The 137,834-nt window shown below is 47.6% G+C and overlaps 3 protein-coding genes and 1 long non-coding RNA gene across 9 annotated transcripts; 3 read left to right on the top strand and 1 right to left on the bottom strand.

Moving 5' to 3' along the window:
- The first annotated feature begins 25,198 nt into the window (after positions 1–25,198).
- Positions 25,199–48,679, top strand: LOC115382399 (neurogenic locus notch homolog protein 1-like). Its single transcript, XM_030084111.1, has 34 exons — positions 25,199–25,290; positions 26,404–26,485; positions 32,392–32,654; positions 33,509–33,847; positions 34,779–34,901; positions 34,996–35,229; positions 35,354–35,509; positions 35,601–35,786; positions 36,313–36,426; positions 36,989–37,102; positions 37,186–37,419; positions 37,520–37,630; positions 39,287–39,479; positions 39,572–39,717; positions 39,839–39,952; positions 40,525–40,644; positions 40,731–40,883; positions 40,977–41,205; positions 41,544–41,745; positions 41,837–41,990; positions 42,098–42,282; positions 42,369–42,501; positions 42,592–42,849; positions 42,938–43,050; positions 43,142–43,713; positions 43,802–44,242; positions 44,319–44,464; positions 44,563–44,776; positions 44,863–44,947; positions 45,032–45,194; positions 45,282–45,580; positions 45,659–45,806; positions 45,927–46,024; positions 46,394–48,679. The coding sequence occupies exons 1-34, from the start codon at positions 25,233–25,235 to the stop codon at positions 47,672–47,674; spliced, it is 7,461 nt and encodes a 2,486-aa protein (XP_029939971.1). The 5' UTR covers positions 25,199–25,232; the 3' UTR covers positions 47,675–48,679.
- Positions 48,680–51,400: 2,721 nt separating this feature from the next.
- On the top strand, positions 51,401–67,608 carry LOC115382401 (calmodulin-regulated spectrin-associated protein 1-like). The gene is made up of 19 exons (XM_030084112.1): positions 51,401–51,660; positions 52,075–52,283; positions 58,696–58,958; positions 60,122–60,283; positions 60,382–60,462; positions 61,336–61,395; positions 61,612–61,753; positions 61,843–61,982; positions 62,058–62,154; positions 62,262–62,388; positions 63,121–63,206; positions 63,526–63,592; positions 63,696–65,796; positions 65,896–66,032; positions 66,111–66,319; positions 66,644–66,731; positions 66,860–66,981; positions 67,121–67,239; positions 67,314–67,608. The coding sequence occupies exons 2-19, from the start codon at positions 52,076–52,078 to the stop codon at positions 67,602–67,604; spliced, it is 4,500 nt and encodes a 1,499-aa protein (XP_029939972.1). The 5' UTR covers positions 51,401–51,660; position 52,075; the 3' UTR covers positions 67,605–67,608.
- Positions 67,609–83,346: 15,738 nt separating this feature from the next.
- On the top strand, positions 83,347–83,916 carry LOC115382954 (uncharacterized). Its single transcript, XR_003930605.1, has 3 exons — positions 83,347–83,455; positions 83,532–83,601; positions 83,677–83,916. It is a non-coding gene; the product is annotated as an uncharacterized LOC115382954 (long non-coding RNA).
- Positions 83,917–97,369: 13,453 nt separating this feature from the next.
- LOC115382953 (potassium channel subfamily T member 1-like) lies at positions 97,370–135,269 on the bottom strand. 6 transcript variants are annotated; one of them, XM_030084944.1, is made up of 31 exons: positions 135,098–135,269; positions 131,831–132,001; positions 121,313–121,392; positions 120,976–121,117; positions 119,771–119,818; positions 119,425–119,473; positions 119,198–119,257; positions 118,761–118,835; positions 117,258–117,341; positions 116,777–116,871; positions 115,428–115,608; positions 115,180–115,344; positions 113,457–113,593; positions 109,430–109,493; positions 109,221–109,329; positions 106,571–106,679; positions 105,062–105,211; positions 104,756–104,985; positions 104,463–104,679; positions 103,321–103,426; positions 103,048–103,220; positions 101,303–101,374; positions 101,063–101,197; positions 100,884–100,995; positions 100,684–100,785; positions 100,461–100,544; positions 100,250–100,378; positions 99,876–100,173; positions 99,739–99,801; positions 99,558–99,642; positions 97,370–97,504 (listed from the first exon to the last, which is right to left on the bottom strand). In XM_030084944.1, exons 1-31 carry the CDS (start codon positions 135,265–135,267, stop codon positions 97,387–97,389), a joined length of 3,813 nt encoding a protein of 1,270 aa, XP_029940804.1. In that variant the 5' UTR covers positions 135,268–135,269; the 3' UTR covers positions 97,370–97,386. The 6 variants fall into 6 exon arrangements, with proteins under 6 accessions (XP_029940804.1, XP_029940805.1, XP_029940801.1 ...); XM_030084945.1 differs by having other exon boundaries at positions 99,739–99,798; XM_030084941.1 differs by having other exon boundaries at positions 99,558–99,801.
- Positions 135,270–137,834: the final 2,565 nt, after the last annotated feature.

Here is a 137,834-nt window from a genome sequence, read left to right as displayed (position 1 = left end):
GTACATCTGCCCCGGTGCTGGCGCGGAGCGTAACCGTGGCTGCTGCCTGCAGCAGAAGGTGGTCGAGGCGGATCCGTCGGAGCTGGATGGGGAGCGCCCGAGGCGGCGGCCCTCGAGGTCCTGGAGGGTAGGCAGAGGCAGGAGCGGGGTGGCCAGCGCCTCCTGCAGGAGGCCCCGGGGGTGGAGCTGAATACTGGCCTTGGGGAGGCTGTGCTCCACCCGCAGGGCCAGAGGAGCATCTTTTGGACCCTGTGGTGCAGCCTGAGGATCTGGAGCTTTAGGAGGTTCATTCGAGGACTGCTGGGTGTTTGGAGCTGCTTGCAAAGGTGTTGGTGGCCCCTGTGGACCAGGTGAAGCAACAGAGGTCTGGACAGGGGCAGTTCCTTCTGCTCTTGCCCCTGTTGAGCATCTTTGGTGACCTGTAGGTAAATCCATTACTAGACTGCGGAGACTCGTGGAGAGAGGAAAGCGGGCCAGAGGGTTGGCTTTGAGCTTGTGATTGGTGCATAGAAAAGTCAAGCAGTTCATAATTTGATGGCTGATTATGATTCGAAGCAGTAGGAGTCACAGGTGACGCTTGTGAATTGGAGAGCAGCGTGACTGTCACTTTTGACTGACCCCTGGAAAGAGGAGGGTGGGCCTGCTGCGAGAGCGGCTGAGCTGCGAGTTCAGGTGCTGAAGCTGCAACGCTTTCTCGAGTCAGATTGAGCGGACCCTGGGTCGAAGCTGATGGAGCGAAGCCCACAGGTCCAGGACAAAAGTGGACTTTGATTAGAGGAAACTTGGGAGGCACTGGAACCCTGTGCCAGTGGTCTCACGGGTGGTGTCGTTTCCCGAAGGCTGCTTTGATTGGCTGCTTGAGGAGGAGTACTGGGGGAAATCACGCTGTAATTCGACACAGGCGGCGCAATCAAAACAGGCTGCTGGAGGGAGCTCGACACGAGGAGAGAGGCGTAGCCCAGGTTGCCTTGAGAGTCGGACGGCTCGGGCTCACTCACCTCTGGTGGATTCTCCAGGTTTTCTGAGTGCTGCTGAGCAGCGGGCTGCGAAGGGTGCAGGTCCAGCGGGCCGTCCTCGGGAGGCTGGATCACGTCGGCACTGGGCTCTCGCAAAGGGGCGAGAACAGTCGGGCTGCAGGGGCCAGGAGGATGTTAGCGCCCAAGCTTGAGGGGTCGTTCTGAGCCCACAGAGTCGTGGCGGGGCTCTCACAGGGCCGACTAGCCCCAAACGCACGGGAAGAGGGTCGAGAGTGCGAGTGTACCACCGGGTGCGGCAGGTGGGGCGTTCCACCAGCAGCCCCACTGGGCAAAGGGTGCCCAGAGCCGTAAATGTTCTCTATGTTATCTGGTGGCTGCTCCATGTTACCAGGTGCACAATCTGCAACCCCTTCAGCTACCATTTTAGCCTTATCCACCTCAGCTGGACGCACTCCAACTCCATGTGAGCGCACGGGCTCAAACGAGCTATTGGCACTGGCCTGAAAAATGCCAGTTGGTTTGGGAGGGCTGGGCGTGGGAGGCCACATCTGCTCAGCCGGGCTCGGCTGCACGCCCACATCTCCGGCCGGAGAAGTGTCAATCTGTTCAAAGTAGCCTCCAGCGGCAGCAGACAGGGTGGCTTCATCGGCGAGGCGGGGCTTTCCTGCTGAATGAAAGTACCCATGACCCCCTGGTGCCGACGAGGGCCAGTTCCACTTCCATGGCTAATATTGCTATAGTTCGATGACACGCTGGCAGATCTGATCGGTCTTGGAATTGAATCTGGAGTCTCCAGGTTGGGCCCAGTTTCGAACTGGTCCACTGCATGAGGCGCAGCGGCGGCCGAGCTGCAGGGGGCTTCACTGGGTAACACTTCCTGGTTTGGGACACACTCCAAATTCTCCACATGATCAAACTGGGAATCCAGAGGTTTTTGGGCAGTTACCTGCAACTGATGACTGCCATCATTCATGTAAGGTAAGTTCGCGTGATCTTGAAGAGGAGAGCGCCGCCATGATAATCCAAAGAAACATCGGCGTGGCCACTGGGGGCTTGTGGGTTGCTGTGATGCTGAAAAGGCCCGGAATACCATTAACGGCCTTATTTCTCTCTCCTGCCAGTGTTTCCTCGTTCTCCACGTCGTTATCTTTGAAGAACATCGAGAGTGTACCAGATTCCTGAGCGTATGGAACTGGAGCGGGGGTAGAACTGGGCCCTGGACCAGTGCTGGATGCATGCTGTGATCCAGACGGATCTGGTTGGGGCTGAGAGTGACCATGCCCAGTGCTCATTTGGTGTGGTAGCCCGAGTCTTGTGGAACTTGGCTAAGCCACGAGTCTTGGGGTGCAGAGGTCTGACTGAAGTAACTCTGCGTTTGCAAATGAAATTATGCTGTGGGGGTGCATTTGGGTCTGGCCATTGTGAGCCGGGGGCATTTACAGGGTTCTGAGGAGGGAACGGACCCTGATTCTGCAGGTGCCCTGGATGAATTGGTGGGGTGGGGGTGCCGTGATGTGGGGATGGGCTGTGCGAGGGGTACATCTGAGTCTGTGGAGGGGCAGCGTACGGCTGTGGTTGAGGGTCACTCGTTGGCTGGAAATAGTTCTGAACAGATGGCGGTCGACTTCCGTGATCTGGGGCCCACTGAGAAGGAGAGGAGGTGGGAGGCATTGGCTGGAAGGGCGCAGCGAGAGGAGGGGGCTGTCCATGATACTCCTGGTTAAAAGGTATCTGATTATGCACAGAGGGTGGGGCTGCAGGCGGTGGTTCTGAGGACATGGATGGTGCCGGCTCACCCGAATTGAAATAGCCCTGCTCAGTATTTGGGGTGGCAAACGCAGGACCTGGTGCTGGGAAACCACCCAGAGGTGCTGCATTGTGGGGATTAAACAAGGTCACCCCTGGTAGAGCGGATGGTGGGGGGCCAAGAGGGACACCTGGGATGCCCGCCGACGCCTGTGGTTCTGGTGGCAGCCCCGGGCCAGGTTGGGAGTACATGGGATTAGATGGGGCTTGCGACGGTGGAGCGCTGCTGTTTGGTATTGTTGGGAGACCACCTGAAGGCATCTGGGGAGGAGCTCGACCAAAAGCAAAAGGGTCTGTCATGGGCTGAGTAACAGGCGGCATTGCAGCAGCAGCTGCTGATGCGTGCTTGTGGGGCCTGGTCCTGCGGAACATATTGGGTCCAGAGGGAGGAGGAGGTCCAGAAGCTCCTGGAGGTCCAGTCCGAGGAGGGGGCTGCATGTCTGCAGATCAACAGGCCTGAGACCTGGTCACACTTGTGGATATCACTGAAGATCCTAAAGTCTGGCGGAGCTGGATATAAAGAGGAAAAGAGGGAGTGGTTAAAGAACGGTACACATCTCTGATGGATTTCACCACACCTCTATTTGTACTGTAGTCTGAGCTCCGAGATTAAATCCATGGTACAACGTGGCAACTTTACCATCACCCGTGAAGAACAGTGTCAGAAAAACACATAACACTTCCTAAAACAAACACGACTGTAGCAATCTGAAACCTCTATTCATGTCTGAACTATGTAAAACCTAAGGCTGTGTTAGCTTCTATCCCATTACAGCTGTTATATCGCATTGACCATGTGCTTTTCTGCAGATCATGCTAAATCTCATCTGTCACCAGATGAATCAATCGCAAAAGAACTACTTACAAGCTGCAGGTTTAGTATGCAGAGTGAATCAAAACATGATTACATGACTATGGAGATTAACTTTCAGTTTGAGATAAGATAAAATGGAATTAGATTTCAAGAAACAGCATAGAAATGTTTACAGTGTTTACATGGACATAACAAGCGTGTCAGTGAACTTATATTGGAAAGTTCCTCTTCAGAGTAGTTTTATTATAGGATGAGTTAGTTTTGTTCGTGACAACAGTTTCCGTTAAAGAAGTGCTGAAATGAAAGATAAAATGTGTTGCATTCAGGAACTACCACAATTACAACCATCTATATTATTAACCCTGAGGGACATAATGTCATCAATGGGACGCACATATATGCCAGACAGATCAATAACAAAGCTGGAGCAGTGTGGGTCAGATGACCTGCTCCACCAACGTGATCCCGGATCTCTCAACCGGTCGCGGTTATAAATTTCATCCACAGCGGCAGAAACAGAAGCCGTGCAGGCTAACGTTAGCGCTGCCAACTTAACAAAGTCACAAAGTTAGCTCGTCTCGCATCGACACGCCAACTTCCAGTCGATCGCTGAAAAACTCTGACGCTCCACCGAGCGTGTGGCTCTCCCAGATCTGGCTCGACCAGAAGGTTATAATTTAAGCCGACTGTGAGGTGAAAGGTCCGGGGAGCTGGGAGCCGACAGCTAACGGCTACACGTCCTGGAAACGCCACAGCGAGCAAAACACTGACTAGCCAAAGTCACCTGGTTTCTCTCCCCCGACGCCGGTAATGTGATATAAAGTCAGGATAAGGCTTCGGACTAAGCCCCGACAGGAGATCCCGCGGCTGGGTTACAGCTGGCCGCTCATCGAGCATAATTTAACAGGTTCACTGCCTGGTCAGTTAGCATTAGCATCGCTCAGCTAGCACTGCCAGCTAACTAGCCCGAGCTAACTCCAGGGTTAACAGTTCAAAGGCGGCGCCAGACAGCGGATTTAAGCACTCGGAGTGCGGCACGGTCAGCTCTGTTGTGTACTCAGTCTTACCCGGAGTCGGAAATGTGTAAAGATATGAGTAAATTCTTACAAATGTCTTGGACAGCGAGCCTGACACACCGCCACCATCTTCAATGAACACATCCTACTAGGCTACGTGTACAAGCAGCGTCAAAGGCAAACAACGGTGACGTCGAGGGGGGGGCTTAGCTCAGGCTAATCTGCTCCTTTCCCCCCCTAAACTTCATGTACACAAATAAAAATACACTCCAGAAAGACAAGAAGAAGCACATGAGACATTTTTTATAATGGTCTTACATGAAATCTCCCCATCAATAAACAGTAATATAATGGATATAAAAACAATTTAACATAAATATAACCACATCTCCTGCCTGGAAACAAAAAGGGGTGTCTTCCAAGATTAAACAAATAATAAACCTAAAATTCACCTCACAAATAAATCATTTGAATAACTGAAGTAAGTTTCATGACAGTGCCTGTGACACTGCATGTTTTAATCAATGTTCTCTTGTCTGCACTGTCTATTATTCCCTTATTCTGTGAAATGATACCACCTTCACCTTCTGGTACATTTCCAGTCCCTCCACAAAAAAAAAAAAAAAAAAAAAACAAGAAATGGCGTGTCAATATGTCAGAGTCAATATATTTTAATAATATCCGACTGACTCTGTTGAGTGTAGACCAGCTCTAACTGCAGTGCTAAAAGTCAGTGTAAAGGTCTGCAGACATGCAGTGAAGAAATGATGAAGAAATGAAGCTCTGAACATGATGATGTTGTTCCAGCTGATCCTCCTCTCAGAGACCATCAGGTCCACGCTGGGGCTGATCCGTAGCATGACTCTCATGTCCTCCTTAACGTCCTGATCAGCAGCAGGATACCTTCAGCAACACACTCATAACAACACACTGCAGTCCAGCATTGCAGGAAATCCTTCCTTCCTGTTGCAATGCGACTCTATAGCTCCTCCCTGTAAATAATGCTTGACATTATTTTATCCTTTCTGTACTAAGATTAAGTTAATCCTTGTTCATATTGATTTTTTAAATCACTCCTTTACATTTGATCCTGTTTGGGTTTTTTTTCGATTTCAACTTTCTTTTAGTTAAGTGTATTATATTCTGTGTGGAGCAATGCTTAAATTAAATTCCCTCTGGGATTAATAAAGTGTTTCTATTCTGTGCTGTGATCATGTAAGAATGGAAAATAATGTTACATCTATTGTCTCGTTTGCATTATTGGTACAGTTTTTAATGTATTTAATGCTTATTAATTATTGCTTGTATTCACCACAAATGTTAATTCCACTGAGCTGATGGTCCACTGAGGGAACTACTTCTTGTCAACCATGTAAACAAAGTCATCATGGCTACCACTTCCACATACAGTATACCACAAATATGTTTGTCTATTACAATAATAATATAATAATAATAATATAAATAATAATAATAATAATATAAAATTGACCCCTTGAATTTCAACAGTCCACAAATGAATTAAAAGGCAGGTTAACACTCATCCACTGGGAGGCGCTGTGGGATAATTAACTGCTGAGCCATTGTACCTCAGTTGGACCTCAGTTGGTCTGGTGATGGTGAACTTTGTAACCACAGAGAAGGAACAGTACACCATGTTTAAATGCGTCTGTTTCCTCATGCAGTCCTTGTTTCTATCAAGAAATCACCACTTTGGTGTAATTTCAGATGATGCTCTATTAATTTTGAAGATTTGTGACATTATTTCACAGGTATGGGGAGTTTCAATCAAAATGTAATGATATTATTAAAATGAAAGATAATTTATGGCCCACATTTACTCTGCATCCTGAATATAGAGGCATTTAAGGTGATGAAGACGAGCGATCTGTAAATGAAACATAAATTCGAATGTGTAATGATTCCGGGAAAAAATGTAAGTTAGTAAGTAAGCGTGTTTTCAAACTGGTGCATGGATTTGTCACCAGAGGACTTGAAGTTTGTCAAAATGAAACCTGCAAAATGTTTTTCACTGAGCACTTTTCCACTGCTTGAGAAGTTCAGAAAGCATTGGTACATTGATAGTCACATTGACCCATTCACACACATTCACACACCAGCGGAGGCCGCTGCCATGCAAGGAGCTCAGACCGTCAGATTCAAGCAGTTTGGGGTTCAGAGTCTTGCTCAAGGACGCTTCAACATGTGGTCGGGGAGATAGGGAATCGAACCTGCATCCTTCCAATCAAGAGACGACCACTGCCAAGGAGTCACAGCCGCTGTGATATTAGTGCCGTAACAACTGAAGCTGAAAGTTTTTATTTGTTTTGACACAAAAATACATGTTAAGAAAATGTAAATAATTTCAATAAAGTTTAAACCAAACAGTGACTACAGATTAAATACCTACAATCTCAACTTAAAGACAATTTTAGAGTGAAATGTAAAAAACAAACAAACAAACAAGAAAACGTTTACATTATGTTGCATTATGGGAGCTCATAATGACCTGAAACAGGCACATCCTGCAAGTGAAACACTTATAAAGTTCAGATTTTTGGATTTTGTTTGAATTTACTTTGTTTATTTGCACATACTGACACAAAATAAACTATTTAAAACTTGCCATTTGTATTTTTTCATGTTTTTCAAAGCCTCAGTATGACACATTTCTCTCACTGTTGTTGAAGTCGTGCAACAGCCTGCAGCTGCACAGGAGGCTTCAAATCCTCAGTTTAGACGAAAATGAGAGTCCTGCCTGAAAAGCAGTGCAGTCAAGTCACAGAAATGAGAGAAACCCCCCACCCCTACACACACACACAACCACACACACACACACACACACACACACACACACACACACAGCTCAGTGTTCAAACACTTTGCAGCTACGCCTTGTTCACACACCTCCTCTTCCTCCACTTTCGCTCAGACTTGTCAACCGAAACCCGCCCTGCTCCCAGCAGACTGTGTGTGGAGACGCGGGCCACGGGGCAGGTTGGAACAGACCACGCCGTTTCCACCTGAAACCCCCCGGCTTCAGCTCTCACGTTGCCTAATCCTCCACCGCTGTGAGACACGAGCTGCTGAGACGGCAACAGGCTGGCAAACGGAGTTCAGTTATCTCGGGAAAACGGGAGGAGTGCGTTATAAATCCCACCGGCTGCAGTGAGGGTTTCATAGCGTGTGAGAAATTTGTGATCAATAAAAAATTCAAGTCTTTGTTCAAATTAAGAAGTCGTCGTTATTATCACAACATCTGTTTGTGTGTTTTTGTTGGTAACTTCAGTAGAAACTTCTACTGCAGACATCCGTCCATCCGTCCATCCATCCATCCATCCACCTCCTACAGCATTTCATCCATTCAGGGTCACAGGAGCTGAATTTGTGCAAATAAATTCACACACACACGCATACCAGGGGAACATGCAAACTCTGTCATTTTCCACAGTTATTGTTTGGTTCAGCTAAAATATAGATAGTTTTGTCACGCACACCCTGCACCACGACAAAGACAAAGTCTACAGTTTAAACTGGGAAAAGCACTGGACTTGTTCTAAATTCTTCTTAAAATGGGAAAAATGAATAAGATCTTCTGATAAAGGCCACATACCCAGAAACACTGCTTAATTAGAATGATGTTAGTCTTTAACTCAGTCTTAAATTCATTTCCAACTCTGATTAAATGACAAACAAGGCTTTACAACACAATTATTGACAACACCAAACTACATACAGTATTACACTTCCTCCATCTTTTTTGCAGGCGTACACTAAATAGATAACAAAATTATATATATATATATATAATATATGTGTGTGTGTGTGTGTATGTATATATATATAATTATATAATATATAGATATATATATATATATATATATATACATATTATATAAATTTATTTACCTTCATATATTTATAATACTATTTTTAATTATACCATATTACTCATATTTTATTTTAATTTTTACTTAGTAAATTGTAGAACAAACTTACAGTATTTTGAATATGTCCATTATTTCATATATAATTTAATAAAAAAAATCTGGTCATTTTTTTACATATGAAGGTAAGAATGATCCAACTTTATTTTGTGATACAATCCATTGAATGACCACCTAAAATGCTACATATGAAGTCTAACTGAACAACTCTGAATGTGATGTTGTCCTTGTTTGTCAAGTTTTATTGTGCACAGCTTCTTATAAATGCAGACAACGCCTCCATCTGCATCAACGATGCACGTGGCAAAGTATGCAAATATCTTTGAACACATCTCAATCGATTCCAAATTCTAAATATGATCGTACGATTGATGGAATAGTTCATAATCATGAAATCAGCAGTGGAGATTACACCTTAACCAGCCTCTCTGCAGACAGAACACTGGATGAGGCTGATCTGGTCGTCACGTCTTGCGGGCAGACAGCGGTTGTCACACCGCCGCTGTTTGTCCCGGAGACTCGGCCTGCCCTGTCATTAAGGTGGTGTTTGCAGGAAACGGCGGTGGAGTGGGGAATGTTTGGTTAACCACCGTCTAAACTCCTGATAAGCCCCCCGAACGCCAACCTGAGGCCTGCGGTTTGCTAATGGCACCGGGTCTCCAGATAATCAGAGTGGAGTGAGTTCATCCCTGCTGAGGCACGTATGCTGCTGCTCAGCTGTCAGGTTCGGCAGGTGTGTGATGATTAAGATAGACGCTAAGTACACAGATAAGTTTTGAGTAGGCGCAGAACAGAATAACAAATATTTAGGTTGAGGCTCCTCGTCATCCTGGTTCCTTGTTCCCCCTCTTCCTTCCTCTTCCTCCTTCTGACTGAACACTCACATTAACAAGACAGCTTAAAACCTAACCTCAACCCTAAAACTGAATAACAAACACACACATCTCACACACCGGCGCTTGCGGTTAATGAAGTGACAGTGCAGATTACATGGGCAGGTGTGGCTTGGTTTCCTACAGCAGGATGAGCAGATTAAGATGATAGTCGAGCATCCTATCCGAAAATCTCACACATCCCTTCACAATAAACCGAGTTCCAGCTCCGACCGCAGGAGGGCACATCAAGCTGCTCCACACCTCACACCTCGCACATCCTGAAGTTTCTAAAGACTCTATTATATTGATGTTTCTTGAAACTGGAGTCACTTGAGTTTTGGGAGACTTTTCACATCAGTTCGTTTGAATTCATTTGGCCTTAATGGAAAAAGAATTACTCTGATCTTTTTTCAACGAAAGGAAGAATGCAAAACAAAAGGACTTTCTCAGGTCGGCTCTACATTGTAGAAAGCATCTTTTTTTTTATTTTAATTTCTGTGCGAGTTTGGTTTTCTGCTAAAAATGCAGCTCACCCTTTGAAAGCGGGTCCCAGACATTAATTCATGGATTACGTCTGAATGCATCTCACTACAGAGATGAACTGTGGCACTGTTGTTATAGTTACTGTACTTATTATAAAGAATCATATCTGCTTTTACTTGTATTTCAGCATCTTAGCAAGCGCTAACCTCCGCTGGTAAAACATGAAGATAATGCGGAAGTGCAGAAAAGCTGTAATACCAGGGAAATTCCAGCAGGGGGCGATGATGTTGGTTTCAAAAAGGGCAAAGTGCCGATTTTCAGAGTGCAAATAAACATATAAAGCGCCTGGTTTCAGAACATGTTCTGCTCTCTGTCACTAGTTTCAACAACCGTGTAGTCTTGACCAGACTCTGATTTTCATGTAAATCATCTGTTGATTTTATTTTATGAGTTAATTTTTTTTTTTGCATAATCGCCCTATCACAGCGCCTCCTCTGTCCACGTGTACGGTCACGCGACAGGATCAACCAATCACATTTACATCCGGCTTCATTCAACATGGAGACATCCCGCTCAAATCAATACACGGGATTTCAGAACGCCAGAGAGGATGCCACAATCTGTAAGTTTTGTCTATTTTTATGAACAGATGTTCAGCAAAAATGAGCCGAGAATCCCTGAAGATTTATCCCAATTCAGATAATAACTTTATGATTTATATGGTTTACCCAAAGGGGTGTGAACTGAGTGGTTTCAGATTTCAATCACATTTTAGAAGTTTAAATGTCACACAGACTCTTTTTCCCACTTTCCAAGCAGTTTCACCATCGCCACTTAACTTCCGAAACATTTCTGGTTGCACAGGTAGAACATTCAGACTCCACACAGCCTCCGCTGGAGTCAGCTGAGAATATATTTACTGTGTGACACTAGAGAAAACCAGGAGCGGGACTCTGAGGTGAACGAGGGAAATGAAGAGACCCAACACTCATAGGGTGTACACTCATGTAGAAAACACAGAGAAAATATTTTTTATAAATATTTTTTCCTCCCTTAGTTGATTCTTTCTCAGTTCATTCATCATATTGTCCAAAGGTTTATTCACAATGTTCATAAACTCTATGTGCCTACTTGTCGATTATATATAAGTAATAACTGACAAATGACAGCACATCTCATTCTGAGATGGAGCAGATATAAAAATTGCTTCCCAATCCCTGTAAAATCCCAAATCCTTATTAGAAGTAAACTCCACTCATGTCTTCTGATGAAGAGTTGAGTATAATATTGTTCTTTTATATCACTCAATTTAGAAAACTGCCAACATTATAGTTTCATAATCTTTGGATTTCAACATCGATCAGAAGTCACCAGCTGTGTTTTGTCCTCTGATCTACTTTCATGAAGGATTTTCACAGTAAACCGACGGAGCGGCAGCAGACTCCAAACTGAGCGTCAGAACGCACCAGTGAGGGGCGTTGTTGTTCAGGTGTTCAAGCGAAGGTGCGTTCAGCTGACTTTTCAAGAGCTCCATACAGAAAGAGCGGAATGAAAACGCTCATGCTGAGAGGTGTGACTGTATCTCTCCTGCTGCTCTTCAATCTCTTCAGTTTAGTCAGAACAAGTCAACACTTCAGGTTATTAAGCTCATTTTATTGTGCGTTCAGCGCGTGTTAAGTGAACCGCAACAACAGCTTGAAGGGCATTTTACTCGATTACCCCAACGGCTCTGTATCACATCCAACCATCAATTAGGACTGGGATGCAATTACTGCGCCACAAATGAGGGATAATTTTGTTTTTGTGTTGATTAGAGTGAGAGTTATGGGAAGAGTCGGCGGAGGTGGAAAGTAATGTTTTCACAAGTGGAGGATGGATTGTTTACAAGCAGCAGAGGGGAGAGGCTGGAGGCGGGAGGGGAGGGCCGGGGAGGGCCGGGCGGCGGGGGAGAGGAGACGTCACATCTGTTCCTGCCACTCCCCTGGGGGCCCGGGAGCATGGGAACCACGCTGCAACAGGCTCTGCAAAGTGCGTTTCATGTCTCGATTCTAAAGGTAGATGAAGCTGGAGAAGCGTCGAGGTGCTGCGGCGCCGTGCGGCGGATCCGCGGAGAACAGATGAAATCAAGCGGGCCTGAGAAGTCCTTGAGCACGGCGGGGGAAATAAAGCATCTGTCACCAGCCTGCCATGCATGTGGCGCGCTCTCCCTGCGCAAACCGGTCTAATAAAAGTATCCCCTGAATCTGGGGCTTCCTGTCTGCGGCTTGCGGTCTGCGCCACGCTCGGTTTGTCAAGTCGGGTTTTGAGTTTCTTTTACTGTCGTGTCCCGGTCGGCCCCCCAGAATGTTGACCACCACTCTTTAATAAGCCATTTCACAGGGGTCAATTCTCCTTTCTCCACGGCGTCAGCTGGGTCGCCCCGCTCACCCTCTTCACCCTCTCCTCACCCCGGCTCCCCCGTTGGCATGTGTTGGGCCCGGCGCTGTTTACCGGGCCCGAGCGTTTAGAGGGGTTAGCGTTTCACCGCGGCAGCTGTTGGCACCATGTGCCTCCCCCTCGGGCGGCTGGCCGACGGCACGCAGGCCACAGCTTCACACACCCTGCGGCATCCCCCCGAGGACCCCCCCGCCGCCGCCCCCTGCCACTTTGGCCTTGGCTGAAACCAGTAGCCTCGATCGGGTGTCGGATGGCGGATTAATGTGAAGACAGGATCCCGGCTTTAATTGGTGGCTCCTGGTCGGTGCGCCGGCCGCAGACGGTGCAGCTGGAAGTGTCTGAAAATGAATTCACAGAGGAGGATCTGCGCTCTATATATACACAACGGCGAGACCTGCGGAGAGAACGTGTTCAATCCTGTGCAGCAGCTAATGTCACATCTGTCAGTGGCCGGATTAAGAGCTCCTGTCAGGACATTTTTCCACGTCGCCTCTCTCACTGACTGAACCGACAACTGCAGCTCCCAGGTTTTCATGCCTCAAACGTGTTTATTAGACGAGATTTGGGTCAGACGAGGTGATCTTTGACGTTCTCTTCGGGCAGCGTCACCTGACTGCCAAGGAGCAAAAGAGTCGGAGTGTTTTACTGTGACCACTCGAACATTTACGCCCCGTTTAGACGGCAACGTTTTCAAGTGAAAACAGAGAAACCTTTGTTTCATTTTACATGAAAATGTTGTTTGGAACCACTGAAAATTCAGCTTTTTGAACACGCTGCGAAACCGTCTCCGTGTAAACAGTTGGAAAAAACAATCCAATGTCATCGTCTCTCCGGTTCTCACCATCGTTAATCTTATGTTTGTTAAACATATTGTTCTCTGCGTGCACATGTGTGATTTAAGGACCATAATTTAATTTAATCACAAATGCTTTGTATTTTTCTTCAACATTTAGCACCTTGAAAACATCCCAAGCCAGACGTGAGCAGCCTGTTCATGTCCACAGTCCTCGAAATTCAAATTTTCTTACAATGTCATGCTTGCATGTGATAGTTTGAGCGTTACTGAACTAAAAACTTTGTCTCTGTGTGAATTTGCAGTTTCAGCCCACAAAACACACCGACCGCAGCGCAGTTCCAGATTCCACGTCTTTCAGCGCGGCGTGTTTTCTCTGGTTTTCTCGAGGTAATCAGACGTCGTCCCTCAACCCAAGCGCATGCTTGTTTGCTGAGGCTGATTGGAGACTCTACATTGCGGGCAGGTGTGAATGTGTGTTTGGGTTATTGTGTGTTTCCCTGGGATGTTGCTGTGTACAGTCAGCTCCTCAAATTGGACAAAGTTCCAGGATTAATTAATGGTTTTGAACTTTTCTAAACTCGTAAAACGAGTTAATGTGAACGATCAAGCCATTATTCTAATCTGGTTTAAAAAGATGAGAAGGAGGAACTCGTCTTTGCCATGTGGAGAGACGGTCAACTCAAAGTCTGTCGAAGATTAAGGGATAAAAATGAATGAATGAGGTACGAAATGAAAAGAAAGAGCAGGTCAGAGGTCAGGAAGAGCCTATATAAAGAGAAACACATGTGATCTCTATCTCTGTGACATTTACTTGTGCCATTTGTGTTCAGCTCCAGCTAATGAGTCATCAACCAGTCAGCAGTTCTGGCTGAAGGGCCGTCCCTTTCAAGGTGACGTGCACGACGCGCACAGACACCCACACAATTATCTTAAGTAGCTGAGGACATACTCCGAGGTCCGATCGCGTCTGTGACGTCTTTCAGCCGGCCCGTGTTTTCGTTGGGGCAGTGACTGCCGGTCCCGCCCTGCTCCGCGGTCGGCCGAGTCTTGGGAGAGGGTCGCGGAGAAGCAAGGTCAGGGTGACAGTTGTCGGAGCCCCATCCATACCATTTGGATGGAAAGTGATACGGCGGACAGCTGAGCCTGCTTCTGTCACTCTCAGGGTTAATTTGGAGCGTCTTAACATTCACTCGGTGGATCTGTAATGAACGTGGAACTGGAGGGTGAATGGAAATCTCAGGATCTGCGTCTCCTCGTCTCTCCCCCGTTTCATCCTCGCACATGCTGAACTGCACTGCAGGACAAATTCTTCAATTTGTCTTGTAACCACAGAGCCATAACGGCTGGGGCGCAGCGTCCTGCATGCATCCCGTCCCGTCCGTCACCTCAGAGAGCGATCAGAGCCCCACCTGTGTAATAATATAAGCTAATAGGAACATGTTACCTGGAAAATTCAAGAAAGATTTGAAAAAAAGAAAGTTGTTATAATCTAAAAGGGACTGACATTTTAAAAAAAAAAAACCCAGATTCAGAACAAAAATAATGGAACGCACTGTGACGGTTAAGGGAACCAATCTGTGGAACGCACTTCAGAAAGAAGTAAAAGAGATGCAAACAATCGCAGCATTTAAAAGAAATGTAAAAACTACATTACTGAGGAGTTATGCAGTGTTGGACACATGAGATACGAGTATGTGTTCAGCACGGCACAATCTCTTCTGACAGGACGGAATTGGTCTTGGAATTTTGAAGACAGATAATGAATGAAATTGTACGGAATATAAGTGGCTGGATAAAGAAGAGAGGAAATAAATGAAAATATGAAAACAGGTGTGTGTAACTAGTGTAAAATCAGGTGAAAAAGATGACGGTGTTTGTCAATATTGCGAAAATGTGATGTGATGAAAGAACAGACATTACAAGTTATTCTTCTTTCTGCTCCTTTTTCATTCATTCTCGTATTGTATTTTTCTTTTATGTGTATTTTTTGTGTTATCTTTAATGAAAATAAAAAAAAAAAAACATGCAGTGATTAAGTCTCATTCTAAAATCAGAAAATACTTAATCAATATGAACAGAAAACAATATAAAAATTCATTTGTTTACATTGATCCTCTTTGTGTTTCTTAATCTGAACCGAGACAGGCCTGGACAGGCTTACTTACATTTATTAGATTTTACTGAATCACACACTCAGCTGGAAAGTGTGTGTTCCTTTGATAGAAGTGAGTTTCGTCCAACCATTTTCCCGATCCCCATCCTGTGCTGGTTTCCAGTGTGAAATGTTCTTCTAAATGGAAACAACATGAATAAAACAGGAGAGTTTAACAAACTTTAAAACAAGCTGAACTTAGCTTCTCAAACTGAGCTCGTCTTGCTAAATCATGTTTGTCATTAAACCATATAAACCACCACTTGACTTGGCAACTCATTTCAGAACCACTAGTTGGCGCTGTTGCTGACTTTTGTAATGAAACCATATGTGCACTGAGAATAATATACGATAAACATTAACAATGAGAGAAGTGATATTCATATGGACAGACCACAAAGTGGCTGTGAACTCTAAACACTACCAGGACCGGGAGAATCTGGACTGGGAGTCCTGACACTCTGGATGAAAACATCGTTGTTATTATTGTTATAACTATTTACCACGGTCGTGTTGCACATGGCCAGCAGCAGTGTTTTCAAAAAGTTGCGGGTTTTTTTCCCCCTTTGTTTCTATGGAGAGAGAGTCAGAGCATTTTCAAAAGTTCCACCTTGGGAGCAGTTTTCAAAAAGTATCTTTTGATTGGCTCCGAGCACCGGTGTCTTGTCAAAGTGTTCGTTTTTTCAGTTGAAGCGTGTGTAAACGGTGCCTAAGGTGGGAAATGATGTGTTGCTTCTCGGAACAATGAATTTTTTGTATGTCTAAATGCTAACTGCGTAGCTTCAGTGCTAATGAAAAGGTAGGTAGAGTTCGACCGCTGGGCTGGCTGCTGCTTCTGCTTTCAAAATATTTAACAATCCTGTTAAATCTTCCACTCTTATTGAAATAGTTCAACCATCAGTGGACAAACGGTTTCCCGTTCTCCGGGGTCACCATCGAGCTTTCACCCCGCATGCTTCATGTTTAACACCGCGGGACCGAATCATGTTAAACATTAGGACCAGGACTCTTGGCTGGTTTACAACCCAATTGTTTCCCGCCCTGTTGGGCCTGGTTGTTGCTCCGTTTCAACATACCAATTAGTTCACTTGATAAATGACACCGTATGAACACGCTCTGTGTACCTCCAAACTTGGCCTGGACTCAGGAAAGAAAGCACACTGGGATCCATTAGCGTCCATTAGTACCAACTTCAGTGATGTCTGTGAAAGAGGGAAGTCATTCTTCACTGTCACTGACCTCTAACATGAGGGGCGAAGACCGGCGTTAAATTAGTTATGACAGACTCTGCTCAGAGGTCTTCCAGTCCAGCTGCGCCTTAACTGAATTATCCGTACAGTAAAGTCTTTCCTGCTTCACTTTCTAACTTCTGTGCTTTCAAAAACCTCCGCAGCTGACAGCAGGAAGCTTGCGTAATCTTCCAACTGAACCCTATTTGTCTTGTGAAGTCATAGAGAAAAGGGCAGATTAATGCCAGCGCAGGTTTTGATGGGAAAAGAGGGGGATGAAAACTCTCCTTGTCTTCCTCTGTTTGTTCGCTTCTTGTTTACATTCCACAGGGCCAACGCCGCAAAGCCGAGCCCACGGCGTCAAATCTAATCAGTCAGTTTACAACTCGCACAAATAGCTCTTCTTCTATTCTCACACGCTGACACAGATACTTCAGAGCACGGAATCCAGGTCCGTTTCCTTCGCTGTGTCTTGTTTTTTCATCCCTTCCTTGGCTCAGTCCCTGTCTGGGCCGCGGACCAGCATTTCCCCTCGTTGTGCTTGTGAAGTTCGCGTTCGCGCTCCTCATTCTCATTTTCTCTTTTGTTTTGTCTGGTGTAGAACTCAAGCTCCTTCTTTCTCTGCGTATCTCGGAGCTGAAAAGCACGGGCTGTCTGCACAGGAGGGCCGGCGATGGGAGTCGGGATAACGGCGATCTTTGTTGAGCGCCGCGGCTTTTGGCTGGCAGGACGTGCTCGCTGACACGCCGGTCAAAGAGACACCCGTGGCACGGTGGGAAGGTGGATCTGAGGGACGGAAAAGAGTCCAGACACTCCGCCTGTGAGTCCCAGAGAACAGCACAAATATCCGACTGTGCCGCCGCGACCCATCCCGGCGGCCATCACGGTTCGGATCAGTGGGTCTCTAAGGACCGACTGCCTGGCCTGCCGCACCGCTCCAGCCCTCAGCCGGGCCGGTGTCCTGCCTTTAAACGTCTGCCGAGTGGGGCAGCAAATCTCATTCATGATCCTTTTCTGGCGTTTTGCTGAAGCAGGCATGTCCGTATCGGGTTCTGCCCCGGTGTTGGTCTTTGTGTTTAAGTTTGGGGATTTAGGATGAGAACGCCTTTTAATGGAAATGTGTTGAAGGTGGATTTTTTCAGATTCTAGACCCCGTTTCCAACAACATTCCAGATGAAAATGCATCGTTTTTGCGTCTCTGTGTCAGAAAAGCTTTGCGTTTACACTGCAATGTTTTGAAAGCGATGTAGTTGGCATGCCAGACCAGGAGTTGGCGCCGTTGGTTATGTTTGGAACGAAAAACCCCCAAACCACATGAACAATAACACTGGAGAGTATGTGGACTTTTTTAGGGATTAATCAACTATTTCTAGTCTATATATTCTATTCTGTACACTGTTCTATTCACTTCTGTACATTAAGTGGTAGCAGTGAATAACTGAAAATGTTACTGCAATAATTTAAGTGGGACTTCTTCTTTAAAAGAATGCACAAAACTTTTTAATTCCATCATTTGATCTGCCCCCCAAACTTTCCAAATGTTTGACGTTTTTCACAACAGCCTATCTTGAGGATAACTTCAGTTTTCCAAAAGTTGATATACTGATAAACTCGATTGATTCTTAACTTAAAACAAAAAAAAATCCTGTTATTTTTTGCGTATTGTGAGTGAAAGTGATTTATGGCTGACGTCGGCCATATGTCAGCCCTCTGTGACGATCTGTGAGCTGCAGGATGTATGCTGCCTTGTGATTAGGCCTGACATGGGAAAGAGTCGAAAACCCGGAGATAATGAAGTCGACAAGATAAACGGTCTTTCAGTCTGTTCACATGCTGGTTGAACATGCTTGGTTACTTTGATTTGAGAACTTGACTTTACGTGTGGACAATACACCAACTGGAGGGGTAAAACTTTTCTTTTTAAAGTCGCGGTGGAGAAAGTTAAGATAACATGCATGACAATGCATCATGTCAATGAGGTCCTGTGTGTGTGTGTGTGTGTGTGTGTGTGTGTGTGTCTCCAGTTGTCGCCGCTGTCACAAGGCTGTGAATTAGCGCCCGTTTCCTGCATTGTTCTCACTCTCTGGGGTTATAGGTGGGGGGAGGACCCCGAAGACAAAAAGCAGAGTTGTAGGTAGACCTTGTCTGCAGGGACCACATGGAGCCGGGACCTTCCTGTCCTTCATGGCATTGTCTTTCAGAAAACAAACACACACACACACACATGCAAATACATGCATGATGCCACTTTATAATTCAGCTGGGATTAAAGGCTCATCCTTCACCCTGCAACCACAGGAAAAGAAGTCAGAAGCCTCAGATGAGGAGATCCTTGAGGGGGTTTACAGTGTTTCTTGTCTGAGACCAGCAGGGACCGTCTGATGGTCTCATGGCCCCTGCATGACAAGCGTCAAGTGCCGATCGGCCACCGGAGACCAGACGCATGGCACATGTGGCAAAGAGCTCGATCTGCAGCGCTCGTCTCATTACTGAGTGCCTGGGCATGTCTGACGTTAGCCTGACTCCGAGAGGCCCGTCCAGCGCCAAGGCCGTCAGAGGGAGGCGATAATTGAGACACCTGAGGACCTTTTCCGTCTGATCTATCAGCGAAACGCTCCGGAGAGAGAAAGCAAACACAAGCAGCGGCTCGGGGCCAGCATTGTTCCGCTCAATAAAGATGATGTGCTTTTCCAATCACTTACCTTCAAATGACCAACAAAAGGGACTGTTTATACTACAAACAGCAGCCAACTCGGCTCAAGCCCTTTGGTAAACACTGAATCCCACCGGCCAAGACAAAGGCGTGAACGATCACTTTCCAAAGATCACACACAAATCCTGTGTTTACTCCAGAGGGTTCATTTAGATTCCATATCGATTTTTGCTGTAATACTTCTGCAAGAAACCAAATATGAAGAATTATAGATCCGTTTTACCTACACGTGACTTCAAACACTATTTAAAAAAATCATTGTTTACTGTGAACCAAAAAGTGAAAGTTTGATGTGTAAATAAAGGTTTAGTGCTTTAGATGATCAATATTATTGGAATTACACATTGAGCGTCTGATCTGTGTGCTTCTCGAGTTTCATGATCTTGCTCAAGATAATTATTGCTTCAAAAAGAAAGAAAATAAACACATCAAAATGGAGTGATTGAACTGTGCAGTGATTTTCTGTATTCTTAGTAATCGAATTTGAATGTAATGAGACTAAACTGCATTGGTTTGTAACATCCTGTTCAAATGCCATTACAGAAAACTGGATGACAGCAAAAGTTTGCACAAACCTTTTCCACAGTCGGACGTTTACAGAGAAGCTGAGTGTGTCGGACTCATCTTCAGGAAGGAAAAAAGGGTTTTTCTGTCGTCGCTTTGCTAACCCTGTCACCATAAAGACAGATATCTGCGGTGGGTCGGGTCTGGGTTTGCGGCCTGACAGTCGGGCTGATGTCATGTTGTGTCAGGAAGAGCGATGTTTTTATCACAGACTCTGGCTTCGCTCCAGTCCCGCTCCCACCGAGGGAAGGAAGGGGAGTCTGAGAAACTCCAACGCACGGCGGCCGGCCTGTGGTGTTTGTGTGCAATCTAAAAGAAATGACTGTGTTTTTACACTCTGCTGCGACCTCTCTGAGTTTCCATCCATCCATCTTCCAGGCCGCTTTCTCCAGGTTCGCGGGACACTTGGAGCAGATCCAAGCTCACTCTGGTGGAGGGCAGCTCACCGGTCAATCAGGGAAAACAGACACACACACACACTCAGGACAAAGTTTTCAGGTAAAAACGGAAAACTTTCGTACAGTTGACAGTCAGTCCAGGATCTCTACTCTCCATTTTTTTTCTTCTCTGCAGCATGTATCTGTAGTTTCATTCAAAAACATCCAACAGCATCCACTAGTGGCCCAACATGAAAACTACACCATTCTGGTGTAAACGGGCGACATTTTCACAACTCTGCTGTTTAAATGGGAAACTTCTCTGAAATGAAAAGGTAAAAGGAAGAACGATGCGTTTTTACTATAAATGTCCCATAAATGGGTCCTCCTTTTTTTTTAGGACTGTTGTTTGTAAAAAAAAAAATCCACCGTTGCAGACGGAACATGCAGACTGCACAGAAAGGCATCAGCTCTCTCTGAATGTCGAGCGCTGACCGCTGTACCACCACGAATTCCTGTTTCTAAGTTAAGCTTTGATACAATTTGTTTTCCTAGCTTTGGGCTTTCCCCTCCTCAACCTTGTGAATCTATTCGGCGGCATTTTCTCATGGCCTCAGATATTACCCCCCAAATAAATAAGCGTCTCTCGTCAGAGAGAGAGACTCTCACAAGCAGAGGCAGAAGCTCGGATTTCTTGGCAGAAAGAAAAAAAAAAAGAAAAGACAACCCTGCCAGCATTTTTTGAAAATCAGGACTCTCCTGATCTGAAGTCGAGCCACGCCTCGACGACTCACGGCGACGCGAAGGAGGGCAAGTGAAAACAGCGTGCGGCGAATGAGCCGAGCGTGAGCCCGACGGAGGGGAGATTTCTCACGGTGGGTCAGGTGTTTCCTGCCGCCACCCTGCAAGCCCGTGCACATCTTCTCCTCAGTGCACCCAACACATTTCCCTCATCGCTACACATTCGGGTTTCTGTTACGCAACGCCGGCGTGGCTGAGTGTGCACGCCGCCGCTCTCGGCTCCTGATGTTTCCCACACTGCGTGCGTCTCGGAGACCGAGCCCCTCTTGGCGTGCGTCCATCTGGCAGTCACACCGAGAGAAGGACCAGCATGTGCGTGGGCTTCACAATAAAATAATCTTTGCCCTGAGGTGCAGAAACTCTGCCGCAACTCTCGAACAGTTTCACTTGTCCTGAGGGAAGAGAAAGAAAAAAAGAAGGATTCTGGTTGAAGACATTAGTAAGTTCTTATTAATGTGTGTGTCAGCTGAAATACTATAGAAACATGATTCAGTACATACACTACACTTGTCAACAGGAACCAAAAGCATTCATGTGCTTTGAAGAGCCTGCAAAAAAAAAAGGACCTTTATGCAGCAAGTTATGATGTGAAACTGGATCTGCGCAAGAAGTGAGCTATTCTGCATTTTATTTGCAGTTTTTGTTGTTTAGACTTCTGAGAGTCACATCCCGATGGAAATGTGAAGACTGCAATTTTGAAAACGAGTGAAGAATGTGATCTGATGACCCAAATCTGTGCTTTGGTGTTTACTATACACACAATAACATCCGAACCCCATCGAACTCGAGGGAATCTGGTAGTATCAAGTTGTTTATTTGCCCTCAACAGAGGGAAATTTAACATTTATTTCACTTCAGAGTCTTTGGGGCTGTGATGTTTGAAAAAACCAATAAACAGCCTTCACGGACTGATTTAAAGTGGCACCAGAATAAAACAAAAGCTACGAATGTAACTACAGTTCTATGAATCCCAGACGACCACCAGAGGGCGGTGCTGAAAGCACTGAAATGTTCCCGAAGCACACGCGCAGTTCGTATGTATACCAACAGCATCACTTGTGACCCCTGTGTGACCCAGGAACAACCATAAGTTCTGGTGTCCAACCCCAGGTTCGATTCCTACGGAATCTTTTTCTTGCGTGATCATGAGGATTCTGAGTGTGAGAGCGCTCTGGCGGTCATCAGGGATTCATAGAACTGTAGTTACATTTGTAACTTTCTTTCTATTTCATCCCTCCTGACCAACAGAGGGCGGTGCTGAAAGCACTGGAATGACGTATGCCAACGTAGTCACGAGGAACCCCGAGCCTCTGCAGAGCCAAGGACCATACCCAATGGATGGGGAGGCGGCGTTCATGCTGTACCACCTCGAGAAAAGGTGCCGGTGTCGTCCAGGAAGCAGCTGCACGAATGTCGTCAGGGTCCTCCCCTCAGGGTGGCCCAAGGTGTGGGCAGCGCTCTGGTGGAGTGGCAGCACACCCCCGATGGTAGAGGGTGGTCCAACAGCTGCTAAAAATGAAGTGAAAGGTATCCACGATCCAGTGGGAGAAGCATTGCTTGGAGAGAGCAGAGCCACCATCAGGGCCCCCTTAACAGCCCAAGCTGGTCGGAAGAACGAACGCCGTGGCAGCGTGAATATAGCCTCCCAGGGTTCTTACTAGGTACAAGAGTTCCACCCGGTCCTCGAGGGACGCTCGATAGGAAGCTACAACATGTGAGCCTCATAGGCTGAATAAACTGTAGACCTGACAGCAAATGGGAAAAAGGGCAAGGTTCGGTCTAGATTGGCAACCCAATATCTGGGTACCACTCCAGGCATGATGGGCTGATAAACAAAAGCAATGTACATCACTCAAGTATTTGGCCAAGGTAACGGCCACCGGGACGTGGTCTTGCGTGACACCCCTTGTAGCACAGGCTCACGGAGGAGGCTGACCACACGCCATCCAGCACGAAGCGCAGGTCCCATGCTGGGGTCTGTAGCTGATATTGCTGGCACATACACCCTCAGGGTAGATGGAGGGCGACTTCCCCAAGTATCCAGGACTGCAGGGACCGGGCAATGCACCAGGTCCACCTTGTGGATGCCTTGTGGAGGCTGGTGGTCTCCTCAGGGGAAACCAAGAGGACAGTGGCTCGCTCCCTCTGAAGCAACCCCAAATTGTGCGTGACGCCCCCCTGTGGGGCACCACTCAGAACTGAGGACTGGAACAAATAAAAATAATAGAGAAAAAAAAACACTTTCTATACTTTTTATTTTAATTAGAATTAAATATTACAATTCAAACTGTACATTTTGTTCATTTCAAAATCATAAGTCACTGCTGAGGAGGGCCATATTTTAATTTGTATCTATTCTAACTTGTTGACCTGCATTTTTGTAACTAACAACATTACTTGTACGGAGTATTAGTGAAGAGAATTTGTGTTTTATGTCTGTATCTATTTAGGAAAAAAAAACTGCCACTGTTAATGACTTTTTAATTATCTGTAAAATATCCTTTGAAAAAGATATTTCACAGAGGCGAGTTGTATCAAATGAATGTTCCCAGGGTCAAAGTAAGTGTAAGGCTGTAAAGCAGCTTCTTCCCTTTCTTTTCTTCTCACAAATGGCACTTTAAATAGCATTTCCATTATAATAAGTAGTTGTAAAATGCAGAGCCTTGGGCTTTTTGACAGATCTTGTGAATTAACGCGCGTCACACTGTGGTGCTGCAGGTTCAGGGCGTCTGCCCCTCATACGGTGCACCAACTCTGAGATTTACCTTCTGGAGTAGAGTTTCAGAAAGTTTATCGAGAGCCTGCGTTACCTTTAAAGTGCCCTATTAAAGTTCATCACTGCTAATTTTGCCTGTGATATAATTAGATGATTGAGCTGAAGGTTGAAGCTGATTGTGATCACTCCGTGCTCTCAGCTATTTATTGCTGTAAAAAGAAATTATACTTCACTCATTAATGACCTGAGTGGATATTGAGAGGTTTTTTTAAAAAGGGGTTTTTAGCAGCATTAAACCAGGTATCACTTTTTTTCTCAACAGTTGTGCCTCAACATTTCATTAAATCTCTTTATGGGGTAAGCAAATGGTCACTTACACTTAGTTCTCAATTCTTCACTTTAACTGTTCGCTAACTTTTAAAGATTTAAGACGAAATTGATTTTCTGAGAAAGACAAAATGTTTTCTTCCAGGATACTTGTACGATACAGTGGTTGAGGAGACAACAGGACACACTGAAGTTTTCAGACTTTTTCAGACTAATACAAACAATACATTATTCCACTGTTCTTTGTAATTGGTCAGTGAGGACGAAACAACAGAAATCCAGAAAATTGTATATAAATAACAAAGAAACTGGTTTTGCAATTCAAATAGTTTTATAAATCATCATAAAGTGTCATTTCACTGTTTTTGTTTATTTGTACTACCATTACAATCTCAGAATGTATCTTTAAATCAACTTTATGTTCAGAATGTGGTCATTTTCCAGAGTCATTGCTTAGTTTTATGAAAATATCAACAATTTCAAAGCTTACTCTTTGTGAATAAACTTTAAATTAAACTTTAAAGTTTAAATTTCAAGGTCAATATGTTGCTAATAACCAGTCCGAAGATGTGTCAAAATTAAACAGTTTCACTGTATAATCAGTTCTATTCTATTTCATTCATACAAAGGCTCCCTGAATTCTTTTTTTTAGTTTTGTGTTTACATTAATATGGTGTCTGTCTTAAATAGGATTATTTTTGGAGAAGTCTGATTGTCTAGTTGAGTAAAATTGGTCTGATTTCTTCTTGAAGATGTGTGGATTAACTGACATCAAACTGAAATATTGAAGTTTCCACTTGTGATTTTTAAATCACTTGATTCCTTTCTGGGTTGGTGGAGGAGATGAGTGTTTATTCTCCCAGGAGGAGGAGGAAGAGGAGGAGGAGGAGGGACAGCAGGAGGAGGAGGAGGAGGAGGAGGGGGAGGGGGCAGCCTGCAGTGGGAGGAACTTGCAGACTTTGCTATGGTGATTCATTGAGAACTCAGAAGGCACCAAGTGAACATCTATGAATTGAATCCTGCTGAAGACTTCGCTCCCTTCTCCGCTTTCTGCTGGATTTACTCCCCTTTTTTCCTCCCTCCTCAGAGAAAGCAGGACGCCACTTGAGGATTTTTTTTATTTGGGACATCTGGAGAACCACCGTGCGGATCTATGCGAACCCGCCGTGGAGTCAGCCGCGTCTGTGAAGCTGAAGAGGAGGAATGTATCGTTTCTTTGTGAAACTAATATTTCTGATTCCGGCAATCGTCATCTCACAAGGTAAACCTTCTAAAGTGATTTATTTCTCATTCCGGGGAGAAGCGCTGTGCAGAGTGCATGAGGAAAAACTTCAAGACTGTGGAGAATTCAATGAAAATACACCACACTGATTTATTTTTATTGCTTTATTTTTAAACATGTCCGCGTTGGAAGGTGGGAGCGTGTTTGATTTGATTTGTGAAGAAGTTGTTTTGGAGTTTTTTTCTTATTATCGTGGGAATAAAGTCGCTACAAGTGGAGCCGGAAAGAGACGCTCACTGCGCTGATGGGTTCCAAGATTATCAGAAAAATAAGGGAAGAAAACCCAGAAATCACGCTTTGTGCACGAATAAGAGCATTTTATTAGGTTCAGCTGTATTTTTTCGACAACTTTCTATACTTGTTTGTAAGTTTCATTGACTTATTTTTTTTTATATATTTCACCTGTTTTTCATTCAGGAATTTTTTTTTTTATTGTGACTTTATTTAAACTAAAGGCTCTTTTTGTAGTGCGCGGTTTGTTCTGGGAGATGCTGGTTTTAAGTAACACTGGAGATAATGGAAGCGGTGCGTGTGTTGGGGCAGAGGGACGCAAAGGGGGGGGTGAGGAGGAGGAGGGGGGGGACCTTTGTCTGCCTGTGTGGAGGAGTGTAGTGGGGGGGGGGGGGGGGGGGGGGCTGTTATTCCCGTCTGCCGGTAAACAATGCCCGAGGAGAGTGTTTTATGGCTCGTGCTGGAGTCTGATTTCTTTTGTTCCGCATCTGAGCCCCGCAGCTGCCGCAAGCCGCTGCTGGCTGCGCTCTTCACGCACCGCGCACCACGCGCTCCGGCCGCGCCGGTGTCCGGAACCCCCCCTTTCACCTCCCCACGTGATAGTGTCTATCCCCCAAGGACACTTGTGTAACTAATCAATTAAAAAAAATTATAAAAACAGGACGCGCAAAACGCGTGTGTATTAAAATTTAAGGTTTTATAATATATTTTAAAAAAATCCAATTACTGATTAATTCCCCCCATTTAAACCATCTTAATCCAGATTAATCCCAGCAGCTACTTCATCTGATTTCCCTTTTTTCAAGGTGCACCACGCACCGCTTTAATGTGTTTGTGTGTGTGTTCTTCTGCGCTGGACAGGCCTGAAATGCTCCCTGCCCACTGAGTCCTGCCTGAATGGAGGAAGATGTGAAGCAACCTCGAGTGGAAACGGAGAATGCAAGTGAGTCCAGGCCTGCATGCTGATGCTGCAGATGCTGCACGTCGTTTACTGCTTTCTCTCTGTGTGGCCTGTTGGCATTTGTGTAGTTTTCATAGAATGCTCAGTGTGAGGGTAATTTTGGTACTTGAAAGTACTTTTTTTTTCTTTTTTTTTTCTGGGGTGGGGGGTTTGGAAGAAAAGGGGCCACATATTCCCCCTTTCATTCCAGTCTTTGAGTGGGCCCTGTGCCCAGCAACCGGAGGCCCTGCAGTTTTTTTTCTTGTGGGCCGGTGCTCCTGTAGCCCTCCAGAAACCACACAGCTCAGTGTTCACACACACACACCCCAAAAAAGACTTTTATGAAGTGAAGAAGTAAGAATCCAGCAGGTTGGAGAGGTGAGAGAGAGAGATGTCTGGACAATAACCCTTCCCTCCAGTCCACTCCCACCCCCCCCATCATCCTCCTCCTCCTCATCATCATCATCCTCATCTGCAGCAGCAGCAGCAGCAGCAGCGGTCCTGCTAATGAATGCAGGCCCCGTCGCTGGCAGAGAGAGGACGCGTCCAGCCCTAAATCTTGTTTTTCTGCTCTTTCATGGGCGACAGCTGGGGCTCGCCAGCCGCCCGTCACCCATTGTCTTGCAGTCAGAATAATGCTGTGTGAACTAATCTGAGTAGGGCTTCCCATCATGCCGCAGCCACCCCAAACACCATCGGCGCACACCAAACCCCCCCCCCACCCCCCCCGCCCGCCCGCCCCCCGAAAGGCCCGTCTCCTCCACTCTGAATGGACGCACCCTCTCCCACCACCCCGGGTCCCTCCTCCACCCGGCGGCCTGTGATCTCCATTTTAGAGCCAGATGGCTGCGAGATGTAATTGGATTGGATGTCGAAGAGAGTGAGATTAATTGGAATAAAGTACAGAAATTCGAAGGCAAACAAGGGGAGCGGACAGAGCGGCAGATTGTGGGCTGTTTGTTTGGAGTGTGGATTGATGTTAATAGATTACGGGGTGAGACACTCGATATGGGAACATATTCTGACTTTCACGCAAACCGGCTGATTTGATCTGATCAATTTCTTCTAAAAAAAAAAAAAAGACAAAATCGAATCAGTTTTGGAATAACGGGAATAACCAGATGTGATTTGGAAGTGTAAGAAAGTGGTTTTGTGATTTCCAGTTGTGTTCCCCCCCCCCCCCCCCCCCCCCCCAAGGCCCAGAGGGGGCCTGGTTTACCCCCGGGGCATGGGGTCATGGCAGGCGCTTATCTACTCTGTGGGGACAGGGGGGAGGGGGGGGGGGGGTCTGGGGGCTATTGAAGAGCCTCTGCTTCTAGCCCACGGCCACCAATTCACTAATCTGCACACTCCACACACACACATGCAGCCGGCCGCACGTGTGCGCATACTGGCACACAGAAAGTCCCTGCAGCCCTCCGCCCCCACAAAGCTGCTATTGTGGCCTCCATCTCTGCTCCTTCCAATTAAAGAAAAAAAAAAAAGAAAGAAAGAAACGATCAGGATGAGAGCATCACTTCACCTCGCTCACCCGCACTCTCTCGCTCTCTCTCCTCTCATTAATCACTCATCCCTGCCGAAGCCAAGCAGCCGTGCGTCCGTCGCGGGGTGCGTGGCGGGATTCGGGGTCGGGGTGAAGCGGTCCGCTGCTCCCAGTTCCAGTTTCTGGGTCGTTCCGTGTTCGGGAGGGAAGGCGGCAGGTCACTGAAAGCCGTTTGTGCTGATCTCACGGTGAGGCGTTCAAACGGCGGGTCAAAGGTTTGAACGCCGGTTAAACCCGCCGAAAGCTGCCGGCGAGCCGCGGTTCAGGCAGCGGCGCGTAAACATACGGTGACACAGATTTGAGTGGTTAGGATTGATTTAAATCCTCGTTCAGCACAGTTCCCACGAGCGCGAGAGTGAAATCACATGTTGGCATAGAGAACAAGGTTAGGCGGCGGTGATCACATGTCTTCTGGACGTGTTTGTTTGGCTTGTGTTGAGACCAACTGGTGTCCTTGCAGGGAGGATGTTTCCCTCCACTTCCTGGCTGTAAAAATAGCTAGTCTCACTTTAAAATCTTGAAAGACTCTGGGTATCCCTGGCTGGGTTCCACCTGGCTCGGCTCGTGTTTTCCAGTGCTCCTCTCCACCCTTTGATCCCGCTATAAAGCAGGTAGATTACGTCAGTGAAGGTTTGAGACATGTCGAGCTGGAGTGGTTTCCTCTGACAGCTCTGTGCAGCACGGAGACAGATCCCATCGGCTCAAAGTCGTTTTACGTTGATTTGATGAAATCAGACAGTTTCTGTCATTGTTTTCTTGAAAATTTAGCATTTCAGTGGTGCCAACATTACAATATTGCATTTTTATTAACACTTCCTGGACTACTAGCTTGTGTTTGCCACAGCTGGTTGGTTTTGAGTTGAGTGGGTAGACACGGTGATGTGAGACTTCATGGAAACCACAACAAGCCGCCGAGATGGGGAAGCGCTCGGCTGCGATTGGCTGAGGCGGGAGGTTATCTGAAGGTCCGTTCCTTCCTGTTTCCCATGGCACTTGCAGTTGTCTTGTTGCGCAGGCAGCGTCGCGCGAGTCAAATTTAGTTCCCCGTTTGCGGGACGGCCAGCGAGGGCTGCAGAGGGGTCGGGAGGTCGCCGCTCTCCTCGCCCGACTGACCGACCGACTTTGCTGAAATAGACGCCGTTTCGCTCTGAGGTGACTGTTAATTATAAACTCCCGAAAACATCTCGAATGTCTCCCCACGTGTTTGGAATACTGCAGGATGTGCGCCAGAAATAGAGAATTGACTGAAAGCGTGGAGCGGCGGCTGCGTCCGGACCTTTCCGACCTTGCACGGAGCTGTCTGGTATTGCGTATTGCTGATAAAATGTCTCGCCCATAAAGGCCGTCTCGAGCGAGCCCAGCGCCACTAAAAAGATGTTACACTCTCCCTCAAGGAATGCCGCTCTTCATTTGTCCTCCTATAGGATTACCGGCCAGGTCCCTGTGAAGCCGCTGCTCCGTGCGGGCTTAAGCCAATCAGGGGCGGACGGGTGCATGACGGGGTTAAGTGTGCCTGCTGGTGTCGGGCTTTTTATTGGGGTTTACGGTCGCCACTCCCCTGGATGGGCCCATTCCCGAGATGCCAAGACCCCCTCACTGTAAAAAAAAAAAAAAAAAAAGAAAATGAGCAAAGTGGATGATGTGTTCAGGTTCCTTTTGCCGTTGGTTTAAGCCTCTCAGGTGTAAAGAAAGGCTTGGTCACACATACTTTCCCGAGGCCTCGGAGTGTCTGGAGAGGCTCACGGAAGACTAATCAAACGTTTGCTGTCACAGCGGACAGATAAGGGCCTATTTTCCTCAAGTGGGTGCTGAAAGTTCACATCTACTGCAACAAGCTGTCAAGTTTCGAAACGACACCTCTTCTATTCTGGTACTGGCCTCCGCCGCGCCGGAAAGACGGAGGAATCAACCAGTATGGAGAGTTTTCCGAGACGCCGTCACGGATCGAAGGTTATCCCCAGAGCCGCTTCTCCCGCTGGGGCGATTATATCACCTTGATTTCTATCGCCATTTAATGAATCGGCCACCAGTAAATCAAAGTCTGTGACGAGAACACTGTTTGTTAACTCCTGCTTCGTGCCTGAAATCGATCTATCGCTGTCATTATTCAGGCAGGTGTTTAGTTCTCGTCCACTAAATGACTTCCATAAATCTTCCAGCTTCACTGAGAAAGTGAGACGTAAAAATAGCTTCATCGCTGAGAAAATGATCCACGGAGAAACTGTTTCATACAGTTATCAAAACCATGACGTCTTGGTTCGGACTCACGTCTCATTAAACTCTTATGATAACAGATTCTAGCAAAGTGCACAGAAATCATCAGGAACGTCCCTCATCTCCTCTGTTTCAGCCTCATTGTTCTGTTGCTGGTCTCAGTGACAGATGCGGACCCCCGGGGTCAGATCCCGGCTAATGATCCCACATCCGAGGGAACCTCAGCAAAACGACGGAGCGAGAAACAGATAGCGAAAGTGAGAAAACGGGGGTTGTGAAAGCCGGACGGAGAGAGTGAAGTAACAGAAGTCATTTTGAAATGTTCCGTCTTTCGTCGTTTCACAACTCGGACTTCCACAGCGGTGGCATCTCCGGCTCACGGCTGGAGGATAAAGTCACCCCCAGAGTGACAGATGGTAGATCAGGCCCGGCAGAGAGGGGAGAGAAGGCAAAGAGGCCATCCCACAGTCACAAAAGTGTTGGGGGTCAGAGGTCGGGGAAGCATCTGCTCCGGCCTGAGGGGACATTGCATCGCCGGGAGAGACCTGTTGCCGTGGTGCGTGCTGCCTGTGGGTGGATCTTTATCTCCGACTGTTCTGACTTCAGGACAAAGAGGATCCATTACAGTTAGTGAGCACAGGGTGACACACTTACACACACACACACACACACACACACACACACACACCGTTAACAACGCGCCTAATCCATTATCCCTGGTGAGCTCTTCGTTCCAAATCCCCCCCCCCCCCCCCTCAGAATTATTCAGCATTTTCACGGAAACCCGGAGTAAAGAAGACTTCAAAGCCCAACTGAAATGCTTTCACAGTCTCCCACCAATTACGACTGTCTGCCGTGGCCGTGGGGGCGCACGGCGCTGTTAAAGCCCCCCGAACGCTCTCACCTCACTGAGTCAACACTGGAGGTTTCAGCAGGCTCCTGCGACATAAGGGAACGCTGTAAAAAGCAAACGGCTGGGAGCCATAAAAAGCCCCCCCCCTCGGGAGGAAAAACAAGAGAAAAAGACGAGTCGTGAAACCCGAGCGCGAGCAGAAACAGAGGTACCGGGAGAAAAGCGAAAGAAGAATCAGTGCTGTGAGAAAGAGGAAATTCAAAGAGAAAAAAAAGGGAAACAGGTAAGTAAGAGAGGAATTAAGAGAGAGCGGTGCAGTATGAGGTGGGGGGTGCCGAGGAGACAGAAGTTGCAACAGCTGACTTCACATGGGTTCTTTATGTCCCCAGAGGAGAGGTTGGCTTGTCAGCACCCCCATCTGAGAAAGGGGACAGGGGGAGGAAGAGGAGGAGGAGGAGGAGGAGGAGGAGGAGGAGGAGCCCTGTCCAACAGCTGCCTTCATTAACATGCGCACCTGCTCCCTGTGGAGATACTCGGAGGCCAACAGATGCCCTCCCTCGCTCAGGAACACTCAAACAACACTCGCGTGCACAACTACACACTGCCACACAAGCCCCGATTCAAACATAAACACTTTTTTCCCCCCTGCTTTAAATGCTCTTTCACGTGACAGATGGGACTTTACACTTATGGCCATTTAATGTGCATGCTAAATTATTAGCTGTTTGTAAACAGGAATCCAAAAATTAAAAAAAAAAAAAGGGTGAAGTTTTTGCACAATCTTTGGTTCTTGGTGAAATCTGAGGGGCAATCCTCGTCTAACTTCCACGTTAAGTGTTTGGTGATTGGTTCGGTGGGAGGTGTGTGACTGTTGCGGCCGCAGTCCTCGGTCTGGGCGGCGGGGAAGCGGGGCTTAGGGCCTGAAAGCGGCGCTCGGTGTGGGACATCCACAGGCGGCGCGGTCCCCTTGATCTCTCCGGTCATCCAGGATGAATGTGGACAGCGCGGGGGCCAAAGGTAGATGGGAACCGGCTCTTTCGGCCAGACTGTTTCGTGGCATCTGTTGTCCCGGCGGAATGTGTTTTCAAGGTTCTGAGGGAGTCTAATCCAGAGAGACACACTAGAACAACATGCCGTCCCCGTCCTGCTGCAGTGGGACTTTGCTCGGCGGGAAACTTTCAGGTCCCCTTCCACTCCTCCCCCCTCTGCCCCCTCTCCCATTATCCAGCCTTTGTTTCCATGATCGTTCCCATGTTTTTCTAAACCCGGCCGCTCGCCGTCCTTGCTGTCTGTTCCCAGGTGTCCCAGCGACTACGTGGGCAACCGATGCCAGTACCCGAGCCCGTGCAGCCCCTCGCCCTGCCGCAACGGCGGCGAGTGTCGGGCCATCTCCCACGGAAACACCTTCGATTTCCGCTGCGTGTGCCGCCTGGGTTTCACCGACCGGCTGTGCCTGACCCCCACCAACCACGCCTGCATGAGCTCCCCCTGCCGAAACGGGGGCACGTGTGATCTGATTACCCTCTCCTCCTACCGATGCCACTGCCCGCCCGGGTGGTCAGGTACGCCGCCGAGACTCAAACAAAGTAGTGAATCAACAGTATATACCTGTACATGCAACAGATTCACATTTTTATTCTGTAAAAATGATTACAAGAATAAAAAAACTGTTGCGTTTCAGAATAACTGAACTTATTTTCTATTTATTCTAAGATTTAACACCACAGACTGAAACAGTCGTTCTCAATTGTTGTGCATGATTTTGAAGTTTGAAATTCAAGCGATAATTAAACATTTATGCCTTATTGGTGATTGTTAAAATCTGCCAGAAAGAAATCTTAGTCCAGGGTTGACAAAGGTATGGTCCGCGGGCCCAAACTGACCCACAAGAGACTCCGATCCAGTCTGGAAAACCGCCAAACAAATGGTTAAAACTTACAAGAAAGCGTTGGATTTTCTAAAGAGAAGCAAATCCAAGCGGAGATATCGGTGATGCTGCCATGAAAGATCGCTAATTAGCCTTAACCTCAGAACCGTGCTGTCAGTTTGTAAAGCAATGCAAACAAAGCAAAAAGGCTGCAATTAGGCATATTTTTTTAGACATTTCACTGAATTTTCATAATTAAAATTTACTTTATGTTGAGATAACAGTCATATTTCACTCCTAATTGTTCAGATTTTCCAAAAATATATATAATTTGAAGGTTATTATGTTGCTATGTAATGGGCGTGTCCCACTCAAGACAAAATTCAGCTGTATGTAAAATTAGTTTGACCCCCCCGTGCTAATAAATAGTTTATGTAGTATCCTGAAAGTTTCCATACAGACTGTAACCAAAACGTTTCCATCACTCAAGTGTTAATTTCCAGGCGAACCACAGGAATTCATTCACGTTTCACTGTCTTGTCTCGAAAGGCAAGTCCTGCCAGATCGCCAACCCGTGCGCCTCAAACCCGTGCGCCAACGGCGGCCAGTGCTCAGCCTTCGACTCCACCTACATCTGCACCTGCCCGCCCGCCTTCCACGGCCAGACCTGCAAGCAGGACGTGAACGAGTGCGCCCAGATGCCCTCGCCGTGCCTGAACGGCGGCGTGTGCGTGAACGAGGTGGGCTCGTTCCACTGCCGCTGCCCCCAGGAGTACACCGGGCCGCGCTGCGAGACGCTCTACATGCCGTGCAGCCCGTCGCCGTGCCAGAACGGAGGCACCTGCGTCCAGAAGGGGGAGACCACCTACGACTGCAGCTGCCTTCTGGGTAAATAAAAAATCTAGATGGAATTCACACTTGAATTAGGAGAATAATGGCAATTAACTTTCTTTATGTTGACATATGTAGTTGCATATGCTTAGTGGAAAACACACACACACACACACACACACACTTTTGTTTTCTATTACATCAGTTGACCCAAAAAGCGGTCTGGTGTGTTGTTGTTGTAGTGGAATCTGATTGGGCGGATCTGATTGCCCCCCCCCCCCCCCCCGGTCTGCCAGCCTGTACTGGCAGGATGCAGTCAAACAGACGTTTCCTTCTGATAATCAGCGGCGAGCCCACACAACGCCCGACACACACACACACACACACACACACAATGTGCACAAACATATGGATATACTGTACACGCCCTGCGCATGAGGTCACACACTCACAAAAATACCCTGTTTTCCAGATGAATGCAGTTTATCTGCCGCCTCTTTTGAGCTGGTTTACAGCTGAGAGTCAGGTTTTCCCACTCAGAACTCTCAAAGAAAGTTTTGTAAAACATTCATATTTAAATTTTCAGCTGTTTTTTTTTTTTTTTTTTATCGGTCCTGTTGTTTGCTCATGTCCAGCAGATTGTTCCAGTGTGGAGATAATGGAGGGAGAGTGTGTTAAAGTTTAATTCATGCTGCGAGTCTCCCGCCGGCGGCTGCGCTGGAATGCGTTTAGATAGCGGAGCTGCTCGATCACCTGCAGAGCGCCGGGCCGGTTGTTAATCAAACCACCGAGGCCGTAAAACACCCACTCCGGCCTTTGATGTGTGACACGGACGCAAGCTGCACCGTCTTCTCCAGGCCGTTAAAGCAATCCGCCACGAGGACGGGCAGAGCTTATCTTTCATTTTAGACGATAAGGAATAGGTCTGATGATTAACTTTTAATGCGACGGACGCTCGCGCTCCGCTCTGACGCCCGTCTCCTCTCAGGATTCACAGGCCAGCAGTGCGAGCACAACATCGACGACTGTCCAGGTCACAACTGCCAGAACGGCGGCGTGTGTGTGGACGGGGTGAACACCTACAACTGCCAGTGCCCGCCTCACTACACAGGTGACCTTTCACTTATCGATCTCTCACCTGCGAGAATAAACGCCGGGTTATCTGAAGCGTGCCGACATCTCGCCCTCTTCGGACCCCCCCTCAGGCCAGTACTGCACGGAGAACGTGGACGAGTGCGAGCTGATGCCCAACGCCTGCCAGAACGGCGGCACCTGCCACGACACGCACGGCAGCTACCACTGCGTCTGCGTCAACGGCTGGACGGGCGACGACTGCAGCGAGAACATCGACGACTGCGCCAGCGCCGCCTGCTACCACGGCGCCACCTGCCACGACCGCGTGGCCTCCTTCTTCTGCGAGTGCCCTCACGGCCGCACGGGTACGCCGCCGCCGCCGCCGACGAGCCGCCGCCGCCGACGAGCCGCCGGCGCCGCCGAGCCGCCGCCGCGCGGCGGGCCGAGGTTCCGGCGGTGGACGCTCAGTGTGCGTTTGTGCTGCCGCAGGTCTGCTGTGCCACCTGGACGACGCCTGCATCAGCAACCCCTGCCAGAAGGGCTCCAACTGCGACACCAACCCCGTCAACGGGAAGGCCATCTGCACGTGTCCGCCAGGTTACGCCGGCTCGGCCTGCAACTTGGACATAGACGAGTGCTCCCTCGGTACGTCGGCCGATTCCTCCCTCTGGTTCTAGAGTCAGCGTTTAACTGTTAACCGGTTAAGATGAGGCTAATGTTATCATCAATGATTCAGGCGCCAACCCCTGTGAGCACGGCGGCCGCTGCCTCAACACCAAAGGCTCCTTCCAGTGTAAGTGTCTCCAGGGATATGAGGGGCCTCGCTGCGAGATGGACGTCAACGAGTGCATGTCCAATCCCTGCCACAACGACGCCACCTGTCTGGACCAGATCGGAGGCTTCCACTGCATCTGCATGCCAGGTCAGGAGGACACGGAAAACTTTTAAATCCACAGGGTGGTGCAGTGGTTAGCATTCACACCTCACAGCGAGAAGGTCTGGGTTTGAATCCCGCCTGGATCTTTCTGTCTGGAGTTTGCATGTTCTTCCCCATGTACTCCAGTTTATTTCTTCACACAGAAACAAGCATGTGAGGTTAATTAGTGACCCCCAAATCACCCCTAAGTGTGATTTAAAGTGTGTGTTTGTCCTATGATGGACTGGGGGTGTATCCTGTGCTCCAGCACCCCGCCCCCCTAAATAAAAACAGCATAAAAAAAAAATGTGAAAATAATCATTTGCACAACAATTTGCAAAAATATTGAATGAAATGTTATTATATGCTGAATGCAATGAAAAGGAAAAAAAAAATTGAAATCTTAAGATGTTTATACTTCCAAACACAAAAAAAGGAAAAACGAGCAGATCGTACGTGACTTTACACTGAAACATTTCATTACAAACTGCTGGAGTAATTTGACCGCTGGCTGTTTTGTCTGTGGCTGCAGGCTATGAGGGTGTGTTCTGTCATATCAACACGGACGAGTGTGCCAGCCAGCCGTGTCTCAACAACGGCAAGTGCGTGGACAAGATCAACTCCTTCCACTGCGAGTGCCCGAAAGGTGAGAAAAGATCCCAATAATGGAGGAACTGGAGTGAGAGAAATCAGTTCTGGGATTGTTTGGGTCACATTTAACCCCTTTTTTGGTGAGACAATGGAGGCAGCAAGGAGGCTATAAAGGAGTGGATCATTAACCTGTCTGTCAATGAGTGCTTCTCTCATGGTTCACAGGCTGGATGTAAATGATTTACGTCTTCTAATAGTCCCGCTGAAGGCCGAGCGGGCACAGAGCGGGCCAGGCCCGTGGAGCATTTGCATATTTGGCGGGCATGAGAATTTGTGTTAGAGCTTAGCGCCAAATTTTGGGGGGGCTGGGATTGGTTTATGGCTGGTGAGCCGGAGGCCATTGGGTTGCGGTTTGAAAGAAAGATTTCGCTGCACAGTAGGGGCCGGGAGAGGAGGGGTGGGGGGAGTTGAGTGGTTTGAAAGGACCTTCAGCATGCAAGTTAGTTTTTATGTTCTCTGCTTTCATATGTTCACAAAATGCATGGATGTGAAACATTTGAAATGATGCATTTCTCATATAAATGTTTAATTGTGTGGTTTTGACCATTTTCCTGCAGGTTTCTCTGGGAGTCTGTGCCAGGTGGATATAGACGAATGTGCCAGTACTCCCTGCAAGAACGGAGCTAAATGCACCGACGGACCCAACAAGTACACGTGTGAATGTGCCGAAGGTAAACCGAGCGACGGCCTCCAGCTGCCTGCGCTGCTCTCCGGCTCGCTGCAGCCGCTGATTCTGTTTTATCCCCTCTTCCAGGCTACACCGGGCAGCACTGCGAGACCGACATCAACGAGTGCTACTCGGACCCCTGCCACTACGGCACCTGCAAGGACGGCCTGGCCTCCTTCACCTGCTACTGCCGGCCCGGCTACACCGGCCGCCTGTGCGAGACCAACATCAACGAGTGCCTGAGCCAGCCCTGCAAAAACGGCGGCACCTGCCAGGACAGGGAGAACACCTACATCTGCGCCTGCCCGAAAGGCACTGCCGGTCAGTGATCCACCCATCCTGACTGCTGCAGCTCGGATGCAACTCCAGTCTTCACCCGGGAATACGAATAATACGCCTTCGCTTTGGTTTCCATCTCCAGGTTTCAATTGCGAGGTGAACCTGGACGACTGCAAGAGCAAGCCCTGCGACTACGGACGCTGCATCGACAAGATCAATGGCTACGAGTGCGCATGTGAACCCGGCTACACAGGTGAGCGCCGGGCGGAGTGTACAGGTGCTGGAGGCGGGGTCCCCCGGGCTTTGGGGAGGGACAGGTAGGACAGGTGGCTGGCGGGTCCGCTCCTGCCAGACAATGGTGTCAGATTGCTTGTGTGTGTGTGTGTGTGTGTGTGTGTGTGTGTGTGTGGGGGTGGCGGTGGTATAGAAAGGAAACGGCCCCCAACCTGATACATGCGCACACACACACACACACACTCATGCGCACACAAAGCACTAACTTTGTTTTGTGTTTGAAAAGAGTGTGACGCTGAGCCGGGAAAGACTCCGTAAAGCGATACTTTGTAAAGGCTGTAATCACATATCTCATGTTTATCAGAGTGTAACTCCGGGACAAATCCCACTGATGACTCCGATTAAAGGTGTTTTGATTTTAGTGGCTTTGCTGGCGATTGACCCCCCCGACGGCTGCAAAGCACTTAAATACACAACTGTAGTGACAGAGTCTTATCTCAACAAGTGGACAGCTCCGGCCTTCCTCCATTCCAGGCCCAACTGAGCCGGTTCTGACCGGTAACGGCCGTGTGATTATGCTAAAAGGAGGGCAGAGGAGGGAGGGACGTGTGTGTGTGTGTGTGTCTGCGTGCGTGTGTGTGTGTGTAGGCTGCTGTGCACCCTCCTCCTCCTCCTCCTCATCTTCCCCTCCATCTTTTTGTGCTGACGGGGTGAGTGCGGAGGGCACGGCGGGACCGAGACGCCGGGGGACAGAGGACCATTGTGGCTGCAGATCAGGCAGTTGGGCCCTCCCCTCCTGATTGATGAAGAGCGGAGGAGGAGGGGGCCGGGGAGCCAGATCAGAGGGGGGTTTAATTGTTACCCGGCCGTGTGTGAAATGGGTCTGGCCTTCTGTCCCTGTAAACAGCCCTGGGTGAGGCTGGTTCTCCCTCTGATGGGGGGGGTGGTGTGTGTGTGTGTGTGTGTGTGTGTGTGTGTGTGTGTGTGTGTGTGTGTATGTGAATAGGGAGAGTGGCTGCTGCTGCCCTCCCCCCTCTCCCTCTGTGCAACACCTCCCTCTCTCATATCCAGCTGAAACTCTCCTGCCTATTCAACAGGACGCCCCCCCCCCCATTCAATCAATGCTGGAGGAGTAAAAGGGCCACCGGGGGCCTCCGGGGGCCACCGGGGGCCACCGGGGCCACCGGGGGCCACCGGGGGCCACCGGGGGCCACCGGGCCAGGCACACACTGAAGCCGCCACAGCTTGTGCTGCTTGAATGTTCACAGAGTTGTTATCTGGCTTTTTTTGGAACTGAGCAGCTTATAAAGACTTAAAAATACCAGAGCAGAGAGCAGGGGGGGGCCAGCTGTTTGGAGCTGAGATTCTTATCAAAGTTATTCTCCCTTCGGACCCCGTTTGTTTTAGCTCTAGTTGTTGTTTGGAGTCGTTTTAGATATTGATTTTATCTTCCTTCTGTGGGGAATTGTGAATAGTTTAACAATAATGTGAGGCCGCCTGTTATGAGAACTGATTCAAGCTAAATTGCTGGTGCAAAAACACATTTATTCAGTTTAGAAACAGGGTGTGATTTCAGCAGCGCGGCATTGTTTTTGTGTGTGCAGGCTGAAGAGACTCCAATTAGCCTCCGTCGTGGAAAACTTTCGCCTCACAGTCCTAAACTCTTGTCTTGCAGGAGCGATGTGCAACATCAACATCGACGACTGCGCCATCAATCCCTGCCACAACGGAGGCACGTGCGTCGACGGCATCAACAGCTTCACCTGTCTGTGCCCGGACGGCTACAACGACGCCACCTGCCTGTCGCAGGTGGACGAGTGCAGCAGCAACCCCTGCATCCACGGCCGGTGCCAGGACCTCATCAACGGGTGAGGAGACCAGACACTGAAGTCTGGCTCTGTTTAACATGACGGTGCAGCATAAGTGCAACGCTGACTTCTTGTTTCCTGCCTCCCAAAAGGTACAAGTGCACCTGCGACTCTGGCTGGAGCGGCCAGAACTGCGACATCAACAACAACGAGTGTGAATCCAACCCCTGCATGAACGGCGGCACCTGCAAGGACATGACCAGCGGCTACCACTGCACCTGCCGGGCCGGCTTCACCGGTGGGTCTCGGCCCTGCTTGTGTTTTTTTTTTTTTCACCCCTGCTCTCAGAGATTGGGTGTGTGTGTCGTCCCGGTTGCTATCTAACCGAAGCGTGTTTCCCTAATCTGCTGCTGCTGCAGGGCCGAACTGCCAGACTAACATCAACGAGTGCGCCTCCAACCCCTGCCTCAACCAGGGCACCTGCATCGACGACGTGGCCGGATACAAGTGCAACTGCTTGTTGCCTTACACTGGTATGACTTATAACCCGCCACTTGCGATGACTGAAATACTACCTGTATGGTTTCTCTTCTCCGCTGCTGTCTCAGCTGTTTGCTCAGGTTTTGAAAAGATAATCTCCCAGTTTCCTGCGCTGAAGCTTTATCCTGCCACATCCTGTGTTGTTTTAGAAAACACCGCCCAGCAGCCAAGAGCAGAGATGCCTGTTTTTGGAATCTCTGCTCTGGAAAAGATCTGTGTGTCTCTGCTTTGAAGGAGAAAAACAGTGGCGGTGTGTGTTTTGGAAAAGCAGGCCTCGGTGGCTAGTGTAAGCCGGAGAACGAGACGCTGCTCCGAGCGCCATTCCCACTTCCGCCGGGTCCTGCTTCCTGGCTGTGATCACACAACAGCAGGAAACAGGAAGGCCCTCCCTCTTTGGCTACGTTGTCATGGAAATGGACGAGGAAGTGGAATAGAAACTGGGATTTGTAAACTAATGTCACTTTAACAATAGACTTAATTGAAGCTGTTTGCAATCACACTGAAATACGGAAGAACAAATTCCCTTTTAAGGTCCAACTGAATTCTTTCTTCTTTCTGCTTCTAGGTGACAACTGTGAGACCCTGCTGGCCCCCTGCAGCCCCAGGCCCTGCAAGAACGGTGGGATTTGTAAGGAGTCTGAGGACTACCAGAGCTTCTCCTGCATCTGTCCCGAAGGATGGCAAGGTGCGCATCTGTTAATCTACTTCTCTGCCAAATCGTTTCTACCCACTTCAACATATCTGATGCATTTTTCTTTAATTTTCTTCAAGGCCAAACGTGTGAGATCGACATCAATGAGTGTGTGAAGAGCCCGTGCCGCAACGGTGCCGTCTGCCTCAACACGATGGGGGGCTACCAGTGCAAGTGCCTGCCGGGTTACACCGGTCAGAAGTGCGAGACGGACATCGACGACTGCAAACCAAGTATGATGCACCTGCGCCGCGGCTCCGGTTCCCGTCTGCGCTTTGACTGATGGCGGGGTTTTGAATCTGACCTCCTGGTTTTCTGTGGTTCAGATCCCTGCAGCAACGGCGGTCTGTGCCGCGACGGCGTCAACAGCTTCACCTGCACCTGCCTGCCCGGGTTCCGCGGCGGCAGATGCGAGCAGGACATCAACGAGTGCGAGAGCAACCCCTGCAGGAACGGGGCCAACTGCACCGACTGTGTCAACAGCTACACCTGCACCTGCCCGCCCGGGTTCAGCGGGATCAACTGTGAGATCAACACCAACGACTGCACCGACAGGTACCTCGCCACAACCGAAACCTCACCCGTTCAAATGTAGTCTGTTAAACTGAGAATGTGGGTTTGATTTCAATTATGTCATCATGAAATTTGATTTTCTGTTGTGTAATTGCTTGAAAAAGCCTCTGTATGCCCTAATCAGCTCTCAATTTTGACTGGTGATGTTGAAATTCAAGCTGTAGAATTGTTTTTTTTAATTTTTTTTCCTATTTGTTTGGTAGTTTGGAGCCTGGTGTGGCCTGGTTTTGCTCCTCGGGCCTTATGCTTGACACCTCCTGGTTTTGTTTTTGGTAAGACGATAGAAGACAAATCTCTTCAACGCTCTCGTTCTTCCGCAGCTCTTGCTTCAATGGCGGCACATGCGTGGATGGAATCAACTCCTTCACCTGCCTGTGTCTGCCCGGCTTCACCGGCAGCTACTGCCAGTACGACATCAACGAGTGCGACTCCAAGCCGTGCCTCAACGGGGGCACCTGTCTGGACAGCTATGGGACGTACAAGTGCACCTGCCCTCATGGCTACACGGGAGTTAACTGTCAGGTGGGCAGAGTTACTGTCGTTGCTCTTCAGTAGAAAATCCGTTTTGACGTTTTAGTAATTGTTTTTTTTTTCTCTTTTGTTCACTTTTTAGAATCTCGTCCGCTGGTGTGACTCTTCCCCCTGCAAGAACGGAGGTTCGTGCTGGCAGCAGGGGGCCTCTTACACTTGTCAGTGCCAGACCGGATGGACGGGCCTCTATTGTGACATCCCCAGCGTCTCTTGTGAGGTTGCAGCCAAACAGCAAGGTATGGGGGAAAAAAAAAAAAAAAAAAAGCCTATCGTCATTTCCTGAATTTCAGTGTGGGCTGTGATTTGTGCATCGTCTAATGTCTTCCTCTTTCTCTTACTGCAGGTGTTGAAGTGGCTCACTTGTGCAGGAACTCGGGCCAGTGTCTGGATGCTGGAAACACACATTACTGCCGCTGCCAGGCCGGCTACACCGGGAGTTACTGCCAGGAGCAGGTGGACGAGTGTTCGCCCAACCCCTGCCAGAACGGAGCCAGCTGCACCGATTATCTTGGGGGTTACAGCTGTGAGGTAGGAGGAAAATGAAGAAATCATTTAGTTTGCTGTAAAATGACTGTAGTACATCCAATGCTGACATGAATTCGTTCCTTCACCAGTGTCTCCCTGGTTACCACGGCGTGAACTGCTCCAAAGAGATCAATGAATGTCAGTCGCAGCCCTGCCAGAACGGGGGGACCTGCATCGACCTCATCAACACGTACAAATGCTCCTGTCCAAGAGGAACACAGGGTATCAGCATATTTACATTCACACATCGGCCCAAGCCACGCTCAATCAAAAAGAAGCCGCTCTCTAATCCAAGGTTTCCGTCTTCTTCAGGTGTCCACTGTGAGATCAACCTGGACGACTGCAACCCGTCCAGCGACCCCCTGACCAACGAGCCCAAGTGCTTCAACAACGGCAAGTGTGTGGATCGCATCGGAGGCTACCAGTGCGTGTGCCCGCCGGGCTACGTGGGCGAGCGCTGCGAAGGCGACGTCAACGAGTGTCTGTCGGACCCCTGTGACCCCAGAGGCTCCTACAACTGCATCCAGCTCACCAACAGCTACCGCTGCGAGTGCCGTACCGGATACACAGGTACCGGCGTGCGACCGGCGTTCACTAGATTGCCATCGTGCGAACGTTTGAAGAGGTTTCTCACGCGCGTCCGTCTCCTGATGTGCAGGTCAGCGTTGTGACAAAGTGTTTGACGGCTGCAAAGGAAGACCCTGCAGAAACGGAGGGACCTGCGCCGTCGCCAGTAACACGCCTCACGGCTTCATCTGCAAATGCCCTCCAGTGAGTACAGCTGTAACGCTGACTGGTCAACAGGCTGGCGAAGAGCAGTGGACAACGCAGTAGTCATGAACTCTGGTTTCTGTCCCTTCAGGGCTTCACTGGCTCTTCCTGCGAGTACGATTCTCGCTCCTGTGGGAATCTGAATTGCAGGAATGGCGGGACGTGCGTGTCCGGCCACCTCGGCCCACGCTGCCTCTGTCCCTCCACCTTCACCGGGCCCGAGTGCCAGACGCCCACCGACAGCCTCTGCATCTCCAACCCTTGTTACAATGGCGGCACGTGCCAGATCACTCCCGACGCGCCGTTCTTCCACTGCAGCTGCCCCAGCAACTTCAACGGCCTGCTGTGCCACATCCTGGACTACTCCTTTGTGGGCGGGCTGGGCCGGGATATCACCCCGCCTCCGGAAGTGGAGGTGAGCTGCGAGATTCCTCAGTGTGACGAGTGGGCGGGGAACCACATCTGCGACTCGCTGTGTAACAACCACGCCTGCGGCTGGGACGGCGGAGACTGCTCGCTCAACTTCGACGACCCGTGGCAAAACTGCTCAGCGGCCCTGCAGTGCTGGCGCTACTTCAACGACGGGAAGTGCGACGGCCAGTGTAACAGCCCTGGCTGTCTGTATGATGGATTTGATTGCCAGGGACAGGAAGGACAATGCAAGTAAGTCTAAATGAAGAAAAACACTGTGTAATTTAGCTTGAATTTCTGTTTCTACGTCAGAATTTTGACCAAATCCTTATTTTTCCAGCCCTCTCTATGACCAGTATTGTAAAGACCACTACGCTGATGGCCACTGCGACCAGGGCTGCAACAATGCTGAATGTGAATGGGACGGCCTGGACTGTGCCAACAACATGCCGGAGAAACTCGCCGACGGACATTTAGTTCTGGTCGTTCATATTCCGCCGGAAGTGCTTAAAAACCGCTCGTCGTCCTTCCTGAGAGAGCTCAGCAGCGTCCTCCACACTAATGTGGTCTTTCGCCGCGACGCCAAAGGGGAACCCATGATCTTCCCTTACTATGGCAACGAGCAAGACCTGGTGAAGCACAGCGTGCTGAAGCGCTCTGCGGACGGCTGGCCCGAATGGGCCTCCGTGCCGTCCAGTGTTCTGGACCAAGTGAAAGAAAGCGTCTCCTCGATAGTGACCTCACGGAAACGTAGAGAACTGGATCCTTTACAAGTCAAAGGGTAGGCATCACAAAGAGAGAGCAGTTTAACCTCTGGATAAAAGTGCGTCTTATCGATGCTTGATTTCTGTTTGCAGCTCTGTGGTGTACCTGGAGATTGACAACCGCCAGTGCTACCAGCAGTCCACCGAATGCTTCCAGAGTGCTACGGATGTGGCTGCCTTCCTCGGAGCGCTGGCTACCAGTGGGAATCTCAACGTCCCCTATATTGAAGCTGTCACAAGTATGCTACTCACAATCATTCGTCTTTCTTGTACTTATGCATGCTGCAAATCCTGAAAATCCAAAGTGGTATCTGACCATTCTGAAACATTGTTCCAGGTGTGAGACCTACGCCCAACAACTCGGGCCTCTACCCCATGTATGTGGTTTTCCTGGGCCTGGCAGCGCTCGGTTTTGTCTGCCTCGGCGTTCTGGTGTCCCGCAAGCGGCGACGAGAACACGGCCAGCTCTGGTTCCCAGAGGGGTTCAAAGTATCGGAGCCCAGCAAAAAGAAGCGCAGGGAGCCACTCGGAGAGGATTCGGTCGGACTCCAGTAAGTAGAAAGAGAGATATTAAAGAAGCTGTGTTTTATCTTAAGGCCAACGTCAGGTCAGTGTCTAATCTTTCTCTTTTCATCAGGCCAATGAAAAACTCTGATATTAATCTGATGGATGATAATCAAAATGAGTGGGGCGATGATGATCCCGACTGCAGACGCTTCAAGGTGAGATGAAGAGTCTGATAAGTGTCTGCTGTCGCCCTCAGAGGCAAACCAACATCTTTCTGAACTGTCTGGTTCCCGTTTCAGTTTGAGGAGCAGGTCATGTTGGATCTGGGTGACCGTACCGACCACAGGAAATGGACACAGCAGCACCTGGATGCAGCTGACCTGCGCATTGCTTCGATCGCCCCGACGCCTCCTCAGGGAGAGATAGAAAATGACTGCATGGATGTCAACGTCCGAGGACCAGGTTTGGGAGTGTTTTCATAGAATTATAGAATTTTTTAAACTATCAGATGGAAAAAAGCTCACGATAATCTTCTTGTTTGTTTTCCAGATGGTTTTACGCCCCTGATGATCGCCTCCTGCAGCGGCGGGGGACTGGAGACCGGCAACAGCGAAGAGGAAGAGGATCCGTCTGCAGAAATCATCTCCGATTTCATTTACCAAGGCGCCAATCTCCACAACCAGACCGACCGCACGGGCGAGACAGCCCTCCACCTGGCTGCCCGCTACGCCCGCTCAGACGCCGCCAAGCGCCTCCTGGAGTCCAGCGCCGACGCCAACGTTCAGGACAACATGGGCCGCACTCCCCTGCACGGCGCCGTGTCTGCGGACGCACAGGGAGTCTTCCAGGTAGGACGTTTGCTTCTCAGAAAGCGTCCTGTCTGTTAGAAAGGAAGCGTTTGACTAAAGATGCTTGCGTTCCCTCAGATTTTAATTCGGAACCGCGCCACTGATCTCGACGCCCGCATGCACGATGGAACGACGCCGCTGATCCTGGCGGCCCGGTTGGCCGTTGAGGGGATGGTTGAAGAGCTTATCAACTGCCACGCTGACGCCAATGCCACCGATGATTCTGGTAGATAACGTTTCGTCTGTTTACAAACTGCACGCACATGTAAAATGGGAAGGGTTGTACTCGAGAAGTGGGCCGAATTAAACCTTTTTTTTTCACTCTTTTTTTTCCCTCCCTCTGCAGGCAAATCCGCGCTCCACTGGGCCGCGGCTGTGAATAACGTGGAGGCCGCCATGGTGCTGCTGAAAAACGGTGCCAATAAAGACATGCAAGACAACAAGGTATGTAAAACATGCTGCTGCCATGAAGGAGGACGCCCCAGGGGGTCTTTAAAAATATTTGAAATGTGCTAAATTTAGGTTTTGACGTGCAGGGTCTAAAAATACGGAGAAATGTGTAGACTTGCTGGGGGAGTGGCAAATTAGCTGAATGCCAGAGTGATTGAGCACGGGATTGGATTTCAGTTTAATAATATAAGATATTCCACAGCAATAACAGAGCTAATGAGAGCGTGCTAGCCTGTATTATTTGTAAGCTTTGATGTTACTGGGAAATATCTACGATGATTAATATATTTGAAGCGGGGTGACTGTATAATGAGGAGGTGTCAGTTTGATGCAATCATGTTTTTTTTGTTTTCTTGATTGTAGGAAGAGACGCCGCTCTTCCTCGCGGCGCGTGAAGGCAGCTTTGAGACGGCTAAAGTCCTCCTGGAGCACTTCGCTAACCGTGAGATCACGGACCATCTGGACCAGCTGCCCAGAGACATTGCCCAGGAGCGCATGCACCACGACATCGTCCGGCTCCTCGACGAGTACAACGTGGTCCGGAGCCCGGGGCTTCACAGCACCCCCATCAGCGCCTCCAGCCTCTCGCCGCCGCTCTGCTCGCCCAACGACTATCTGGGCAACCTCAAACCCAACCTCTCCGTCAAGAAAGTCCGTAAACTGAGCTCTGGTGGAAAGGGGAGCAAGGACGGGGGCAAAGACTCTCGTCAGAAGAAGAAGAAGTCTGTGGATGGGAAGGGCAACCTGTTGGACACCTCAGCGGTCCTCTCTCCGGTGGATTCGCTTGAGTCTCCCCACGGATACCTGTCGGATGTGGCTTCTCCTCCCATGCCGTCACCCTTTCAGCAGTCCCCACCGATGTCTCTAAATCATTTACAAGGCAACGGAGACTCCCACATGGGCCAGATGAGTATGGGGAAAGATCTGGCCTGCATGTCTTTTGACCCAAATGCACCCCGCCTGTCCCACCTGCCGGTGTCCAGCCCCAGCAGCCAGGGCTCCACGTCCATGGGCGGCGGCAGAGGAGGCCAGTGTGACTGGGTGTCCAGGATGCACCCGGGCGTCGGCCAGCAAGGAAGCTTTAACCCGGCGCCAGCCATCGCTCACAACATCATGGGAGCGCTGCACAGCGTCAGCACTGCCACGCTCTCTCAGATCATGGGCTACCAGAACCTGCAGACCAGCCACCTGGGCTCGTCGGCGCACATGATGCAGCAGGCCCACACCCGGCAGCTGCAGCACCAGAACTCCAGCTCCGCGGCGGCGGCTGCGGCGGCGGCCGGCCAGTCGCTCGGCCAGAGCTTCCCCAGCGTGGAGCTGAACGGCTCCGACATGCCGCAGCAGAACAGCGGCTCGGGCCGCTCCATGCCCATCCACACGGTGATGCCGCAGGAGACGCAGATCCTGGGCACGCAGTTCCTCACGCCGCCCTCCCAGCACAGCTATTCGGGCCCCATGGACAACACGCCCAGCCACCAGCTGCAGGTGCCCGACCACCCCTTCCTGACGCCCTCCCCCGGCTCGCCCGACCAGTGGTCCAGCTCGTCCCCACATTCCAACATGTCCGACTGGTCGGAGGGCATCTCCAGCCCGCCCACGAGTATCCACTCGCAGATGAATCTGATCCCAGATCAGTTCAAGTAAAGACTTGTGAAATGGACCGAACTTTTCAGTGGAATAAATAAACAGTAAACAGAAAGTTCACACAGAGGGAGCGAGCGGCAGACTCTCAAGATTCAGGATACTCACTTGTTTCTATCAGTTTTTATACTAATGACAAGAACGGTTTTAGGAATTTTGTATTTATTTATGTGCATTTTTTCTGTCTTTCTTTTTTTTTTTTTTTAAGAAGATGCTTTTATATTTATGCTTTTTATTTTTTTTTTGTTTATGTATTGTAAGGTTAGAAACCATTGACGAGGAGTATTTATGAGAAAACAGGACTCCTTCATGTGTACACTGGCTATTTATTTGTGTTTTGTGTTAAATATTCACTGGATTTATTTGAATCTTTTGGCGCATCGGTCTTTCCCGCAAATTTTATTTTTTGGTTGTGCGTTGCTTTATGTTTGTACAGACTTTTTTTTTTTTCAACTTTATAGATTACTTTTAAGATTTCAGTATTAATTAATTCTATTTTAATCTGCGTTGTCTTTTTAAATGACAGGTTTTGTTACTGAACTATATTTTCACTAAGTCTTATCACTGAGTCTGTTAGATGTTGATCAAATATATATAAATTAATAAATATCACCGTGTCTCTTAACAAAAATGATTAAGACAGTAATTTAGCGAAAGTAGCAGAAATATTTTACTTTTGGAGATTTTGGACCTTAAAGCACAGGACGAAAATAAATGCTTTTCAAAATGAACGGAAAAGTATCTGGTAAAATCTGAGCCTATTTATATTGAATTATGGTCTGTGTGCGCTGGGCAATTGATTTGTGATTGCTTATGATGAAAGGATGGTTTCTTCATTTCATATTAGTGTCTCAAATCAATGATTATGGTTACCGTGTTTAACCTTTCAAGTGTTACATTGCAGACCTTTTGTAGAACTTTGAAATGTTACATTTGCCACAAGTTAAATAGTGCCAGTGTGATTTTTGTTTTTCTTACGAAAAGCAATGCATTTGTGAGATTTCTTGTTAAAATGTCTTCGAGGTGGAAAACATTGTTTGTGAAAGAAACGGGGACCTTTGTGTGTTTATCGCCTCCTCTTTGTAAGGGAGTGTGGTTTAAGGTGTCTGAATGTCACGTTTTATAAACTAATCCAGAGGTAAAGATGTTTTTAAGAAAGTAAGTCAAAATCAATGTTTCTGCAAAGTTGTAGTTTGCAAAAAAAAAAAAGTTTTCCTGAATAAAATGTTTTGTAAAAATTGTCTTAATTCAATAAAAGCTACTGATGAGCTTTGAAATACAACTTTTGTCATGATTTTTATTTATTTTTACTCAGTTTGTTCTGGAATGTTCACAGTTTTAGTTTCACATCTGCTGTTTCAGAAACGTGTCCTGCATTGTGAATCAAATTTTCTCTAATGGAAGATTCTTAAATAATTTTAACTGATTATCAAGGACAAAAGACAAGTTATTGAGACAACAGCACTTTTTTGCTGAGGCATACAAACCACTGCAGCTAGCTTGTTTCAATCATTTGCTTGAGAAGAGGAAAACACCATTGCACGTCTACTTAAACACCCTACATTGAGGACAGATCACTGAAGCACTGGGTTCTTCTGCAAAGAATGTAGCAGCCGAGACAACATCTATGCATGGTCTGCCCCCTTGTGGCAACAATCATGAACTAGTCCAGGTAACACCACACAGGCTCCATCTGTTCATTACAGCACATTTTGAGGGAAGTAGACCTGGGATTCATTTATAACACAGATCTTTGTCCTTGTTTTGTAGAAGATTTCCAAAGGTGAAGGACTGTATTGTCATTGTAGTCTTTGTTGTTGAGGGACCTTTGTGGCCTTCCCACCAGGTCATCTGTGATCCAGGAGATAAATAAAGCATCTCAATAGATAATGTGGAGGACGTCCAGTTGGTTTCCTGTCCCAAACAAGTTGACTACATCAGCCCTCAATGGCTACCGACCAGTTGCTCTCGCGTCCCATCTGATGAAGGCTCCGGAGAGGCTGGTCTTGGCCCATCTGAGGCCGCAGGTGAAGCGCTGCTAGACCCCCTGCAGTTTGCTTACCAGTCCCATTTAGGGGCTGACGACTCCATTATCCACCTGCTGCAGTGAGCTCATATGCATCTGGCAGCACTGTGAGAACCACGTTCTTCGATTTCTCCAGTGGTTTGCAACGCCGTGCAGGATTTTCAGGTGAAACGGATTGTAAATGTGAAATGTAAACACCTGAGTTGATCCACTTCACTCAGATCGGATTAAATTTCGGTTGTACGAGGTGGTCTACCAGGACCAGTAATTCACTGGTGCCTCATGTTTTTCATATCATACTGTAGCATGAACTTTTTGTGCTTTCCATACATTTTTCCTGTTTTTCTGAGTTGTGAAAGTCAAACTATCCATATGGTTGTAAAGATTTAAATTGCACTGGTTGGACAATTATAAACTTCTATTTAATACTTTTACCTATTTGTGTGGGTTTTATTTTATTCTTTATTCACAAAAATTGACAAAAAAGTTGGGCTTGATGAGATAAGCTTAAAAAGTAAGTGTTGTGATGTCAGATTGGGCGTATTCAATGGAATGAAATTCTTTCTGTTCAGCTGTGTGATTGCTGCACTGACTTGATTGGTGTGTTGTATCACTCCAAACTCTAAATGGAGCATTGTCGCCCCCTTCTGGGTAAACTCCAGCTCTTCATCCATCCATGAAATGCCTCTTCCAGTGACATGACAAGTCTTTCTCCACTGAATAAGGACCTCATCCAGAGAGACTGTTCCATCCGTCTATCCATCCAAAACCACAAAAAGAAAAAAATTCAAAAATGTTACAAAAAATTTGTTTTATTATTGATGGAACATTTACATGGTATATCAATCTTTCTCTGAAGCCAAAAGAAATACTTTGATTCATGCTTTCAATATGTGTGCTCCTGTTTGTTTGAAGGGCCTGATTTCTCGTTTGTCTAAAAATAACATTGCATCAATTATAACGTCTGGGAACTGGCTTCCTGTTAATTGAAATAAATATTTTAACATTCTCTTATTTGTTTTTAAAGCATCTGTTGCCTAATCCTTTGTCATCTCCCCCGCAGAAAGTCAAAATACAAAGAAAATAACAGATGTAATATTCTGGCTTGCTATCTTTATGACAAATCTTAATGTGATATTACTGATCTCCAAGAATGAAGCAGGTAAGGACATGAAATGTTATTTTCAAGCAGTATCTTGTCATTTGGTATACACTTCAAACGTTGTAATCACATATATTTCATTGAATTTTTTTCCTCACAACTTTGGATTTCTTTCTCTTCGTATTTCATGTTTTTCATATATATATATATATATATATATATATATATATATATATATATATATATATATATATATATATATATATATATATATATATATATATATATATGTATTTGTGTTATATTTTGTTGTTTTTTTCTTGCCTTGACGGTTTTTCCCAGTGAACTTTATTTTTTTTCTTCCTATATTTGTAGTTTTTGTTCTTCCTCTGGTGTTTTGTTATTACATCATTATGATGGACGGTGTGTGTCACACAATAGATATCCCCATTAACAGCGCCCCCTGCAGGCCAGCGGCGGTACTGCGGCCGGGCTGACTGGATGCACCGACCGCCCGTCCCCATAGAGACAGAGAGCCAGGCTCCGATAACACCGCTACCGCCGCCTGCCCGGACGACCTTTCCCCCCCCCCTGTACATCATTAAATTCCTGGAAATCAAACTTCGGGATGGTTTCCAGCCAGATATTTGTTATTATTGGATTAACGCGCCGCAGCAGCCGCCGCCGCCGCCGCCAGCCCGCTGCAGCTTTATCCTGAGAGGCCGGAGATTTGTGTCGCTGTTCAGGGAGGAGTCTGCCTCCCGTTTCTCCGTTAGCTGAAGCCCGGCCAGCATGTCAGCGTTCTAACAACACACCCATCTGAAAACGCTGCGAGGGGGGACTCAGATGTGCTCTTGAGAGGTGAGTCTCTGTTTGTTCCTTTTGTTTTCACCTGTGTGCGGCTTAGCTAGCTTAACGGAGCAGCGCCGCTCGGTTCGTGTCGGATCTGAAACATTACAGCAGATTAATTATCAGATTCGGGCACGTTGCTGATTAAACCGACAGCATGTTTTCTGTCAGACGGGCGACTTTTATCCCCGTGAAGGCAAACACAGTGTCACCTAACATGCACACATGCACATCCATGAATGACAGCGGAGGCTCCAGAGGAGGTGAGGTGCCATCTTCATCCTCCTCCTCCTCGTCTCCCCGGCAGGTGCTGTCCGTCAGGGATCCGGGCCCTGCTTGTTGCTTGTTGCTCCAGAGCAGATGATGTAATGCCGCCAGGCCGCCTGCAATAAGGCAGTAACGTCTCTGTCTTTCCCCCCCTGTCAGGATGGATGTGGAGGCGAGTGCTGGCAGGGACAGCACCCGGAGGAGAGCAGCAGCAGCGGCAGCAGATGAGGATGATGATGGAGGAAGAGCTGGAGCTGGAGCTGGAGGTGGCCTGGAGGCTCAGGTTGTACCTCTGGAGTTGTACGACTCCGCAAGAGCCAAAATAGATGCAAATCTCCGCTGGTTGTTTGCCAAAGCCTATGGTATAGGTAAGGATTGTCTTTCCTTTAATAACCGAGGCTGCATGGTGTGGTCCTTATTGATCTGTTGGGCCAACACTGGCTGTAGTGCCTGTGCCTGTTTGTAAAATGTTATGCTCTGTAGCATGGATGCCAAAAGCACATTTTAGTCCAGGAACCACATAGAGTCCGAATTTATCTTAAGTGGGCTGCAGCCGTAAAAGAGAGCCATTATAACCACGACTAAATCAAACATTTACTGCCTAAAATGATGTCTCCTGGTGCAGTATACACTGAAATGTCCAAAAACCTCCTCCTGTGTATGTTGTATTCTGCACGTCTTTCCAAACTCACGCTGACAGCATGACTTTGAAGCCAATGCTGGTTTATAATCTTTCACCGATGGTGCAGCTCGGGCCTCAGGATCGTGTTTTAATTGCTTGGTGGTTTGATGGGCCAGATTACAGTCTCCTGTGGGCTGGTTTTGGCCCACGGGCTCTATGTTTGACACCCCTGGTCTGTACGGGTGTTTCTTCAATATACTCTCTGCAGTGTAGCTGACTGAGTTCTGATCATTGAGTTTAATTGTGGGAAACTTTATTGAACAGTCACGTCTCATATATTTTGATGACATGTTAAATCTGAGGCCCGGATTTGTCAACATTTTTGAAACTTTGAGCCATTTCAAGGATGCTTTGTCATGTGAATTTAAATCACAAGTTTCTTGCAAACCCATGTCCTCCTGGCTCCCCCTGCTTAAGGCACAACACATCAGTTTGATGCCATTCATAATAATAATAATTATGCAATAAATGATCAACATGTCTGTGAATACATTAAAACATTAGTTTTTCAATAGTATTTTGCATTTATAAGATAGTTAACAGTGGAAAGAGAACCATGAAACAAAGACCCATGAGCAGAACTGCCCGTATGCTGTGTTTCTACATTACAAATAGAAGGTTTTATTAACTGATCATTTTATTTTTTATTCATTTAGTCTGTCTTACACCGACTCCACAAAGTGAATAGTTTGGGGAAACCATAAAGAGCTCTGGATCTTCTCGCTATGAGACGAGGATCCTTCGTCACAGCAGTCAAACATTAATCAGTAGCTGCAACTGTAGCAGAGGACTGCTTTTGGAAACTACTCCTGTTTACAGACATAAGACTTTATTTAATAATAGAATAGAACAGGCTTTATTATCACTACTCAGTGTACAGTGACGTTAGAGAGCAAATGGACGAGATGCAACAACCAGAAGCAGAGCAATACGGCAGCAGACTCAGTCGTTTCACAGCAGGTGGTCTGCATTGTTTGTGTTGTGCAGAATATGTGTGAATCAATATAACAGGAAAATACATGCAATCTATACAGAAAATCAAAAGTCACACTCGATGTAATTTGCAGTGATGGATTGTGCTTCTTTCACAGAACAGGGGCGGCAGTTTATCTCTGCCACCAAACAGCAGGAAACTGCTTTAAGCATCAAGTGGAAAAAAGCCCTGAATCACAGCAGGAGTGGAAGTCAGATGTTTACACGTTTAAAAATCACTTTGGGAATACGGTTCTGACATATAATTGAAAGAGGAACATGTCCGTGTGGGAGTGTTTCCTGCTTGTGAGTGGAGATTCGTGCCGACATCCTGTGATCAGGTCACTACTCCTGCCAGCTCTGATGAGGGCCGCACATTAAAAATGACGGCTCCGCTTGGCCGGGGCGCGTGTAAATGTCTGGAAACGACTCCCTGAATGTGGGTTTTTGTGTCAGGGGCTGGCTGCTCTCCGAGGAGTGTGAGTGAGCAGGAGATCAGCTGTGCTGCTCATGCAAGTCTCCAAGTTGTGCGTCTGACAAGGAGGCATTAGCGGGAAGTGCAGAGGCGGCCTTTCAGCAGAGGAGAAACTCCTTATTTGTTGTAATGAGCGAGACGCGCAGTGTATCTGTGTTTATCTCGCCGCAGTGGATGACTCAGTATAATGAAGCTTCTAATCCCGCTAAGCCAAAAACCAAGAGGCTTAATTGTTTAGAATGAATTTAAAAGACATCCGAACTGAAGGAGCTTTGAAGCTTTTAACGTGGACGGAAAACATGGCGGTTAAACAGAATGATTCTCAACACATCCATACCATCTCGGTCTGACTGATTCTGCTGGTCCCACTGTGCTCTAAAAGAACGCCTTCTGTATTTCCAGAGTTCAGGTTGCAGCGTCACTGATGAAGCACGAGGAGTTATATCATCGGCGCTCAGGAAACAGCAAATTCTGTCGACTGTACTCAGAATTCAGTGAACAGGAGACGCTGGGGTCATGTGCACCAAGAATAGCATCAGAATCAGTCAGTTGATCAATCCCACAATGCTTTGCTCTGTGATGTAGGCTGTTTGTGACGAGCGCGCATGATTCCACGTCCAGCTGCACCGAGAAGCTCGTCGGCTGAACTGTTATCGAGCCTGTTCTGTTTCTTTTGAAGCTGAAGCACCGAAGAAACATTCCTGCTGTTGGTAACATGATGAGGAAGAGACAAACAGAAGGCGTATCATTCCCCGTGGCGTAGCGCGGCGGTGTCGCCTCCTTGCTTCGGAGCAGGATGTACAGATGTTTGCGAAGACCTTGAACAACCGGAAGCTGCAGCATCCCGACGCCGTTGCACATTTATCCATTTGTAGTTTCAATCAGAAGTGTTTGCACGACACAGCTGTAATCAGATCAGCGTTTAATTGGATTATTCATTGGCCATGTAACCACAGCTGATAGTTCTGCCAACACGTAGCGAGCGCAGGTAATAATAGTACAAGCAAAGGAACTTTGCACGTCAGGTCCTGCCGACTTATTCAGTTGTCCTGCTGTTGTTCTGAGAATGTGCCGATTTTAACAACATTCTGAACTGTGATTTATATCAACTAAAACAACAATGTCCTTTATTTGATGTCAGCAGACAGAACGAGATGTTTTCAGTTCTGCAGCAGCTTTATTCTCCACCTGTTTAGTCCTTCTGTTTCTGTGATTTACCTGCTCATTGATACTGCTGAGGCCAGAGCAGCCAAAACAGTCTCAGTGGATTAGGGCTCAGTCCAGCAAACACGCCGTGTGTGTGTGTGTGTGTGTGTGTGTGTGTGTGTGTGTGTGTGTGTGTGACACCCTGCACAGCGAGTCACATGTTCAAGTGTTTAATGGCGTCGGACAAGAAGACCTGGGTCTTTGTCCAACACGGCCTGTTTATCTGGTCAGGACAGATTTATTCCTGGATTTTAAAGAAACATCGAAGCGTTTGATGAATCCAGAAACAAAACAAAACAAAAAAAACATCGGTCCATCGTTTTTTTCAGATCCCGCAAAGAAAAATAATGCATACGTTGACAGAACAGTGCTGTATGGCTGGTGTGAAATGGTCCTAAACAGTTACTAATTCATCGGTTTGGCTGTAAGATGTAAATAATGCATCAGTGTCTGAGTCGTTGGATTGGAGTGCAGAGCCTCCCTCGGCCTCCTCCTGCTGCCACGGACGACAAAACCTTCCAGTGAGCGGAGGATGGGACACAAACCCAGCCCCCCACCTCCGGCCACGCTGGCATTTTCCCCATCGCCGTCTCCACGGCAACCGGGCGAGACGAAGAGGGGCATTGTGGGGCGGCCGGCGCTGAGTAAGCGGAAGACTCGGCGTCAGGACAGCGAAACCCACCCAGTCGGAGCGGCGTTAGTGTGGAGTGTGTGTTTTCTCGGCGTGCATGTGGCAGCGCCGCCTCAGCAGAGAGCATGATGGAGGCCGAGCTGGAGCGCCCCGCAGCGGGCTGCGGTTCGAATCCCAGTCCGCACGGTGTCTTCTGCTTCGGTGCTTGTTTTATTCACAGAGTTTACAAAGTGTTTGGACTTTCAGCCTGCCTTGGAACATTTTTTGAATAAAGCATCACTTTTATACTGGTATTTAAAAAGTGTTTTTAATAGAAAGTATCGGTTTAGTTTAGTTTTTCTACTGCATGTATCCCTCTAAACTGATCTAAATGAATTAATCTAAGGCGTTATTCATCACATAAATTCAAGGATTGAGACAAAGTATCAGTGGGCAAATCAGGGATGTCAAACATAAGGCCTGTGGCCCAAAACCGGCCTGTCAAAACAACAAGCAAATGGTCAGAATTTTAAAGAAAACATTGATGTTTGAAGCTGAGATTTCAGCGATGCTCCCATGAAAGCTCACTCATTAGCTTTATGTTGAAATTGTCGTGTTTTTTTTTTGGTTTTAATTGTAAAATAGACATTTTCATTATGTGTGCACGACAAAGAAAAGCTTTTAAGTTTAAATTTAAAGAGTATTCCGCCACTATGTTACTGGCTCAGCCTGCTCAAGATGAAACGGGGCTCTGCGTCCACATCTGGATGATTATGAGCAGCGAACGTTGAGTGATGAAGCAGTTCAGCACAGTTTAATGGATGTTTACTGCCGTCTCGCCGCCTCGCCGAGGGTTTCTCCATCGTCAGAGGAATCACTCCGCGAGAAGATCGATTCTGTTCTGCATCAACTCTGCCGACGGAACCGCAGGAAAATGGCTTCGCATAAATACTGGAAACAATTTGCTCCGTCCAATAAAACCTCTTCTGTGTAGCTTGTTTAAAGTGCCCCTTAATTCCCACAATCCCCTGCTGTTGATCAGTTTTATACTGTTCTCGTCAGTCCATCATACAGACAGAATTTGAAATATAATATTCAACCAGAGTTACAGAAGGACCCGTGAATCTCAGGTGGATTGTGGGCTCTGCTCACCACGGCTGAGCCTCAGCGGCGTTCCCGCTGCTCCTGGTCTAAATCCGCCACCTGGAGCTAAATTTCGTGAGTGCCGCGGCCTTAACTCGGATTAACCTGTCCGAGGCCTGTAAAAATAGCAGCGCCACGCTCGTGTCGGCGATCACGGAAGCGTCAGGCGGACGGGGACGACGCCACCGGCTTAGCATCCCCGCCGCTAAGTCCTGTGAGCTCATTGGCTTAAGTCGCCCGGCGCACCTCGCCGCCCCGTGCGTCGCCGCGCGCCTCGCCGCCGGCTTCGCCTCGCTGCTGCTTTCTCCTGAGACTGTCTAATACCTTGACAGTCTGTGTCCTGAGAGTTTCTCTTACGTAACGTGCGAGGCGTCGGCGTCAGAGCAGAAAATAGTTTGAGCGTTGATTTGTGACTGGATTGATCTGGAGAGTAGAAAGCAGACGACATCCTGGTGTTTGATCTGCAGTCTGGCTCTGTGCTTAAATGTTTTACTGTGAACTTGGGCGACTCTGTGGGTTTCCAGTCCGTCTCGGGGTGTTTGGAGGTCTGGTGCTGCTTCAGCTTGAAGCTCAAACTTTAATTCACTGCTTTTTCACCTCAAATGAAGCATTCGGCTCTAATTCTGTCTCTTACTCCAATGAAGCCAAATTCTCTGCAACTCTTTTGGAGCATTCTTTTTGACCGATTCATCTTTCTCTTTATACTCCTTTCACACTGGACTCTGATGACTGATGACTCTATGATAGTCAGATTGCCTTATGAGACTGTCCTAAAGGATTTTTCTCCAAAAATGAAACATGTTTAATTTCATGCTGCAGACTTCTCACAGTAAATTCCAAAGTGTTAATTAACTCTGAGAGCGTTGAAGACTGGATTCTTATATTGCAGTGTTAAATGAACATTTGAAGGTGTCTTTTTTTCCCCACTGTGTGAATTAACACTGTATAGATTTCATCATCAACAAAGAGTAGTGTTAATAGTACTAACTACACAGTGTCAACACTGGCCAGTGTTGATTGTTAACGCTACAATATATATAGGAGATTATGTAGGAGGCCAGTATTTAACACACTCAGAGTTAATTTGTGAGTGAATTTACAGTGTATTGTTGCTGTTTATAGGTGAACAGTCCGAGATCAATCTGCAATATGCGGCAAGAGACAGAAATATGTGAGATCACTGCGAAGTGAGTAGGAGATGGGTCGCAGTCGTAGAAAATGGAAAAATGCCAATGATTGTGCGGCATTATGGACTGTAAAATACGTGTGCAGCAACAGTGTCGGTTCTTGGAAAGTGTGAAATGAAAACTTCTTCCAGGTTATTAATATCCAGGAACATTCCTCCTCAAAATCACAGGTAGAAGTGACGAGTATCACCATTCAGCTGGTCTTTTATGCTGTTTGAAGCAGGCACACGTGGTCATGCAGGAATTTCATCTGAAAACAGCATTGTTTATGAGACCCATTCGATGTAAAGGAGATCAGATCTAATTACAGTTGCAAAGTCAGACCGCCAGCACTGTGAGATGCTCCAGCGGCGTCCACCAGTGGTGCCACACCAGGGCTCAGACACACCTCTCCTTTCTTTTTTTGATGAGAAATTGCTTCTCGGTTGACCTCATCCCATCAGGTACTGCAGTCCCAAACACAAAACCTCTCTCAGTGTTTTCTTGTGACTGTTCGTCTCTGCAGATCACATCCCTCCAGACCTGCGAGACCCGTTCTACACGGACCAGTATGAGCAGGAGCACATCAAGCCGCCCGTCCTGCGCCTGCTGCTGTCCGCGGAGCTGTACTGCCGGGTGTGCGGCCTCATCCTGCACGGCGAGCAGGCCGCCTCGCTGCAGAGCCACCAGGCCGTCATCCAGGCCCTGTCCAGGAGAGGCGTCTACGTCCTGGAGACCGACAGCACGCCCGTGTCCCACCTGGACCTCTGCTCCGCTCCCATCAAAATGGTCGGTCGACGCGTCACGCGTTCATTCAGTCAGTGTTTGGACAAAGTCATTTCAATTATTGTGTTTCCTATGTGTGATTTTTTTTTTTTTTTAAGAAAATATGAAAAGCCGATAGAAACTTTGCATTTTCTAAGAGTTTATGTTGGTGGATTAAACATCTGCAGAGCTCTCTCAAAGTCAATTTACAGCTTGTTCCACCGCCTGAAGGAGTCAGAAAAGCATATTTCACGTTTTCAATTATCCCTCTGATCAGTCGGGAGATACTGATGTTTTTGTGAATTATGGTTCCCTCTCTGCTGTGGTATCACCCAGTGAACCGTCGGCCCACACTCGCCATCTGGTTCTCGGCTATTATGACTTTGCTTTCTGCAGCCAAATGTGAGCCGGGAGTCTTGGAATAAATAAATAATGCACCAGCGGGTTTGACTGTTTTGCAGGTTTTAAAGTCTGCGACTAAATCATTCATGAGGCGCATAGAGCCAACTGCTCAGGCTTTCTTTTTTATTTTTTTTTTAATATGCATTTAGCAGGAAGCCACTTTGCAGAAGTATTAGTCCCAGCTGACAGGTGTGGGAGCAGCAACGCCGTGCAAGCTGGCGCTGAAGACGCTGCGTTCATCAGAAATTACAGAGAAGAGGCTTTACTGCTGGTTTAGATTCATATTAATCTCCAGCAGAGTTTGCTAATGAGACATTTTCCACATGAATTCTACAGATCCAACCCTCATCTATCAGAGTGTATCAAAAGGATCTTTAGGATTCTTTTCTCAAAGAGAATACCCCTTCAGTCCAGTCTGGCTCTTTTATCTGGCTCTGGCTTGAACAGAAAGTTCTTATGAAAGGAAATATATTCACCATTTCATACTTTCTATTGGGTTTTAGTTCATTTTTCTTTAGGCTTGTCTTTGTTGTGCAGAGAGGCTTTTATATGGAAACAGAGAAAAACTACATATGTTATGTATAGAAAACTACATCTTCATTTTGAACAATGTTAGTTTACCTGCATTTTATTATTATGAACTGAAGTAAAGGAAAAACATGTGACTTTTTAATACTTAAAAATTGGTTGATTATCTGTGATTTGGCAAAGGGAATGCTTCCAGATCCATAGTTTGTTTCACAAGGTTGCATCCATAGTTAACAGAGAACCTTTCTCTCGTTCAGAGCGCCCACATCCACCTGATCGACGCCCTGATGACGGCCTACATGGTGGAGATGATCAGCATCGAGAAGGTGGTGTCCAGCGTGAAGAGATTCTCCAACTTCAGTGCCTCCAAGGAGCTTCCCTTCGACCTGGAAGACGCCATGCTCTTCTGGATTAACAAGGTGTGTGTTTCTGTGTGTGTGTGTGTGTGTGTGTGTTCCTGCTGATTAGTGCTGTGTTCCTGGATCTGTGCCGACCTGCAGCTTCTTTGTGACGACAGGTGAACATGAAAATGAGGGAGATCACAGAGAAAGAGTGTAAAATGAAGCAGCATCTGCTGGATTCCCCGAGCCATCAGAAGGTGAAACGGTGTTTTCCTTCCGTCTCTCTCTGTCTGTCTTGTTTCCCTGAAGCCATTATAACACGATAAATAGTAAGACTGGAGTTTTCTAATGTGGATCTTTGTGAATTCAGATGTTTCACACATCAAACAGCCAAATTTGTGTTTTTCTGGAAGTGAGCGTTCATTCTCAGAGTGAGCCGCTGAACATCAGGCTGCTTCCTGTTTCTCCCGCCTTGTTCCTAAAACTAAACATGGTGGACCCCGTCCATCTGCAGCTCCTCCAGTCGTGTCTCCTCCTCTGACAGGAGGCCATCTGAGTCCTTCCCGCTGTATCTGGCCCCTGACTTGTTTGCTGCTCTTCCTCTTTGTGTCTTTCCCCCTCCGTCTCAGTCTCCGTCCAAATGGTACTGGAAGCTTGTCCCTGTAAGTCCTCTCTCCTCCATGAGTCCATGTTTGTCAGTGTCGGCTGAGGGTTTAAGGAAGCATCACAGGCTTCAGAATACACCACGACAGGATGCATATGGGTGTCAAACATGAGGCCCGTGGGGCGAAACTGGTCCGCAGGAGGCTGTGATCCGGCCCGCTAAAACACCGAGCAAATTAGAAATGTTTTAACGAAAGAAGCTCCGGGACTGAAATGAGTTTGACGCCTCTGTGTTCGTGCACTGAGGCAGACATGAATGCAGAATGAAGATGACACAGCGCCCCTTAGTGGCAGCAGGGAGGAACAACAAGTGGATCAGACTCGTCCCTTCACAGTTCTCCTGTTTGTGTTTCACCTTTCCTTCTGGCTCTGCATCTTCCGTTGATTCTCAGACCCGCCGCTCGTCCCGACCTCGTCCCCCCACCCTCATTAACCCCCCTCCACTCATGTCTGTCTCCCCCCTCCAGCCTGACATCCTGCATGCTCTGGCTCATTGCTTGTTGGAGCCTGTGGAGTTCTCTCGTGTGGTAACGTACCATCACTCTGCTCCGTTTTTTGTTTTTTTTCTTTTCAAATCCACTTCATTCTTAAATTCACAAAAATCCCTGTCAGCCCCGGAAACAAATCAGCGCGTGTGTGTGTGTGTGTATGTGTGTGTTAAGGAGAGGCAGATGACAGTTGTGTGATTGACGGAGTCCGTGACTCAGCCTTACATAAGTGGAACGCTCTCTCTCGCTGCGTAGGTGCGCTACCGCAGAGATCACCTGTCGGGTCGCACGCTCCAGCACTTCCCGCTGCTGGACGACCTGCTGAAGGACGTGTCCGACGGCGCCGCCCTGCTGGCGCTCGTCCACTTCTACTGCCCGGAGCTCATCAGGCTGGAAGGTGCGGCGACACCGGGCTTTAGAACCACAGTCCTCCACTAAATGATGGTTCTTTCGTGACATTGACCTTCTCCGCCCTCCCTGCTGCAGATATCTGTCTGAAGGAGATTCCCTCCATAGCAGACAGTCTGTACAACATTCAGCTGCTGAAGGAGTTTTCAAACGAGTACCTGAACAGATGTTTCTACCTGAAGCCTGAAGACCTGCTGTATTCTCCACCGGTGCTGAAAGTGAGAGCAAATCATGGGAGACCATCTCAGGTTTATCGCCGTTCTTTTGTCTTGACCGTTTCTCGTGTTTTGCAGAGCAATGTGATGGTCTTCATCGCTGAGCTGTTCTGGTGGTTTGAGAGTGTGAAGCCGGACTTTGTTCAACCAAGAGACCTTCAGGACGTGAAGGATGGTATGAAGTGATCTAGATTTGAAGCTAAAGAATCGTTTCTCTCAGTGACACCAAGCAGAAACAGTAAAGCTCGCTGTAACTCCCTCCTTCATGCGCCGCCGTCACAGTGAGACTGCTGCTGCAGCCCAAGACGTCTCGATCCTTTGCGCCCGTCTCAAACGTCACCAAGCGAAGCTTCCTGACGACGTCGAGCTCTGCTGACGTGTTGACGACGCCGAAGAGCCCCGAGCCCAGGTACCGGGAAGACACACTCCAGTGAGACATGCCGTAGTTACAACCGTCTGTTTTCCTTCAAAGACCTCAGGAAAATGCTCTTTTCAGCCAGGATTTCTCCGTTTTTGAGGTTTTATGCTTGAAATATGAGCCTTTTAGAGAACTGTACTTATATGATAGTGACTCAGGAGAACTTCAGATTACATCCAGAGCCTGTTGAGGTGTTTCAGCGTTCTGATTAATATTCATGCTAGTCTAAAGGTTTTCCAGGTGACTGCAGAGTCGGCTCAGGATCTCCAGCAGCAAAGAGAACTCCATAGTCCCCTGAACATCTTCAGTCCAATTAAATCCTCTTTTGTCAATCTGAGGGCCGTCAGGGTTCATGAGGTAAAAGCAACTCAGAAAGATAAGAAGGCCCGAGACCATTAAGACATTTAAAAACCATTAAAAGAACCTTAAAATCGATTGTGAAGCACACGAGGAGCCAATGCAGCGACTGCAAAACCGCTGTAATAAGAGCCGTCTTCTGGTCTTCGTCAGGTTGTGCTGCTGAATTTTCCAAAAGTTGTAGAAATGAAATACTTGTTTTGGGAGAACCAGAGTCAAAAGCCTCGTTTATACTATCGTTTCAAGTGTAGATGCAATGGTCATGGTTTTGAATGCACCGTAAAAATGATTTATTTTTATTGTAATAGTCTGATAGTTTCCATCTGATTAGGAAGAATAATCCAAACCATCTTGTTTGTCTTCCAGTGCTAAATCAGTTTCATCAGTCCCATCTCACTCTTTGCTGCCCCTGAGACAAAGACAGCAGCCGGCGGCTGACGACGGCAGTTCAGGTACAAAGAAAAGGGACGTTTTTCGCAGTGCGAATAGAGACAAAAAGCTTCATGAAATATGTTGTGTTTTTTTTTTTGGCAAAGAATTTAACAGACAAGTAATAATTTTCCATTTATCCTGATGTGAATATACACATTTTGCTCTTATCGTGGCATTTAACGCGCCTCTTCCAGTCGTCAGACTGCAGCAGGAGCGTCTCGCGTTGTGACCTTTTAAAATCACAGACTTAATGGGCTCTTCTCTAAAGGTTAGGTTGTTCAGATCAGCCGACAGTGACGTTACACATTTCCTGATGTGAATCATATGTTCTCTGCTCAGAGGGCAGGAACCGGGCCAACGAGCCGTACCGAGGTTCCCTCCTGGCCTGGCCGGAGAGGAGGCCCAGGTGAGCCGATCGGTCACAGCTGCACGCTTCCTGTAACGATATCAGTTCCCGATGAAGACCTCAGTGATCGATCGACCTCCTGTTCTGTCGCCCCCCCCTCCAGGCCCGTCTCCCAGCCCGTGCCCTACGCCCTGCATTTCGCTCTGGAGGACGACGCAGACAGCGTCAGCCTCGCTCGCTCCATCAGCAAAGACAGCCTGGCTTCCAACATCCTGAGCATCACGCCGAAGCACGCGCACCGGCTCAGCGGTCAGAGCCTGCTCAGCCACATCCGCATCGAGGACGAGGAGGAGGAGGTCGAGGAGGAGGAGCTGGTCGCCGTCGTGCACCCGTCGGTCTTCTCCCGGCGGCGAGCGGGAAGCGACATGGAGCAGGACGAGCTGGAGACGCCGAACGCGCCGCCCACCCCCAGGGTCCCTTCCTGTCTCGACACGGCGCCCTTCGCCCTGGACTGCCAGCCTGACGGCTACTACCTGGAGCCGTTGATGCCCGCCGTCTCGAAGCCGGCGAAGGAGAAGAGCATCAGCCTGAACAAGCAGGAGGAGAGTGGAGAAGGCCGCTGTCGAGCCAGGAGAGGAGCCGCCGGCGTCCCGCAGAGGAAATCCCCCGTGGTGGAAGCGGCGTCGGCTGCTCTGAGGCCGAGCGCGGACGGATCGACGGGCGCGACGCCGGCTCAAGGCTTCTTCCTCCATTTGTCCGAAGAGCCGGATTTCGACAGTCCGTTCTCGTCCGTGCTGGAGCCGGGGCCCGACTCCGACTCCGACATCGCAGACCTGGAGGACGAGGACTTTCCCGAGTACGCACAGGCGGAGGGAGAGTCGGACAAGCTGAGAGACGACCTGAAGGTGAGCGAGCGGGGGGACAAGGAGGACGGCAGCGGCCGCTCCAGCCCGTGCCCCAGCACCGTGTCGTGGGCGAGCAGCTGCAGCGCCTCGGGCAGCAACAGCATCAAGATGACCAGCTTCGCCGAGAGGAAGCTCCTCAAACTGGGCCTGCGCGAAGGATACTCCAGCACCAGCAGCTCCCAGAAGACCACTCCGGACGGCCCGGAGGCCGCGCCCTGCCCGCCCTGGCAGCTGAAGAGCGACCCGACCCCGGGCTGGCTGGGGAAGGAGCCCGGCGCCGCGCTGGGGAAGAGTCTGGCGGTCAGTCCGTCCGCCGTGCCTTCGGAGCTGCTGCAGCTCCACATGCGGCTGGAGGAGCAGCGGCGCGCCATCGAGTACCAGAAGAAGAAGATGGAGACACTGTCGGCCCGGCAGAGGCTGAAGCTGGGGAAAGCTGCGTTCCTCAACATCGTCAAGAAGGGCGGAGGGAGGAGCGACACGCTTCCGTTACCGCTGAGACACTCCCACGAGTCCAAAGAGCTCACAGCCGCCGACCGCAGCAAAGCGAGGAGCCCGTCCAGCAGGGACGACTCCTGCCTGGACGCCCTGAAGCTGCAGGCCCGAGCAGAGGAGGGACAGATCGGCAGGGACAACAAGCTGAGCCACCTGTCCCCGGACGGCGCGGCCGAGCCCGACCTGAACGAGTGCTCGCGCTCCATCGACCTGCTGAACGAGGCCATCGGCGCCATCCAGCAGCAGATGCTGCAGCTGTCGTTCCAGCAGGACCTCCTGATGAAGCACAACGCCGCCTCGCCCTCCGACCCCGCTCAGTCCGCCCCAAGCACAACCCCGAGCACAACGGACTCCTCGTCCTCTACCTCAGACTCCAGGCCTTACGCCGTGCACTTCGTGGACATCGGCGGCGGCGGCGGTGGTTCCGTCCCGGCCCGCCGGCCCCCCAGGCTCACCTCCAGCCAGCGCAGCAGGACGTCGGAACGGAAGCAGAGCAAGTCGAAAACGGAGCGCACGCCTTCTCCGAAGGGAGACCGGGAGGCGGGAAGCGCCGCCGAGAGCGCCAAGACGGAGAGGAGCATTCTGAGGAAGTCCACCTTCAAAGTTCACGACGCCGAGCGCGTCGCGGACAAGCCGCAGCCTCAGCTTCCCCCCGCTTCGCCGCCGCAGAACGACGGGCGAGAGGAAAACACGGCTACGAACTCAGGGAGTGACGCCGTCACCGGTGACGAGGGTCCCAGGGTCAAAGGTCAGCTGATAGAGGTGGACCTTTCAGAGGTGAAGGATGCACCGGAGGACGGCGGCGCCGACGGTACCGAGAGCACAGCAGAGGGCGAGCAGAAGAACGTGCTGGGCTTCTTCTTCAAGGTAACAACAAGAAGTTTCTTTTGTTTTTTTATTGAGTTTGTGATTCAGAAGAGTTTTTTTTTTTTATTTATTACAAGCATCTTTTTTTTCATGTTTCAGGACGATGAGAAAGCAGAGGATGAGATGGCGAAGCGTCGCGCCGCTTTTCTCCTCAAACAGCAGCGCAAAGCTGAAGAGGCGAGGCTGCGGAAGCTACAGCAGGAAGCCGAGAGCGAGCTGAAGCGTGACGAGGCCCGGTACGCTCTGAACGCACCGCCGCTGCTGCCGCCGCCGCCACGGAGCTCCCTTCTCACTCCTCTCACCATTTCCTCAAGGCGCAAGGCAGAAGAGGACCGCATTCGGAAGGAGGAGGAGAAGGCGCGCCGGGAGCTGATCAAGCAGGAGTATCTGCGGCGGAAGCAGCAGGCCCTGATGGAGGAGCAGGGCTTGGTCAAGCCCCGCCCACGCCCCAAATCCCGGAGGAACAGACCCAAGTCGCTGCACCGCGAGGAGTCCGGCAGCCTCTCCAAAGGATCCGCCACCCGTAAGACCACGGCTTGTTTCTCGTCGGGCTTGTTTCCGTGTTGTCGTCGGTGTGTGTCGTGCGTTGTCGTGCACCCCCTCTGAGTCTGTGTGTCGCGCAGGTGGTTCTCTGAAGGTTTCCAGGCTGATCAGAGCGCAGGGCTCGGCAGCAGCAGGCTGCAGGGGAGGTGAACCTTCTAACCTGCTCTGCATGCCGTTCAGTCAGCCGGCTCCCTCCAGCTCTACAGGGAGACCAATCAGTGCCGTTAGATCAGAATCAATGAGCAAAAGTCGAGGGAAACATCGGAAAACCAGCTGCTGATGAATCCCTGTCGTTTCCCTCCAGCGGATCTGAGCTGCAGCCATCGAGGGTCGACGCTGTCTCTGGCCACGGAGGTGGACAGCGTCCTGTCCGGGGAGGCGGAGTCACACAGGTGAGAACTCCTCAGACACACACACTCACACATGCGCATTTTCTCCTTGAAGCCAGGTGACCTCTGGGGGTGTGTGTGTGTGTGTGTGTGTGTGTGTGTGTGTGTGTGTGTGTGTGTGTGTGTGGCAGGGCGGAGTCAGTCTGCTCCGTGGAGTCGTTCCCCCTGCTGAGCAGGGCGTCCAGCAGGAACATGGAGCGGGACTGGGAGAACGGCTCCATCGCTTCGTCCATCACGTCCATCGAGTACAACGGTGGGAAGGAAAACTCTACATGTTCACAGGAAATGCAGCAAATATGACCCTTTATGAGCAGATAGTGGAGATTCCAGGAAGTTATCTCGCCTCCATGATAAACTTTTCTGACTTTTCTGTCTCGCTCTGCTTGTTAAAGGTCCGAAACTCTTCAAGGAGCCGAGCTCCAAGTCCAACAAGCCAATCATCGTCAACGCCATCGCTCACTGCTGCCTGGCTGGGAAGGTGAACGAGGTCCAGAAGAACGTCATCCTGGAGGTCAGATCTGTGTGTTTGTGTGCTTCCGGTCTGTTGCGTACAGACAGTGACGTGTTTTTGCCGGTGACCAACAGGAGCTGGAGAAGTGCGAGTCCAATCACCTGATCATCCTCTTCCGGGACGGCGGCTGCCAGTTCCGCGCCGTCTACTCCTACTCGCCGGACACCGAGGAGATCGTGAAGTTCACGGGCACGGGGCCGCGCGCCATCGGCCGCAAGATGATCGACAAGCTGTACAAGTACAGCTCCGACCGCAAGCAGTTCACCGTCATCCCCGCCAAGTCGGTGTCGGTCAGCGTGGACGCCCTGACCATCCACAACCACCTCTGGCAGGTCAAGCGGCCCGGCAGCGCCCGGCGGAAGTGAAGCGGCGGCGGATTCTGCCGTGCGGACTCGTGTTGGGCGGGACCCAGGAAACACGAGGCGTCGTCAGAGGGCAGAACGCCGGGGTTTGATCGGTAGAACCGTCCTGCTCGTACCAGACGCCGATCCGGGCCTCTCATGTAGCAGAACCGGAATCCTGGACCTGGGAGGTGAACTGAGTCGACCTGAAGTAGAGGTCAGGCTGCTGACACCAAGTGCAACTATAACCGGCAGAGGTGAACTTCCTTCAGCTTTGCTCTTTCAGCTTGGCAAAAAAAAAAAAAAAAAATCCCCTCCTGCTGTGATTGATCCAAACGGCACACAGAGGCGTCCTCTCCTGCGACTGTACCTTTTATTATGCGGATGGAGCTTTTTCTAAACCCGCCTGCAGAATGGCTGTCAGTCGGTGCTCTCGTCTCGTCCCGTTTTCTATCTGGTGTGTTTGCGGAAGTGTGAGAGTGTCTTTGTGCTGCGGACCCGGAGAGCCTGCGTTCGGCCCTGAATGTCTTCACTCATCTGATTATGCTTTAAAACTCATGTGATGCAAACAGAATGACTTTTGTTTTTTTTTGTTGTTGCTGCTGGAGGACAAATGGTTACAGTGAGGGAAGTTGTTCCAAAGCATAAAAAGCGTTTGAAACCGAGTCAGTATAGCTTCGTATTAACTTCATGCTTCTGTTCCAACGCTGCATGAGTCTTCTGAGATCTCCGCCTGGCTCGCAGCGCCGAACCGGAACGACTGAGCTGTGCTGCCGAACCCCGAGCTGCTGGTTAGATCTACGTATTTAATGTAGCCGCGGACACTCAGCGCCAGCCTCCCCCCTCTACTGACCGATCGCAGCAGCTGGGATGGATGTTCATGGGAAAAAATCTGCACAATACTTGATATTTGTTTGCTGCATTTTGTACATTTTTTGAGTAGTTTTGTTTTTTGTACTCGATGTACAAGTTCTGTTTACTAAAAAACCAGGCTCTATTTTAAAGGTTTATTCTGTTAAAGGCATTCAGAGATGTCAAGAGTTTTCATTTCATTGTGTTAAATTCTTATGTTTATTTATTTCAGAGATAATAAAAGGTTACTAGCTACGATTTCTTGCAAAATTTGAGGCTTTTTGTGTTTTGTCTTTCCTGAATGCCCTCACATTCATACTGCATCACTTTGTTATATGAAACAGGAATGAAACGAGGAAGGATTGACTCTGAAAAGATCAAGAAAAGAAAAGAGTGCTGCAAAGGAAGAAGGGTTGCTGTTCACATCTCTGTTACTCTGACTTAAAACAACCACACTTGAAATTAGTTATTTAGCAGAGAAAGAATTTGCTCAGAGGAGGATTCAGGAGGTTCAGGACGATGAGATCCTGGGAAACACAAACAAACCAAGAACCAGAACACCTGGAAGAAGCCCTGTATAAAGCACAGCGACCAGCTGGAGGCAATCACACACTCAGGAGCAGCTGAAACATATCAGTCTGAGGAGAGGCCATGAACCAGGAAGTAAGTCACAGGAGATCTGCACTGTTTGTGGGTGTTGTTGCTGGTTGGCTCTGTCCAGTCCTGCTGCTCGGGAAGCCAATTATTGTCATTTTTTGTGTGTGTGGATGAGCTTGTTGTTCATATATCCATCCAACCATTTTCTACCGCTTATCCAGGGCCGGGTCGCGGGGGCAGCAGTCTCAGCAGAGATGCCCAGACTTCCCTGTCCCCAGACACTTCCTCCAGCTCCTCTGGCAGGATCCCAAGGCGTTCCCAGGCCAGCCGAGAGACATGGTCTCTCCAGCGTGTCCTGGGTCTTCCCCAGGGTCTCCTCCCAGTGGGACATGCCCGGAACACCTCTCTAGGGAGGCGTCCAGGAGGCATCCTAACCAGATGCCCGAGCCACCTCAGCTGGCCCCTCTCGATGTGGAGGAGAAGCGGCTCTACTCCGAGCTCCTCCCTGGTGACTGAGCTCTTCACCCTATCTCTAAGGGAGCGCCCAGCCACCCTACAGAGGCCTCTTGTCCTTTTGGTCATGACCATAGATGAGGGTGGGAATGTAGATTGACCGGTAAATCGAGAGCTTCGCCTTTCGGCTCAGCTCCCGCTTCACCACAATGGACCGATACAACGACCGCATCACTGCAGCCGCTGCACCGATCCGCCTGTCAATCTCACGCTCCATCTGTCCCCCACTCGTAAACAAGACCCCAAGATACTGAAACTCCTCTGCTTGGGCCAGAGTCTCTTCACTGACCTGGAGAGGGCAAGCCACCTTCTTCTGGTCAAGGACCATGTCCTCGGATTTGGAGGTGCTGATTCTCATCCCTGTTGCTTCACACTCGGGTGCGAACCGCCCCAGTGCATGCTGTAGGTCCGGGTTCGATAAAGCCAACAGGACAACATCATCTGCAAAAAGCAGAGATGAAATCATGTGGTTCCAGAACTGGACCCCCTCCAGCCCCTGGCTGTGCCTAGAAATTCTGTCCAGAAAGATTCTAAACAGAACCGGTGACAAAGGGCAGCCCTGCCGGAGTCCAACATGCACTGGGAACAGGTCCGACTTACTGCTGGCAATGCGGACCAGACTCCTATTCTGGTCATACAGAGACCGGACGGCCCTTAACAAGGGGCCCCGGACTTCGTATTCCCGGAGCACCCCCCACAAGACACCACGAGGGACGCAGTCGAACGCCTGGGAGGCTGAGGAGTGTGATCCCCCTATAGTTGGAGCACACCCTCCGGTCCCCCTTTTTAAACAGGGGGACCACCACCCTGGTCTGCCAATCCAGAGGCACTGTCCCCGACTACCACGCGATGTTGCAGAGACGTGTCAACCAAGACAGTCCCTGCACATCCAGAGACTTAAGATGCTCAGGGCGAATCTCGTCCACCCCCGGTGCCTTGCCACCGAGGAGCTTACCGACCACCTCGGTGACTTCGGCTTGGGTAATGGACGAGTCCACCTCTGAGACCTCAGCCTCTGCTTCCTCCACGGAAGACGTGGCGACGGGATTGAGGAGGTCCTCGAAGTATTCCTTCCACCGTCCAACAATATCCCCAGTTGAGGTCAGCAGCTCCCCACCTCCACTTTAAACAGTGTTGGCGGAGACATGCTTTCCCCTCCTGAGGCGCCGGACGGTTTGCCAGAATTTCTTCAAGGCCGACCGATAATCCTCCTCCATGGCCTCCCCGAACTCCTCCCAGATCCGAGTTTTTGCCTCCACAGCCACTCGGGCCGCAGTTTGCTTGGCTTGCCGGTACCCGTCAGCTGCTTCGGGAGTCCCATGAGCCAAGAAGGCTCGATAGGACTCCGTCTTCAGCTTGACGGCAGCCCTTACTTCCGGTGTCCACCACCGGGTTCGGGGGTTGCCTCCACGACAGGCACCGGAGACCTTATGACCACAATTCCGAGCAGCTGCTTCGACAATGGAGGTGGAGAACATGGTCCACTCGGACTCAATGTTCCCAGCCTCCCTCGAGACATGAGAACAGCTCTCCCAGAGGTGGAAGTTGAAAACCATGCTGACAGAGGGTTCCACCAGACGTTCCCAGCAGACCCTCACAACACGTTTGGGTCTGCCAAGTCTGTCCAGTTTCGTCCTCTGCCAGCGAATCCAACTCACCACCAGGTGGTGATCGGTCGACAGCTCTGTTCCTCTCTTCACCCGAGTGTCCAAAACAAGCAGCCGGAGGTCAGATGACACGACAACAAAGTTGATCATCGACCTCCGCCCTAGGGTGTCCTGGTGCCAAGTGCACTTATGGACACCCCTGTGCTCGAACATGGTGTTTGTTATGGACAAACTGTGACCAGCACAGAAGTCCAATAACAGAACACCACTCAGGTTCAGATCAGAGAGGCCGTGCGATCCAGTCACCACCCTGCAGGTCTCACTGTCGCTGCCCACGTGGGCGTTGAAGTCCCACAGTAGAACACTGGAGTCCCCAGTCGGAGCACTGTCCAGCACCCCTCCCGGGGACTCCAAGAAGGCCGGGTACTCTGCACTGCTGTTCAGCCCATAAGCCGAGACAACAGTGAGGCACCTGTCCCCGACCCGAAGCCGCAGGGATGCGACCCTCTCTTTCACTGGGGTGAACTCCAACACATGGCGGCTGAGCTGTGGGGCTATAAGCAAACCCACACCAGCCTGCCACCTCTCACCGCAGGCAACGCCAGAGAAGTGGAGAGTCCAGCCCTTCTCGAGAGGTTGGGTTCCAAAGCCCAGGCTATGTGTGGAGGTGAGCCTGACTATATCTAGCTGGTACCTCTTGACCTCCCTCACAAGCTCGGGCTCCTTCCCCACCAACGAGGTGACATTCCATGTCCCTAGAGCTAGTCTCTGTGTCTGAGGATCGGGTCACCGGGAACCCTGCAGTCGGCTGCCACTCAAACCACATTGCACCCGGCCCCTACGGTTCCCTCGGTGGGTGGTGAGCCCACCGGGGGTCAGGCCCACATCGTCTCTTCAGGCTGAGCCCAGCCGGGCTCCGTGGGCAAAGGCCCAGCCACCAGGCGCTCACTTACGAGCCCCAACCCCAGGCGTTCATATATCAATCATCTGAATTTATAGATTTGTATTCATGAATATCTCGACTATACAGTGAGCACAGAAGGATCCTCACTACAGCAGGTCAAAGCATCATGTAGAAATTACCTTTATTTATCTTTAATTCATTACAGGTTGAAACTCTGATGTACTTGAATCTCTTCTCAGAAATGCACAAATATTTGAAATTGAAAAAGTTACGGCAAAAGATTAAAGCTATTCAAAAACTGAGGGAAGGGGAATTCTCAAAAATGTCCTTTTCAATTAAGAGCCCTCCTGGTTGATCATCTGTTTCTCCCCTCACATTCAGGGTCCGGGTCAGGACTCAGGTCAAGTCAGGACTAATAAAATGACCAGTTTGTTGATGTTGCAAATGCTTTGGTACATGCATGCAAATGATTGTGTGCCATTCTCTGCTGTTTCCTACATTATCAATCACTTGTACCATGTTCAGACTTTTGGTCAACAGTGCAGGTTTGTAATCCAACAACAGGAGCTGTATATATTCTGCCATGCTTCATACAATACTGCAATATTCTACTTACAGTTTACAAGTATATTTCATATTTCATACTTTAATATTATATCTTAATCAGTTTTATTTTTTCCACAACTGGACAGGGTGTCAGAGGGTCTAGAAAACACACCAGATGAGTGTGAAGCAGCTGCTCTGCAGGGTTCCGTTTGAAAGAAGCGGTGAAAACATGAAGGACATGCGTTACCAGTATGTCTCGGTAAAGCATGTATGGGCATGTAGTAACTGTACCTCACAGTGAACAGTATGGCATTGAATAGTGACACGTGGCACAACCACCGGGACTTTTATGCATTTGGCTATGGCTGTAGAAAAGAAGGTGCAATTTGATGTACAGTGTCTTATCTATAATTAACAAAATTCATTTTGTGTCTTCTGGATAGAGTATATTGGAATTTAAAGCAAGTGACATACTGTACAACTGCATCAAGGCTACCTGCAATCAAACGAAATGCAAAAATCACTCATTAAACCAAAGAAAAAAGTTCTAATCCACCCAAATCACTTATTAAAATAAGTAATCATGACAACTGAGATATTTTTTTAAGTTTTTAAGGTTTATTTAATCTTTATGAAAATTTAAATTCCAGTATGTCTTAGGAAGTAGGAAACAACACGTCGTTCGCTTCATCACGTCCGTGCTTCTAGCGTCTTCGTGTTTCTTCGTGTTATTTGTTGTTCCTGGAAAAAAAGTTCTGTTAATTTCTTTCTTCCGTGCTTGTTGCTGGAAATTTATTATTTTCACCTACTTACCTTTTTGCGCCTGGAAATGACTTTTTTGGTTTTCTTAACCATTTTTTTCCCTGGAATTTTTTAATTCTTAACCTTTTTGTTCCTGGAAAGGACATTTTTATTTTCTTATCCTTTTTGTTCCTGGATGATTTATTTATTTATTTATTTATTTATTTTTTTAACCTTTTTGTTTCTGGAAATTGCTTTTTCTCATTTTCTCACCACTTGCGTCCTGGAAATTGCTTTTTCTCATTTTCTTACCACTTACGTCCTGGAAATTGCTTTTTCTCATTTTCTTAACCTTTGTGTTCCTGGGAATGACTTTTTATAATTTTCTTATCACTTTCTTCCCGGAAATGTTTTTTTTTCCATTTTCTTTGCTCCCGGTTCCCCACCCCTTGTTCTAAATTCCCCATCCTGTATTCAAGGTCCCTGCCCCTTGTTCTAAGTTCCCTGCCCTTTGCTCTAGGTTCTCCTTCCCAGCTCAGAGTCCTCCTTCCTCTCATCACCGCAAACCCATAGAAAGGTGAAGAATGGCATGGTCGACTTGATGGCCGCTTCTTTGCCTTGTTGCTCGCCATCATCTGTGCTCGTCTCCCACTTGTGGAATGTGGCAGACGAGATCAGTCTCCAGCTGTAGAAGACGTCGAATAGCATACACAGGAGGCCTGGAGAACAGGAGAGGAGATGCATATTAGATTATTTCTCTGAGAGCTCGTTTTTGTTTATGTGCCCGTGAATGCAGCATGTGTTTGCGTGTGCTTTTAGTGAGTTAGTCTGTTAGTTAGGATGCAGCACTTACGTGGCGGGTGACCGAGGGAGTGAATCAGAGCCTGAAGTGCATAAAGCGCCTGCAGCTGTCGTTCCTCGTCCGAGTCCAGGTACTTCAGTAAGACCGGCAATCTGTTCTTCAGGAGGACGAGCGCGTCCATCCAACAGCCGTCTTCATCATCTGTGCAGCAAAGAAGGAGAAAGAGTGAGAATGAGTGCACGGGCGAGAAGCCGCTGCGCTGCCATCTGAGCACAACACCAGAGGAGCGTCTCCTCCGGGTGCTGCGATACTTACCGTTGACTGCGGCCTGGCACACTGCCTTCACCAGAGCTCTCATGAAGGAGGAAGAGCTCAGCTGAGGTTCTTCCACGTTGGCCTGAAAAACAGATACACACACCTTCAGATGATCGAACAACCTGCTGTCAAGATGGAGCTGCTCAAAGTAGAGCCCGACTGTCCACAAACTCTTTAAATGACGTCATAACAGCTTCAGACTGCAATATCGTCTCTGCAGCTTTTCTGGAAAGTATTTGAAAGGTTAATTTTCGCACCTCGACCCAGTCAAAGATGTGCTGGTTGCTGGCCTCGTCCTCCAGGAGGAGTCTCTCCAGCTGCTGCCTCAGCTCCTCAGGAAACACAGTGTTTTGAGATGGAGCCTCCTCGGGGTCGGCGCTGTCCGGCTGAGTGAACTGGAGCTCCTGTGGGAGTTCAGACGAGAAAAGTGATAGAAGTGATGAACATAAAAGAGATAAAATCAGTCAGAGTCAAAGATGCGCTTGTAATACTGTGTTAGATGAATCCTGACACAGCTTCAGGACGGCAACACAGACACCGAACATGTTGATATGAACTGAGGTATGAATGACCAACCTGCTGACTGATGAAGCTCTGGAAAGGTAAAGGCTCCACCACCAGCTCCACCACGGGCTCGACCACAGGTTCAACCACGGGCTCAACCACGGGCTCGACCACGGGCTCGACCACGGGTTCGACCACGGGTTCAACCACAGGTTCAACCACGGGCTCAACCACGGGTTCCACCACGGGCTCAACCACGGGTTCGACCACGGGTTCAACCACAGGTTCAACCACGGGCTCGACCACGGGCTCGACCACGGGTTCAACCACAGGTTCAACCACGGGCTCAACCACGGGTTCCACCACGGGCTCAACCACGGGTTCGACCACGGGTTCCACCACGGGCTCGACCACGGGCTCCACCACTCGCTGTACCGGCTCTGGCTCCACTGTAAACAAAGAATGCAGAGTCACATTTGTGTTTGTGTGGGAAATTTACACACTGTTTAAAACAACAACCACCACCTCAAGCTGCTCTGATCTGATCAATGTATTCATGCTTGAGAGGAAACAATCACATTAAAACATGTTTGTGTCATGCAGGTTTGGTGTCGACCACCGTCCCCTCACCTGGCTCCTCTGTGCTTTCCTCCCTCAGTTTTTTCTTCCGGGCCTCTTTTTGTCGCCGCTTCTTGGTTTTCTTTTTCGCCTTCCGCAGGTCCTCAGGGTTTTGCCCCTCCTGCACTTCCTCACAATGGCCTCCCTGAAACAGCGAGTCGTGCTGTGAGGACGATGGTGCGGGTGGCGGCGGCGGCGGCGGCGGCGGTGGCGGTAGCGTCTCGCTGGGCTCGTTGCCTGCTCTGGTTTGACTCCTGTGAAGAGAGAAAGAAAACAAACTGATCAGTCAATCAGGACGACACGGCACAAGAAGCACAAAGGCTTCAGAGGCAATACTGACGACGATTGAGAGACCAACAAAAGCTGGATCAGGTCTTTACCTTTCCAGAGCTCCCATGTCTGGGTCTTGTGGGGGGGTGCAGGGCCGAGGTAAAGGCGCCGACGGTGGCACAGAGTCTTGCTTGGGGCTGGCGGTCCGGGAATTCCAGGACACCAAAGATACTAGAAAAGAGATCAATCAAGGAAAAAGTCTCATTATCACCACTCAGACGCAGCAGCACATCACAAAACATAAAATCAGTTGTGTGAGAAATTTGCATCTTTTCCATCGTTCTCAGCTCAAGAGGAGAACCTACCTAACTTTCTGCCGGTTGTCCTGGACATGGACTCTGTCTTGGCAGCCACTTGGGACACAGCAGGTGTGTCAATGACGAAGCTCTGGGATACTTCTGATGCAACAAAAACAAAAATCAAGGAAAGATTAGATTTTACAAGAAACTTGAGAGGAAAAAAAGTGTTTTCTCACGTGATGAGTGTTCCCTCTGCTCAGGAGGAGCTGTTACCTGACTTGCTGCTGGTTCCCCCGGCGACATCAGCCCACGTCCTGGACCCTGTCTTGGCCCCCACCACTGGCTGGACCGGCTTCACCACGGGCTCGACCACGGGTTCCACCACGGGCTCGACCACGGGCTCGACCACGGGCTCGACCACGGGTTCCACCACGGGCTCGACCACGGGCTCGACCACGGGCTCGACCACGGGCTCGACCACGGGCTCGACCACGGGCTCGACCACGGGCTCGACCACGGGCTCGACCACGGGTTCGACCAGAGGTTCGACCACGGGTTCGACCAGAGGTTCCACCACGGGTTCCACCACGGGCTCGACCACGGGCTCGACCAGAGGCTCGACCACGGGTTCGACCAGAGGCTTGACCACGGGCTCGACCACGGGCTTGACCACGGGTTCGACCACGGGTTCCACCGCTCGCTGTACCGGCTCTGGCTCCACTGTAAACAAAGAATGCAGAGTCACATTTGTGTTCGTGTGGGAAATTTACACACTGTTTAAAACAACAACCACCACCTCAAGCTGCTCTGATCTGATCAATGTATTCATGCTTGAGAGGAAACAATCACATTAAAACATGTTTGTGTCATGCAGGTTTGGTGTCGACCACCGTCCCCTCACCTGGCTCCTCTGTGCTTTCCTCCCTCAGTGTTTTCTTCCAGGCCTCTTTTTGCCGCCGCTTCTTGGTTTTCTTTTTCGCCTTCCGCAGGTCCTCAGGGTTTTGACCCTCCTGCACTTCCTCACAATGGCCCCCCTGAATCAGCGAGTCGTGCTGTGAGGACGACGGTGCGGGTGGCGGCGGCGGTGGCGGCGGTAGCGTCTCACCGGGCTCGTTGCCTGCTCTGGTTTGACTCCTGAGAAGAGAGAAAGAAAACAATCTGATCAGTCAATCAGGACGACACGGCACAAGAAGCACAAAGGCTTCAGAGGCAATACTGACGACGATTGAGAGACCAACAAAAGCTGGATCAGGTCTTTACCTTTCCAGAGCTCCCATGTCTGGGCCTTGTGGGGGGGTGCAGGGCCGAGGTAAAGGCGTCGACGGCGGCACAGATTCTTGCTTGGGGCCGGCGGTCCGGGAATTCCAGGACACCAAAGATACTAGAAAAGAGATCAATCAAGGAAAAAGTCTCATTATCACCACTCAGACGCAGCAGCACATCACAAAACATAAAATCAGTTGTGTGAGAAATTTGCATCTTTTCCATCGTTCTGTGAGCTCAGCTTGGCAAAAAGCTCCCATGTATTGAAGTGCAGCTCAAGAGGAGAACTTACCTAACTTTCTGCCGGTTCTCCTGGACATGGACTCTGTCTTGGCAGCCACTTGGGACACAGCAGGTGTGTCAATGATGGAGCTCTGGGATACTTCTGATGCAACAAAAAGAAAAATCAAGGAAAGATTATATTTTGCATGAAACTTGAGAGGAAAAAAAGTGTTTTCTCGCGTGATGAGTGTTCCCTCTGCTCAGGAGGAGCTGTTACCTGAGTTGCTGCTGGTTCCCCTGACGACATCAGCCCACGTCCTGGACCCTGTCTTGGCCCCCACCACTGGCTGGACCGGTTCCACCACTCCAGCCTTCTCTTTAGTCATTCCCGCGTCTTTGCGGACCTGGAGGACGGTATTTGGGCCCTTGTCGGACTTCCGAGGACCCCAGTTGTTCTGAGAAGAATAAATAGATTTTATTATTGTCAATCATGGAGTTCGAGTTGTGTCAGGTTCTACAGCTTCAATTTAAATTAAAGAATATTGTTAAATAGCTTCTGTTTAACTGCATCGACTAAAAAAAAAGATCTCAGCCTGGTTAAACACGTGTATCTCAACAGAGAATATCCATCTATAATGATCACTGTCAATTTCTACTGAAATTCATCATCCCAGCTGCTGTGGGCGAAGGCAGGGTACACCCTGGACAGGTCGCCAGTCTGTCGCAGGGCTAACACATATGGGTCGTTCCATGTCAAATCAACCAATATCCAAAAAAGTTCCAGCAGCACCACCTTTGATTTCCACTATATTCAGTGTGTGTGTGTGTGTGTGTGTGTGTGTGTGTGCCATTAGATCCCAAAGGAAGGTAGGAAACAGGTTTTCTGTAATGTGTGTATGCATTTTGCTTTTACCCCTATGATATGGGGGTAGATTTAGGGAAACAACTGATGGCCGTCATTCTGGTAGGTAATTCACATTGCCATAATTATTGAAATATAACAGCTAAAGGCGTGAAATTCACAGGATCATCTCATTTTTCACTGCTGATTACAAAACAATCAGACCTTTACTCCTAGCCTGAGAGTGAAATATTTTTGGAGGGTTGATTTCTTGAAAAAAACTGAAAATCTTAAATTTTACCCATGTCTTTATAGCTCTCTTTGTGCCATTTAAATAAACAAATTATGACTATAGTATTTAATCATTGAGTATGGGTCTTGACTGACATTTCAGAACCACTGTTGAAGTACTCAGCTGTTCAGTTTGTCTGCAGGACCTACTTTAATTCAGGACGAATCTGGAATTTTGTCAAACTCAACCATATTTTTCACCATGTGTGAAAAATAGCACCACTCTGAAACTTTTTACAGTGAATCTTCATATTCTAGTAATAAAAATTTTCAAAATATTGAATTGGTGTTCTGTCTCCTTCATAGAGAAAATCTATGTCAAAGAGGGGCCTGAACGTTCCCTCGAGCAGCATTCTTCAAGATGAAGGTGACAGAACACCAATTCAATATTTTGAGGTTTTGACAACTAGTACACAAAGATTCTTTGCAAAAAGTTTTTAAAGTGTGCTATTTATCACAAATAGTGAGAAATGTGGTTGCATTTCATTAAATTTCAGATTCGCCCCTAATTAAAGTAGGTCCTGCAGCCACACTAAACAGGTGAGTACTTCAACAGTGGTTTTAGCATGTCAGTAAAGACCCATACTAAAGAAAGAAAAGCTGTATCAATATTTTTTAGATTAAAATGGCATACAGAGGCCTTTCAAACATGGGCGAAATTAAGATTTTCTTAGGGGAATCTTCATGAGACTGGAGAATCCACGCAGCACACACGAGGAGAACATGCAAACTCCACACAGAAAGGCCCCAGAGCCCCTAATATAGCAGTTCTAAGTATTTCCATCTGTATTTACGTCTAATAATTGTGATTTTGAGAACTGAAGGTTCTTTTCTTACCTGGGTGAAGCAGTTCTGGCTTGCTTCTGGGCAAGTTATGGGTTGTCTGTATGAAATGCTCATTTTCAACAGTCGTTAAACGCAAAACTGATGAAAAAATCCGGGAACAAAGCTGTTGAAGACGCTGTAAAAACTGTTAAAAACGCTGAATTCGCCTCTCGGGGAAAATGCGACCGAAACCGACTCTGGCTGGTTCAAATGTGGCAGAGTCTGTGCTTCTGATGACGGAGCTGCTCTTTTGATGACGCATTAGGCTTTACTCCGTTGTCATGGAGACATCGCAGGAAGTAGTCGCAGTCAACTTCCGGTAATGCAAGGCGATTCATTTTATTTATTTTTTTAATGTTTTTTTTTTATTATATAAACCGACAGAAAAATGTTAGTAGTTTGGCTGCCGGTGTTGTGCCAAGGTACTTACCCCCGATAGAAAGTGTATCCCCTGTTCGCGGGATGGGATTCCACGCTTAAAGCTGGGGTTGGCGATCTTGGAAAACTAGCGTTAGCATGTAGCATCTCCACAAGGCTCCGCCTATCGAGCTCCGCCCAGCTCCCACCCCATTGGAGGAGCTCCCGTTGGAAGCTGAGACGCGGAGACGTTCGCGGTGCGTTCCTGGCGTAACCTGTACTCAGCGCTTCGTTTCTTCGTTTTTCTTTATTTGCACAACGCCAAGGTATGGCGCACTGAACGGTGAGTAAACCCCCAAACATTCTTCTCCGCCGTTCTGCAACGACGCTCCGTCCTTCTATGCGAGCACCGACTGAACCAGGGTCAGTGCACGCGTACATGTACGCGCAGGGGGCAGGTCGAACGGCGAAGGGATTTGATTGGTGTAAAAAAGGTGTCCCCTCAAGACTATTGGTTGCTGTTTGTCCCGTTTTACTCCTGCTGTAGATAGCGGATATTTTCCAAACTACTTTAAAAACACGCTATGAATTGCTTCCCATCGGGTCACAAAGATCATTTTAACCAGTATTTAAAAAAATGTATCTCAATCAAATCGCCAACCTTGGCTTTAACAATGACAAGTATTGGTCTATCTCTCTTCATACCATGCTCATACATTGAGTTTTGATTGCTTTTGGGGATAATTTTTCTTATATTAGCCTTCTTCTGTTATTTACGATCATCCGGAAGATCTATCCACACTTTCAAAATAAAAGCACGTATCCATCCAAACACGAAATTCAAAACTTTTTTTTTTGAGAGAAAGTCCAGCCCAATGATAATAATATTGGTGACCAACAGGAGCTGGAGAAGTGCGAGTCCAATCACCTGATCATCCTCTTCCGGGACGGCGGCTGCCAGTTCCGCGCCGTCTACTCCTACTCGCCGGACACCGAGGAGATCGTGAAGTTCACGGGCACGGGGCCGTGCGCCATCGGCCGCAAGATGATCGACAAGCTGTACAAGTACAGCTCCGACCGCAAGCAGTTCACCGTCATCCCCGCCAAGTCGGTGTCGGTCAGCGTGGACGCCCTGACCATCCACAACCACCTCTGGCAGGTCAAGCGGCCCGGCAGCGCCCGGCGGAAGTGAAGCGGCGGCGGATTCTGCCGTGCGGACTCGTGTTGGGCGGGACCCAGGAAACACGAGGCGTCGTCAGAGGGCAGAACGCCGGGGTTTGATCGGTAGAACCGTCCTGCTCGTACCAGACGCCGATCCGGGCCTCTCATGTAGCAGAACCGGAATCCTGGACCTGGGAGGTGAACTGAGTCGACCTGGAGTAGAGGTCAGGCTGCTGACACCAAGTGCAACTATAACCGGCAGAGGTGAACTTCCTTCAGCTTTGCTCTTTCAGCTTGGCAAAAAAAAAAAAATCCCCTCCTGCTGTGATTGATCCAAACGGCACACAGAGGCGTCCTCTCCTGCGACTGTACCTTTTATTATGCGGATGGAGCTTTTTCTAAACCCGCCTGCAGAATGGCTGTCAGTCGGTGCTCACGTCTCGTCCCGTTTTCTATCTGGTGTGTTTGCGGAAGTGTGAGAGTGTCTTTGTGCTGCGGACCCGGAGAGCCTGTGTTCGGCCCTGAATGTTTTCACTCATCTGATTATGCTTTAAAACTCATGTGATGCAAACAGAATGACTTTTGTTTTTTTTTGTTGTTGCTGCTGGAGGACAAATGGTTACAGTGAGGGAAGTTGTTCCAAAGCATAAAAAGCGTTTGAAACCGAGTCAGTATAGCTTCGTATTAACTTCATGCTTCTGTTCCAACGCTGCATGAGTCTTCTGAGATCTCCGCCTGGCTCGCAGCGCCGAACCAGAACGACTGAGCTGTGCCGCCGAACCCCGAGCTGCTGGTTAGATCTACGTATTTAATGTAGCCGCGGACACTCAGCGCCAGCCTCCCCCCTCTACTGACCGATCGCAGCAGCTGGGATGGATGTTCATGGGAAAAAATCTGCACAATACTTGATATTTGTTTGCTGCATTTTGTACATTTTTTGAGTAGTTTTGTTTTTTGTACTCGATGTACAAGTTCTGTTTACTAAAAAAACCAGGCTCTATTTTAAAGGTTTATTCTGTTACAGGCATTCAGAGATGTCAAGAGTTTTCATTTCATTGTGTTAAATTCTTATGTTTATTTATTTCAGAGATAATAAAAGGTTACTAGCTACGATTTCTTGCAAAATTTGAGGCTTTTTGTGTTTTGTCTTTCCTGAATGCCCTCACATTCATACTGCATCACTTTGTTATATGAAACAGGAATTAAACTAGGAAGGACTGACTCTGAAAAGATCAAGAAAAGAGTGCTGCAAAGGAAGAAGGGTTGCTGTTCACATCTCTGTTACTCTGACTTAAAACAACCACACTTGAAATTAGTTATTTAGCAGAGAAAGAATTTGCTCAGAGGAGGGTTCAGGAGGTTCAGGATGATGAGATCCTGGGAAACACAAACAAACCAAGAACCAGAACACCTGGAAGAAGCCCTGTATAAAGCACAGCGACCAGCTGGAGGCGATCACACACTCAGGAGCAGCTGAAACATAGTCTGAGGAGGAGAGGCCATGAACCAGGAAGTGAGTCACAGGAGATCGGCACTGTTTGTGGGTGTTGTTGCTGGTTGACTCTGTCCAGTCCTGCTGCTCGGGAAGCCAATTATTACCATTTTTTGTGTGTGTGGATGAGATTGTTCATATATCCATCCAACCATTTTCTACCGCTTATCCGGGGCCGGGTCACGGGAGCAGCAGTCTCAGCAGAGATGCCCAGACTTCCCTGTCCCCAGACACTTCCTCCAGCTCCTCTGGCAGGATCCCAAGGCGTTCCCAGGCCAGCCGAGAGACATGGTCTCTCCAGCGTGTCCTGGGTCTTCCCCAGGGTCTCCTCCCAGTGGGACATGTCCGGAACACCTCTCTAGGGAGGCGTCCAGGAGGCATCCTAACCAGATGCCCGAGCCACCTCAGCTGATTCCTCTCGATGTGGAGGAGAAGCGGCTCTACTCCGAGCTCCTCCCTGGTGACTGAGCTCTTCGCCCTATCTCTAAGGGAGCGCCCAGCCACCCTACGGAGGAAGCTCATTTCAGCCGCTTGTATCTGGGATCTTGTCCTTATGGTTATGACCCAAAGCTCATGACCATAGATGAGGGTGGGAATGTAGATTGACCGGTGTAGCAGGAGGAGGCCCTCTCCTGGCTTGTAATAATTAACCAATCCCGCCAGGGGGAGCTGTGTATAAAAGAGGGCCATTCTCACTGGTGCAGCCTCTGCTGCTGGTTCTAGAGTAGACCCCGCCCCTGGGCTTCCTCACTTCCTGGTGTGAACCGTGTGAGCCGTGCGAGCGGTGCTTACCTGTTGGGCCGCGTTTGGGGATCAATTCCCCCTTCATCTGGGTGTCAACTTGCTGCTAGATGAGTGAGTACAGTTCTCCCTCTGGAGGCACAGCCCTACTGTCATGATCAGCTGGCAGTAATCAGCTGTTTGTGTTTAGGTGGCTGTAGGGAGGTTGCAGACTCCCCACCTCTCCTACTGGGCGTGTCAGTTAAATGTTTGTTTGCCAGGTACGCAGTCTAGACACCCTCATATTCTTAGCTGGTTCGTGCAGGTGTGTGACTGCCCTTTTTATTGCTTATTAGGAGCGGCTAATCTGCCGTGGCGCCCGCCAGCTGTTTTGTCCTTCCGGGTTGCTGCCACGACCAGCGTTGGCACACGTAATCACGCCTGGTCTGCCTCTGCTCCGTGGAGTCGGCCGCCTGCACTCCAATCTACTGGCTGACCTCCTGAACAGAGCTTGAACGCTCGTGGAACGCCAGGCGGAAGACGGAAGCAATCTTTTTGGTTTATTATCTTTTCTTTCTGCTTTAATTAATTTTGTTGAAGACCATTGTTGGTATATTTTGTTGTTCTTTTGGTTATTGTTTCTTTATTTAATTGTGTGTTCATTCTTTGTTATTTTCCATTTACCTTTGTTTTGTTTGGGTTTGGTAGTTACAGGTTTGCATTTATTTATTTTACTTGTGAGTTGTGGCTGCCCTTCCCCTCGTGTTTATTTAGTTATTTTCTTTTTTGTTGAATGCATGAATGCGAGGGAAAAACCCTTTTTAACTCCCCTTGTCTTTTTCCCTCCCTTTCAGAAGCTGAGCACGACGGTGGCGGCATCGGTGTCCCTGGGTGGTGGGTCTCCCTCCCGTGTGATGTGCTGCGCACCCTTTTTTGTTTGAGTGTGTTCACCTTTATTTTCAGTGAGTGAGAGTGTCCACGTGTGTCTGGGGTGATCCTTCCGAGGCCTTCATTCCCTTTACTACCCGTGTCCCACCGGTAAGCCTCAGCTCCTGTTTGGGCTCCCCCTCTTCCCCGTCTTTTACAGAGGGTGAATGTGTTTTTTTGAAATTTGATATTTAATAAAGATATTTTCTGTTGGCCAGAACCCACGTCTCCTGCTTCTTAAGCCACAAACCTGAGTGTCCTCACCAATCATTACTTTTTAGTTATTTCCTTGGGTGCAATTCCCAAGGTGGCGTTGTCTGGCTTCTTTTTACCCGATTCATCTCGCCACACCGGTAAATCGAGAGCTTCGCCTTTCGGCTCAGCTCCCGCTTCACCACAATGGACCGATACAACGACCGCATCACTGCAGACGCTGCACCGATCCGCCTGTCAATCTCATGCTCCATCCGTCCCCCACTCGTGAACAAGACCCCAAGATACTGAAACTCCTCTGCATGGGCCAGAGTCTCTTCACTGACCTTGAGAGGGCAAGCCACCTTCTTCTGGTCAAGGACCATGTCCTCGGATTTGGAGGTGCTGATTCTCATCCCTGTTGCTTCACACTGGGCTGCGAACCGCCCCAGTGCATGCTGTAGGTCCGGGTTCGATAAAGCCAACAGGACAACATCATTTGCAAAAAGCAGAGATGAAATCCTGTGGTTCCAGAACTGGACCCCCTCCGGCCCCTGGCTGTGCCTAGAAATTCTGTCCAGAAAGGTTATAAACAGAACCGGTGACAAAGGGCAGCCCTGCCGGAGTCCAACATGCACTGGGAACAGGTCCGACTTACTGCCAGCAATGCGGACCAGACTCCTATTCTGGTCATACAGAGACCGGACGGCCCTTAACAAGGGGCCCCGGACTTCGTATTCCCGGAGCACCCCCCACAAGACACCACGAGGGACGCGGTCGAACGCCTTCTCCAAGTCCACAAAACACATGTGGACTGGTTGGGCAAACTCCCATGAACCCTCGAGCACCCTATGGAGGGTATAGAGCTGGTCCACTGTTCCACGACCAGGATGAAAACCGCATTGTTCCTCCTGAATGGGAGGTTCGACTATCGGTTGAATCCTCCTCTCCAGTACCCTGGAATAGACTTTCCCAGGGAGGCTGAGGAGTGTGATCCCCCTATAGTTGGAGCACACCCTCCGGTCCCCCTTTTTTAAACAGGGGGACCACCACCCCGGTCTGCCAATCCAGAGGCACCGTCCCCGACCGCCACGCGATGTTGCAGAGACGTGTCAACCAAGACAGTCCCTGCACATCCAGAGACTTAAGATGCTCAGGGCGAATCTCGTCCACCCCCGGTGCCTTGCCACCGAGGAGCTTACCAACCACCTCGGTGACTTCGGCTTGGGTGATGGACGAGTCCACCTCTGAGACCTCAGCCTCTGCTTCCTCCACGGAAGACGTGGCGACGGGATTGAGGAGGTCCTCGAAGTATTCCTTCCACCGTTTAACAATATCCCCAGTTGAGGTCAGCAGCTCCCCACCTCCACTTTAAACAGTGTTGGCGGAGACATGCTTTCCCCTCCTGAGGCGCCGGACGGTTTGCCAGAATTTCTTCAAGGCCGACCGATAATCCTCCTCCATGGCCTCCCCAAACTCCTCCCAGACCCGAGTTTTTGCCTCTACAGCCACTCGGGCCGCAGTTTGCTTGGCTTGCCGGTACCCGTCAGCTGCTTCGGGAGTCCCATGAGCCAACAAGGCTCGATAGGACTCCGTCTTCAGCTTGACGGCAGCCCTTACTTCTGGTGTCCACCACCGGGTTCGGGGGTTGCCTCCACGACAGGCACCGGAGACCTTATGACCACAACTCCGAGCAGCTGCTTCGACAATGGAGGTGGAAAACATGGTCCACTCGGACTCAATGTCCCCAGCCTCCCTCGAGACATGAGAGCAGCTCTCCCAGAGGTGGGAGTTGAAAACCATGCTGACAGAGGGTTCCACCAGACGTTCCCAGCAGACCCTCACAACACGTTTGGGTCTGCCAAGTCTGTCCGGTTTCGTCCTCCGCCAGCGAATCCAACTCACCACCAGGTGGTGATCGGTCGACAGCTCTGTTCCTCTCTTCACCCCAGTGTCCAAAACAAGCAGCCGGAGGTCAGATAACACGTCAACAATGTTGATCATCGACCTCCGCCCTAGGGTGTCCTGGTGCCAAGTGCACTTATGGACACCCCTGTGCTCGAACATGGTGTTTGTTATGGACAAACTGTGACTAGCACAGAAGTCCAATAACAGAACACCACTCGGGTTCAGATCAGAGAGGCCGTGCGATCCAGTCACCCCCCTGCAGGTCTCACTGTCGCTTCCCACGTGGGCGTTGAAGTCCCCCAGTAGAACACTGGAGTCCCCAGTCGGAGCACTGTCCAGCACCCCTCCCAGGGACTCCAAGAAGGCCGGGTACTCTGCACTGCTGTTCAGCCCATAAGCCGAGACAACAGTGAGGCACCTATCCCCGACCCGAAGCCGCAGGGATGCGACCCTCTCTTTCACTGGGGTGAACTCCAACATATGGCGGCTGAGCTGTGGGGCTATAAGCAAACCCACACCAGCCTGCCGCCTCTCACTGCGGGCAACGCCAGAGAAGTGGAGAGTCCAGCCCTTCTCGAGAGGTTGGGTTCCAGAGCCCAGGCTATGTTTGGAGGTGAGCCCGACTATATCTAGCCGGTACCTCTCGACCTCCCTCACAAGCTCGGGCTCCTTCCCCACCAACGAGGTGACATTCCATGTCCCGAGAGCTAGTCTTTGTGTCTGAGGATCAGGTCGTCGGGAACCCTGCAGTCGGCTGCCACCCAAACCACATTGCACCCGGCCCCTACGGTTCCCTCGGTGGGTGGTGAGCCCACCGGAGGTCAGGCCCACATCGTCTCTTCGGGCTGAGCCCAGCCGGGCTCCGTGGGCAAAAGCCCGGCCACCAGGCGCTCGCTTACGGGCCCCAACCCCAGGCGTTCATATATCAATCATCTGAATTTATAGATTTGTATTCATGAATATCTCGACTATACAGCGAGCGCAGAAGGATCCTCACTACAGCAGGTCAAAGCATCACATGAAGAAATTACCTTTATTTATCTTTAATTCATTACAGGTTGAAACTCTGTGATGTACTTGAATCTCTTCTCAGAAATGCACAAATATTTGAAATTGAAAAAGTTACGGCAAAAGATTAAAGCTATTCAAAAACTGAGGGAAGGGGAATTCTCAAAAATGTCCTTTTCAATTAAGAGCCCTCCTGGTTGATCATCTGTTTCTCCCCTCACACTCAGGGTCCGGGTCAGGACTCAGGTCAAGTCAGGACTAATAAAATGACCAGTTTGTTGATGTTGCAAATGCTTTGGTACATGCATGCAAATGATTGTGTGCCATTCTCTGCTGTTTCCTACATTATCAATCACTTGTACCATGTTCAGACTTTTGGTCAACAGTGCAGGTTTGTAATCCAACAACAGGAGCTGTATATATTCTGTCATGCTTCATACAATACTGCAATATTCCACTTGCAGTTTACAAGTATATTTCATATTTCATACTTTAATATTATATCTTAATCAGTTTTATTTTTTCCACAACTGGACAGGGTGTCAGAGGGTCTAGAAAACACACCAGATGAGTGTGAAGCAGCTGCTCTGCAGGGTTCCGTTTGAAAGAAGCGGTGAAAACATGAAGGACATGCGTTACCAGTATGTCTAGGTAAATCATGTATGGGCATGTAGTAACTGTACCTCACAGTGAACAGTATGGCATTGAATAGTGACACGTGGCACAACCACCGGGACTTTTATGCATTTGGCTATGGCTGTAGAAAAGAAGGTGCAATTTGATGTACAGTGTCTTATCTATAATTGACAAAATTCATTTTGTGTCTTCTGGATAGAGTATATTGGAATTTAAAGCAAGTGACATACTGTACAACTGCATCAAGGCTACCTGCAATCAAACGAAATGCAAAAATCACTCATTAAACCAAAGAAAAAAGTTCTAATCCACCCACATCACTTATTAAAATAAGTAATCATGACAACTGAGATATTTTTTTAAGTTTTTAAGGTTTATTTAATCTTTATGAAAATTTAAATTCCAGTATGTCTTAGGAAGTAGGAAACAACACGTCGTTCGCTTCATCACGTCCGTGCTTCTAGCGTCTTCGTGTTTCTTCGTGTTATTTGTTGTTCCTGGAAAAAAAAGTTCTGTTAATTTCTTTCTTCCGTGCTTGTTGCTGGAAATGAATTATTTTCACCTACTTACCTTTTTGCTCCTGGAAATGACTTGTTTGGTTTTCTTAACCATTTTTTTCCCTGGAATTTTTTTAATTCTTAACCTTTTTGTTCCTGGAAAGGACATTTTTATTTTCTTATCCTTTTTGTTCCTGTATGATTTATTTATTTATTTATTTTATTTTTTTTAATTTATTTTTTTTTTAACCTTTTTGTTTCTGGAAATTGCTTTTTCTCATTTTCTCACCACTTGCGTCCTGGAAATTGCTTTTTCTCATTTTCTCACCACTTACATCCTGGAAATTGCTTTTTCTCATTTTCTTAACCTTTTTGTTCCTGGGAATGACTTTTTCTCATTTTCTTACCACTTTCTTCCCGGAAATGTTTTTTTTTCCATTTTCTTTGCTCCCGGTTCCCCACCCCTTGTTCTAAATTCCCCATCCCGTATTCAAGGTCCCTGCCCCTTGTTCTAAGTTCCCTGCCCTTTGCTCTAGGTTCTCCTTCCCAGCTCAGAGTCCTCCTTCCTCTCATCACCGCAAACCCGTAGAAAGGTGAAGAATGGCATGGTCGACTTGATGGCCGTTTCTTTGCCTTGTTGCTCGCCGTCGTCTGTGCTCGTCTCCCACTTGTGAAATGCGGCAGACGAGATTAGTCTCCAGCAGTAGAAGAAGTCGAATAGCATACACAGGAGGCCTGGAGAACAGGAGAGGAGATGCATATTAGATTATTTCTCTGAGAGCTCGTTTTTGTTTATGTGCCCGTGAATGCAGCATGTGTTTGCGTGTGCTTTCAGTGAGTTAGTCTGTTAGTCAGGATGCAGCACTTACGTGGCGGGTGACCGAGGGAGTGAATCAGAGCCTGAAGTGCATAAAGCGCCTGCAGCTGTCGTTCCTCGTCCGAGTCCAGGTACTTCAGTAAGACCGGCAATCTCGTCTTCAGGAGGACGAGCGCGTCCATCCAACAGCCGTCTTCATTATCTGTGCAACAAAGAAGGAGAAAGAGTGAGAATGAGTGCACGGGTGAGAAGCCGCTGCGCTGCCATCTGAGCACAACACCAGAGGAGCGTCTCCTCCGGGTGCTGCGTTACTTACCGTTGACTGCGGCCTGGCACACTGCCTTCACCAGAGCTCTCATGAAGGAGGACGAGCTCAGCTGAGGTTCTTCCACGTTGGCCTGAAAAACAGATACACACACCTTCAGATGATCGAACAACCTGCTGTCAAGATGGAGCTGCTCAAAGTAGAGCCCGACTGTCCACAAACTCTTTAAATGACACCATAACAGCTTCAGACTGAAATATCGTCTCTGCAGCTTTTCTGGAAAGTATTTGAAAGGTTAATTTTCGCACCTCGACCCAGTCAAAGATGTGCTGGTTGCTGTCCTCGTCCTCCAGGAGGAGTCTCTCCAGCTGCTGCCTCAGCTCCTCAGGAAACACAGTGTTTTGAGATGGAGCCTCCTCGGGGTCGGCGCTGTCCGGCTGAGTGAACTGGAGCTCCTGTGGGAGTTCAGATGAGAAAAGTGATAGAAGTGATGAACATAAAAGACACAAAATCAGTCAGAGTCAAAGATGCGCTTGTAATACTGTGTGAGATGAATCCTGACACAGCTTCAGGACGGCAACACAGACACCGAACATGTTGATATGAACTGAGGTATGAATGACCAACCTGCTGACTGATGAAGCTCTGGAAAGGTAAAGGCTCCACCACCAGCTCCACCACGGGTTCAACCACGGGCTCAACCACGGGTTCAACCACGGGTTCAACCACGGGCTCAACCACGGGTTCCACCACGGGCTCAACCATGGGTTCGACCACGGGTTCCACCACGGGCTCGACCACGGGCTCCACCGCTCGCTGTACCGGCTCTGGCTCCACTGTAAACAAAGAATGCAGAGTCACATTTGTGTTTGTGTGGGAAATTTACACACTGTTTAAAACAACAACCACCACCTCAAGCTGCTCTGATCTGATCAATGTATTCATGCTGGAGAGGAAACAATCACATTAAAACATGTTTGTGTCATGCAGGTTTGGTGTCGACCACCGTCCCCTCACCTGGCTCCTCTGTGCTTTCCTCCCTCAGTTTTTTCTTCCGGGCCTCTTTTTGTCGCCGCTTCTTGGTTTTCTTTTTCGCCTTCCGCAGGTCCTCAGGGTTTTGACCCTCCTGCACTTCCTCACAATGGCCTCCCTGAAACAGCGAGTCGTGCTGTGAGGACGATGGTGCGGGTGGCGGCGGCGGCGGCGGCGGCGGTGGCGGTAGCGTCTCGCTGGGCTCGTTGCCTGCTCTGGTTTGACTCCTGAGAAGAGAGAAAGAAAACAAACTGATCAGTCAATCAGGACGACACGGCACAAGAAGCACAAAGGCTTCAGAGGCAATACTGACGACGATTGAGAGACCAACAAAAGCTGGATCAGGTCTTTACCTTTCCAGAGCTCCCATGTCTGGGTCTTGTGAGGGGGTGCAGGGCTGAGGTAAAGGCGCCGACGGTGGCACAGAGTCTTGCTTGGGGCTGGCGGTCCGGGAATTCCAGGACACCAAAGATACTAGAAAAGAGATCAATCAAGGACAAAGTCTCATTATCACCACTCAGACGCAGCAGCACATCACAAACCATAAAATCAGTTGTGTGAGAAATTTGCATCTTTTCCATCGTTCTCAGCTCAAGAGGAGAACTTACCTAACTTTCTGCCGGTTGTCCTGGACATGGACTCTGTCTTGGCAGCCACTTGGCACACAGCAGGTGTGTCAATGACGAAGCTCTGGGATACTTCTGATGCAACAAAAACAAAAATCAAGGAAAGATTAGATTTTACAAGAAACTTGAGAGGAAAAAAAGTGTTTTCTCACGTGATGAGTGTTCCCTCTGCTCAGGAGGAGCTGTTACCTGACTTGCTGCTGGTTCCCCCTTCGACATCAGCCCACGTCCTGGACCCTGTCTTGGCCCCCACCACTGGCTGGACCGGCTTCACCACGGGCTCGACCACGGGTTCGACCAGAGGTTCGACCACGGGCTCGACCACGGGTTCCACCACGGGTTCGACCAGAGGCTCGACCACGGGTTCGACCACGGGTTCGACCAGAGGTTCGACCACGGGTTCGACCACGGGTTCGACCAGAGGTTCGACCACGGGTTCCACCACGGGTTCGACCACGGGCTCGACCAGAGGCTCGACCACGGGTTCGACCAGAGGCTCGACCACGGGCTCGACCACGGGCTCCACCACGGGCTCCACCGCTCGCTGTACCGGCTCTGGCTCCACTGTAAACAAAGAATGCAGAGTCACATTTGTGTTTGTGTGGGAAATTTACACACTGTTTAAAACAACAACCACCACCTCAAGCTGCTCTGATCTGATCAATGTATTCATGCTTGAGAGGAAACAATCACATTAAAACATGTTTGTGTCATGCAGGTTTGGTGTCGACCACCGTCCCCTCACCTGGCTCCTCTGTGCTTTCCTCCCTCAGTGTTTTCTTCCAGGCCTCTTTTTGTCGCCGCTTCTTGGTTTTCTTTTTCGCCTTCCGCAGGTCCTCAGGGTTTTGACCCTCCTGCACTTCCTCACAATGGCCTCCCTGAATCAGCGAGTCGTGCTGTGAGGACGACGGTGCGGGTGGCGGCGGTAGCGTCTCACCGGGCTCGTTGCCTGCTCTGGTTTGACTCCTGAGAAGAGAGAAAGAAAACAATCTGATCAGTCAATCAGGACGACACGGCACAAGAAGCACAAAGGCTTCAGAGGCAATACTGACGACGATTGGGAGACCAACAAAAGCTGGATCAGGTCTTTACCTTTCCAGAGCTCCCATGTCTGGGCCTTGTGGGGGGGTGCAGGGCCGAGGTAAAGGCGTCGACGGCGGCACAGAGTCTTGCTTGGGGCCGGCGGTCCGGGAATTCCAGGACACCAAAGATACTAGAAAAGAGATCAATCAAGGAAAAAGTCTCATTATCACCACTCAGACGCAGCAGCACATCACAAAACATAAAATCAGTTGTGTGAGAAATTTGCATCTTTTCCATCGTTCTGTGAGCTCAGCTTGGCAAAAAGCTCCCATGTATTGAAGTGCAGCTCAAGAGGAGAACTTACCTAACTTTCTGCCGGTTCTCCTGGACATGGACTCTGTCTTGGCAGCCACTTGGGACACAGCAGGTGTGTCAATGATGGAGCTCTGGGATACTTCTGATGCAACAAAAAGAAAAATCAAGGAAAGATTATATTTTGCATGAAACTTGAGAGGAAAAAAAGTGTTTTCTCGCGTGATGAGCGTTCCCTCTGCTCAGGAGGAGCTGTTACCTGAGTTGCTGCTGGTTCCCCTGACGACATCAGCCCACGTCCTGGACCCTGTCTTGGTCCCCACCACTGGCTGGACCGGTTCCACCACTCCAGCCTTCTCTTTAGTCATTCCCGCGTCTTTGCGGACCTGGAGGACGGTATTTGGGCCCTTGTCGGACTTCCGAGGACCCCAGTTGTTCTGAGAAGAATAAATAGATTTTATTATTGTCAATCATGGAGTTCGAGTTGTGTCAGGTTCTACAGCTTCAATTTAAATTAAAGAATACTGTTAAATAGCTTCTGTTTAACTGCATCGACTAAAAAAAAAGATCTCAGCCTGGTTAAACACGTGTATCTCAACAGAGAATATCCATCTATAATGATCACTGTCAATTTCTACTGAAATTCATCATCCCAGCTGCTGTGGGCGAAGGCGGGGTACACCCTGGACAGGTCGCCAGTCTGTCGCAGGGCTAACACATATGGGTCGTTCCATGTCAAATCAACCAATATCCAAAAAAGTTCCAGCAGCACCACCTTTGATTTCCACTATATTCAGTGTGTGTGTGTGTGTGTGTGTGTGTGTGTGTGTGTGTGTGCCATTAGATCCCAAAGGAAGGTAGGAAACAGGTTTTCTGTAATGTGTGTATGCATTTTGCTTTTACCCCTATGATATGGGGGTAGATTTAGGGAAACAACTGATGGCCGTCATTCTGGTAGGTAATTCACATTGCCATAATTATTGAAATATAACAGCTAAAGGCGTGAAATTCACAGGATCATCTAATTTTTCACTGCTGATTACAAAACAATCAGACCTTTACTCCTGGCCTGAGAGTGAAATATTTTTGGAGGGTTGATTTCTTGAAAAAAACTGAAAATCTTAAATTTTACCCATGTCTTTATAGCTCTCTTTGTGCCATTTAAATAAACAAATTATAACTCTAGTATTTAATCATTGAGTATGGGTCTTGACTGACATTTCAGAACCACTGTTAAAGTACTCAGCTGTTCAGTTTGTCTGCAGGACCTACTTTAATTCAGGACGAATCTGGAATTTTATCAAACTCAACCATATTTTTCACCATGTGTGAAAAATAGCACCACTCTGAAACTTTTTACAGTGAATCTTCATATTCTAGTAATAAAAATTTTCAAAATATTGAATTGGTGTTCTGTCTCCTTCATAGAGAAAATCTATGTCAAAGAGGGGCCTGAACGTTCCCTGGAGCAGCATTCTTCAAGATGAAGGTGACAGAACACCAATTCAATATTTTGAGGTTTTGACAACTAGTACACAAAGATTCTTTGCAAAAAGTTTTTAAAGTGTGCTATTTATCACAAATAGTGAGAAATGTGGTTGCATTTCATTAAATTTCAGATTCGCCCCTAATTAAAGTAGGTCCTGCAGCCACACTAAACAGGTGAGTACTTCAACAGTGGTTTTAGCATGTCAGTAAAGACCCATACTAAAGAAAGAAAAGCTGTATCAATATTTTTTTGATTAAAATGGCATACAGAGGCCTTTCAAACATGGGCGAAATTAAGATTTTCTTAGGGGAATCTTCATGAGACTGGAGAATCCACGCAGCACACACGAGGAGAACATGCAAACTCCACACAGAAAGGCCCCAGAGCCCCTAATATAGCAGTTCTAAGTATTTCCATCTGTATTTACGTCTAATAATTGTGATTTTGAGAACTGAAGGTTCTTTTCTTACCTGGGTGAAGCAGTTCTGGCTTGCTTCTGGGCAAGTTATGGGTTGTCTGTATGAAATGCTCATTTTCAACAGTCGTTAAACGCAAAACTGATGAAAAAATCCGGGAACAAAGCTGTTAAAGACGCTGTAAAAACTGTTAAAAACGCTGAATTCGCCTCTCGGGGAAAATGCGACCGAAACCGACTCTGGCTGGTTCAAATGTGGCAGAGTCTGTGCTTCTGATGACGGAGCTGCTCTTTTGATGACGCATTAGGCTTTACTCCGTTGTCATGGAGACATCGCAGGAAGTAGTCGCAGTCAACTTCCGGTAATGCAAGGCGATTCATTTTATTTATTTTTTTAATGTTTTTTTTTATTATATAAACCGACAGAAAAATGTTAGTAGTTTGGCTGCCGGTGTTGTGCCAAGGTACTTACCCCCGATAGAAAGTGTATCCCCTGTTCGCGGGATGGGATTCCACGCTTAAAGCTGGGGTTGGCGATCTTGGAAAACTAGCGTTAGCATGTAGCATCTCCACAAGGCTCCGCCTATCGAGCTCCGCCCAGCTCCCACCCCATTGGAGGAGCTCCCGTTGGAAGCTGAGACGCGGAGACGTTCGAGGTGCGTTCCTGGCGTAACCTGTACTCAGCGCTTCGTTTCTTCGTTTTTCTTTATTTGCACAACGCCAAGGTATGGCGCACTGAACGGTGAGTAAACCCCCAAACATTCTTCTCCGCCGTTCTGCAACGACGCTCCGTCTTTCTATGCGAGCACCGACTGAACCAGGGTCAGTGCACGCGTACATGTACGCGCAGGGGGCAGGTCGAACGGCGAAGGGATTTGATTGGTGTAAAAAAGGTGTCCCCTCAAGACTATTGGTTGCTGTTTGTCCCGTTTAACTCCTGCTGTAGATAGCGGATATTTTCCAAACTACTTTAAAAACACGCTATGAATTGCTTCCCATCGGGTCACAAAGATCATTTTAACCAGTATTTAAAAAAATGTATCTCAATCAAATCGCCAACCCTGGCTTTAACAATGACAAGTATTGCTCTATCTCTCTTCATACCATGCTCATACATTGAGTTTTGATTGCTTTTGGGGATAATTTTTCTTATATTAGCCTTCTTCTGTTATTTACGATCATCCGGAAGATCTATCCACACTTTCAAAATAAAAGCACGTATCCATCCAAACACGAAATTCAAAACTTTTTTTTTGAGAGAAAGTCCAGCCCAATGATAATAATATTAACGATAATGACAAGAATATCATCACTGATCCATTCAGTACATTGCTTGCTCTATTTAGAGACCATATTTAGCCTGCAAAAATCTGTATCCCCCCCCCTGAAAATGGTCAAATCATGAACTGTCATCATGAAATTTATTTTGTGATCATTTCTGTTTAAGACTGATGATATTGGAGGGTTTCAAAGCACTAGCTCATTTCTTCCCTAAGTTACAGGGGGGTACAAATAATTTCCGGGGATACACTTTCTATCGGGGGTAAGTACCTTGGCACAACACCGGAAAAAATCTCCCACCACTAATACTCCGACTCCGTTTTGTGGAACAGCGGATAACACTTTTCTAAAAATGCTCAGAACCTCCTCTGGTACTGTTCTCTGCAGCAAAAACAAGCAACAGCACCCTCTAGTGGCCAAAGATGCTCACTACATCACTTTGAGGGGTTTTTTGTGTGCAAATGTAAAACTTTCCTGAAATGAAAATGTGAAAATGATGCTTTTTCACCTGAAATGTCTTGTTTTTGTTGTTTTCACGACTTTGGTGATTCTTCAGAGTCACATTATAGCTGCACGTTACAAAAATGAAATCATCCAACAGCTTGACACAGTTTATGTTAACTAGATTTTATTCCATAATATGGCACTTCAATGTGCAAATAAGGTTAAACTCAAGTACAAATATTTTCAACATTCAAGTACATATAAAGTCAAATAGTCAAACCGGTCAGAGATACAGACCTCGCTCAGACAGCCACGATCATAAATTGATAAGCAAATTCGTTTACTGAGCAATGCTGAAACAAAACAGGAAGAAAGAAAAGACATTTTCTGGTTACTAATATAGTACAAATCAAATAAATCCTTGATGGCACAATACTGAGTATTTAAAGGGTTAAACTAAGCTTTTAGTCCGTGCTAAAACCTCCTCCAGCCTAAGAAATGCGCTGCAGCGAACATATACGGGGTAACCATCAGTGATTGTACATAACTTACTATTTGAAGACCTCTACACCACTGCAAAACTAATTCTATTATTCAGCTACAAAAAATAAGCTCTGAAAGCTTTAATGCACATATCTTATTAAAGTCACGTAGTGCTGAAAGTTTAACACGATCGGTGGTAAAATGAATCTGCTTTAAAGAAGAAAACCTGATTTAAATCCTTTTTTAAATAAAAAAAAGCCGAGAGAGAGGATGAAATCCTCGTCGTGCCGTCAGCGTTTGTGTCTCCGGACCTCTGATTCACGAGAGGAGGCGGAAATGACGCAACCGCCAGAAAGCGCGCTTTCTGTGAAGGTCGTTGGTTTTAAAAATGCTGCAGGTGAGACGGACCCGACCGGAACATCCTCGGAGAGATGCCTTCCTGTCCTCTTAAAAGAAGCCCCGCCTCCGACCCGACAGCCGGAGCCTCCACATCATGAAAGCACTATTCTTACATACGGCGTCTGTTGGATGCAGAAAGGATGAAAATGTCGGCGGCGACGTCAAACGTCGCCCGACAAACGGGAGGCACTCGTATAATACAGTGTCAGACTGCAGCACAGGTTGATCTGATCAGACCCCACCCCCCCCCCCCCCTCCTCCACCCATTGACAGCTGAAGGGCGGGTGGAGGAGCGCCGAGCCCGGCCTGGATTCAGAGCTGGGTGTCTTCTCTGGCCTCGATGCTGAACTCACGCCGCTCCTTCAGGCTGCTGCTGTGGACGGGGGGCTCCTCCGGGACGTGGGCCAGGGGGTCCGAACGAATCAAGTACCTGAGAGAGAGAGAGAGAGAGAGAGAGAGAGAGAGGGAGAGGGAGGGAGATACAGCAAAAAATCCTCAATGAAAGTGACGTAATGTGGATATTTCCCAAATAAAGACTAATCTCCACATCAAGCAGGTAAAGAAATATGAAAGAATACAGTCATATCTATATTAATTACTATGTGAAGTATGTTTCCGGAGGTCAACGAGCTTTTTAAAAGCGTCACATTTCACTCCAGAAGCCATGAAGGACGCCGTGCAGCAGCGGCCTGAAAGGGAAGCATCCGTCTCCATGGATACTGATTGGTGCCTTTTCTTGCTCAGCTGTATTATTATCATTCATGTTGTTTATTTGTTTAAAAAAAATAAAAAAAAGCACTTTGAAAAGGACGCATTTCAACATTTTTTGGAGGGCAGCTGCTTGTTGCAGCCTGTGGGCTGAACAATAGACCAGAGACAACACCGCCTTGTAAATGGAAACGCAAACGATTAACCGGAGCAATAAGTATTGATTTGAGCTAAATTACACCTTTTTGTGAGCTAACATGAAAAAAATAACACATTTTAGCCTGTCTTGCTCATTTTTGTTGCCCTGTTGTCATGAATGTTCTTGAAATCATGATGTGAATCGACACAATTCTGCATCACAAATAAACTCATTTAATCACTATAAAGATTTTAAATATGTGGTGTCGAAGTACAGATGCTGACAATGTTGCATGGAGCCTGCACATATGAAAGCTCCTGGAGGGATGGAAAAAAATAATATTTGGAAACTGGGGAAAAGACGACCAAACAGCACCCACTAGCGGCCCAAAGCGAGAACTGCATCAGTTTCAAAACGGTGTCAAGTAAACCTGACTTTTTCTGAAACGAAAAAACCATCAATGCTTACTTGAAAGATCATTTAAATGGGGTCAAAGGTCAGTAGTTTCTCCTGCATGGTCAACCTTCTCACTGCATCACAAAACATGGTTTCTGTCTGCAGTTTTTCCGTCAGTTAAACCTGATACGAGGAAGTTGAGCTCCTGACCGATTGTTAAAGACGAGTTTTGAAGTTTGTTGCATTTTATATCAACAGAAATAAAATGCAATCAGGATTATTTGGGGTTAAAAAAAAAGGAAAGAAGTTGGACGTTGCAGCAGGTTTTGGGGTTTTTTTGTGGCGTTTAACTCAGTTTGGTTTTCCTCGGCTTCATTCAGGAGACTGAGATCACCTGAGAGCCGAACGCAGCGCGGCCTGATTCAGCCAATCAGGAACAAAAAGGGATAAAAGGATCTGAGGAAGCGATGATCTGGTTATTTCACTGTCCTGCTGTCACGCTGCAGACGGTCTGAAGTGTAAAAAACAAAAGCAGCAGAACTTTACTCTGTAAGCGATGGACTTATTACTGATTTTAAATATTAATTTCATGTTTTTTGTTTTTTTGATCATTTGAAATGAACAGTATTTTGTTTGTATTTGAACTATGACCAGAAATTATTCATCCATTCATTTGTGACTCAACATGCTGATATTTTAATTTAGTCACCATAAAGACATACTCATCAAAATGCTGCGTCTTTATTAATCCTCCTCTCTGCATTTGGGCTTTTTTCAGTACATCAGGTTTCATAAATCCAAACACTGAATTGTGTTTCTGGTCACTTGACACATAACTTTAATATTTATAATGATTCGTTCATTTATCTTTGTGTTTTCCAGCTGCTTGTTGTTCAGCCGGTGAACTGAAGCAGTGACATTTAGGCCCATAAAAACCAGAACAAATCAGCTGGATGCATCAAAAAGTTCTGCAGCTGAGGAGACGTCAAATTTCACAATAAAACTTCTTGAAGAATGTCAAATAGCAGATCCTATTTCCATCACTAATTATTTCAACCATAAATTCTGTAAAATGTGGGTTTAGATCCGGAGAAAGTGGACTGCAAAAAGAAATGCTGCACCGCTGTTCTTTTAATGTGAGTTCTTCCAGTCTGGATGACAGACCGCCTGCAGGAATCACACACACACACACACACACACACACTCCGGTCTCCTCAACAGAAGCTGGAAGAAAACTCACACAATGTCGTTGATCTCCAGCCTGGTGTCGGGGGAGGGGTTGATCAGGACGTAGGACAGAGTGTTCTGGTGATCGTTCTGTTCATCTGCAACAGAAACACCGACTCCATGAGCAGGCAGAGAAAACCCGGTGTACAGAGGAAGAGTGTGTGTGTGTGTGTGTGGACGGGGGTGGTAGCGACCCTGCAGGTAGCCCAGGTTGACTCTGTTCATCACGTCGCTGGCCGTCAGGTTCGACAGGTCTTCTGCAGGGACGGAAACCACAGTTAGAGCAGAACCGGGCCGGCCTCAGGGCGGGGGCGGCCGGGGGGTCCATCACCATATCCGGAGGTGGGCAGGCCCAGGTGCCGCATGCGGTTGCGGACCAGCTCGGACAGCTCCTCCCTCTCGGAGCGCCGGTAGAGGCTGAGGCGCTGCTGGGCGATGCGCTGGGCGTGGTCCCGGCTGGAGTCCCGGCTCGCGCCCTGCCACCGCACGCTCTTCTTGCTCAGCCGCCTCGCCCACTGCATGCTCTTCTTCCTCCGCAGCGGCTGCTGCTCCGACTGCTCGGCGCCGCGGGACTCGTCCGTCCTGTCCTTCGTGTCCTCGCAGTCGTCCACGCTGACCGACACCTGGGACTGATGGAGACCGTTCAGAAAATTCAGACGTGGACAGCAATTTCATCCCCGCCACAGCGCCCCCCTGTGGTTTCACCTCCGAGGTGGAGAAGATGTGGGACTCGGTGCGATAGATCCCGATGGGGATCTCGGCGCTGGAGGAGCAGAGCTTCTGGAACAGCCTCCCGTAAGTACCGATCCACAGATCCTCCTCCTTCACCTTCATCTGAAACACCAGAGACGGCGGCGACTCGCTGTCAGTCCGGCCGATCGCGCCGGGAACCGACGCTCCCCTTCCTTTGACTCACGGCACAGAGGTAACCGGATCCCGGGGTGGTGTCCAGACCCAGCAGCAGCCTGGCGATCAGGATCATGTAGTCCTTCACAAAAGACTGACACACACACCACACACACACACACACACACACACACACAAGGTTTTTATCAGCGAGCCGACACAAGAGGGCACTTGTGCTTTGCGATTCACTGGGGTGTGTGTTCTTGCAGGTGTGTGTGTGTGTGTGTGCCTACCTGATAGAGCAGGGTGTCCAACATGCTGATGCTGAAGACTCTCCCCGCGGCGAACGGGAGGCGAAACATGAAGGCCAGGTTGGAGCCTTTGTCACGCTCCTTCTATCAGGCAGAGCCATAAAGCACAGCGGCGGTCAGGGAGGAGCGCCGCTCCTCGCCACCCCCCTCCACGTGATCCACGCTGGCGTTCCCCCTCTTACCTTCTCCAGCCGGGACAGAGCCAGCGAGTAGCAGTCCTTGGCTCTGAACTGCATGAACCTCATGTTGGACGGATGAGTCAGCTCAGTGATGATACTCAGACTGGGAAACAACCTGGAAAACACCAGCATTTAAAGCAAAAAGTGGAGGGAAACACCATCAGTGACGCCGCTTCCCTCACCTGAACATGGTCTGGACGTTGACGATGGTCTTGGCGTCGGCCATGTAGTCCTCCTCGGCGCTCATCGTGCTCTCTTTGTCCACAACCACCAGGTTATCGGCGTAGATGATCCCACACTGCAGCAGGCTGTCCAGGCTTCGACACACACAGGACAGAGCGATCAGTAACGAGAAGACGCATCCACAGCGGCGGATCGTAATGAGACGATAAGTATAAAGTTATGGTGAAAACAGGTGTTACTTGTCGATGGTCCCAGCCATGTAGTAGACCATCGGGAAGCAGCAGATGGCCTCCAGGAAGTGATTATCGGGCCTGCAGGCAACAAATATGACATGGAAATGAGAAGCTGTGAGCAGGTTTATTGTTAATAAGAAAAATAAAAACAAGCAATAATAAAGAAAAATCACTCAAAAAACAAAAACGACGACCAGAGAATTCATGATTCATCGTGAAAAATAAGAAATGTCTTCATGGTTTTTGTAACTTTTTGAGGAAATAAAAGTTGAGTCAGTCTGTTTAGCGAAGCTTCTCAAGCATTTCTTGATTTGGATTTTTACGTTTGGTAAAAATTTGCTCAAAGGAAACAATTCAAAATGGAAAAAGGAAATCTGTTCAGGAGACGCTCGTTTCAGGACCTGGCAGACGAGCGAGACGTGAGGATCGCCGCGAAACAGACATGTCAAGCTAACAGTGAGGACGGAGCGTGGGAGGAGGAGGAGGAGCAGCAGCAGCAGGGACGAGCTGCGTTCGGCAGACGGCGCTCAAGGAGGGCAGCGGTGTCAAACATAAGGCTCATGGGCCAAAAACCGGCTCCGGTCCAAACACCGCTCTGCTTCCTGCAGGATTTTAAACCCAAAGCGCCGCGGCCGGCTGACCTGAGGAGACCAGACGGTCTGTGGGCCGCCGTCAGGAGGAGGAGCAGACGAAGATGAAGAGCTGGAGAGTTTTTTGTTTCCTGCTCTGAACCAGATCAGATTAAGAAGTATTTTTAAGTGCAAAAATACGAAAACATACAAGACAGAGCAGGACGAACATCTTTCCACTGATCTTCTGGGGAGACAATCCGTTCTGCTGATGAGTCAGTGTGGTCGTTCACTGATACTGGAACAATAAGACCTAAATTGAGCTTTTCATGGCATTTTCCGGAGGAAGCTCCCGCAGCTTTTCACTGTCACCGTATTCACTCATTCACACCTGTCAAGCAAGGCGCTCGAAACCTTGATTTTTTTTATTCTTTAAGGCAGGAGCTGATGGGAGCGTCTGCGGCGATTTGAACTCCTCAAAGTGTCTTTAAGTCCGCCTGCTGCCTGGACTCCTCCCCGCCGTCCAGCACGCCGCCCCAGACGGAACCTTCCTCCCTGCCTCTGACCAGAGACCCGACGCTGTGGAGGCACTCAGAGCGCAAGCGAGTGGGCGAGAGAGAGAGAGAGAGCGAGGGAGAGAGAGCAGCACACAGGTATAGCCGATTGTTTGGTGTGTGTGTGTGTGTGTGTGTGTGTGTGTGTGTGTTTCTGTCAGAGTCCTGAGTGCGAGTGTGTGGGGGCTGAAAGGGACACATCCGGGCTGTCGATGAAAGCCTGCGTGGCGCTCGCCAAAGAAATCATTCTCTCCATCTCGCTTCTATTTTTTTTTTATTTTTTCTCCCTCTCCCCTTGTAGCAATATATATCATTCAAGTTCAAGGCAAAGCAAGTTGCCATGGCGACCGTCTGGAGGTACGGAGAGCGGCGTTTTTTTTTTTTTTTTTTTTCCTTTTTCTTTTTGTATTTTCTTTGTCGCTGAAAACACACCGTCACTGAGCGGCGGCGCTCACCTCGCATCAGGACCGACAATGGAATCCCACCTCCACCTCCACAGCCCGGGCCTGAGTGCCGCGACGCACAACGCCGCCCGGCGGGAGGCGGGGGGGTGGAGGGCGGAGTGAAAGGAATGGGAAAGGTTGATGTGTGTGTGTGTGTGTGTGTGTGTGTCTTAATGTGAACTCACGGGTTGTCGAGCAGCAGCACGATGGGGTTGAGCTCCTTCCTGGGTCTGTAATACGCCCTGAGGGGCACGATGAAGTTGTAGAGGCCGTTGCCGGCCGTCTCGGCCGACACGATGATGAGCTTGTTCTTGAAGCCGTACGCTTTGGCGTCCTCGAAGCTGTTGTGGCGGCATCCCTGCGCCGGGAGACAAAAGACCAACGAGACAGGACAGGTAGTGTGAGACGGAGGCAGTCGGTGGCGCCGTGACGGAGTCGGGGGAGCGGCGGCGGCCCACCTGGTCCAGCCGGAGGCAGCAGAACGGGGCTTTCTCAGCCAACAGGTGGCACAGGGTGGGCGAGCTCCCGATGTACGGAGAGTTAGGGGGGTAACCCTTCACATACCTGGAAACAAATCCACAACGGCACCGACGACACACGTCATTAACGCGTCTGAGGAAAACGCTTTGTCAGCTTCTCTCGCCGAAAAAACGAGCATGGAGAAGCTGTTTTCAACGGCGTCTTTCACTGGAATCTGAGCTGTGAAGAATCGAGACTGAAATGAAAAACGAGCATCTTCTTAACCTTTTCAGACTTCAGCTTACGTTTGTATGCTGCTCTTTTTGAGAGACAGACAGAATCTCAGCGCGTTTTCTGAAGCTTCATCACGAACAGAAGAGTTTGGATTCAGTTTATTCTGCTCGTGTTTCACATTTCACTGGGAAGACTCGGTTTGCAGGATGTTCCTATATGTAGGAGGCAGCAGGTGGAGGAGGGAGAGAGACAGCAGGACTCTTTCACTCTCTCATCGTCTGCTTAATTGGAAACGGTGTGATAAGCTGTATTGGTTTTTTATTTTTACGACGGCATTTCCCCATATCGAATGCAACGAGTTTCACTGAAATTTACTGGACTCAAAAGTGCAAAAATGCACAAAAAAAAAAGCCCAAAAAACAAACAAACAAACACGGCTGAATTTCAATACACAGACTTTTGTGATCACTAAAGACTAAATATATTTCCCTAAAGTGCACAAAAAAGCACAACAATCTTCATGCATGAAAAACACAATCTAGAGCAAAGCCTCATAAGTTTTATTTGCTGTTAAGTGTTCATCTAAACCAGGGGTGTCAAACTCATTTAGTCTGGGAGCCACAAACAGCCAGATTTCATCTCCAGTAAGCCGGACTGGTAAAATAAAGCCATAATAACCTTCAAATTTAAACTTTTAAAGCTCATCTTTGTTGTGGTTAAGTGTATACATGATGAAAATGTCCACAGAAAATGATGAAAATCTCAATTTAAAGCTAATTTTGGTGCAAAATAAAGTGAAATGTCTAAAAAAAAGACATTTTTCCTCCACTTTACTGTTAAATCCTTTAAAATAAAATGCAGTAATGCTCTGAAACATCGTGCTTTGAAGCGTATCGGAACCTCTTACTCAGTAGGCGAGTGTCCCTTCTCGTCCGTGAAGACGGAGTCGTCCTCCGACTGGTCGCTCAGGAGGTCACACGGCAGGATGGAGGTGGAGTCGGCTATCTCCTGCACCGGCGCGATGCTGGGCCGCCGGCCGCCCGTCCCGTTCACCGTGGGCGGCACCAGCTTCCCGCCGGACGGGTCCGGCGGACTGGTGTTCTGCAGGTCGATGGCGACGGTCCCTGCGGACAGACGGCTCTGAGGTTTGGTCCGAGGCGTCTCTCGCCAGACGGCCTGGCCGCGGCGGCTCGCTCTCACCCATGCTGGCGATGATGCTGTGCACGGGCAGCTGCGAGGGCCCGTCGTAGAGGCCCCCGGCCGGGCGGCCCTTGCGCTCCTCCTGGTTGAAGATGAAGGCGGAGTTCTCCTCCTTGGTGATGTTGATGTAGTAGCACGTGTCGGTGGCGGCCATGATGTGGCGCGGGCCGGGGTTCAGCAGGATGCTCTTGTTCTCCTCCCGCTTGATGCCGATCAGGCAGACGCCGTACCTGCAGGTCAAACAGCCCATAATGTAAACGCTCGCCAGGCTTTCTGGGAAGTTGTGACGCTGCAGTTTCGACTCACTTCTTGTGAGCGTGGAAGGAGGCGTAGGTGAAGCTCTTCCCGTTGTACTCGCCGAAGAACTTGCTGTCGGACACCCGGATGTGGTAGACCTCGTTGCCGGAGCAACAGCCGTACATCCTCTGCCACTGCTCCGGAGACTGCTGGCCCTCTCTGCATCGATCCGGAGGAAACGTGGCGTCAGTGATGCTTTCTGGAGAAATGTTGAAGTCGCAGCCACCGCTGACCTGGTTCGCTCTGTTTGATGGACGTTGTATTCAGCTCTGAATGTGTCTGATTTATGAGGATTATCTTTGGCGGTCCACTGGATTAAGTCTGGATCTTGAGGGTGTGGAGACCCTGTAGGAAACCCCTGAAACATCTGGCCTAAAGAAAAAGGAGCCAAGTCTACGATCCGCCTGACTGGATTTACTGATCTGACCTCATCTTTACTGGAGCGAACATCCATTCAGGATCACGAATGATCGAAACTTTATGCTAATATTTGGCGTCTTTCATCATAAAATGCATTTTCTTCATGATATTTACTAAAATCAGGTTAATCAGAGGCTGAAATGACCTTCCTGGTTCCATCAAATGATCAGTGACTTGTTCCGTTTCTGAATGTTGCTCACAGACGACAGTAAAGAAAATAAATAAATTCCCTAAATTAACCTTTGGCTTGTGTGATTAGAGTCTTTTAGTGTCCTCAAAAAACGCCAGAACAATGAGAGTTTTCCTTCACTTTTCAGTCACAGTAACATAATAATCACCATCAATCAGCCGCATTTGTTATGAAGAAAGAGAGAAGCGTCCACCTGTCGCCCTGCGGCCCACCGGGCCGTCGAGGTCGCTCCGGGTCGACCCCCCCCCCCCAACCACACCACCACCACCACACCGAGGCAACAGCTCGCATGCTCTCTTATTAAAACTTCAAAATATTTACACAAGGTGATTTACGAATCAGATCTTCACTCCAACTTTCTTATTTCGGCGAAAAGTGAAACACGGCGCTTCCGCTTCCCTCATTTCTCATTTTAAACTCATTTCCAGATGACTGATGCGTCGCAGCGTTCGTCTGCACGCGCGCAAACACACACAAGCGCACACAAAGCAGAAGCCCGTGCACACCTCCGTGCTCCCTTTCAGCAGCTGTACTTTCTGAGGAGTTGTCAGGAGCACAGTGAGAACCGAAGCCCACCGATTCCTCTTTCCTGCACTTATTTTTTTTCCCCCCCTCTCAGCCGCTGACATCAGCCTTTAAAAGTGATCTGTTTGCATGCTGTGAGAAATCATTTTCCACCAGAGAGCTTTTCAAACTGTTTTACAGGAGAACACATGCTAAAAAAGAATCAATCCAGGCGCCGCCTGTTCTCTCTTTCCGTGCACTCCGGCTCCGTCCCGCTGAGACCCACACTGAAAACGGGACTTTTGTCTCCGCCTCGGCGGGTTTGGCCTCCCTCGTGGACTCTATTCACGAACCGCAGAGCTGCGGGAACTGGAACTATCAGGCGGAATGGAGGAGCGACTGACCGTCCGCGGGAGGTGTGCACGAGGAGCGTGACCAGGGTGGAGGTGGCGGGGCACACGCAGTTCAGGGCCAGCATGGCGTACTTGAACTCCTCCTCACACACCACGTGATCTGGAAGGGAGAAAACCAGGCGGGAGCATCTCTGTTCATATATGATTCTCCTCATCACTTTAGCTTCACGTGCACTGACCACAAACATCTCAAATGTACATAAAATTTTACTTTACCATCAAAAAATTGCTGCTTTATTTTAAAGTTTACATTACAAAGCACAAACCATCAGGCAGCTTTCAGTCTGCAAACCCCAAAATAAAGATTTATTTACCACCAAAAAAAAGCAAAATTACCATTTAAAATCAAAACAGCGCCTAGATTATCACAAATCAGCTCATTTCCTGATGCATCGACTGAATCTGCTCTTTAAAACTGAGTCCTTTGTTCACTCTTTTTGTGCAGTTTTCTTAATTTAGTGCTGTAATTTATTCTTATCTTTATTGCTTTGCTGATTATACCTTGTTTTTTTTTCCTGTTTTGATTCTCTGGAGGCTGTAAAATCAAGTTAATCTCTTTATCCTTCTCATTATTAGTAACACTGTTTTTGCATTTGCTCCTCTTAAAAAATCTGTTAAAAAAAAAAAATCAGTGTTTTCATTGAAAATTTCACAATTTGTTTGGTAGATTTGTCGACCCAGATTGGAGCCTCTTGAGGGCCACTTTTGGCCCACAGGCCTTATGTTTGACACTCCTGATTTAGACCATAAAGATAAAAAAAAAAACCCTGAATGTCAGTAAATCCAGCCGAGTAGCAGGTAGCGGTTCCTGTCTTTAACTCCGGCAGTGTTGAGGGCAGTTCGGCGCCGGCGCCGCCGGTTCATGGAGTCCTCGCTGGTTGCCTGGCAACAAGAAAGCCATGAAGCCCAGGGGGAAATAATTACAGCCTTCAACTGTCTGTAAAACGACCGTTTTCGGTGCTTTAGACTCTTTTCGGGTTGGTATGACTCCGCAGAGTGAGACGTAACGGAGAGGACTTTGTGCTCAGGTAACTTCATCAGCTGCAGCCTCCTCGTCAAATCTCCCAGAAAACAAACATTTCGGTGGCGGCAGAAAAACGAGGCAACTTTAATTTCCCTGCTGGTGAAAACAAGGATTTTTCATTTTTTTTACTTTTTGATTTCTGGAGCTCCTCTGACCACAGATCATCTCTGTGACTGAGCTCCGGCACCGACGCCGAGGATTTATCACTTTTCCTCGGTTTCGCAGACCGGCTTGTCATTTCAAACGGAATTAATTGTGTTTCAAATTGAGTCCCCACCGACGATAATTCCCCCGTCAGTAAATCACCAAACACGCCCTCCTCTGAACAAAATGCCATCCATTAGTGTATCCTGTCGCTCATTTCACAGAAGTCATAATTTAAAAAATGGAAATGACATTAAAAAGAAGAAAAAGAAAAAGAAAACAGATTGTATTGTTCTACTTTAATTTATTGGTGATGATGGTGGGAGTGACTCCAGTCGATCCAGGGAATCTTTAGTGCAGCAAATAGGGAGAACCAAGAGAAAGCCGAACTAGTTTTCAACATTTCAACAGATAAATGCTTTCTATGTGAAATTTTCAATTAAAAAAAACAAAAAAAAATCCCCAAACAATCAAATTAAAATCAAAGTTTCCTGAAAGCAAAACGATGCGTTTTCACCTGAACCGCTGCCTTGGTATGTAGATCACAAAGTAACTTTCACTACAGGGGATTTTATTGATAACAGTCGACTTATTTTTTCCATCTAACACGTTTGTAGTGAAACACGACTGAAATTTCCCTCATTTCATTTTCCACCTCGACTCGTTCGTTCTCGTTCATCGTTAAGTTTCCATTACTGGAATTCTTTCATCTCAAGACGAGGAGTTTAATCTTTGCAGTATAAAACATCAGCGGAATATACATGACATCCCTCATGATGCTTTTACACCTCTGATATGCTGATTCAGGTTGTTTTACTCGTCTCAGCTCTAAACATTTTATACACTGCAGCTTCAATATTCAGGCTGCTGAGGGAAAATACAGTTTATTTTATTTTTCAGCCAGTTTACAACTTTCCTAATTTTGCTTTTGTGGGTTCAGTTAATCTTTCTCTTTGTGTCAAGACTCATAAATTATTTGTTTTTTTTCCCTTTTCTGGGCAGTCACAGAGAGTTTCTTCTCCAAAGAAACTAATTTATGAACTAATGATGCTGAAAAAATAAGCAACAGCAGGAAGACAGTAGAGATAAACTGCAGAGTGCAGACGGTGGAAGACGACTCTTAATATTTATATAGGTAGGAGAAGGTAGGAGTATTACTGAACACAAAAAATTGTTTAAAAAACACAGATCTGGTTTTCTTTTTCAATTTCTGCATAAATCTCCCAAACAATTAACATTCAGTCAGTTTGGATCTGCTGATTTGATGCATTATTAGTTTTCGTGTATCAGCAGATTTCCTGCACTCAGAGTCATTTGAGGACAAAAATGTCCCATTAAGTCTTTTTAAAAACCACTTTATAAAATCTCGAGATCATTTTTTGAGACAGACGCTTTTATAATCCTTTATAATATTCATATAAATGCTGCTGATTCATGTCGTAGAAGAGGAACAGGATCGTTACTGACTCTTACCTGCAAATTTAACATGAAACTTGTTCTCCGGTTTGAGTATTTGAACGTACAGGGGACAGTTTGGAGCGAAGTCCTTCACGGCCCAGGCTCTCAGGATGGTCTGGTGGTCCTGGGGGGGGGGGGGGGGCGGGCAGAGGAAGTTATTCTCACACTCGGCAGTGACGAACGGGGACTGAAATGCGGCGTTCATTAAATGTTGTTTGTCTCACCGCAGCCATGCGATCCACCTCATTACGGCTGCTCAGAATGAAACAAGCCTCCGCATCATCCATCCTGCAGCCGCAGAGGGCACAAACGAAAAAACACAATTTTATAAATCAGAAAAAAAAAAACCCAGAGCAAAACAAAAGAGGAGACACCAGGAGCGGCTTTTCAGTCGCAGCAACACTGTGAAATAACATGGAGTGTACAGTGGCTGTCATTTACTTATTTATTTAGCATATATGATTAATCGAAGCCAGAAGAATGCAAAACAAGTGTGGGAGTGTTTGAAAGAGTGCCAGACGCAGGATGCAAGCTCGACACACACCCAGTCATTTACTTCTAAAGGCTCCATCAGCGCCAGCCAATCCAATGTGATGAAGTTATATAATCCATTAGCGTCGCGTTAATGGGAGGAATCCTGCAGCCTGTGATCCGTCCAACGCAGGACCAACACACACTCACGTCTGGAGATCGTTTAGGGTCAACCTCACGCGCACATGCATGCACAGAGAGAACATGCAAACTCCACGCTGTCAGAATCTGAACCCCTGAAGCTGCAGTTTGTTTGTTTGCAGATTGTTGCAGGACCCTGCTGCAGCCCTGAATGGATGTGTGGCTCTGAGGAGGTTTAATCCAGACCGGAGCTGCTGCCTTCCTGTTATACCTTGGTCTGGATCAAGTCTGGACAGAGGAGCTACCAGAGAAGCTCTGTCCCCGTCTGCAATCCACATTTTCAGTTCTAATCTGGCCTAAATTTTTGCTGTCGCTCCATCATGTTTGGACAAGCTGCTGCTTCAGCTTAAGCCGTGATCAAATTAAAGAGGAGTGACGGGCTGCGAAACCTTGAAAAAAAAGAGTTTTTTCTGAATACTCGAACACGAATTTGTAGCTTTCAAGGACAGATTTTATAAACACGCCGAGGAAGTGTTTTACATAATGTGTTCTGCCAATAAATGTAATGACCTCTAAAATCACAGCAGCTCTGAAACACAAAAATACGCTAAGAAATAAATATTTGTGGAGGCTTGTTTAGCGTGCAGGGCGCAATTTACCAGAGGTATAGGTTTCTATCTACATAACCCCCCCACCCCCACCCCCTCCTCCCCTCCTTCTACTGAACTATCTTCATTATTAAGGGGATTAAATCTGTTCAGTTCAATGCAAAGGTTTATTCATAAAACTCCAAATAAAAAATAATCCTCTACAAAGAAAATCCAAGTATTTCAATTGAGCAAAAAGTGATGGTGGAAAAGAAAAAATACTTTTAACAGGAAGAACCAGACTCAGAGGAGGAGGATTCCTGAAGAACCGGACCCTGGCTCTGTTCACACGGTAATGTTTCCGAGTGAAACTGGAAACTCTGGGTGTGTTGTTCTTGTCTGTTGTGCTCGGAGTCACTGAAAATGCACATTTTCGACTTCCACCGTGGAGCTTTTTGAAAATGCTCAGACTCCGCCTCTGTGGAAAGTGCGTTACTTCATGGAAGTTCTGTTTCTGCGTATGAGCACGAGGGCTGTAGTCACTAGTTCTTCAGATCATAAACCGACCAAACAATGAAAGGAAATCCCAGTAAACCTGAATTCAAACTCTCCTGCTCTGAAGTGAAATATTGAAAGATATTTAGTCAAATCCACTTCCTGTCGTGTTCAGTCCTGAAAATGTTCCACGTGTTACGGTTTGAATCACTTCAGCCTTCACTTTCATACTTATTCCAGTTTTAAAATACCAGTTTTCATAAAATACGAAACGACTTCTACCTCCACGTCTTCTTTTTTCATCATGATTTCCTCTTTCTTCTCTTCACGCGTCACATCCTGCGCACCATTCAAAGTACATTTACCGTCCTGAGAGTTTTTTTCTTTTCCTTAAATCACATTTGACACATGTAAAAAAAAAAGATTCATTGTCTTCTTCAAGGCTACAGAAATAAACCTGACACGCAGATTGACGGCAGGTTTTTATTCCGGCGCTCCGGCGCTCCAGCGGTCTCATTCATGGAGGCTTTAAGGCTCAAAGCGGTGGGATGAATGTGAGACGGATCATGTTGGCTTCCCTCGGAGGAGCGGTTGACTCCACCGCTCAGAAGAAAAGAGGAGAGTCTGAATTATTAATTACAGTATGCGCGACGCATAATGGGACTGACAAGCCTATTTACCAAGAAAGGCACGAGAGATTCTCGAAGCGATCCTCAGGACAAAAGTGATTTACATCCTGCTCACAGTTAACACCTTTCCACAAATCCAACATGGCTCCGTCCGTCGCATAGAAGACATGCGCTCAGAAGCAGCACACTGCAGTTCAAACATGAAAATCAATCATCTGGTAACAAGTAGAACTGGTGATGGAGACGGAGGAGGCTTCATTTTTCACCTTTTAATAACAGCAATTATCTCCAGGACAGCTATTCTGATTTCTGAGAGCGGCTCGGCTCGCGTGGCGGTGAGAGAAATAACTTCACCTCCGGACGGCAAACAGACTTTCTGATGCGACGGATCCAAAACGCTGCAGCGGTGATCAGGCGACATTCAGCCGTTCACACAGCGGACGATTCCCGCCACGCCAGAAGCCGACAGCGATATTAATGAGGGAAAATCCCACCATCTGAGATTAACAACGCTCATCTTTTACTTCTTTTAAATTTAGGATTAAATAGATCAGATGGAATATGGAAGAAAATGACGTTACTAGTTAGCTCATAAAACGTGAATCATGTCCTCTGATTCTTACTTTGGAACGTTTCAGTCTTCAACATTTCGTGCTTCGAGAGATGGAAAACACACACACACACACACACACACACACACACACACACACACACACACACACACACACTAGCCCTATCTTGAGTGTCAGCACAGCTTGTGGACGTTCAGACACATTTAAGTTGCTAATATTAAGCTTTGATCTGCTGTTTGAGTGCTGATTTTTCAGTGTGTCACATTTTAACAGGCACATAAAGTCCAAATCGATTTCTCATTTCCATGAGCGCACAGCGGTCAATCCACCATCACGCCCGGCAGCACATGCACGAATAAAGGTAAAAAAAAAAAAAAAAATTAAAGAAAAGATGATAAAATGAAATGGTTCTGGATCACCACAGGTTTGAATGTGAATGTGTGTTACTGTGTGTGTGTGTGTCCTGTGGTGGAGAGGTGATCTATTTATTGTGTAACCTGCTTTTATCCAAAGAACCTAAAATAAAATGTTTTATAAGTAAAATAAAAAAAAAAAAAAGGGTTCAGGATGGATGTGCATAAATGTAGAAGCTGCCAAAGTTAGACTGGCTCCAGCAGGACAGAAGATGAATGGATGAATTCTGACTGTAAACTGCTACAAGGACATTTTTTTCATGAAGTAAATGCTGCCAGCCAAAACATTTTTTATTTTACTTACTTTCTCGTTCTTCCAGTATCACAATCACTTTAAATGGTTTACCTTTAAGAATATGGAATGTCAAATGTCTGGTGAGTGATTTGCAGTGTGAAACTTTGGAAAAAATGAACTCCATGTTTTCCCTCCTGTTCCAATGTAATCCATCACTTGGAACATGGAAGTATTTCTGTCAAGTAATCAAGTCTTAGTTCATCACTCAGATCAGTCTGAAAGCACAATCAGTACGTCTGAGTGTGCAACTCGACGCGCTTTATGCTGGATTTTCAATAAATCAGGTGGGATCACCGCCGGTGCGCCGGAGAACGCAGTGCAGGATCTGAACGGAAAGATCTGGGAAAACTTTCTGAGTTCTGGTTTCGACAAAGCATGACAAGTCCTGTCAACTCCCACTGGATGGAAATAAAAGGTTTAAGAAGACGCCGTCGCAGTTCAAATCCAGCCCTCCTTGGCGCCCTTTGTTATAGGTTGTCTTGGTAGTTTTGACATAAGGAAGATATTTTTGTAGGGGATCATTGTGCGGGGAAAATAGAGGAAAAAAAAAAAGATGTCAATGCATTAGACTTAGTGTAGAGTCAGTGCAGAGAGAGAAAATGGCTTTATAGAGCAGGAGAGCAAGACCAGAGCAGGAACGTCACTCACTTGGCTCTCAGCAGGTCCTGGTCTTTGAGGACGGACCCCTGCAGGTAGATGACTCTCTGGGACCACAGCGGGATCTGCAGCACCCGCCTCACCTGGAGGTCCATTTCAGACGGGCACAGGATCACCACGTAGTAGTCCTGCGAGATCACACAGGCACCCAGTCAGCGCAAAATAACTCTGAAAAGTCCACCAGATCCCTCTGTATTTGTCGAGGCCTGTGTCTAGATTGAACTCAGACGTGACTAACTGGAACTCCACGCCCATGCAGTGTCGTTTAAAGCGCCATCACGACTCTTCGGATCGCATTACAGCGCGCAGAAACGCTCAATTCTGCCAAAATAAACGCCAGTCGGCGCCTGCGTGCTCCATTTAGGCCATTTGTTGTGGGAAACAAGCAGTGTTCCTCCCTGGAAAAACGCTTTTCCTGCCATGAAGCACCAGAAAACGCCATCGCTGCCATAGCCAGTCATAATAATTCACCGTCTAAAAAAAAAAAAAAACAACCAAAAACATGCAGTAAAACGTTTACAGAACTGATATGATCACAGCTCGCATGTTGAGAGACACAATAATGAGTCCGGGTTTCTTTCCAGCCGATTGTTTCAAGGCTGATTAGAAACAAATTAACAAAGAAAAGTGGAACCTTTGCCGCTATTTTTCCATTATGTGGTTTGCCGGTTATCGCAGCGATTATATGACTCACACTGAAAAATAAAAAAGACATTTTCCCTCCTGATACGGAGCTTTATTCAGCTCTCTGAATTTAACAAAAAAAGGTCCCAAATTATACATCTCTGTTTGAGAAAATTACCGAGAAAATGTTACACTTTTTTTGGGGGGAGGGGTGGATTTTGATGATGGGAACTAGAGTTCACACAACTAACAACGATTTCTCAAAAAAAAAAAAAGGTTTATCAAATCATAATCAATGCAGTGATCAGCTCTGAGGCCTGGTTATCGCTGCACCTCCTCTCCGCTCTCATGACGCTCCAGCTGCTTCCATGACGTCCCGTTTGCACCAACAAGGCTTTTTTCCTGTTTTTTCATCCGCTATTGTGGAAACCAGAAAAAAAAAAAAAAAAACAAGAGCTGCATGCTTCATTTCCTATCAAAGCCTGAAGGCTGTACTTTGATTTAGATATTCTTAGTTAAAAGGTTTTTTTTTGTGTTTTGTTTACAGTATAATTCTAAAGTGAGACTTCCAAGGACGCCTGAGACTCCGGGGCCGGTTCCAGGCTTTGTCGGCTCAAGCTTGTCAAAATCAGACCTGCATCTATTCCGCTTTATTCAAATGAGTGTTGTGGGAGGCTGAGTGTGTTGGTATCTGTATCTGACGGTGTTCGGAGACGGGATCCGCCCTGGACGAGCTGCCGCAGGACTCAAACCGGGGGACTTCTCGCTGTGAGCGACAGACGATCGCTCGTCCTACGTAACGTGTGCAGATGTTGTTTCCATTCAGTGTTTCTGCACTTTGAGTCGCCTTCCACTCTCTGGAACGTGTTACATCAAAACATTTCTTGATGGAATCAATCTATGCAATCCACAGCAGAGCTGTGAAAACGCTCCACGCTTTCCTTCTTTTTTTTTTCTATTCAATTTCATTCATATTGTGCCAGTTACCACATATCATGTAGTAATTTTCACGGAGGAGTAACAAAAGACAGGACGGGAAGCAGAGGAGGTGGGATGCAGGTGGACCGCCGTCCTGCCGGGCCTGGGCTACCTGCAGTCTGGGATGAGCGTAGAACTCGTTGAGGAAGTCCATGAGGAGGTCGATCTTCAGCGAGCTGACGCACAGCACCACGTGCTTCTCCGTCTGCGCCCGGTGGCGGCTGTAGTTCCCGCCGGACTTCTGCCTCTCCATCCACAGGTAGATCAGCTCCTCGAACTGATACGGCAGAGAGACATGAGAGACGGCGCGGGAGGGGGGGGGGGGGGGGGAGGCGTTAAACGACCGCAGACGCTTCCCACCTGCAGCGGCAGCACCACCAGCGCCACGCAGATCATGATGACCACCAGCAGCTGCGACGGCCAGATGCGCGGCGTCACGTCCCCGAAGCCCACGGTGGAGAAGGTCACGATGCAGAAGTAGAAGGAGTTGAAGAGGGAGAGGTTCTTCCCCGCTCGCTCCAGGTGCTGAATCCCACAGGTGCTAAAGCGAGGGGGGGGAGGGGGGGTCGGACACGTCAGAGGTCAGAGGTCACAGGCAGCTCCAGTAAAACAGAGCCTTTAAACTTATACTATAAAGCTTTTTGTTGTTGTGGTGCAGAGTACATGTTAAAAAAGTCTAAATTTGCACATAATCTAACAATTATGACTGAAAATTACTACAATCTCAAACATAAAGATAATTTTAATGAGACCTTCCGGTGCAAACTAGAGAGAAACGTCTTATTTTCCCCTTGATTTTTGCTTTTATGCTCCTATGTAGCTATTTTATTTTGAAAAAATGTTTTATTTTGGGAAGAGTTAGTGTGTATCCTCTCTCTTTAAGATAAAATGGGGCCTTTAAACTTATACTATAAAGCTTTTCTTTGTTGTGGTGCAGAGAACACGCGAAAAAAACAGTCTACATTTGCACAAAATCAAAAGATCATAACTGAAAATTACTGCAATCTCAAACATGAAGCTAATTTTAATGACACCTTCTGGTACAAACTTGAGAGAAATGTCTTGTTTTCCCCTTGATGTTTGCTTTCATGCAGCTACGTAGCCATTTTATTTTGAACTTTTGAAATTTTAGTAAGAGTTGGAGTGTATCCTCTCTCTGATGACTTTCCGTTGTGAATGGCCTTATAAATAGTATAAAGAAATATTGGTCAGGTTTTAACAAGCTGTGGAGTTAGAGGAAGGTTTCGCTCTTCTCCTCCTGAAGCTGCGTCATGAAGCATTTTTTTTTTTTTACAAACGGACTCTAACAGCGCTTATGAATGACCGTCCCTGACCGGCTCTACAGGCTCTCAGAAAGCAGGAAATTTCTGCCCTTTTAATGAAGTGGGAGATGACGGACCGGGGTCTGCAGCCCTTGGCGGGTTCCAAAAGGACTTAAAGGTTGTGAATCACGGTTCAGGTCTCAAGGTTGAAGGCCTGATCGCAGCCTGACTGCGGAGAGAACGAAGCGTCCTTGGGTGAGACGCGGCGCTCGGCGCTGCGGAGCCTGGTCCAGCAGCCCTGCGGCCGTCTGTGTGTGAATGCGGCTGGAAATGAGCAGCAGTTTTCCGTTGCTAAACGCACCTGAGCTGCCGTACGAGACTGAACTGCCTGTTCTAAAGACAAGTGAAAGCTTCACAGCGTGAGTGAGAGCGAGAGCCTCTGCTCACCCGGTGAAGACGAGGCAGAGCAGCGTGCAGATGAGAATGAGGACCTGGTTGAACATGGCGGAGTTGGTCCTCTGGATCGCCCTGTGGACGTCATTCTGCATCGAAACCAGGGAGAGAGCGGCGTTAATCCTCCACCGCGGCCTCCAGAGCGCCGCGACTCAGAACGTCGACCCGGGGCCCGCCGGATGCTTCATTAAAGCTTTAATTAGGGAGCTTTCTGAGAGCGGCTGTGCTGCTGGATGCCCCCCTGCTGTGGAAACACTCAGAAAAACACCACGAAACGCAGACGGGGTCACAAACAAGCCCCCAGCGAGAGGAGAACAGGCTGCAGACGAGCGGAGGAAGAGGAGGAGGAAGTGTTGTTGTCAGGAGCGAAGCAGAGAGCAGAGAGGGGGGGGTCGTCTTCGCCTCGACAGAGTCGTTAGTGTCGATTGAAAACGGGTCATTAAACGACACGATTAAGTTTCTGATCGAGACTCACGATCATGTTCTCCAGAGCGCATTTAGCCAGCCAGCAGTTGAGGAACACAGGAATGAAGATGTTCCTTATAGAGGGCCAGAAGATCTGTGGAGAGAGTTAAAAAAACACACAGGATTTCACAGTTTTCTGTTTCCGTGAACGCACCACGGATAAACGCGTCACCTCAACATTAATTCCGTAATAAGTGATTTTCCCATGTTATCTTATTATCTTTATCTTATTGAGACTTTTCTCCTGCAGGTTCTAGATGTATCGATGCTCCGAACATGAAAACCGATACATGGGCTGTGATTAGAACGGCATGAGACCAGTGGTTCGCACTGCCGCCTCACATGGAAAAGGACTCTGAACTGATTCCCCCTGACTTTATAGGGGTTTTTTTTTTAATCCTACTTCAGTTTTCTTGCACAGTTTATTTATAAACTTCTGCAGCTTTTACAGTCAACTAAATGTTATTTATGTGTAATAAAATCTGTTGGGAAGTGGAAAACCCACCAAAATAACATTATATCTCACAAAATCCCATAATTATGGTGAATTTTTCTCAATCCTGGTGCTTTTCTAATCAACACATGGTCCTAGCGTCCTGCAGAAAAAGTTTTTTAATGAAAAAAGAGATTTTTTCCCCATTATTTTGTACAGCTGCTATTCTATATTTTTAGAAGTAAGTTTCTACGAGCTGAGCCGAAAAGGCGGCAGAGACAAACCAGTAAAAATCTGAAAAAAAACCTAAGTAAAATTATAAATAAGTCCACAACAGTTGCACTGGACATTGTTTAACGGCTGTCAGTGCTTAAAATAAAACAACAGATAATAAAAGTTATTAAAATTCCTCTCTTGAGTTTTAACACCTCTCAAAACAAACCATCAGTGACTTTTAGGAGAAAATGTTTTTTTTTGCTAAAAAGGAAAATGTTGACCTTCATGCATCAGGAGACCGCGGCAGTAATTGGGATCCATCCTCAGGAGAACCGCGGTGGGCTCCGCAAAGTTTCTGTGTAATCTATCCGGGAACCGTTGAGCTATTTCGGTCTGAGAGTTTGAGAGTTCGATGCCGGGTGAGCGACTGAGACGTCCCCAGAAACCTTTCCTCCAATTAACGCCCAGAACGAGTGAGGCGCTGAGCCGTTTGCCCAAAACCAACTGCCGGGATTTCAACCCACAACCTTCTCCCTGTCTAGAAACGTGCCAGCTGTACCGGGGTGCAGTGGTTCGCTCTCTTTCCTCACAGTGAGAAGGCCTTGGGTTCAAATACTGGTTGGGTCTCCTTTCTGTGTGTCTGGTTTTCTTTACATTGTTCAAAAGCATTTAAAACAGATGAAGATGGAACGGCTGTATTACTTTTATTTTGAAAGAGGTGCCAGTGAAAAGATGTTTGAAGGGAAGTCAACAGAAACGTCTCTTTTGGTCATTAAAACTGCAATTATGCTCTGAGGTTAAAAAAAAGATAATTGACACAAGAATCCGACTGGCACATTAACACAGGAAGTGTGTGAGTTTTACCGTAATGATGAAGGGAACCGTGTTGATCATCTCCAGAAGAAAAGAAACCTGGAATATCTGCTCCCAAATGTTCCCCTTTAAAGTAGAAAAAATAAAAAAATAAAAGAGAAAAACATTGATTTTTTTTTTTTTAAACAGTTTCCTCTGGAGACAGTCACAAAAGAGAGTGACTCACTGCAGAAAAAAAAAAATCATTCTTTCATTGTCTGTCACCCTCCACAACCACTTATTCCTTAACCTCAGTCAGATCCTGTAATTACCGTCTATCCTTAATGTAACCATGACAAACGACCGGGGCTAATTGCACCACTTATGGATTGTCAATCTCCCAGACTGTAAGTGATTAATTGTACAGAATGCATTAATCATGTTCCAAGGTGCTGGGATTGTTTTTTTTTTTTTGTCTCTCCACCTTCTTCCTCCTCAGTGTGATTCACCTTGTAGCTCAGATACATCAGCAGCATGGTCTCCAGGAAGCTAATGATGGCCACAATCACCTGAGCAAACAGGACACAACAAGCAGGAGTTGTAAATTAGTTACAGCAGCGAGCACGAAACGAAAATTCACCTGCAGCGGCGTCGAAAACAGAAAAAGAATTAAAAAAAAAAAAAAAAAAAATCCAAGTCGATTCTGAATTTCTGTTTGAATTTTTCTGCGACTTACTTGAATGGCCCAAACAGGAACCTTCCTGTCCACCCAGAAGATCAACTCCCTGAGGGAGAGAAAGCACAGGACAGCAGCACAGCACTCAGTCCGCCGTCTTATCAGCGCGCATCCGAGTCGTGACGATGAGAGAGAAACGGATGACCACGCTGCCAGGTACGCCGTTTACATAAGCGCTGCTGTCGGGTAATGAAAACACTGAGCGCGTGCCAGATCGGCTCATAAAGAACCGAGTGTGAAATATAAAAAAAAAAAAAAAAAGAAAAGAAATGAGGCAACAGACCAAACAGAGAGCCGAGAGCCCGGAGAGGCCCGGCTAGGAGGATTCACACCTTCTGCTGCTTACCAGTTAATTTCTCTGTCCTGCACTGAGCTGCTTGACAGGCAGTCCACACTGCAGAATAGCAAGGATGGTAAGAGACAGGCAGCAGAAATAAAAAAATAAATAAAAAACCAACAGTTAAATGCAGTGATATCATCTCACGGACGTCTTTCACACCATGTGAGACACTCTGGAGCTTTGTTTGGTGTTCAGAGAGTAAAAATCCCACGTCGATGCAGTGACGGTCAATAATAACATAGATATACATAAATCAGGAGACTGCTGTCTGTTTTTCCAAAAAAGAAGAGTCTAGCAACCAATAATGGATCAAAGACTTGTCAACAATTTGAAATTTCCTTATTTTAAAGTCAAATAAATCCAATAAATTGATAATTGCTTAATTTACACTTCATTAATATATAGACAAATATATTGGAGGTTTAAAAACTTTACTCAATGAGGTTATATTTCTTAGGAATAAATGTTTTGGACAATTTTTGCAGTTGTATCATCAGAGATCGACCTACTGTACGACAGCTGTGACATCCATTCATGGAGGACCGATACAAAGCTGCAGCAGCACCGGTGATTTTGAAAATGTGCAAAATGACTAAATTGCCGCCGGGTGTTGTGTTGCTGAACGTTATCGGTTCTTACAGGGCGTCTCGACCCAACCAAACTGTCCTTCCTCTGAGTTCCCAGGGTTCCCTGCTCCTGGTGTTCTCTCCTGTTTTCATCTTTGTGCCGTTTTATAAATTCCAATTTGTCCGAGTGCTTTTCCGTTCCGTCGCCTCACACCTGAGTCCCGTCCTCCTCTCACTCCCGGGTGAGAGACCCGCTGCTCTGTTCCAGCTGTGCTCTGCTTCCCCCCCCCTCCTGTGTGCCGATGGGAAATGGGCAAGACGCGTATTTTGAGAGGGGCAAACACCTCAACTCTCCTGGGAACATGAAACTCTGAAAGTTAGAGATTTTAAGAAATCGATTGCATCTGTGTCTACATAAGAAACTGAACTTTTTAATGGCGCTCTCTGTATTGACTACAGGGATTTTATTTCCTAATGTTATCTTTGACAGTGTAGGATATTGTGGGACCGCTGGATGATTCCCCGTGAGGCTCTCTGGTGACCTCCAGAGCAGGATCGCCGCCATGCTTGTGTAAAACGTTCTGCATGACGCATCTGGAACAATCCCTGACTGTTCCGTCTTTGTGCCGCCGAGCGTGAACAAACCATTTGTTGTTGCCACTGGGAGCGTTCTGCTGCCCGTGGTTGGCGCCGGCGCTCTGGCCGGGGTTGTCGGTCATCACCCGGATGATATAAAGCAAACAGGTGAGGAGCTTCAAAGAGAAGTTGAACACGCGGATCCTAAGGCCTGAAAGCAAGAGAGAAGGGAAGACTTTGAGTCTGAGCGATAGAAAAACATCGTGAAGAAGCAAAATATGTGAGTGATCTGAAATCTGTGCACAGTAAATGTTTGGCTTCTCAGAAATAAACCGGAGCGAGTCTCATTAGCTTCGCCTGCTGTTCTTTAACGCGGCAGTTAAGAGAAGGCGTCTGCACCACTTACTTGATCTTTGGTTTTTGATGAAGAAGAGCTTCAGACGCTCCTTGAAGGTGTTTTCATTCACGTAAAACTCGACCTGCACCCTGACGGCAGAGAGAGGAAGGAGAGCCGTCAGCAGCCCGAACAGACGGAGTCACGCAGATGTTTTTCCAAGCAGAGACCTTCTCCTGCCTGAATATTCATAAAGTCGTTCCTCTAATCATCCGCCGGAGGAGAGCTGGGTAATTATCAGCCTCTGATTTGCTTCCCCATTACAAGGCGGAGTTCCTGCGCAACTTAAAACATCGATACCGAAGAACAGCGGTCACAAACATGGAGGGAATCCTTTCAGCCACGATGGACCATCAGGGACATGGAGAAACATGGCCGTCTGAACTAATGAGGCCAAACGGTTCCTCCCAGCGATCATCTGTAGAAGAGCTGGTTCATAACCTCTGCAAAGATCCAAGTATTCAAGTCAAGAGTGCGAGGGCAAAGGTCACATGAGGAGCAGGGAGGAAAGGTCTCATAAGCGAAGCAACATCTCATCAAAGTATAAATAAATAGATCTGCGGCTGGCGGCTCGGTTGGTAGAACGGTCGTCTCTCAGTCAGAAAGTTGCAGGTTTGATTCTCCATGTCTCTTCATGCACACCTTGAGCAAGACACTGTAACCCAAACGGCTCCCAGTGGATGGATGGAGCGCCTTGCGTGACGGGCGCCTCCATCGGTGTGTGGATGAGTGAATGTGGATAAACACTGTAAATGACTTTGGCGTATCGCTCGAGTGAAAACTATTTACCTTTCACGTAACTAAGGTCCAAAGGGCAATCCCTGCATGCGAGGGAAATCTGCAGTAATTATCATCTTCGTCCAGCCACCCATATATCCATCCATCCATCCTGCATATCTCCCTGCTTCAGCACCCAATAATAATGTCACCATCAATCTTGTGAAAAAGCCCAATAAGGATATTTTCTCATTACAATCAAATGGGTTGTAACTGGCAGGGAGGTAAACATGCAGGAGGTCACAAATATCCCTTTCCCACAGAAACTAGCAGGTTGACCCGTGTTTTTTAAACGCCGATTAAACCCTTTCCCACTGCCATGAGGAGCTGATTATGAGCGGGTTTAAACCGTTTTTTTGGCCAATGGGAAAGGGATATAATTAGCCTCAAACACAAAGTCAAACATCTCACCTTAATCCAGGATAACCTCACTCAAGAGTTCTAAACCTGACCCTAACCCCGACCCTAATCTCAACCCACAGCATCTCTGCAGAAACCTCAACCAGCTGAACCTGTACTGTAATAATGGTCAGTAACATGGAAGATTTGACCATTCCAGATGTGATGAAGTCAAAAATGACGGTAACTTTCATTGGACCAAGGATTTTCCCAGTGATGCTCTGAGGGCCAGGCAGGCTGAGCTGAAGGGCCACGTCTGGCCCCCGGGCCTTATGATGCCCAAGTCTGATCTGAGCTGCTGCCTTCAGGCAATGAGAACAGTATTTTAGAGGAGTAGCAGCATTTCAGAAAAGAGGCATTCCTCTACGTTTCCATGGAGATGGAATCAGAGAATTTACTAAAAGTTCGACTTTAGGAGTCATTTTCAAAAAGGTTCTATTTCCAGCGACTCTGAGCAGCGCTGTCATGTAAAACATGACGAGAGTTTTCCATTTTCACTAGAAAACGTCATTTAACAAGGGTCTGGTTTAAATCTGGACAGCATTGCTCCCTTTGAACAAGCCTCGTCCACATGTATAGAAGCCTCGTTACTTCAATTCACTTCTATATTATTTCTACTTCTCATATAAAGAAGAAACTTATCGATGCAATAAAACAAAATAATACACCATCAAGGCAGTTTTTTGGCCGCGGCATGTATGGACACGTTTACGCACTGCAGTCAGGAAACAAATTAAGCTTTCTTACCAAACACAAAGAATGTTTTATGTCTGCAAGATGGAGCAAATTCTCTGCAGAACAATTCCTCACACAAACAAAACATTGATCAAGACGAGGTAATCTATGAGAGAAAGCAGAGCGCAAGAAAAAAACCTCACAGAGAAACAGCAAAAAAGAAACTTTGTAGGTGATTTAGCATCAAAATAACAGTCTTTGCACCACTGAGGCAGGTGGGATCTTTATAGTAGTGTCTCTCAGACTGGAGAGCAGATCAGGAGCGATTGTAGCATAAATATGGTAAGAAGGATTTCAGAAGGTGTGAGGCTTCGCTAATGCTATGATGCTAATTCAAGACCGTTGTTTGTGTCTGAAAGGGTCACAGTGGGAAGGAGAAGGCAGTGTGGGCTGAGCAGAAACCTTTCAGAGCCGCGGGCGGCTATTTCAGGCCTGCGTGACGGCAGGAAACACACGAGAAGAAGACGGAGTCCGGTGACGTGGGACCTGAGAACAGCTGCAGCATCTGGACAGCGGCGGGACGGTGGAGGTGGAGGCTCTTCAGCTGAGAGCGCACGGGGTGTCTGACAGTCTGCTGTCTGCCTCATCTCATCCACACGCCCACACACACACACACACACACACACACATGCGTGTGTGTATAACGACGCGTTTAATGACCCTGCATGGGCCCCTGTTGAGCACACAGTCACAAAACTGGAGTGCTCTGACGTTCGTCACGCTGCGGCGTCGCGTCGGAAGCTCGGCGGCTCGCAGAGAAATTAGTTTGTCGACCGGCTGAGGCTGAGCGAGTTTTCCAAGCTGCAATAATTCCACTGCGCCGATGCAGGACGTCTCAGAGTCCCAACGATCAACCAGTCCCAGCAAGCCATTCAGCAGAAGAATAAATCAGCACGTAAAATGAAAATATAACTTTATCTGAGATCCAGCAAGAAAAGGTGTGAAAAAAAACAGCAGTTTTGCTAAAATAGGTATTAAAATATTACATCTATTGGAAAGCTTGAAGAAAATGATGTTTTCAGGCCTGATTGATAAGAAGTGAGAATGCCAGGAGCTCTCAGGAAATCTGTAGGAACGAAAAGCTGCTTCACCTTGTTTGCTTCTGAGCAATCGTCATCTTCAATCATCATCTTTACCCAGAAACAGGTGACTTACTGGCTCCTGCAGACAGCAATACTTCCGTAAAATGTCCTTAAATCTGCCGCCAGAGGCTGTAACAATTACGCTCTGGAGACACGTCTAACGGCAGCCGAGGAAACGATCTGGATTTATTTACAGAATAAAACCTGTTGTTCTGCACTGATCGGTAAAGGCATGTCTAAATAGCATCACCTACACACACTTCCTCTGTACCTTCAGGATATAAAGAAATGAAGCAGACCGAGACTAACTGAGCCGCTGCTCGAGTGGCGGAGAAAAGTCTCAAAGTGGAGGACGGAGAACGCAGACATGATCTGAAAACGACTGTGCTGAAATCGATCCAGTAGATCTTGACTCTCATGACACAGTGTGAGGAGATGATACCCTACGATAATGTGTGTTTTGTCCGAGACAGCTTAAATTGCAGAGAGAGTGTGTGTATATCCTCCATTCCATGAGTCTGTCAGAGACTTTTACACCATCGCACCTAAAATGGGTTTTTTCGTGACTGGCTTCTAAACTGTAATAATCATATTGAGGGTTTTTTTTTTTTCAGCTTGTGAGTCACTCAGAAGTTGAAGACCTGCTTGTTTGGCACTCTACAGCGTGTGTGTGTGTGTGTGTGTGTGTGTGCTCGTGGCATGATTTCTTAGTTCCACTGTTTAGCATTTCTTTTCAGGTTGGCTTGACATCACTCGCCAGTGGAAACTCACACTGTTCGGGAGCAGAGGCGTTCTCAGCGGCTGCTGGTGGGGAGATGTGCTTCATTTCAGACTCGCACCGAACCTGCTTCGTTTCGGTCGGACTCCTCTGCCTCTCGCATCGTGTTTAGATAAGAAAAGCGGCTGATGAGCAGAAGTCCTTGTGTCCACACGCTCCCCTCGGGAACAATCGGCTGCGCGGATGAAAAGTTTTCACGGAAGGGGCTGAAGCCGTGCCGTCCTCCTCCCTGAACGGCTGCAGGAGCTCCTCTCTGCAGAGGCTCAGCACATGCAGTCAACAGGACCTCACTGGGGTGTGTGTCTGCGTGTGTGTGAGCGTTGGGTGGGTGGTGGGGTTTGTTTTCTATGCTAATACGGCAGCATTAAGCGCTCGGCAGGGTACACGATGCTCCGAGCGGTCGCTCGGCGAAGTCAAACAAGTTTCCCAAGAGGGAAAGGAACGTCTATTGCCGGCTGCATTAGCGCTTTATTGACAGTTGGCATTTAGCAGTTATTGAGCGACAGAAGCGGAGGAAACGAAGTTACACCGTGTTTCTGCACGAAATTAAAGTGAATCTAAAGCACAGATTAATTTGATGTAATATTGACATTTTACAACATGGAAATATGCCCACATTTCTACTCTTACAGTAAATGTTTTAGAAAACTACATTTGAGTGTAGATTTTTGACATCTTTGATACTGAAATAAAAGTCTATGGATTGTATGTTTGAATATAATAATTACATGCATATATTACACAACATTATAAGCTCTGATTCTTGGATATAAAACTTTTAAATGTATGATGATTTCATGTTTTTTCCTTAAAATGACTACATTGATCAATATAAGATGATTAGTTGAAACTTTATGATCATTTGTTTATATATTGAAGAAGAAAATGCTGATTATTTTATTCAGAATGTTAAAATTGGCCTTTTTGCGTGAATGAAGTTTGGATTTTTAACCATTCATCCAGTAAAATATGATATCCAAGGACTTCAGACATGATCTGTGAGGTTATCATCTGCCATTATTGTCAAATTTTTTCACATTTGAGATCAAATTATGCATTTTTTCCCTGTGTGATATCAAATTGACTAATTACACTGATTTATATATAAAAATGGATTCTTACAGACAGTTTTCATAGTTTTGAAAAGTTTTTCAAGATAAAACTGCTGGTATTTAAGCAACAAGCAACACTGGCTTGGTTTTTCTCTTTTGCTACAATCTTTTTCAATAATAATAATAGCAGCATTCAACATTTTAATTTTTGATAATGCTCCTCAACTAAGTGATACTGTTTTGAATAAAGTTCCATTATCACAAGTGAGTATCAGATTTAATGAGAAGAAATCTTGATTCATCAGTAACCGATGATTGAGGTTATTTTCGGATCGTGACTCGGTCTCTGGTTTGAGGCTCCTCCCGTCTGATCGCTGCCCTGATGAGCTTCACCTCAGTCTGAGTGTCTGATCGCCTTCACCTGCTGGCCGAGGCGTTCACTGGCCGTCCTCTGAGTGCTCCGGCCTGCCAACGCCAGCGTCTGGCATCCTGAGTCGTCCTCTGAGCAAAAACTCCCATGTGGAAATCTGGGCAAATTTGGCTTCACGGCAAGTCAACAAAAGTCTTTTGTCTTTTGGTTTCCAACAGTTGGTTGCAGAAATGACGGTGACGGTTTGGTATGTCGCATCCTTGTGTGGCAATAAATTTGCAATTAATTAGCATTAAATATTCTAAAAGAATAATCGAGTCGACAAATTTCAAAAAGCAAATAGAAAAATGGCTCCTGAAGTGTGTTTTCTGAGCAGAAAGTTTCCGCTTTTTCTTCCTGTTGCCTAAATGTCACGATAATAAGCTGAAGACAGTCATTTGCTTGGTTTCTGGGATTTGAACCACAGTTTCAGGTCATGAAACCTCTGCTGAAACTTTATAAGAAGAAAACCACTGTTGTGTTTTAGCAGCTGGCTTTGGAGAACTTTCAGCTGTGCCGCTGCTTTTAATGAGAAAATATGGCAGAAAACATGATGAAAAACAAAAACTAAACGTGGATTTGATTGCTTCATGTTTTGAGTTATTTTTTTTTTACAATATTGAAGGACAGTAATGATCAGAATGAGGATCATTTTGTTCTACAGTCAGATCAAAATTCATCCCAACAGCTCTTCAACAACATCAAGAATGCCATGTTTTCATTCTGCGGAAGCGATCTACAAATGGGACAATAAACCATAAACAGTATTGATTTTGATAGATTGAAAAATGTCAGTAAAATCTCTAATCTTTCAGACTTTTTCCAGATAAAGTTGATTGGAACGTCTGTTACTGTTTTGGCCCGCGAGCCATATGTTGGACCACTCATTAGAGTACAAAACTTTAAATTTCCAAGTCAGTGCGCACAATATGAAGAGTTAATCTGTGGTTTTAAACTGTTGAATGAAGGCTCCAAACATCAGTTCATTAAGTGAGATTAGGCTTTAATCAAGTCATTAATTAGATGAGACACTTTTTAATGCTGCTTTTAATGAATGATTCATTAAATTATTAACTTTTACGTTCTATAGTTCTTAAAAAAACAACAAACACGCACTTTCTCCATCCCAGTAGTTTTTGTTTTTCCTAATCGGCCCAGTCGTGGCTTTTCTTTGTATCGCAGTAAGTAATGAGAAGTGTCGCGCGCCTCGGTGGCGCGCCTCCGCGTCCCGGCCGCGCTCCCGCTGCCATCGGCCCTACCTTTGCCCGCCGTCAATACCGAAAGGGTCCGACCTCCAGGCCCCGACGGCCGGGCTGACCCAGGTCGGGATGCTGATCTCCGGATCCATCGCGCGCGTCGTGCGCCTCGGTCGTTCTTCCCACGGTGCGCGCGTGCCCCGCGCGGCTCTCACGCGCACCAAACTACCTGAGGATGACCTCTCTTGTTTGGGCTTTGATGGAGCAAAAGCTAAAAACCCAGTGAGCCGCACTAACCAGAGGAATGCTGTGCTTATTGGAATATTTCTAGAAATGTATATAATCTCTCTCTCTCTCACTCCCTCATTCTCTCTCTCTCTCTTTTTTTTTTTTTCTGTGGTGCGCGGGCCTGTTGCCACAGCAACGTTTCATATGACAGGAATAACCCTGATGCTGCTGCAGCGTGGACTTCTCCTCCAGCAGCCCTGCGGCTCCTCTCACACCGGAGGGACGGCGAACGCTGGAAGTTGTGTTTTCCAGCGCGTCGCCTGCTTCCTGGAAGGTGACGGAGCCTTCGGGCCACAAGAAGCCCGCAGGAATGCGGCTGCCAGCCTGCCTCTGTGGCTCTGCTGGGGCGGAGGCAGGGTTTGCTGGGCGGGTGTGTGTAGGTGGAGGTGGAGGTGGAGGTGGAGGTGGAGGGGACTCTGTTTGCTCTGATGATGTTCGGATGTCAGAAGCCGCTCTTTTCCCTCGCATCCGAGCAGACAAATAAAATCAGATAAAAGCATATCGCGGAGGACTTTCTCTCTCTCCGGTCTCCTCTCTGCATACCCCACCGTGTTGTCTTCTGCGGATTTGAAGAGTCTGAGGCTCTAATTTGTCGGTGACCTCCGCGGTGAGTCAGTCCTTTAGAAAACACCAGATGAGTCCACTTCACTCGGACCCCTTCCGCCCACACCGACGCCGCCACTCAGCGCGGCCTTCTGACTGAGATGTGCTCACCTTTATGCCACAACTTCTGTCTGTAACGCCACATTTCTCTGTGTTTGGAAGCCGCCGCTGCCGCCGATGCTAATTTTAGCACGAAAAGGCTTCGCTTTGGTGGGAATGACGAGAGAATTTAACCGAGAAAAGTGCAGCGGACACTGAAAACTGCTGACATGCTTCACTGAGAGACGGGGAACATTCGCGTCTCTCGGAACTCCTTTGAGCTTTCTCTTCAGCATACAGAGTTTATTTGTGCTACTTTTCCCATTTCACTGTGGAGGAGACAAAGACGTCTTTTAAAAAGTGACATGCATGGACGGCAGGTTTATGTTCACTTCATCCCTCGTTTAGAAATGGAATTTCTGTCATAAATAGACTCAGTGCGCTCCACGTTTTGATCATACATCTACATTGCATTTTTTGCGCGTGTCTCCTCCCATGTTTGCGCTGTGTTATCTGTGCGGTTCTTCTCATCTCACCTTCTCGTGCATGCATTTGCTTCTTCTTCTGAGGAGGAGGGAACCTGTGAGTGATGGATGATCTCTGGGCAGATGTGACCACTGACATTTGCGAGTTCAAGAGAAACGCCCCTGCAGGAGGACGACCAGCGAGAAAGCCCCAACCGGAAGCATCAGTCACCCCCCCCGACAACGCTATCAAGCGGGGACAGGAGTCAGGTCCGCGGCGGGAAAATGATAATAAACGTATAAATAGGTGCTGTAAATGCAGGCAGCTTTAAAAAAAAGAGGGATCGCAAGGACGGCTGGGGAAAGGTCGTCTTTGTCTTTCACTAAAAGCATTGGAGGAGCTTGTTTTTCCCCATCAAATAAAACAGATATGACAAATATTAGAAACAGCACTGCGGACTCAAGGACTCACTGCTTCTGCCTTCACGTGGAAATTCACATTAGATTTTCGCTCTGCACAGGCTCACATGGAGAACCCCAGAATTATGTACTAAACGAACACACCGAGAGGAGCCAATCGAAAGAGACGAACAGCCGACTGCCTGGATGACAGTTCTCCTCAAAACTCCAAACAACACCGGAAAAAGGACACTCGTTTCCCTTTTTCAAGCTATTTTTTGACTCTTTGTTTCAGACATTAGAAGGAGTGACTCTCTAAATCCCAGCTGCAGAAATGCTTTGAGTCTCAGCATGAAAACAAATGAAGCAGATCTCAGAAAAACAGACGTTGACTGCTACTGATCTCACCGCGCAGCAGAGAGCGGAGGGCCAAACAGGGGAGGAAAGGAAAAAAAAAAAGAGAGAGAGAGTACGGATGAGGGAAGGTACAGAAACTCTGACGGAGAGATCGCATTTTAAATTCCGATTGTGAATTAGGTCACAACGCCGTCGACGCAAAACAAGCTTCAAGTAAAACTTCTTCAAATAAATCCTGGGTAAAGGGCGCACACGCCTCTTCTGCAAGTCTGCAACTTCTCCACATAACCACCGAGCTCCTGTTTCAGCACCACGGACAGCGCTCGGCTCTCAGGCTCGCTTCCCATTTCCTGTAGCTGAAAGTGTCCAAAGCTCAAACACCACTTGGACCTGAGCTGATAACACTTCACTCTGAACCTATGTCTGTTTAGTCTGCAGGAGACAGACGAGAAGACACTTCACGGCACAATCGCCCCGAAGTGAACCTCCACAAGGTCAAGAGGGGTCAAACGGCCATCGGTGAGCATTTGCACTGTAAAACAAACAAGAAATATTCTCACATCCAGTCGTCTTCAAAAGTTCCCTTGAACTAAAATACCTGCATCCACAGCAAATCAGCAGCATGTTCCTTTCATAAGATACAAATACAAACAATCCGAGCTCTTTAAAATATTTAATACGCCTCAGTAGATGCAAAGAAAACACATTTTTCACATTTGACAGGATGAAAGCGCGCAACGAGTTCGGCTGAAAAATGCCTGAAATACATGCCGGGCTGCTTCGGGCAGGAGGAAAGACTATTGAGCAACACAATAAATTGAAAACCGGGGAAAATAGAAAACAGCGAAACACGCAGAGATAAAAGGTAAGGGATGCATGGTAAGTGCAGGTAAATGCAAAAGCTGAAAGGTTGAGCTAATTGGTAAATGATGAAATAGCAAAAAGGACTGGAGCGGGATAAATGACTGAAATACTTTGGTAATTGTGATAAACACATGAAGAAGTAGCTTTGAAAGCTTTGAAAAATTAATACAACATTTTGCTATAGCGGCTTATTAGAGAGAAACTGTGCATAATAGAGCAAATATTCCCATTACTATCATCTAAATGTCACAAATGAGTGCCAAAATGAATCAAGTACACAAAAGAACTCCTGAAATATTAAGATAAGAGAGGTATTCTGCATGTGGGTTGAACAAACTACATGAATAAAAGGTAGAAGTATATAAGAATTAGCCGTAGCAACCTTGAGAGAAACCAGAACTTAGCAAATAAATCTAAAAATTAACAAAGAACGAGAAATAAATGGTAAATAACGTTCATTTAAAAAAAGTAAAGTGGATTTTCACCACTTCATCCTCAGTAATGTTCTCTAATTCACAAATGCTTCACGTTACTGGGAGACATTTGGGGATCAGTGTCAATATGAAGAAGGTCTGCCTATGAAGTAAGATAAATAGAGTCAAAAAAAAAAACACTTTTTGGGAGAATATAGTCTAACTATTTAGTTTAAACCCCAGAATGATCATTTCAATGTTACACATTAACAATAAGAAAGTTTTAATTCTCAATGGTGAAACTCTCCAGTTAGAACTTTAAGCTATAATCAGTTTACAGCTCAATAATATCAACTCAGATGAAAGTTAGCTGAACGTAATGCGCTTAAAGGGCACTGAGTGTCTGCTTACTTGCATTCGTGTTGAATGAATGGTTGAAATGAAAGAAACCCGATTCAAACAAATGGTTTTGACCGAGCTGTGACGCAGGACACCGAACTGAAAAAGACCACTCGACCCTCATACTTCGTGACTAAACCCTTCAGCCTCACAGCGGCCGCTTTGTCCTGTAAACGCATGGAGGTCGAGAGCCGGGACGCCTCCCTCAGCTTCACCCTGTCTATCTCACCCCTCGTCTGAAGACGCCCCAGACGGCGTTTTCCCGTCACGCCCTACCTGTCGTCGTTCTGGAAGCCCTGGTCCCCCAGCAGCAGGTCTCTGAAGCGGAAACGGGGGGGCAGCGGAGGCACCTCACTCTCCAGCTGCTCCATCTTCAGGGCGCTGATGTCTAAGATAACCCCGCTGCTGTTGCTGCTGCGCTTGGTCTGGACGGGGGCTGCGGAGGAACTGGGGGGATAAAGAGGCGGGAAAGAAGAGTAAAGAAAGCAGAAGGGAGGAAATACAAAGAAGCTGCAGACGGAGCGAAGGAGCCGAAAGGAAAGGCAGCGCTGAACGAGAGCTGGAGGAGAGAAAAGAAAGGAAACATGGGAGAGAAAAGTGTCAGGAATTAACTTCAGTAGAAGACACTGTGACAAAGTACAGTTTTTATAACTCCTCAGTTAATATCAACCATGTCACTAAGATCTCTGCACTTCTGTGTCATGAAAGAAGAACAGAAATGTCCTAAAAACCACCATGCAAAGGACAGATTCAATGCAGCAACTCTGCATGGGACCATTTCAGCACATTAGCTGGAGTTTGGAAGACAAATAAACAAAAAAACAAAATCAGTCTTTCTAAAAGTCGAATCTTATCTTGCAGCATTGAAATACAAACAACAGCAGAAACTCCAGTTGTCGCATGCACTAGAAAAAGATTGGACTTTTTTCTTGTTGGGGGAAGGTTTCAACCAGTAGTGGAAAGCAAATTTCCTCTCTTTTATCACCTCTGCCCACCGGATTGATCACACAGGTTAAGGTGTGACTCCTTCTGGACCTGAATTTCCGAGGACTTCTTCTTCCACGACTGGTTCCAGCACATGCTGTCACTCAGTTTGAAAACACACAGTGTGGAAAAAACAAAAACAGACTCTACGATTTAAATTCTTCTCTGTTTTAAATCAAACTGTATTGAATTGATGCCCTGAATGCCTGCAGATGCTGCAAACCCCTCCCTCGTGTCCGCAGTGACATGCAAAGAGGGAATTCAGTCTCGTGCAGGAGTTCTCAAAGTGTGGGAGGACGAGTCCACCGCCTGCCTCACTCAGCTCGCACCATTTTGCGCCCCCGTTCAAATCACCTGCTCAACAGCTTCAGGCCACTTTCATACGATAACGTCTTCAAGTGAAAACGCTCTACTTTCTGCTCCGAGAGCATGAAAAACGCAACTTTTTGAAAACGGCTCGCCAGATAGAACTTTTTCAAGAATTCTCCGACTCGGTGGAAATGGGGGGAAAATGAGTCTTTCTGAAAACGGCCGAGCTCCGTCTCCGTGTAGATGGTGAAAGTCTTAGAATTGTTATTGCTCTCTACACGTGTTTGGTTTCAAAACAAAAATGACCAACAGCACCCACTGGTGGCCCGGCATGGAAACTACGTCATTTAAACAAATGCCGTTTTCAAAAAGCTGCTGCGTAAACATGAAAAATGTCCGAAACAAAAACAGCAGTTTTCACTTGAAACGTTGTCATGTGAACGAGGCTTCAGTCTGCAGCTGCAACATCTGCTCAGCAGTTTCCGTCTGCAGCCGCTCGCAGCTCTCTGGCGCCCCCCGGGGGAGACCCGTCCCACACTTTGGAATCCGCTGCTCTGGTGGGATGTTACCTTTGACCCCGGGAGCCGATGATGTGGGAGGATGAACTGATGTCGCTCGCTTGAAGGAATGAGATGAAACCCCAGAGTTTAGTGAACGTATTGATTCCTGCTTTAACGCTGAACACCGTCTTCACGAGCCTGAGTGATCCTGAGCTCACTTTTCATATTTCATCAGTCATCGGCTGCTGGATGTTTGTTTTTTTTTTAATCACGCCACCTCTCTAATTAAAATAATGTATGCTTTGATTAAATATTACTCATCGCTGAGTGTTACATGAGAGAAGGAGTGAAGCCGTCTCAAGTCAAAAACAGGGTCCATCATCCAGAAAGGCCCTGAAACAAGTCACTCTCATGCGTTTCCCTTCTCACTTGTTGTATTTTTTCCATTAGTCTTGTCAAACTTGATTTATAATACATGAGGGGCATATTTCCCAGGTGGTTTGGTGAAATCAATCGTTCCAACAAAGCAAACAAAACCAAAGGGCAGAGAGCATCGCTGAGACAAACACACTGGAGATTAGGATATATTGGAGATGAAACAGTTCTTTGTACCTAATTCCAATAAAGAAAAGACAGAGATGAAAACCAGCCTATTGTCAATATGAAATACAATTATTTCATCAGTCAGGTGATCAATCCCATGATGCACGGTGATGTTGGTCATTCGTGGACACGACGCCCGGGGATAAACCAGACGGATTTCCTAAATGGACGAGTGAAACCTGCTGAGTTTCTTTTCAGGAAACCTTCAGGAGCGGCGTCGCTGCCTGTAGCCGACCTCAGAAGTTGTCCTCAAAGCGTCACGTGGAGAAATGCGTCACACAGAAATCAGGAGGAGGAGGCTCAGTCAGGAGGAATCAACCTCAGCTGGAGAGTTTACATGAAGTCTGTTAGAATGCGCTCTGGTTCTGGATCGAGCAGAATCCTCAGATAGATGTGGAACTTTTTCATTCTGATCAGACTTTTCTCATCATTTTATTATCATTCATGAAAGTAAACTAAACATGAAGTTTAGTAAAGAAGTAATGTAAATAAGCAGCTTATTGATACGGTGGAATATCTAATTCATCACACTGACAAACCAGATGAGGCAGCGGTGGTCTGAGGGATAGGGAAGCAAACACGGGATCGGCGGTTTACAGGTTTGATTCCCATAGTGGACAGGTCTCCACTTGGTCCCTGAGCATGACCCTTGACCTCTATTAGCTCCCTGACGTGCCTTAATTTGGCTCCTTGAAAAAGGATGGGTAAAAAAAAAATGGAGTGAAATTAAAAAATATGAAAACAAATTTATTTTATTCATTAAAACTATAGTGAAAAATTCAAAACTCTAACTTTAAAAATATTAAATAGACATAAAAGTGATGATTTTTTTTAACACTTTGGAGAGCCTCCTCCAGTTAGACTCTTGATTAAACTATTAGATTGGAATTATCATTAGTTATTATAAGCTGTAATTGAGCAATTATAATCACAATACATAAAATGAGGACTTAATTAAAGTTGAGGAAGCAGTGGTGACACCGTGAATGGATGAATGAATGAATGGAAACAGCAGTATGGCAATGCAATGCTGCGGTCATGAAAACGTCCAGTCGCTACTTTTTCGCAGTTTTATCAGACAGACGTCCGTAAACTTAAAGAAAAGCAGCGGCGGCGGCAGCGGCCGGTCGCCGCGCTGCCCTCTTACCGTGGTCGGTGCTCGTTTACGGTGCCATCGTCGTGAACAAACGTCTGGTTCACGTAACATTCACTGCACATTTTGGCCGGGGATCCGGCGCTGCCGTCGGACGGCGGAGCTGCGCTGGTCGGCGGGGAGTCCTGCTTCGCGATGCCGTCTGCTGCCCGGGGTAAGTGCATCGGAGGGAAGGAGCGGACTCCCGGGGAGAGAGGAGCGCTCTTTCAGGAGGCGGCCGAAGAGAAAATAAATAAAAAAAACAAGAAAAAAGAAGAAGAAGAAGAAGAAGAAGAAGAAGAAGTGGGCGCGCGTGCGTGCGTGCCGTGCAGCGCGGTGCGGTGTGGTGCGCGCGCCGCGCTCACCTATGCAGGTGCATTTTTTTTTTTTTTTTTTGGAGGTGAGTTTTTTTTGCCTCTGCCCACGCAGAGAGAGGCTCGCGAGGGAAAGTGACAACTGGCTGCTGAACTCTTCAAACACACAAACTGAGAAATGCAAATGAAAGCATTTGGCTGGCGGCGCGTGAGGAGGAGGAGGAGGAGGAGGAGGAGGAGGAAGGAGGAGCAAGGGGGTGGGGGTGAGGGGGGGTCTGCAGCAGTAAACATGACAGCTCTCCTTCCTGAGGTAGTGGGAACACCTAATGACATAACTGTTGAATTATCACCCAACTCCTGAGCAGGAGGGGGATCAGCACCATCTGTTGGAGGATCCGAGCCCCTTCACCTCCATCACTCCATCCATCCACCCATCCATACATCCATCTATCATGCAGACTGGGAATTGAACCCGGGACCCTCTCACTGTGAAGCTTGTCCCTTCTCAATACTCACAACACAAACGGTGATCAGTGTTCTGGATTGATCAGTCTGGCTCACTGACCAAATGTCCTTCATTTCAGTTTTCTGCTGCAAATGATTTGAATAATCTGCAACAGACCTTCAGCTGTTCTACATTTATTCCACAAATTACATGAACCAATAATGAAGGATCAATTAAACACCAAAAGCCCCAACGCAACAACAAAAAAACAACAACAAAAACTACAAAACAAAAGCACAAATGTTCAATGCTACAACAAAATGTCACAAAATGTTAGGGCCACGGTTTGTTTTCAGGGGAAAATATTTTCTGACGGACCAAATTTGTTATACTGGAGAGTTTAAGAAACGTAAGCAAAACTCTGCTGCTCGATGATTGTGAATATTTTGGTTATTTGTTTTCAGAAATGTTGGTCACCATGTTGAAATGGTCGTAACATTAAGTTCGTGTTCTGTTGTTAATCATTTGGTTCCATGTTGTTTCCGTCAGAAAATATCATCCCCCGGAAGCTTTTCCTGTTGTTTTTTTTTTTTTCTGGCTTTTTGGCTGACCCTTCTGGGCCACTGTAGGTTTCTAGTTGACTTACCTGGTAACAATGAAGGTGAGATACAACGAAAGAATAAATAGGCAAACAGAAAATCCAAACAAATACAGACAGGACATTTAAACTCTCCGAAAAACGTCACCAAAACCCAGAGCTGAACTGTAGATAATCTCTCTGAAAGAGGAGAGAGGGCTGACTGTTTACATCCTGGAGCACAGACAGTGAAATGCTCTGCAAAATCGAAGAATTTGAGTTGTTTCTGATAGACAGTGACACACATTCACAGCTGTGTGTGGTTTTGAGTTACAGTTAGCTTCAATGTATTTTGAACTGTTGGAGGAAACCAGTCAAACTGTGGAGATGTGGAGGTCTGGATCGATCCCAGCTCAGCACAACTGAAGACAGAAGTACCTACCAGGCAAACCAGAACACCTCAAGTAAAACCGTGCACGCTGAGGAGGAACATGCAAACCCTTCACTGAATGGTCCCATCAGGCTGTGGACCAGAAACCTTCAATGAGAAGAGCTGATTTATTGAACAGTGATGTATGAATTCAAAAGTTGCATTTCAAGGATTAATCCGTCCCCAGTATATCTTTATTTATGAAGCATTTTAAATCAACTACAGGGAGTCGATGTAGACAAAGCAAACAAACATGTACCAAAGTCTAATGCTGAAAACAATTAACTCTCTGTACAAAAACATTCAGGCTTTTGAAATATTACTCAGTTGGAGTGATTTCAGTGTTTATGTGCTACGTCCATCCTCGTGTGCAGTATTCATGTGTTATGAAGTAATATGACGTGAAAGTTCTGCATTTAAAATGTATAACAGCTACACATTACGTTACAAATGAAATGGGCACAAACATGGAAAAAACAAATAAATCATATTTACGCAAACAGATTGGTGATCCTGAAATCACAACCTTGTAGAGCATTTATCTTTTTCAGCGGCAAATGAGATTTTTACATTGAAAAGAAAAGATTGTAAATGTGGACAAAAAAAGTTTGATTGTATCGAATTCATTTATTCATGCTTTTTTCAAAAAGTATTTCTTCTCTATTTCTATTTATAGCCGAATTTTGATGGACATTGGTAGAATCTTTATTTTAAAATGAACAACTGAAACACATAAAAATTCCACCAATAAATGATTATTTTGTGGCGATGAAAAACAAGAACTAAAAGCCGGGAGACAATCTTTCAGAGTGTTTGCAATACTTCAAGTCCAGATCCAAAAAACCCACAAACAGACTGTCAAATAACTGCGATGGAAGAAAGTTTAAACTGGTGATGATGCTGCAGCAACACTTCACTGGATGCATGTTGTGTTTGCACAAGTAAGATAAGTATTATTAGACTTGATTTGTATTCTATTTGGAGCC

Source organism: Salarias fasciatus (genome assembly GCF_902148845.1).
Source record: "Salarias fasciatus chromosome 7 unlocalized genomic scaffold, fSalaFa1.1 super_scaffold_4, whole genome shotgun sequence".
NCBI lineage: Eukaryota > Metazoa > Chordata > Actinopteri > Blenniiformes > Blenniidae > Salarias > Salarias fasciatus.
The sequence above is the reverse complement of the archived record's forward strand: the minus strand, read 5'-3'. Positions and strand labels throughout refer to the sequence as shown.

What these genes read in the sequence shown, in the direction of transcription:
- LOC115382399 (XM_030084111.1), top strand. Translation starts at nt 25,233, where the DNA reads ATGTATCGTTTCTTTGTGAAACTAATATTTCTGATTCCGGCAATCGTC. An exon ending in CATCGACGACTGCAAACCAA is followed by an intron (nt 40,884 to 40,976) that starts GTATGATGCACC and finishes TCTGTGGTTCAG; the next exon opens with ATCCCTGCAGCAACGGCGGT. An exon ending in CTATATTGAAGCTGTCACAA is followed by an intron (nt 44,465 to 44,562) that starts GTATGCTACTCA and finishes ACATTGTTCCAG; the next exon opens with GTGTGAGACCTACGCCCAAC.
- LOC115382401 (XM_030084112.1), top strand. Translation starts at nt 52,076, where the DNA reads ATGGATGTGGAGGCGAGTGCTGGCAGGGACAGCACCCGGAGGAGAGCA. An exon ending in CTGAAGCGTGACGAGGCCCG is followed by an intron (nt 66,033 to 66,110) that starts GTACGCTCTGAA and finishes CATTTCCTCAAG; the next exon opens with GCGCAAGGCAGAAGAGGACC. An exon ending in CTCCAAAGGATCCGCCACCC is followed by an intron (nt 66,320 to 66,643) that starts GTAAGACCACGG and finishes GTTTCCCTCCAG; the next exon opens with CGGATCTGAGCTGCAGCCAT.
- LOC115382953 (XM_030084941.1), bottom strand. Translation starts at nt 135,267, where the DNA reads ATGCACTTACCCCGGGCAGCAGACGGCATCGCGAAGCAGGACTCCCCG. An exon ending in GTAAACGAGCACCGACCACG is followed by an intron (nt 132,002 to 135,097) that starts GTAAGAGGGCAG and finishes TTATCCCCCCAG; the next exon opens with TTCCTCCGCAGCCCCCGTCC. An exon ending in AACGTCCAGACCATGTTCAG is followed by an intron (nt 100,996 to 101,062) that starts GTGAGGGAAGCG and finishes GGTGTTTTCCAG; the next exon opens with GTTGTTTCCCAGTCTGAGTA.